Source organism: Metopolophium dirhodum, chromosome 7, assembly GCF_019925205.1.
Source record: "Metopolophium dirhodum isolate CAU chromosome 7, ASM1992520v1, whole genome shotgun sequence".
Classification (NCBI taxonomy): domain Eukaryota; kingdom Metazoa; phylum Arthropoda; class Insecta; order Hemiptera; family Aphididae; genus Metopolophium; species Metopolophium dirhodum.
This window is the reverse complement of record NC_083566.1, coordinates 18654147-18798325: the sequence shown is the minus strand read 5'-3', so window position 1 is coordinate 18798325 and position 144179 is coordinate 18654147. Positions and strand designations below refer to the sequence as shown.

The following is a 144179-nucleotide window of genomic DNA, read 5'->3' as shown; positions in this document are numbered from 1 at the left end:
TCTAGTTGAATATTTTGTATTGACTTGAAAATTGATAACTTGGTGCCCTATGAATAATCATTCTTTAATGAACTAAATGTTTAGAATAGTTTTTTCTGTTTAAGATTCTGGGCATTTTAGTTTGTACTTTGTAATGTGTATTCCTCCAGTTAAAAATATTCAACATTTTTTTTTGTTTTAAAATGAATTTGCCCGCGGGCGCCAACACCCTCCTTCAATTTTTTTTTTTAGTATTGTACTCTAGTTGAATATTTTGTATTGACTTGAAAGTTGATAACTTGGTGCCCTATGAATAATCATTCTTTAATGAACTAAATGTTTAGAATAGTTTTTTCTGTTTAAGACTCTGGGCATTTTAGTTTGAACTTTGAAATGTATTTTTCTTCTGTATAATTTTTTCAAAAAAATTTTTGGTTTCCTAAAAGGCAGTTGCCTGCGGGCGCCAACACCCTCCTTTAATTTTTTTTTTAGGATTTAACCTCTAGCCAAATATTTTAAACATTGACAATCGGGAACCCTTGATTAATCCTTATCTTTAATGAACTAAATGTTTAGAATAGTTTTTTCTGTTTAAGATTCTGGGCATTTTAGTTTGTACTTTGTAATGTGTAATCATACAGTTAAATTTATTCAAAATTTTTTTATTGTTTTCTAAAATGCATTTGCCTGCGGGCGCCAACACCCCCCTTCAAATTTTTTTTTTTAGTACTGTAACTCTAGTTGAATATTTAGTATTGACTTGAAAATTGATAACTTGGAGCCTCTTTAACCTCTTGAAGAATCCTTGTTTAATGAAATAAATATTTTAAATAGTGTTCTCTGTTTAATATTCTAGGCATTTAAGTTTGAACTTTGAAATGTATTTTTCTTCTGTAAAATTTTTTTGGTTTCCTAAAAGGCAGTTGCCTGCGGGCGCCAACACCCTCCTTCAATTTTTTTTTTATGATTTAACCTCTAGCTAAGTTTTTAAACATTGACAATCGGGAACCCTTGAATAATCCTTATCTTTAATAAACTAAATATTTTAAATAGTTTTTTTTGTTTAAGAATCTGGGCATTTTAGTTTGTACTTTGTAATGTGTATTCCTACAGTTATATTTATTCAAATTTTTTTTTTGGTTTTCTAAAATGCATTTGCCTGCGGGCGCCAACACCCTCCTTCAATTTTTTTTTTTTAGTATTGTACTCTAGTTGAATATTTTGTATTGACTTGAAAATTGATAACTTGGTGCCCTATGAATAATCATTCTTTAATGTACTAAATGTTTAGAATAGTATTTTCTGTTTAAGATTCTGGGCATTTTAGTTTGTACTTTGTAATGTGTATTCCTACAGTTAAATTTATTAAAATTTTTTTTTTGGTTTTCTAAAATGCATTTGCCTGCGGGCGCCAACACCTCCCTTCAATTTTTTTTTTTTAGTACTGTAACTCTAGTTGAATATTTTGTATTGACTTGAAAATTGATAACTTGGTGCCCCATGAATAATCATTCTTTAATGAACTAAATATTTTGAATAGTTTTTCTGTTTAAGATTCTGGGCATTTTGTTTGTACTTTGTAATGTGTATTCCTACAGTTAAATTTATTCAAATTTTTTTTTTGGTTTCCTAATATGCATTTTGGCGCCAACACCCTCCTTTAATTTTTTTTTTAGGATTTAACCTTTAGCCAAATTTTTTAAACATTGACAATCTGGTACCTCTTGAATAATCCTTGTTTAATGAAATAAATATTTTAAATAGTGTTTTCTGTTTAATATTCTAGGCATTTAAGTTTGAACTTTGAAATGTGTATTCCTCCAGTTAAATTTAATTAACATTTTTTTTTTTGTTTTCTAAAATGCATTTGCCTGCGGGTGCCAACACCCTCCTTCAATTTTTTTTTTTTAGTATTGTACTCTAGTTGAATATTTTGTATTGACTTGAAAATTGATAACTTGGTGCCCTATGAATAATCATTCTTTAATGAACTAAATGTTTAGAATAGTTTTTTCTGTTTAAGATTCTGGGCATTTTAGTTTGTACTTTGTAATGTGTATTCCTCCAGTTAAAAATATTCAACATTTTTTTTTGTTTTAAAATGAATTTGCCCGCGGGCGCCAACACCCTCCTTCAATTTTTTTTTTTAGTATTGTACTCTAGTTGAATATTTTGTATTGACTTGAAAGTTGATAACTTGGTGCCCTATGAATAATCATTCTTTAATGAACTAAATGTTTAGAATAGTTTTTTCTGTTTAAGACTCTGGGCATTTTAGTTTGAACTTTGAAATGTATTTTTCTTCTGTATAATTTTTTCAAAAAAATTTTTGGTTTCCTAAAAGGCAGTTGCCTGCGGGCGCCAACACCCTCCTTTAATTTTTTTTTTAGGATTTAACCTCTAGCCAAATATTTTAAACATTGACAATCGGGAACCCTTGATTAATCCTTATCTTTAATGAACTAAATGTTTAGAATAGTTTTTTCTGTTTAAGATTCTGGGCATTTTAGTTTGTACTTTGTAATGTGTAATCATACAGTTAAATTTATTCAAAATTTTTTTATTGTTTTCTAAAATGCATTTGCCCGCGGGCGCCAACACCCCCCTTCAAATTTTTTTTTTAGTACTGTAACTCTAGTTGAATATTTAGTATTGACTTGAAAATTGATAACTTAGTGCCCTATGAATAATCATTCTTTAATGAACTAAATGTTTAGAATAGTTTTTTCTGTTTAAGATTCTGGGCATTTTAGTTTGAACTTTGTAATGTGTATTCCTACAGTTAAATTTATTCAAATTTTTTTTTTGGTTTCCTAAAATGCATTTGCCTGCGGGCGCCAACACCCTCCTTTAATTTTTTTTTTAGGATTAAAGCTCTAGCCAAATTTTTTAAACATTGACAATCGAGTACCCTTGAATAATCTTAATCTTTAATGAACTAAATATTTTAAATAGTATTTTCTGTTTAAGATTCTGGGCATTTTAGTTTGTAATTTGTAATGTGTATTCCTACAGTTAAATTTATTCAAATTTTTTTTTTGGTTTCCTAATATGCTTTTTGGTGCCAACACCCTCCTTTAATTTTTTTTTTAGGATTTAACCTCTAGCCAAATATTTTAAACATTGACAATCGGGAACCCTTGATTAATCCTTATCTTTAATGAACTAAATGTTTAGAATAGTTTTTTCTGTTTAAGATTCTGGGCATTTTAGTTTGTACTTTGTAATGTGTAATCATACAGTTAAATTTATTCAAAATTTTTTTATTGTTTTCTAAAATGCATTTGCCTGCGGGCGCCAACACCCCCCTTCAATTTTTTTTTTTAGTACTGTAACTCTAGTTGAATATTTTGTATTGACTTGAAAGTTGATAACTTAGTGCCCTATGAATAATCATTCTTTAATGAACTAAATGTTTAGAATAGTTTTTTCTGTTTAAGACTCTGGGCATTTTAGTTTGAACTTTGAAATGTATTTTTCTTCTGTAAAATTTTTTCAAAAAATTTTTTCGGTTTCCTAAAAGGCAGTTGCCTGCGGGCGCCAACACCCTCCTTCAATTTTTTTTTTATGATTTAACCTCTAGCTAAATTTTTAAACATTTACAATCGGGAACCCTTGAATAATCCTTATCTTTAATGAACTAAATATTTTGAATAGTTTTTTCTAAATTTTTTTTTTGTTTTTTAAAATCTATTTGCCTGCGGGCGCCAACACTTCCCTTCAATTTTTTTTTTTTAGTACTGTAACTCTAGTTGAATATTTAGTATTGACTTGAAAATTGATAACTTGGAGCCTCTTTAACCTCTTGAATAATCCTTGTTTAATGAAATAAATATTTTAAATAGTGTTCTCTGTTTAATATTCTAGGCATTTAAGTTTGAACTTTGAAATGTATTTTTCTTCTGTAAAATTTTTTTGGTTTCCTAAAAGGCAGTTGCCTGCGGGCGCCAACACCCTCCTTCAATTTTTTTTTTATGATTTAACCTCTAGCTAAGTTTTTAAACATTGACAATCGGGAACCCTTGAATAATCCTTATCTTTAATAAACTAAATATTTTAAATAGTTTTTTTTTGTTTAAGAATCTGGGCATTTTAGTTTGTACTTTGTAATGTGTATTCCTACAGTTATATTTATTCAAATTTTTTTTTTGGTTTTCTAAAATGCATTTGCCTGCGGGCGCCAACACCCTCCTTCAATTTTTTTTTTTTAGTATTGTACTCTAGTTGAATATTTTGTATTGACTTGAAAATTGATAACTTGGTGCCCTATGAATAATCATTCTTTAATGTACTAAATGTTTAGAATAGTATTTTCTGTTTAAGATTCTGGGCATTTTAGTTTGTACTTTGTAATGTGTATTCATACAGTTAAATTTATTAAAATTTTTTTTTTAGTTTTCTAAAATGCATTTGCCTGCGGACGCCAACACCTCCCTTCAATTTTTTTTTTTTAGTACTGTAACTCTAGTTGAATATTTTGTATTGACTTGAAAATTGATAACTTGGTGCCCCATGAATAATCATTCTTTAATGAACTAAATATTTTGAATAGTTTTTCTGTTTAAGATTCTGGGCATTTTGTTTGTACTTTGTAATGTGTATTCCTACAGTTAAATTTATTCAAATTTTTTTTTTGGTTTCCTAATATGCATTTTGGCGCCAACACCCTCCTTTAATTTTTTTTTTAGGATTTAACCTTTAGCCAAATTTTTTAAACATTGACAATCTGGTACCTCTTGAATAATCCTTGTTTAATGAAATAAATATTTTAAATAGTGTTTTCTGTTTAATATTCTAGGCATTTAAGTTTGAACTTTGAAATGTGTATTCCTCCAGTTAAATTTATTCAACATTTTTTTTTTTGTTTTCTAAAATGCATTTGCCTGCGGGTGCCAACACCCTCCTTCAATTTTTTTTTTTTTAGTATTGTACTCTAGTTGAATATTTTGTATTGACTTGAAAATTGATAACTTGGTGCCCTATGAATAATCATTCTTTAATGAACTAAATGTTTAGAATAGTTTTTTCTGTTTAAGATTCTGGGCATTTTAGTTTGTACTTTGTAATGTGTATTCCTCCAGTTAAAAATATTCAACATTTTTTTTTGTTTTAAAATGAATTTGCCCGCGGGCGCCAACACCCTCCTTCAATTTTTTTTTTTAGTATTGTACTCTAGTTGAATATTTTGTATTGACTTGAAAGTTGATAACTTGGTGCCCTATGAATAATCATTCTTTAATGAACTAAATGTTTAGAATAGTTTTTTCTGTTTAAGACTCTGGGCATTTTAGTTTGAACTTTGAAATGTATTTTTCTTCTGTATAATTTTTTCAAAAAAATTTTTGGTTTCCTAAAAGGCAGTTGCCTGCGGGCGCCAACACCCTCCTTTAATTTTTTTTTTAGGATTTAACCTCTAGCCAAATATTTTAAACATTGACAATCGGGAACCCTTGATTAATCCTTATCTTTAATGAACTAAATGTTTAGAATAGTTTTTTCTGTTTAAGATTCTGGGCATTTTAGTTTGTACTTTGTAATGTGTAATCATACAGTTAAATTTATTCAAAATTTTTTTATTGTTTTCTAAAATGCATTTGCCTGCGGGCGCCAACACCCCCCTTCAAATTTTTTTTTTAGTACTGTAACTCTAGTTGAATATTTAGTATTGACTTGAAAATTGATAACTTGGAGCCTCTTTAACCTCTTGAAGAATCCTTGTTTAATGAAATAAATATTTTAAATAGTGTTCTCTGTTTAATATTCTAGGCATTTAAGTTTGAACTTTGAAATGTATTTTTCTTCTGTAAAATTTTTTTGGTTTCCTAAAAGGCAGTTGCCTGCGGGCGCCAACACCCTCCTTCAATTTTTTTTTTATGATTTAACCTCTAGCTAAGTTTTTAAACATTGACAATCGGGAACCCTTGAATAATCCTTATCTTTAATAAACTAAATATTTTAAATAGTTTTTTTTGTTTAAGAATCTGGGCATTTTAGTTTGTACTTTGTAATGTGTATTCCTACAGTTAAATTTATTCAAATTTTTTTTGGTTGCCCCACGAGTGTGTCGCGGTCGGCTGCTCGTACAACCGTGATTCGTACGCATGTAATATTGTAATACGCATGCAACCGTCGTCAGTCCGACTTTTCGCCGCACGACTGAAATTCGCTCGGTTTATGCATTATCGCCCGTCCCTCGTCGCAGTGCGAATGCATTACCTAAGCGTTTTTTACGGCTCATCATTGTCGCTCGTCCGCGAAAGCGCAGCGCGAGCCAGCCGTTCAAGTATTATATAATATTATCATTGGCACACACGCACATACACGTGATATCACACCGTCGTCATAAACCAGCTGTTCCGCCGCGGTGCCATATCACCAGCGTCAGGTCGTACCGTGATAGTATCGTTATTATTGTTTACCTTATTATTATACATATTATTGAATTGTCTATATTTTATATGTGCTGTAATTATTACGGTGGATCGTCTGTGAACGCCTGAGTTAAGGGTACTAACATAGGTTAAAGCGTCATTTGTATTATTATAATTATTATCGAATATTATTTACATATTATTATATATTTTATATCTTCATTCCTTTTTTTTTTAATTATCTCATTGATATTCCTATAGTGTTGGTAACCTCCTGAGCAATAATAATTTGTCAGGCGTCGCAACAGCCCCCCCCCCCCCCATTTTGTTTTAGAGATAGAGCTTTCAGTTTTTGTGCACAAACGATTGGACTTGGTGCACATTTCTGCACAAACGATGCACAAACGTTTGGCGTGGTCAGAAGTTCAAATTTTGAAAGTGGGGGGCCATTGAAATGGACCTTAGATCCAGCCCTGACTAGCAGTTACAAAATATGACACAATAGAATTAATACTTAATAGTTACATTTTTTAAGCTACAGACAGGCGTATTCGAAAAATATTTAATTATTAATTAAAAACCGTGAAAGTTGACGAAAGTGATTTTAGATTCTGAGCGGAGCGATGGATGTATTGATTTTACAGTAATGTGTGTTTTTTAAAATTTTTTTTTAAATCGTTGTGTCTGTAACCACCATTTGGGGCAATAAAACGGCTTCGATTTTCTTCAACAATATCTTGTTCGATGGGAAAGTGAATCTAGTTGGTGCATTCGGGAGGTCAAAATAGAATTATATTCACAATGGCCAATAGTTTTCAATAGCGCTGGGAAAAACAACATAAAAATTAAAGACAAACGAGAAATTTTACGCTAAATTGTTTTTTGACAAAATAAATTTTGGTTTTTGGTATAACTCTAAAACAAATTAACGTATATTCATGAAATTTTTACTGGTTATTTATATTCGCATTTTCTATATACAATAAAATTTAACATTTTAACTACAAAATAATTGTCTAAGTTTGTTATTTTGACAGATATTTTAAAATCTTAATAAAATAGGTAGAAAAATTGTTAGATTCTAAATTATATAAATCACGATTCTGTTTAGAACTTAACACTCCCAACACAAGCTGGGATTTTTGTACCCAACTATTACAATATTATATCTATAATACATTTATAAGTATATATTTGTATGGTACAAATAAAGTGTTAATATTATAAATAATAATAATTATTGTCAGTCAAATAGACAATTTACTCATGTCGTGTGGGAGGCTTCAAAAGAGTCTGTTTAATCTGCCTTTTTATTTTAATTTTTATTTTAACCTATATTTACCATCAATTGTTCTCATTATTCTCTTTTTTGTAACAGATTGAATAAGAACTTATGGACGTATAAATTACAAACATACAGGGAAAAATAATAACGCTCTAACGATAAACGCGACGATTACCGCGTATGTCATTGCAGGTGCATCTAAATTGCATATCTAACACGCCTTACTGTATGACAATATTTATACTAAAAAAATGTTTGGGCAATTTATCATTTGTGGCCCGCCAAAAATCACAGCAGACGATTTATATACACAGGATGTTGCACAAACGTAACACAATACGTAGCTCATTTTTTATCTATTTATATTTTAGAAAACAGAACATAATTGCGCACAACAAATATTTTATATTATTGGTTTTAAAGAAGTCCACAATATTGTCCTATAATGTCTGTAACAACTTACTTACAGTATTATAATACCTGACATATAATAAATACACATCGATATAAATATTTATTATGTTTATCATTGTTATTTCATTATTTAAGTCCTCAAATATTTGGATGAAAATTATTTCTTGTGATAAGAAACAAATTATGGTGATGTGCAATAAAGGTGCTTTTAAGTATTTCACTTACATTACCTGTACAATAAAAGTATTCATGTTAACATGAATAATGTTGAAATGCACATAATATGTAATGTCTGGAAATAAATTGGCCGTATATTATATTTTCAATTTTGAACAATATTATATTATTTTGTTGTCTTGGAGATATTTGTTTGGATGTTTATTCATACATCCAATTACACATTATGAATCAGTTTATATTTCGTGACGAGCCATTTCTCGAATTATAGTATTTTTCTTTAACATAAAGATATATTATAATAATCGATTTCAGAATTTATTACTTTTAGGTATCTATTATAGTTTAATAATTGTTCTAACCTTGCGTAAGGTATAAAAACGTTGAGGAAGTCAACCTCATAAAAAATCAATAAAATAATCAATTCTGCAATTGAGATATCGACACTAAAAGTCGAAAGTGCGGTGACTGAACAACTTAACGTTCACGTGACACCGGTTCAAATCCAGTTGTTCGTTGCACTGGCCGATGATAACGAATTGGTTCCGGACGAGGCTGCCGAAAGCACGACTATAGTATCTATAGCCGAAGCCAAAAGTGATTGCGACGGGCTGGAGCCAACGGCGACTACGATCCAAGCAAAGTCAGCAGCAGCAGAAAAACCCCGGCATTGTCGTCGTAGATCGTTCTTATCAGCAGTGGGGAGGCGACTCCTCAAGTTCGGAAGGACGTTATGCTGTTGCAAATAAATAGGGTAGTAGGTACACTGATACCGACATGTGGTATGACAATACGAGTTGAAAAGAGGAGAGGGATGCAAAAAGAGATGCTGACTGGTGGCATCGATCTAAAACTAAAGTTTATAATTTATCAAAATTAATTTTTGTTGTAAAACTTTAATCTTATAAGTTATAATGATTGTTAATTTTCTCATATTATTAAATAAAGCATAAAATATTTAAATATTATTCATACTTTTAAATTTTTACTTCCATACCGTCATCTTTTTTTCTGATTGTTATAAAAAATAAAAAGCAGATAAGTGAATGTTGCTCTGCTGTACAGTAGGTTAAGAGTGGGTCAATGTATAATGGATTGTATTAAACTTGAATTCAATGATATAGTATCATATTGTATAAGAAAAACTATTCTGATCGGAGACGGTGGGTCAGACTGGATTTTTTATATTGTTATTATTAATTATTATAGCCTGTTACTTACCCTCGACACTTTACTGAATTTAACAATGGTCTCAATCGCAACATTAGTATCGCTATTAGACCAGTAACCAATGTAGAGATTATATAATATTAAAAATATTGTGTTCCGAAACTATCGAAAAAATACATAAATCGTGCTATTTACACGGGTGTGATATGACTTATGTGTAGATTTTCAAGGTTAACGATAAAAATAGAACATGATGATTGAGCTAATAAATGAAAATATATAATCAAATATCACGAACTATAAAAAAAATTTAAATATCTTACTTTGTGGTAAATACCTACTGTTGCTTTCGTTGTTTTCCTTCGTTTGATTTGATAACAGTCAACTAATGATAAAATATGCACTAGCAGCGGGGCCGGAGCTAGGGGGGGGGGGGGGGGGGTGAGGGGGAAGTAAGGGATTTATCGCAGGGCGTATTTTTAAGGTTTTAAATTTTAAAATTGAAAATGGACTTTAAAACAAAAATCAAAACTACAAAATAATATTTTACAGGAAATGTGTAATATTGGGTATGCGAATAAAATAAAATAATTTTATTTTTAATCGAGATAAGTAGTAACTAATAAATAATAACGTTGAATTACAAATTAAAAAGGACAAAATATGAAATAAGTACGCTGTGCCGTGAAAATACCCGTCCACAACTGTCAACTGTACACGCCTATAGTCTATCATAGATTAATGTAGGTACTCTCCGATTAATGATATAATAAAGTATGGTAAATTACATCGTTTTCTTGCATATAATATAATATATTATATTAATATATTTTATAATTTTTTTCTATATATTAAGTAGATAGTTATTTAAAACTTAATCAAAAAAATGGTACTATTAATAATTGTAATTTATTGTTATGTAATTTAAAATTAACAATTGTATATTTTTTCAAATAGGTACCTACTGGCTACTACATAAAATGTTACTACTGATTTAATTGTGTTCACTTTTCAGATTATTTATTAAATTACATAATTTTCGTAGCTTTTTAAATACAAGTATACAAATATTAATTTTCTTGATAAACTTGATAGTACAAAAGTACAACATAATCAAATAATTAAAACAAAATTACTATCCTATTGATATATAGCCCAAGTCAGATTGAATATCATGTTTTACATATTAAATTAAAATAATTTAAAAGGAAATTTATATTCTATTTGTTTAATTTTTTTATTATAAACTTTTTTTCATCTAATTTGTTTATATAGTTAAAATCGTTAAAGATGTCAAATAAACCGGGTTCTTATTATTTTGGAAATTTATAAAATGTAGATTGTAGAATGTAGGTGTTTTAGTATATACATTTAATCCATGATAAAGTAAATTTCTTTATCATGTTATAATCATTATATTACAATTTTCAGTACATAATTACATTTTTGTTTCATTGTATTTTTTCAGCACCTAGGTACATATTAAGTTTTGATTGTAGCAAATATTAAAAATGTATAATATTATTATGTTGTAAATTAATATTGTTCTTTTACATAATGCTTTTTATATTAAAAGTAAGCAATGGATACCTAATTTAGATTTGTTAATAATTAATAACTCATACATGTTATTATTATCAATATTATTTATTCTTAACCTGGAACTTAGAAATATTGACCACAGATTTTAGTTTTAAATAACCCATTAAGAAGTGCTTCTAAAACTATTACTTGATTAGTTTAAAATTGAAAATGTTTCATTTTTAAGTTTTCAAATCGTTTAAATTATTTGTGGTAAATAATTTATTAGTCAAGTATATTGCGAAAAGTTTTGTTAATGGTTGATTCTTACGATACTGTGTGAGTGTGCTTGATTGTTCGTATTAAAAATACTAATTTTGGTCATCTCCCTGAAATGGGCGTATTATTTTCATTTTACCCGTGTGTTAAAAAGCTTAGATCCGGAGGTCCATTTCAATGGCCCCCCCCCCCACTTTCGAAATTTGAACTTCTGACCACGCCAAACGTTTGTGCATCGTTTGTGCAGAAATGTGCACCAGGTCCCGACGTTTGTCCACAAAAACTCCCAGCGCTATCCAAAAAACAAAGTATTTTTAATTTATCAAGAAAGCATTATCTTGTTCTAATGTTTTTGATTTCACAATTGTATGAATAAATACAGTTTTTTCTTTATGCATTTCTTTACTTTATATTTTATATTATATTTTGCTGATGAAAATGTGTTTATGGACAGGTACCTCAACTCGACGTTGCTGTATGTCCGGTCCAATAATGTAAGTTATAAGTCATTGTGTATATTTTAATACAATAAAAGCATAGTAAAAAAATAATTAATAGACTATATTAATGTAGTACCTACTTAATTAATTTAATATACCTAACCGTACCTATATACATATAAAAATATTATAATAATATATTATTTATGTTTGAATTCATTAGAACAATGGCGTATCAGACGTCGCTCCCAAACCGGTCGACATCCATCTGCATAACTGTGAGTTGAAAACGTCTATATTTAAAAATTGTTATAGTATAATATTTATCTAATAAATTAATTTTCTTTAGCATTCCGCAAGAATGAGTGGTATAGTTTGAAAACTTACCAAAGTTATCTGGTGGATGTCGATACGTTGGTGAGCAGCCGTCGCACATAGGTCTGATGTACCTATGGAAAGTTATTATTGGATCGGTCATAATATTACGTTGAGAAGTTATCTGTCCATAAACTTATTTTCAGATTTGTAGGCCAATTCCGTTGCCATTTTTTAATCATTCTTTGTTTTTATTAAGGTTGAGGTGTAACAGCATTTTAGGGGCTATTGTAATTCCCACTTCCAGGACTTTATCATACATACAGCCGACAGCACGATGACCTACATTTTTGTGTATTATGGTCTACACTATGATGGCAGCGAAGTAACGATCACGTCACCGTTTATCAGATTGCCCAGTTTGAAAGAGTCTCCAACAATTTCATCGGATAGGTACGCCATAAACAGTGGCATAGCGCTGGGCCAGCATCATTTTGTCCGGATCAATATCTAAAAAAATGACGTCCCAATTATTAGAAGCTAATAATATAGGTACTTAATATTTATTGTAATATAATATAATATTAAACTCATTATACCCAGTTATTACGATTAAGTAGAAATAATATTTTTCAAATAATATTACAGTGTCTTGTCGAACAGTCAGCTGTACGAAGTTTCCGCTGTGCCACAAAACGGGTCGACGCCGGTCGCTGAACATGGGAAGTCCTCAAGTCCACCCAGCATCGTATTGATGAATCAACAATACATCTTACATCTTACATCTATCATTGCAATTTTATAATTATTCACCTGAATGCATGTAATCCTGAATGTACAGTTAATTTATTACTACCCATCTACAAAGTCAACACTGTATTAATAAAAGTATTTATTGTTAAAATAAAATTGAGTTCTATATTATTTGTAGGTATTTAAAAATTATTTGGGTATAAAGGAAACATATTTTAATCATACAAAATTAGATAAACTAAAAGACAAAAATAATAAATAAATACGTCGTGTTAAAAATAGTTTTTAATTAATATAGGTAGGACAGGTACCTATTATGTAGGTAGGTACTTATCCAAAACTCGTTTATCAGGAATTAAATAAAAAGGGAGGTCAATAAAAAAAAGGTGGGTAAGTGGATGTCGCTCTGCTGTACAGTAGGTTACAAGTGGGTCACTGTAATGGATGGTGTTAAATTTGAATTCAATGATATAATATCATTGTATAAGAAAAACGATTCTGAGCGAAAACGGTCCGTCAGCCTATGATATTACCAAGTATATTTGATGATATTATAGTGAATAAGGTAATTTATATATAACCTATTTACGTGGAACCTTGTTTTAAATTTTTAATCCTTAGCTACAAAAGTTGAACATTTTATAAATTTTTAACTACAAAATAATTATTAAATTATAAATTTGATAAATGTTGTCAAAATTTGATCTTTAAATGCTTATAAATAAAAATTGAGCCTATGTATTTTTAATATTTTTTAACTGCTATTAGAACGATATATCAGCAGCCTTATATTAAATTTTCACGCTTTTTTACCCAACAAATAAAATTTTATTGATATCTATAGAAAAAAAAACTAAAATAATTGAAAACTGACTATGTCCGTAAACAGCTCAAAAAGAGTCAAAATATTTTCAAAATTGTATGGTGTATAGAAAATGCTAATATAAATATTCAGTGGAATTTTCAAGTATCTACAGTCATCCGTTTTATAATTACAACAAAATAAGAAAACCGTTACATGAGAAATCGAGTGAATATCAAATGTTGTAAAAATATGAATTTCAAACGTTCATAAAAATTTAATTTGACTTTCTTGTAGACATTTTTTTTTTTTATAAAGGTAGACAAACTTATGAGTAATCTTATATTACATTTTCAAATCTTAGATTTAAAAAGAAAAATTTTTATGAATTCTCAACTCAAAATAATTTGCTAATTTTCGTGATTTTTCAGTATTTTGTCAAAATTTGAACTTAAAATGCTTATAAATAAAAACTGTGACTAAGGATTTTTAATTTTTTTCATCTGCCTTTGAAACAATAACTTAGGAGCCTTCTATTAAATTTTCAAGCTTTTTTACTCAACAGATAAAATAGTATTGATATTTATAGAAAAAAAAACTAAAAAAATTGAAAACAAAAATGTCCGTAAACAGCTCAAAATAAGTCAAAATATTTGGAAAATGTTTTGGTGTATAGAAAATGCTAATATAAGCATTCAGTCAAAATTTAATGTACCTACGGTCATTTGTTTTAGAGTTGCACCAAAAACCAAAATCGATTTTCTCGAAAACGGACTTTGAGTAAAAAATTCCCGTTTTTCCTTTGTTTTTCACTTCGCTTTTGAAAACTACTGGGAAAATTTTACTTTTGACCCGTAGTACCAACTAGATTCACATTCCTATCAGAAAAGTTACTGTTAAAGAAAATTCAAGCACTTTTACTGTCCTAAAAGGTGATGACAGACACAAAAAAAAAAACAAAAAAAAACACACATTATTGTAAAATCAATACATTCATCGCTTCCCTCAGAATCTAAAAAAAAAAATTGGAAGTGACTCTGCTGAACAGTAGGTTACAAGTGGGTGACTGTTATGGATAGTGTTAAATTTGAATTCAATGATATAATATCATAGTATACGAAAAACGTTTTTAAGTGGAGACGATTTGTCAGCCTAGGATATTGTATAGTATATTTATATTGATATTATTAAATATTATTAGTACCGTAGCCGGTTAAGTTGAATTATTATTATTTGTTTATTATCGTATTTGTATATGATAATATATTTTAGACGTTTCAATTACCCACGAATAATATTTTTAAAATAGGCATATGTATATATTACAAGTAACAACGAATTAAGAACGATATTGCAAAAAATAATTGCCGGAAATCATTATTTTTTAACTGAAAACGACAGGGAAGTCTGAACTTGGCGGTCAGTCTTATTTTTAAGTTATATGTATTATAACTAATTGAAATTTTTGGTATTTTCATATGTACCCGGTATATACCACACTGCGCTTGCTCGAACAATTAAAATCAAAAACATCCCTCGACTTGTTATGTAAAACCACCATGGGTGGGTGTCAGAATTATTTTTACATCATCAATTTTAAAACGTTGATTTACCTAGATTAAAAAAAAAATTAATTTGTAATACTTAAGCTCGGTAAACTTTAAGCGTTGTACGGGTGCGTAAAACACCGAAAATCGTGAACTTCGTAGTCTATACCATAAAAACCAATGATTTGCAGGTAGTCGAGTTTTGGACAAGTACCTACATAGGTAACTTATAATAATTCATATTGTAAATTAATTAGGTACCAAAAAAATATAACTTCTCAAACACTTTGTCTATTGGCACTGGCGGGAGAATGTATTAGAATGTCTATAAACTTGCGGACCAGTTTGTATAGTTAAATTTGGCATGCGAACTATAATTGAAATAGAAAACCAGAATAGGTGCATTGTAGATCACAAAGATTTCTGTAAAAGAACATAGGTACGATTTATAAATATACCGTATAGGTATACTGAGTACTTATATAATAATATATAAGTTCTTTGGATTTATCATAGTAAATAATATATTTTATGATATCTATGGCAGTATGGCAATCGTCAATTGTCGAAATTCGTCGGCGACGGTTAACAATTCTCATAATTTCAGCAATACTATTGTACTATAAATATAATATATTGTATATTTTGATTTCAGTGAACAAAAAAATAATAAGCCACAATTAATATAAACGGACAGTTCGTTAAACCGGATAAGTTGTAACACAAACTCGCAAATTTCGTTTGATCAGGTTATTTTCATAAAATATTTCGATACTTTCAAGTTTCAGCTCATCGGAGTGAGATGATTAGATAAAGATGGATGAAGATAGCAGTTTCTTCGGCGATGGCTTCACTCTAGCTACGTTTCACCGGAAGAGTAGATGTTTACGAGTAAGTTTGTTTTTATATTATTACCTACTATTTTACATTTACTTTTTAGACTTAAATTAAATATTTATTGCCACGGACAATCTGTTAACTACGTGACGTAGAAGCATTTATAAGTTTAATCCCAATAGCGCAATGTATAAAATACGCGAGACCGTCTTCGTTTCACCACGCCAAGTTTAATACGCACCTTTTTGCATGTTATACAATACGCCGGGTATCACCTTAGGTTTGCACCTCATATATTTTATTAGCATACTTACACCTTTTTTAGTGTAGTTTATGGATGGCTATAGATATAGGTATTAAATGTCTTGCAATTATATATTTTACTATAATTATTAATTTCGTTATAATATAATATAACAATATACTCTAAATTAAATTAGTTGTTATCAAGACAGACAGTATTAAAACAAACTCTTTTCTGGACGTTATCAAAACGTATTATGCTTAAAAAAAATTGCACAGTTGCCGTAGCAGCCAGTTGCTAGATCAACCCGTGTGACATCAAATAGGAATTATTCTTGTTTTTTTAAATAGTTTTTTCGAAAAATATATGAACATGTATAGCTCATACAATTATGAATTTATAGTTAATGGAAATGCGGATGTTTATACTTCATAGATATTTTTTTAGTTAATAATCGTGTAAATAATTTGATTAAACAATAAGGTACTTACCTAGTCATCACTAGTATCAATTTTATTATATTACGTGTAAAATCACCAACACAAGGTGCAGACTGCGTTTAAAAAATTAAAAACATAAAATAAAATATAAAATAATGTTGTAGTAGAAGCTGGAAACTGTAGTTTATTTTAATTTATAATCCAATTAATGTAACCGAGTATGTAACTATTAAATTCATCATTGAATGATTATTCAGAGATCACTTTGGGATAAATGTAAATTAAATTAAAAATAATTAAAAAACATTTTGTGAAAGGAACAAGATTACTGCTAATATTTAAGTCTTAATTATTATTAACAAATAAATACAAATAATAGATTTTTTAATAGCTTTTTACTATCAGTGTAAATATAGTTTCTGATCGACTTACCAATATGTTATAAACCTATATGTAATAAAATAATTATTCATATCAAATAATCCTCACAATTTAATGCAAGGATTCTCATAAATTGATCTTACAGCAGCTTTAAAACACCAAAAATACATTTGTACATAATTTACAAAATTTTAGTTCCCTATTATAGTGTAGGTATTAATACAAACAATAAATTGCTATTCGAAAACACAATTTCGTATACCTATTATTATTTACTAAATACCTACAATTAAATTAAACTAAAAATAAACATATGATTACATACTGAGTGCCTATAATATAATATTATATATGAAAATTGAATCTTTATTACGAATACTTATCGTTTACACAGACCACAAGAAAAAATAATTAAAAATATTAAAAAAAAAAAACACACATCATTGTAAAAATATAGTTGGTATTATAGTACTTGATGAATTTACTGTATACGTTTATGGCTTTATGATAACTCTAAAATCCAGTAATCACATTTTTATTTAATAATTCATAAAATACAATATGCTCTTATAAACATTTTCTTGTGCTTCTGATATCTATTCACCACCTTAATCAATAATTAAATTGATAAACTAAAATAATAATTTAAATAATACCTATATCATATTATTATAATTCAAATTCAAAATTATAAACTATTTTGGTTTATTGTCATATCAAATTTCAATGAACAAATTGGTCCTTAACACAGAACTCTTTGATATAAAAAGTTGCATCCGTGGATTCATCATATTGACGCACCTAGTATAATATCTATCATTTATTTATTTAATCTATGGCAAATCTCAAAGTCGTTGCAGAAGACACAGTCGATTAAAAATTCTAAATTTTCAATAAACAAAAAAGATATGAGCAAAAAACTTACGGCGTTTCGTATAATTTTATTTTTCATAAATCACAATATTCTAAGTTCTGGCTGTATTCTGGAGAGTTTCCTCATGGGCGTCGCAGTTCACACACGTCACGGATTCCGCCGAAGGAGTCGATAATTAAAGTAAGTTTGTTTTTATATTCTTTTGGGGCTAAATTTACTTTTAAGTCTTAAAACAAATATTAAATGTCACGAAAAATGTGCTATCCAAGTGTTGTAGGCGCATATTTTAGTTCCGGACTAGAAATGTATAAAATACGCGAGATATAAACGCCGTCGTCGTTTTTCCAGTCGCTGTTTGTAGAATAATTATAATTAATAGGTGCATACCTATACAGGGTACTTAATATAAATATATAAATATTTTGGTTTAATTTATAGAAATATATGTTATGACTTATAACTGATAATAGTCATAAGATACAATTTTAATTAATAACTGGTAATTTTTTTTCCAAATACAACGTTATAACTTTATAAGTTATAGGTAACTATTAATTTAGTGTCACATACTTAACTTCTATTGTTCACCTAATATCTATATTCTATATCATAGGGATTAGGGATGTATAACCATGTACACATAAAAGTATATTCACGGAATGGTCAACTGCCTATCCTGACGTGTGCGCACTTATGAATAATATACCTACTCATATACTCGTATAAGTATATAAATTAAATATACCTATATAAATAGTGTAATACTACATACACGAATGTGTTACCTATTATGTCCCTAAAAGTTCAACATTTATTATTATATTTATTTATTTTTTAAATATAGGTAGGTACATTACAAGACTCTAATTAAAATTTTTTTTTTATTTTTTTGAACACAATGTTTTAAAAATTATTAATTTATATATAATTTATTGGTATAGTACTAAATAAATTAATGAAATAAAACAAACACAACTACTATAATTATTAGTAATAATAATATACCCACGTATAAATTATTAAAATACAAAACGAACAAACGAAAAACGATTCTGAGCAAAGATATCGTTAACTAATAAATAATATTGAGATTAAAGTAATTTATTTTTTCGGTAGAAAATCGTTATAAATATGAATTATAAATATTTTTTTATTTTCATACCATGACGCGTGTGTGAAAAATTGTTTATATTAAGTGTTTAAAATGTTAGATTCGGTTCGGCAGATTGTCCATCCCCTCACTCTTCCGCATCAATGCATCAGAAATTATTATTTATAATATTTAAATATAAACTGCATTTTCTGAATTTTCTAAAACAAAGAATTCGTTTCATATATTATCAACGAATTGAAAAATGAAATTGGAACATTTATATGGGATAAAGTCAATTTTATAAAAACTTATTAGAAAAAAATTAAATACAATTAAATAAAGGTAATTTTTTTTCTTATATTTCTATTTTTTTACGTACCCATTATGTTCGATACTATAACTTCAGTCTTCAGTTATAGAAAACAACACTTGCCAATATGGAATTACTGTCGAATTTTTTTATTTTAAAATATTAAATAGCATCTGATCGACTGATGTGCTATAATGAAACTCAAAATATAACGAATACACTACCTATACACTTATCTAAATTCTATTTTATATTCGTTTAAATTGGACTTTTAATTTTTCTGGCCATTTTATTAAGCTTTGTAATATAAGTGCATTAAATCGTATTTTTAAGGCATTTTTCTTATTTTTAATGCATTTAAATCCACGTCCTATTTATAACTTAACGTTATTTTGTATATACCAATCGATTAGTGTACACAATAAAAAATATAATATTATTGATGGGTTAAATAGATAGTCATTTATAGTAGGTAATAAATTCACGTTTACCCCTCATTATTATTAAAAATAAATCTTGATGCTAGAAGTAAATGGTAGGTAGGTAAAAGTTATAAAAAAGTCATAATTTATTTAAAAGAAGATAATTAATATTATATATAAATAAATATTAAATTACATAATCTAATATTTTTATAATATAATCACATGTTTATTCTATAAATTGAAAAAAATATTATTGACAATACCGTGAACCGTCGTCGTCGTCCGTCGCAGACCGCAGTCGTCTCGTGAATCGTTATTGGTGGCTATTTTTACACATTTTGGAATTTTACGCTTATAGTTATAAATATTATTATAATTTATTTTATTATATTTTACAATAATAAATGAATTTTGTATTTAATATCGATAATATTATGACCATTGTTATATGTACCTACCTTACCCACAAACTGTATTGTTATCATTAAGTATTAACTAATTATTTTTTTTTTACATAGAATAAAAATTCTTCTTTAATAAATTGTGTGTCGCCCAGTCTTTAAAAATACAGTCAACTAGGCGACAAAATATCTTCACTGGGCAACATATGTGTCGCCCAGTTTACTAGCTTAAAAAATGCACTGGTAGGTAGGTACAGTTTTGTAAGTTCAATGTATCGTTCTTAATTCATAAAGTAGCTAAATGAGTCAAATGATTTTGTCAAGGGGTGGGGGGGAGGATATGGCTGATTTTTTAACATGCACTATTTCAAGGGCTCTTAACCTATGGGGCGCACCACTCTAAGGAGGAGTGACACAATTTCGTAAGGGGGGGGACGTGAAAATGTTTAAAAAAAAACACGAATTTATTTAGTCATTTTGTTATTTAGGTAATACATATTAATTAATAGGTATTTCTTAATTTTTTTTTATTATTTTAGTTGAAACAATATTTTTAAATATTGGGATCAATAAAACTATTTTTATATAATTACTATTTTATATCAATTAGAATTTGTTTATAAACCAAGTAATAAATAAATGGTTACCAAGTAAAAAAACCGTTATCTATATTATAAATTTGAATTCAATTTACCGCATTTGCGTCTAGTAGAAACAAATAAATGTTTTTTTGAAGATAATGTAAAAATATCCATCATCCATCGGTTAGGACCATATATATATTTTCTATGATTGGGACGGTTAGGTTATAATTATAAATAATCTATGGCAAATGACAATCGTTTGAGACGAACAGCGATTCCAATACGTACTCACATATTTCGTTCCATTCTGGTTATTAAGCTAGGTGCCTATTTTTATAAATGTCATTAATCTCAATACTTCCAGACTGAACTTTTGGATCGGAGATATGAAGACGCGCGCTGCATTTTGCTTGGCGGAGACGCACAGCTCTGACACTAGACAATATTATACACTCAAAGGGACCGCGTTTCGCCGGAAGAATAAATAATAACGTAAGTTTTGTCCTACTACTCTGTTGACGCGGTAGACCTAATGTAAATATTTATTGTCAGACAAACTTATATACCCACTAGACGTAGAGTAGTTTTTAAAATCCAGTTGATATAGGTGTACAAAAATTAGTATATTACGAAAAAAACCTTTAATTATAATACTTTGCCTACAACTGTTAATTTATTGTTATAGTAGAATAATTTTTAAAATTTGAAATCAATGATTAGGTAATGCTTTTATAAGTAGGAAGGTAGGTTTTTATACCTACCTAACAAAATAAGAAAATACATAATGATTAATGTTATTTACTATGATTTGTAAGTACATAGCAGATTATACCTATTACTTGGTGACGATTATTTTTGTTTTATACGTTCTTCGTAATTCAGTTCCGTCACGATAGTTTTAGTTTTCGTTAAATGTGAAACATACATTTTCTATGCATACGGGCATTAAATATTTGGGTTTTAAGAGAACACCTCAAACGTACGTTTTATTTTGGGGGTTTTACGGGATATACCTATAGGAAATTTTCTTCAAATTTTCACATTTCACTATTTGATATTGTGATATTATTTGTACCTAGGTTAAGTTTCTGTTTTAGAATCGATCGATATGTTACCTAGGTATATCACATTCTTTAATTTAAATTCTGGTAGTCGAGTATTGGACAAGTACCTACGTAACTTATAATTCATATCGTAATTTAATTACTAAAGAAATATAATTTCCCCAACAGTGTCTAGGGCCACCGGCAGCAGAATGCATTATAGAATGTCTATAAACTTGTGGTCTAGTATATGGTTAAAATTGGCATGCGACCAACAACTGGGGGCTTGTTCTGGAAAATTTAAATGATCTAATAAGGTTCATCTCATTATTTGAATTAAATTAATTTTTAAGCAATTGTTGTGTTAATCAATTTTTTAATTTATTTCATTCAACACACTCGTCTCAGTTTTCTAGTACCTCTGGATTTCTAGATTCCGTCACGGGGTATGTGTTTTCTTATTTCTCAGTAGGTTTTTTTTTTATTATTGTTAATTGATCAAAGGTTGTATTGCCCGACGTTTTTCAATATTTGTATTGTAATTATATTGGTATAACACTATTCCGGCTATCAATAAAGTCGTGTTAAAAATTAGAAAATTGGGAGGTATGATATTTTTTTAAGTAATTCTTTCGAGTAGGGAATTCGCTCAATGATATTTAAATATTTTCACCGATAATCAAGTACGATGACTTGTAGGTAACTAGAGACTGGGTGAATAGGAATTAGGTAGTGTGTAATATGGCGAAGATAAGGAAATGGGTCAACAGGATTTCAGAATGTTTGGTGTATGAAAGGGAAAGATGAAAAAGAAATGTAAGGTTAGGGTAGGTAAGTGGAGTGAGGGTAGCAGATATGAGAATAATAAGTTAGGTGTTAAGGTACAAAAGAGGATAGAATAAGAAATTAATTAATTAAGGGTAGTGTAGGTTAGTGTACATATTGTAGTGAAAACAAGAGAGAATAGGTTTAGGTGGTTCGGTCACTGTATGATAAGAGATAGTGAGAGTGGCTATAGAAGTTAGTTAATTTAGGTGGGAAATGAGGAGTGAGAAGACTGAAGAAGAGATGGATAGACAGAATACCGATCATATGGAGGTGTGGAATGAGAGTGGCTGAACCTGTATATAGCTGTGAGAGACGGGGTAAGAAAAAGTGTAAAGGTAGAATAGTTATGTTAACAATGCTGAATACATAGGAAAAGATCTTGAATTGCAAAGGCCACTAGCTTCAACTAACCATAGGTTTACCTAACTAACCTTCTTATGACTCATTAGGACACTTTGAATAAAAGATCCTGAGTTAAAGGTGCCGAACTTAAGTGTTTGATTATCAAGTCGATCCTCTGATTGTTGACACCATGGATAGTCCACGCCTATGTTAAATACATTTGAGGCCGCGTTCCCGGAGGGGAAGGCAATTGAGGCTCCTTTATATTGATAGTCGATACTCGATATGAGTATACTTTATTTGGCATCAATTGTTCCCCTCGAAGGACGAAGACCGCTGATAAGACCATTATGTCCTATCCATATCTTTATTATCTATGATGGAGCCATACAAAGCTCACTCGTGTAAACTTGTTGCTGGTTGGGATGTCAGCGCACTATTTGTTTTCCATCTTTGACCCACGCGTAGCATACCAAATGTACGATTAAGAAAACACTAAAATGATTGTGCGTGGGTCGGAGAGAGAAATAAATGGTGCGCTAAAAATCTGACATCCTCTTAAGTGTTAAATATTTGCCTGCATGTATGCACTAAAAGCAGGCAAATATATGCACTGAAATATTCAAAAATATTAAAAATAATAAAATATTCAAAAAAATACTGAATGAAAACGTTTTTATTAAAATTTTTTTAAATTAATAAATAATAATTCAAATTGGTTTACAAAAAAAATTCTTTATTTACACACTTGGTAGGTAGGTAACGGATGAACCGAAAATATAAAAACATTTTAAGAAAATAAGCATAAATACGAAGAAATCATGATAACATGCAATTATATTAACTAACCAGAAAAAAAACGCATATTGGTAACGGTGTTGTAATAATAGGGATCTCCCCAAAAAAATACGTACTAATAGTTCAAACAAATCATAAAAGCCAACCTTAATAAATATTAATTTATGAAAAAGTATATTAAAAAGCATTATTATTATAAATGAAATAAAACTATCAACAATGGACCGTGACATAATATAGGTATTTCTATATTTTTAGCTCCATAATTTCTGTTAAAATATTAGGAAAATGTATTAAGTACCGTAAAAGTGCTAAATTTGAGTTATTACTTAAAATATTATATTCATAACAAATTATAATAGAAGGTTAGGTACTGTTATTCCACAAAAAACTAAAAAAAATCATACTTGAAATCTATGTATAATATACGTATATTGTAATAAACGATCAAATGTTTACTATAGTACATTATAAAAAATTAACTTAAGTTCAATATAATACATTATAACAGGTGTTCAAATAAACATTTCATACCACAAATTTTGTTAATTCACACAGTCTCTCTTCAATTTTAAATTTTTCTTCAAATTATCTACAAAACATAAATGTTTAGTAAATTGGAAGACTTGATTAAGTATTTAATCATTTATCTAAAAGAGATGTGCCAGGTCGCCACATTACTATATCGAGGGACCATGGTGCAAGTGTCGTCCATAAATATCATAACATATACTATATTAGAGATAGAAACTTAATATTTCACTAACAGTAAATATTATAAAAAAATATTACGAAATGTACTATACTCATATTATATTATGATTGTATTAGTTACAAACTCTTGAATTAAGAGTTATGTTTGAAGATTTAATTAATTTCCTAAAAGGAAATGCCTCAAGGTTGCCTCAGTAGGTTAGGTTTACTAATTATTACTAATTATACAAAATACTGAAAATTAATGAAATCACAAATATTAGTACAATAGAGAGACTGTGCATTGATTTACAAATTTGTCTTAAATTTACTTTTTGCATAGAGAATATGAAGGTGGGCTGGGCTCTTAATATCAGAGTATGGGGGACAGGTCTGGGATTTCATATTATCATTAATAGAGACTAGTTAATCGCTTTTATGTGCTTCAAATTGTTTACACGAGTGAGCTGGGTATGGCTCCATCATAGATAATATAGATATAACATAATGGATAGGACATAATAGTATATGGTAATAGTCTTACCAGCGGTCTTCGAGGGGAACTAAGGTGTCAACAATCTAAGGATCAACTTGATAATCAATCACTTATCAGTTCGGCAACCTGCAACTCAGGAACTTTTTATTCAAAGTGTCCTAATGTAATTAGTCATAAGAAGGCAAGTTTGGTAAACCTAATGTTAGTTGAAGCTATGGTAATGATAGACGACTACAATCACTGGTCGTGAGCTTTGCGATGATCTTTTCCTACTAACTATAAAGGTATTCGATATTGTAAATATAACAATGAAAGAAAATATTTAAATATTATTAATTTGGTTATGTTAGGTTAGGTAAGGATAGGACAGTAAATTAGACGTTAACTAATTATTATAGTTTTTAACACGGTCTTAAAGACTGTCAACTAGAGTTGTACCAGTATAGTTATTAAAAACTTAAATACAGCCAATATTAAATAATGATTTTTTTAACACAACAAATTATAAAATGTATTTTAAAATATAACAAAATAAAATTTTTTTAGGATTTTATAAAGTTTTCAATACTTATGAGCTTTTGTAAATAGAAAATGTATAAAATCAATAGTTTTAATTTAATATATAGTATTGTGTTTTATTATCCTACTGTCTAAGAATTCTCAGGGTTTTCTTGCCACATTTTTTTACATTGTACTAAATCTAATTTTTTTCCTCACATATTTACAAAGACTAAAACAGATATCTGACTATGTTTTTATTTGAACTTAGACTTTATAGTTTGTTATTTAATATTGACTGTAGACCCAGCCAAACACAATATTATTTTAAATTAAACATTATTTTATGTCCTTCATAAATTACAATCACATAATAGAGTCCGTGCAGGACCTTTTTCTGATTTAATTTTTTTGCATCCTTGGTGGTGCCCCATGAATAATCATTCTTTAATGAACTAAATATTTTGAATAGTTTTTTCTAAATTTTTTTTTTGGTTTCCTAAAATGCATTTGCCTGCGGGCGCCAACACTTCCCTTCAATTTTTTTTTTTTAGTACTGTAACTCTAGTTGAATATTTAGTATTGACTTGAAAATTGATAACTTGGAGCCCCATGAATAATCATTCTTTAATGAACTAAATATTTTGAATAGTTTTTCTGTTTAAGATTCTGGGCATTTTGTTTGTACTTTGTAATGTGTATTCCTACAGTTAAATTTATTCAAATTTTTTTTTGGTTTCCTAAAATGCATTTTGGCGCCAACACCCTCCTTTAATTTTTTTTTTAGGATTTAACCTTTAGCCAAATTTTTTAAACATTGACAATCGAGTACCCTTGAATAATCCTTATCTTTAATGAACTAAATATTTTAAATAGTTTTTTCTGTTTAATATTCTGGGCATTTTCGTTTGAACTTTGAAATGTATTTTTCTTCTGTAAAATGTATTCAAAATTTTTTTTTGTTTTCTAAAATGCATTTGCCTGCGGGCGCCAACACCCTCCTTCAATTTTTTTTTTTTAGTATTGTACTCTAGTTGAATATTTTGTATTGACTTGAAAATTGATAACTTGGTGCCCTATGAATAATCATTCTTTAATGAACCAAATGTTTAGAATAGTTTTTTCTGTTTAAGATTCTGGGCATTTTAGTTTGTACTTTGTAATGTGTATTCCTACAGTTAACTTTATTCAAATTTTTTTTTTTGGTTTCCTAAAATGCATTTGCCTGCGGGTGCCAACACCTCCCTTCAATTTTTTTTTTTTAGTACTGTAACTCTAGTTGAATATTTTGTATTGACTTGAAAATTGATAACTTGGTGCCCCATGAATAATCATTCTTTAATGAACTAAATATTTTGAATAGTTTTTTCTAAATTTTTTTCCAAATTTTTTTTTTGTTTTTTAAAAAAATATTTGCCTGCGGGCGCCAACTCCTCCCTTCAATTTTTTTTTTTTAGTACTGTAACTCTAGTTGAATATTTTGTATTGACTTGAAAATTGATAACTTGTGCCATATGAATAATCATTCTTAAATGAACTAAATGTTTAGAATAGTTTTTTCTGTTTACGATTTTGGGCATTTTAGTTTGAACTTTGTAATTTGTAATCATACAGTTAAATTTATTCAAAATTTTTTTATTGTTTTCTAAAATGCATTTGCCTGCGGGCGCCAACACCCTCTTTCATTTTTTTTTTAGGATTTAACATCTAGCCAAATATTTTAAACATTGACAATCGGGAACCCTTGATTAATCCTTATCTTTAATGAACTAAATGTTTAGAATAGTATTTTCTGTTTAAGATTCTGGGCATTTTAGTTTGTAATTTGTGATTTGTAATCATACAGTTAAATTTATTCAAAATTTTTTTATTGTTTTCTAAAATGCATTTGCCTGCGGGCGCCAACACCCCCCTTCAATTTTTTTTTTTAGTACTGTAACTCTAGTTGAATATTTTGTATTGACTTGAAAATTGATAACTTGGAGCCCCATGAATTAATCATTCTTTAATGAACTAAATGTTTAGAATAGATTTTTCTGTTTAAGATTCTGGGCATTTTAGTTTGTACTTTGTAATGTGTATTCCTCCAGTTAACTTTATTCAAATTTTTTTTTTTGGTTTCCTAAAATGCATTTGCCTGCGGGTGCCAACACCTCCCTTCAATTTTTTTTTTTTAGTACTGTAACTCTAGTTGAATATTTTGTATTGACTTGAAAATTGATAACTTGGTGCCCCATGAATAATCATTCTTTAATGAACTAAATATTTTGAATAGTTTTTTCTAAATTTTTTTCCAAATTTTTTTTTTGTTTTTTAAAAAAATATTTGCCTGCGGGCGCCAACTCCTCCCTTCAATTTTTTTTTTTTAGTACTGTAACTCTAGTTGAATATTTTGTATTGACTTGAAAATTGATAACTTGTGCCATATGAATAATCATTCTTAAATGAACTAAATGTTTAGAATAGTTTTTTCTGTTTACGATTTTGGGCATTTTAGTTTGAACTTTGTAATTTGTAATCATACAGTTAAATTTATTCAAAATTTTTTTATTGTTTTCTAAAATGCATTTGCCTGCGGGCGCCAACACCCTCTTTCATTTTTTTTTTAGGATTTAACATCTAGCCAAATATTTTAAACATTGACAATCGGGAACCCTTGATTAATCCTTATCTTTAATGAACTAAATGTTTAGAATAGTATTTTCTGTTTAAGATTCTGGGCATTTTAGTTTGTAATTTGTGATTTGTAATCATACAGTTAAATTTATTCAAAATTTTTTTATTGTTTTCTAAAATGCATTTGCCTGCGGGCGCCAACACCCCCCTTCAATTTTTTTTTTTAGTACTGTAACTCTAGTTGAATATTTTGTATTGACTTGAAAATTGATAACTTGGAGCCCCATGAATTAATCATTCTTTAATGAACTAAATGTTTAGAATAGATTTTTCTGTTTAAGATTCTGGGCATTTTAGTTTGTACTTTGTAATGTGTATTCCTCCAGTTAAATTTATTCAACATTTTTTTTTTGTTTTAAAATGCATTTGCCTGCGGGCGCCAACACCCTCCTTCAATTTTTTTTTTAGGATTTAACATCTAGCCAAATATTTTAAACATTGACAATCTGGTACCTCTTGAATAATCCTTGTTTAATGAACTAAATGTTTAGAATAGTCTTTTCTGTTTAAGATGCTGGGCATTTTAGTTTGTACTTTGTAATGTGTATTCCTACAGTTAAATTTATTCAAATTTTTTTTTTGGTTTCCTAAAATGCAATTGCCTGCGGGCGCCAACACCCTTAATTATTTTTTTTTTTTAGGATTTAACCTCTAACCAAATTTTTTAAACATTGACAATCGAGTACCCTTGAATAATCCTTATCTTTAATGAACTAAATATTTTAAATAGTTTTTTCTGTTTAATAATCTGGGCATTTTAGTTTAAACTTTGAAATGTATTTTTCTTCTGTAAAATGTATTCAAAATTTTTTTTTGTTTTCCTAAAATGCATTTGCCTGCGGGCGCCAACACCCTTCTTCAATTTTTTTTTTTAGGATTTAACCTCTAGCCAAATATTTTAAATATTGACAATCTGGTACCTCTTGAATAATCCTTGTTTAATGAAATAAATATTTTAAATAGTGTTTTCTGTTTAATATTCCGGGCATTTTAGTTTAACTTTGAAATGTATTTTTCTTCTGTAAAATTTTTTTGGTTTCCTAAAAGGCAGTTGCCTGCGGGCGCCAACACCCTCCTTCAATTTTTTTTTTAGGATTTAACATCTAGCCAAATTTTTTAAATATTGACAATCGATTACCCTTGAATAATCCTTATCTTTAATGAACTAAATATTTTAAATAGTTTTTTCTGTTTAATAATCTGGGCATTTTAGTTTAAACTTTGAAATGTATTTTTCTTCTGTAAAATGTATTCAAAATTTTTTTTTGTTTTCCTAAAATGCATTTGCCTGCGGGCGCCAACACCCTTCTTCAATTTTTTTTTAGGATTTAACCTCTAGCCAAATATTTTAAATATTGACAATCTGGTACCTCTTGAATAATCCTTGTTTAATGAAATAAATATTTTAAATAGTGTTTTCTGTTTAAGTTTCGGGACATTTTAGTTTGAACTTTGTAATGTGTATTCATACAGTCAAATTTTTTCCAAATTTTTTTTTTGTTTTCTAAAACCTATTTGCCTGCGGGCGCCAACACCTCCCTTCAATTTTTTTTTTTTAGTACTGTAACTCTAGTTGAATATTTTGTATTGACTTGAAAATTGATAACTTGAAGCCCCATGAATAATCATTCTTTAATGAACTAAATATTTTGAATAGTTTTTTCCAAATTTTTTTTTTGTTTTTTAAAATCTATTTGCCTACGGGCGCCAACACCTCCATTCAATTTTTTTTTTTTAGTACTGTAACTCTAGTTGAATATTTTGTATTGACTTGAAAATTGATAACTTGGTGCCCCATGAATAATCATTCTTTAATGAACTAAATATTTTGAATAGTTTTTCTGTTTTAGATTCTGGGCATTTTGTTTGTACTTTGTAATGTGTATTCCTACAGTTAAATTTATTCAAATTTTTTTTTTGGTTTCCTAAAATGCATTTTGGCGCCAACACCCTCCTTTAATTTTTTTTTTTAGGATTTAACCTCTAGCCAAATTTTTTAAACATTGACAATCGAGTACCCTTGAATAATTCTTATCTTTAATGAACTAAATATTTTAAATAGTTTTTTCTGTTTAATAATCTGGGCATTTTAGTTTAAACTTTGAAATGTATTTTTCTTCTGTAAAATGTATTCAAAATTTTTTTTTGTTTTCCTAAAATGCATTTGCCTGCGGGCGCCAACACCCTTCTTCAATTTTTTTTTTTAGGATTTAACCTCTAGCCAAATATTTTAAATATTGACAATCTGGTACCTCTTGAATAATCCTTGTTTAATGAAATAAATATTTTAAATAGTGTTTTCTGTTTAATATTCCGGGCATTTTAGTTTAACTTTGAAATGTATTTTTCTTCTGTAAAATTTTTTTGGTTTCCTAAAAGGCAGTTGCCTGCGGGCGCCAACACCCTCCTTCAATTTTTTTTTTAGGATTTAACATCTAGCCAAATTTTTTAAATATTGACAATCGATTACCCTTGAATAATCCTTATCTTTAATGAACTAAATATTTTAAATAGTTTTTTCTGTTTAATATTCTGGGCATTTTAGTTTGAACTTTAAAATGTATTTTTCTTCTGTAAGAAAAATCATTATTTAATGAACTAAATATTTTGAATAGTTTTTCTGTTTAAGATTCTGGGCATTTTAGTTTGTACTTTGTAATTTGTAATCATACAGTTAAATTTTTTCAAAATTTTTTTTGGTTTCCTAAAAGGCAGTTGCCTTTATAAATATTGAATATTAAATATTGATTTTTAAGTTTTTTTGAATTATTCAATAATATTTGAATATGGAAATAGATATTTTTCATAGAATACCTACATAAATTAATTTTTATATTGGTATCGCCATTCGTATAATTAGTAGGAAATTTTGGTATAGTTGATTGGGTTTTTTAGTTTTTTAATACATGATAAATTCAAAAATGTGTTCATTATTTAAATTATTCAAAAATTAATTTGGCGGGAAATTTTCTTTTGTCAATCTTAATGTCGATACTTTTTTGAGAATGTAAATTTGATTTCAAGGCTTGGCTGCGTTGAATCTTGAAGATTTTATGTCGATACGACTGAAATATTGAATGATTTACGTTTTCGATATAATACGAATTTGGAAAACATAACAAACAATTTAAAAGGCTGGACTGCGTTGTATCTTAAAGACTTCAAGTCGATAAGACTAATATTGATGAAGTTAGGATTTCAAGTATTTTTAAAAAAACTATAAATCTAAAGTTCAATTTTTGGAACTCAGATCAGCTATGATAAATTCTCATTAAGTACCTACCTGAGCAAAAGTATTCAAATACTTTTTAATCACTTGAATACGCGTATTTTACATACTTTTCAAAACAGGTATCTGTATTTGAATACTCTTAAAAAGTATTTTTCCTAGTAAATATTATATTAATATTGTTAAACAAACATTCTAATAGATTATAGATTTAAATAATAATTTAACAACTGTGTTCCAGAAAACAGAATATAATATATAGTGTATTATATATGGATACATTTACGACTTATGTTACACTTATAAGTTATAATATATTTACAAGACTTATATTTATTTATTTGATTTTTTGTTTATTATTGTCAACAAATAATACCTTTTGGATAAATTAGGTATTCACAGAGTTAATTTGAAATTATGTTAATAAATTGTTATTACTTATTTGTTAACTGTTTTCATCATTTACATTAACAGTAGTAATATTTAAAATAAAATTGTCAAAATTGTACTTCATTGTTAATGTAGTCGTTAAACGTCTGTTTTAAAATATTTCCTTATTTATATGAAAAAAACATTATATAGCCATATAGGTAGTATTATTTAAACATTGTTAATTAATCAAAAGTTCATATTATATAATATCCATTTATAACTTAGAATATAAATTTAAAACCATAGTACGTGCAGTGCTACTCTACCTATGTTGTGTTAAAATAAATTTAATTATTTATCTAAGTAATCACTGTAGCTTATGAAAAAAACAGTCTGTTGTGGCATTGTTCATGTACAAAATGTATCTGAACCACTCAGAACGCCCTGAAAAAAAGTTCTAATGATGTGCCTGATAGTTATTAATATAGTATAGTGCAGTGGTCGGCAACCTTTTGAAGAAGGTAAAAAGAAAAAAATAACTGTTTAAAACTTTAAAATAATAGAGCATAAAAATTACAGTTTTTAATAATATAATAATTATAATATAAAAGTATGGAAATTACAACTGCTTTAGGCTTAATTTGATTTTTGTTGTTGGATATTGTTAATTATTTTTTAAATTTCCACATTAAAATTTCTTGTGCTGGCTCGAAGTACATGGTGGAGATGGTCATTAATTAAACGTGAACGGTATGGATTTTTAATTTTTTTCATATGAGAAAAGGCCTGTTCACACACGTAAGTGGATCCAAACATACTGAAGTATTTTGCAGCTATATTTTTAATTTTTGAAAATGATGCAGGAAGTTCAACGAAAAAAAGTAAAGCAGATGATTTGAATGAGTCTTTTAAGATATCTTGTGACTGCAAATCTATTATTTCCATTTGAAACTCAACATCAACATCTTCATAATCAATATTAAATGGATTGGCGAGTAGTTGAAAAACGCAACGTTTTACTTTACTGAACAGAATAGAAAATTAATATTATAATCCAAATACACTCGTCGTATCTACTCTAGGTATCTTATCGGTAACTGTCAAGGTATATCTACCATTATAAAATATGACTGATAGAAACGTTCAATTATATATTTTATACAATATGATTTTTAAGATATAATATTCGATTAAATGTCGTTGTCGTAGAATTTAAAGCGGGCCGCCGGTTGCCGACCACTGGTATAGTGTGTATTGAAAGAATTCAGATTTGTTTGTTTAATTAATATAGTATTAAAACAATTTTGTTAATTTAACCCAAGAAATCGATATTTTTAATATTTTTTAAAAAAATTAACTTAAATTATAAACTTGCTGTATATTTTATTATGATTGCTTCTAACAGTAATTCAAGAAAGATAATGTGTTTATTGGTGCAAATGTATGTTTTCTTGCCAATTATAAAAATATTGAGTGCTGAGTGGGTATAATATTACATATAAACAATAATGTTTATTTTAGTAACAGTAAAAAACTGTATGAGGGATACATTTTCAATTCCGAATTAAATTAAAAGTGTAAAATTAAATGCTATACCCAAAATACGTATTATAAGATATAACAACTAATAGTTATTAGGTTAAGTTACGTTCGGTTGTATACGACTTAAGCAATTATTATATTAATTTATAACTTTTATTTTTAAGTTAGTTTTGCTAACCTGTGGTTATAACAACATTTATTAATATGACAAATATTTAAAATTTCAAAAAAGGGGGACCCTCGTGTTAATACCCCTAATTTAGTTTTTTGAATAGCGCTGGGAGTTTTTGTGCACAAACGTCGGGACCTGGTGCACATTTCTGCACAAACGTTTGGCAACTTAAAAATTTCAATTTTCCAAAAAGAGGGTGTCTCGTTTCAATGGCCCCCCCCCACTTTATTTTTTGGATAGCGCTGGGAGTTTTTGTGCACAAACGTCGGGACCTGGTGCACATTTCTGCACAAACGTTTGGCACATTAAAAAATCCAAATATTCAATGTGGGGGGGCTACCGTTTCAATGCCCCCCCCCCCATTTTGTTTTAGGGATAGAGCTTTCAGTTTTTGTGCACAAACGATTGGACTTGGTGCACATTTCTGCACAAACGATGCACAAACGTTTGGCGTGGTCAGAAGTTCAAATTTCGAAAGTGGAGGGGCCATTGAAATGGACCTCTTTCACTTAATACAATAATAAAACAATTATACATTTATTTTTTAAACATTATTTTCTATTTATTGTTTTATGAGTACTAGTATAATGATAAAAATAATAACATTTTTAAGGACAAAACTGCTAAAGAAAAATCTGTTTTTACACAAATAAAAAGAAAAAAATTACATGAGTATAATAATTATAAAGCGTCAAATACTATAATATGTCAATAATGTAAAATGTGTTGCAATTATTTTAAAGCTATTGTATTGAATGTATGATCTGAAAGCAAAGCATAATTTAAAAAAATATAATAATTAAACTATTTATATGGGCAGTAATTATAGTATAGAAAATTGAGGTATAGTCTCTTAAAAAATTATATATATATATATAAAAAAAAAAATTATAATACACAAGTCTAGTTGGTTTGACTGAATACGAAAAGAAATCAAATAATGTTTAGCGAAAACTTGTATTTCAAATTTTTAGTCCCCCTAAACAATATAATATGCCTCCAGAAGTAGGGGGAGAAATTTTGGTAATGTTTTAAAAAATAAATTTTGTCAAATTAACAAGATAAAAAAATTAAGAAAAAATAACAAAAAATTTAAAGTTGATAGTTTTAAGCTTTTAACTAAAAAAAAAAAACAATTTATTAACACAGCTCTTATAGCTTTCTGATAAAGATATATGAATCGAAAGACAAGAAAGAAGTAATAATAATAAAAAAAAAAATATATCTAAATAACAATGAAATTAGGTAACATGAGCGAGAAATTGAGATACTAATGGCAAGTACTAAAATATTTTAGAACTACCATTTGCGATCAGTCACTGACATCAAGTGTACAGCGCTTTCGCTCTCGCCCCATCCAGTCGTTCGTGCCGACGCCCTTACGTCTGTAGCTGTGGCGGGTCCGATTGCGCTGACCCCCCTCTTTCTGGAGACTTTTATCAGACCTCTTTTCGCCTGAAAAAAAAACAATACATCTTTAATAAATGATTAAATGGGCTAACTGAGTGATTTCATAGTTGGAACTGAATAAGAATTAAATTATAAATAAATACAATGTAACATACATTTAATGTATCAATAATATAAAATTATTTGGAATACAAAGCTTTAAGTTATATAAGCTATCTAAATTAACCTAAATGGTGAACTCCTTTCTCATTTGTGAGAACTCCCCTAGCTGATAAAAATAACAATAATAAAATTTTGTTTTCTAAGACTTGCCTTGTTTATCTTGTAAACTTCCCATGGCTTGAAGCGCCGCCACTATTTCCAGCTGCGCCGATTCGGCCACCACTGCCATTTCCCCATGACCGATTGTTTGGTGCAACTCCGTGCCATTGTCTATTTCCAGTAGACGCTGTTCCCCAAGGGCCGGCAGCCCCAGCATCCCAGCGGCCTGCAGGCCACATCCACGAATTAAATCCCCATGGCCAATCTAAAAAAAAAACGAAGAATAACTAACTAAACATAAACATAACTAGATAATCCAAAATGTTAATATTTTTTTGTATATATTATATTAAAACTAGATCTGCAAGCGTAATTCTTAATATAACCGTTTTGTACATAAACAATAACATATTTAACTAAATATTTAGGGTTAAAATTAAACTTATACTTGAAATGCTACTTTAAATGCTAATTCATAAATTTAAAACAATAATATCTAGTTGAACAATATCATACAAAATGATTGTATCTACTAAACAATCACAAACTTAATAATTTTAAGAGGATGTTTAGTATTTTTTATGGTATTACACTTTCACTAAAATGTTACATTAACTATTTTTAGTTTCTTCTAATAAATAATATTGTACAAAAATATAAAAATATTATAATATATTATAATATTTTGTAAACACCCTCTTAAATACAATTTGTACAATACACGTGTTACATAAAATTACCATCATCCTTTCTGTTGAATTGATACATTTACTCACAAAACACATACTGTCAGGCATCATGGAAAACACTAACTTGTTGTTATTTGAGTAAACAAAGTCGGCATAATAGTAGTCGCTTAAAATAGTTGGAAGAAAAATAAATGCGGTTGGAATCATCGTGTACTCTGGATGCCATGGAATAAAAGTAACATGCAAAAGAAATGAATGGAGTGTAACACCAGGAAGTAGGATCACATTATGGGATGATTTATTTTTCATTTTCTGCTACTTTTTGGTTTTAAAATTTAAACCGTCAAATGATGCTTTATTTATTTTACAAAGCTGAAGATAAAAAATAGGGAGATGAAAAACAATATTTTTTGTTTTATTTTTTATTTAAATATTTTCGTTGTTTGTATATTTACATTCATTAAGTTCAATAAAATATAAAATACAACAGTATACTAAATAAAATAAGTATAACTGTATTATTATATCTTTGAATGACTAAAGAACTTATAATCAGTGATTAATTAAGTGATTTAAGTGACTAATTAATTTTGATACCGTCAATAAACGATGGTGGCGCTGCAGAAGCAATGCGAAAGCAGATCCCGCGGCGTCGTCGGTTAAAACAGGCAAAAGAAAAAAAAAAGTGACTAATTAATTAATGAAATCCTTTTTTTTTATATAAACAAGTATATATTAGGTATCAAAAATTACTGTATAATGTATACTAAACAAATACATCGAATTTGAATATTGAATTTTGTAATTAATTTCTCTAAGTGTTGTATTCTCACAAATTAGGCAATACACATTTTTTTAACATAAGGCATAACATTTTAGAAAAAAAACTTCTAGTCTTGTTACTATTATTTAACTATTTGGTTTAATTTATTTTAAGAGAAATAATTGTATGATAATGACAAAATACTAAATGGTAATTTTAATTTGCATAATTTATATTTAATTATTTAACAACTTCACAAAAAACTTATATGCGTTTGCCCATCATTAGTTATTTATATTTCTAAATGAAACTTATTAAAAGTGTAACTATAACGTGCAAACATTAATGTGCATGCATCATAATATTATGTTATTACCTCAGACTAATCCCAATACTGTTATCAATAAACAAATAAAATATTGAAAATGAAAATTATGTAGGGTTATAACTTTGTATTATAGATACTATAATATTAAAAAATACTTACCAAATTCACCTCGACCAGCCATACGTAAATTATTTGAAACGGTACGATAGCCTGGTCTTGGAGCCCCCATCAATGATAATGGTTGTGGCATCAACCTAAAATTAATGAGGAAATTAATAAATTTAATAAAAGAGTCTGCTGTTTATACTTAAATATCAATAAATATGAGTTTTTAGTTAGTTTGAAATAATATTAAATAAAAGAAAACTATCTGAAATTGACCAGTCTGAATGATAACAAATTTAATGTATTGTGTATTTCATATTTAATTGTATGTTATAAATTAGTAAATAAATAATGTAACTACCCAAAAGCACGGCCTTGCATATTGGTAAACATACGGCGTTCTCTAGCTCTTAAAATTTCTTCTTTTTTCTTTTTATCAGATGGAGGTTTGGCTAGCGATACTTCCAAAGTAGCTCCATCCAAATTGCTACCATTTAGCTCTTCCAAAGCCTACAAGACAAATTCCATAATTATGTTATGATAAAATAATAAGTCGATTTCAGATTATATACAATTAACTGAAATTGATCCTAGCCATTTTCTGTGTTCAAGACAATGTACTTAGTAAATTTACAAGGTTATAAATTATAAGAATACTTGATTTTAATATAATTAAAATAATCACTTATTACCAGTTTATATATAATGGTACCTTCCTAATTGAGTAAAAAACAGTATATTTTACATATTATTTAAATTGTTTAGTATAAGACATTAAATTAACTAAATGATATGGTAGCATTTTCAAATAAACATTTTTGGGATAAAATATCCTGTGTAATTTTATAATATTTACAGAATCTACAAATAGTGAATAAATAGATAAATGTGTGACTTAATGACCCCAAAAAGCATTTCCAATCACACTAACACAAATTATGGGAGTATTTAGAGTTTGTAGAAAAAACACAGTAAAAACTTTATAAATAAGTTATTTCATAAAAAAGAAATATAGCTCATAACTGTTTTAGTTGGGACCAGAAAAAAAGTAAATATTATCAACATAGGCCATAGCAGAAAGTTTTAATCCACTTTCGGACCAGGATACATTATTTGGAAATATGCGTTGCCAACGATGTCGCTAACATTTGATTATGTCTCCGCTTTGAGGGGAAATCCAAAACACTGTCAAAGACAATGTTGAAGAATTTTTAGATGTACGTACATTTGTTATTTTAACTTCCGCACTATAGCCGAAAAAATAAAAATTAAAAGGTTGTTGTTTGTATACAATCTCACAAAAATGTGGCCCCCCAGTAGTAACAAAAACCATAAGACGTACAATACTGAAAATTCCTGGCGCCAATAATATTTGGGCTCCATTCATTGGTCACTTTTGTGATTCCAAATATAACACTTATTTTAACCATATAATATGACATTCAATATTACCTTGAGAGCACAACCTCTATCATTAAAATGAATAAAAGCATAATCTTTAATTTTTTTCACTCTTTCTACTGAACCATGAACTTCAAAAGTTTCTTTTAGACGGTTTTCAGTTACTTCTTGAGTTAAATTCCTAACATACAACACTTTAACCTAAAACAATAATTTATATTTTAATATAACCATTTAAAATTATTAATGTTTGCTTGTTTTAATATTTACTTTCGACATAGTTTCATCATCAGGCTCTTCTTGAGGATCAGCCCAATCTACAATTATATCACAGCCCCATACTTTGTAGTTTGGAGCGCTTAAGCGTCTTTTTGCTACAGAAGCAGCTTTATGAGAATCATACTCTAAAAAGCAAAATCCTCGATTCTTTCGACGGTCATCAGGAGAACTATAGATTATGACTTCTGTGAGTCCACCTAAAAAACATGGTATTATATAGTATAACATATAAATTAAATGGTTTTTAGTGAATTACTTGTTATTTTGCCAAATTCTTCCATAATATCTTCTTTCCCTTTTGATTTAGGAATGTTCCCAATAAAAAGACGAAGATTGGGTACACTAATATTCACTTTGATATTTTTTCCAGGCTTTATTTCATAACCATCGAGCTGGAATCATAGGTTTTTTATTATGTAAGTTACATACGTGCAACAATATTTTCAGAAAAAATATATTTACTTCTACAGTAGCTCTTTCGGCCTCTTCCTTAGTAGTATAAGTAACAAAAGCATATCCACGGTTAGTACCAGACAATGGATCCATCATCAATCTCAAATCATAGATCTTACCACACTTTTCAAATAGTGGAATCAGTTCATCTTCAAACACAGTATTCGGCAATTTTCCACAAAACACCTATAATTTAAATTAATTTTAAAAATATGTTATACTATAATACCTTAAATATTAATTTACCTCACAACCAGCAGTTGGCTTAGGATCAGTCCAGTCAGGTGGTGGACCATACTTCCGTTGCCCAGTAGTCACATCAAATTTATAGTTAGTTCTAGCTAATATTTCCTAAGTATGAAAAAAGGGTTAAAAACACTTATTTAATTATTACAAATTTAATGAAAATATACCTTAACTTTATCAAATTCTGGCCCTTTGGGTGGTTGTACAAAAGGCTCTTGAGGGGTGATTCTTGTTTTTTGTCTATAAGTTTTCATTACTCCACATAAATATGCAGACTTATTGGATACATGTAATAAATTGCTATCAAGAAATTGAGAAAGAACTCCTAAAGCTGCGTCAACAGGAAATTCTTTTAATGCATCCAATGCTCTAGTATCCAAATCAGAATGTGCTAATTTACCTAATAAAACAATTTTAAATCATATACAAATTGATGACATTAAAAAAGAACTAATACTAATACTAAAATTATAAAAGGATTATACAGATTATAAAATGTAAATTACATTTTGAATATGCCCCAAAAATAAGGAATACTAGTATATAACTGCTGAATTTTCACCATAACATAATAAAAAATTAAATTTAAATGAAAACAAACTATAGGCACACAATTTAAAAAAATTATGATAATTATTATTCCCTAGAAATAGTGTACCTATTAATTTCAATCAATTATGACTTCTGGTCGATATTAATTATTCACAATATAGAATAAATTCTACCTATTTAGTACAATAGATAATAAAATGAACAAAAACATTTAAATAATTTACCTAAATGTTTAATAGAAGCTATTGTTACTGTTTTGTAACATAATATTTTTAATTTTGTTCACGGATACAAAACAGTACAATGATTATGGTAAGAAAAAAGATAAAATTATAGCCAACCACCTAATTTAAATTAGTTTTTAATGATTCTAAAATAATTTAATGAAAAATATAGGTAAGGTTAATTTTCTTAAGATATTATAAATATATTATAACTATCTATAAAACAGAATATATTATAATAAATCATATTTAAGTGCATAGGAATGTTACAAGATATTTAAAATTGATAGATATTATAATTTAACTAGATAACAAATATCCTAAACATGACTATGTTAAGATAATAACCTAAGAAAACAATGTTATATCAATTAGTTGGCAGAGTTAAAATATAATTAAGTATTGCCCCCTCTCAACAAAATACACTTATGACATATTTCACAAATGATAAATTGTACTTAAATTATTTAGGTAAACATTTTTTTTAAATTACAAAAACCTACATTATAAAACATTAAAAAAACAACTAGGTAGATCTGACTACCTGTAGACATATATTAGATGCTACCTAACTTTTATGTAATATGACAAATCTGTAGACTATTAGGTCCTATACAAGCAGACTAAATATTTTTCTCCAAGAAGGCTCCATCTAAAAAATGCACACAAGGTTTACAGATGAATGATCTAATGTATATATCATTGGATTCCTACTGTACGAGCAAAATTTTCCTGCGCATATGAATTGCTATATTATGTATCCAGATGAATTAGATACCTAGGTATAATTGAAAAGCGCAGTGGATAAAAATGTAATCTGAACACAGTCTTACCGCTTTTATAGATTTCATCTAGCCTGTCGGCGACCGACTCGTGTATTCCGTATTCAAGAAGCTTTTTGTGATCTTCAGACTTCTGAGCGTCAGCGGGCGATTCGTCCACGTTTTCGTCTAACCTGGCGTTGTTGACTTCCATACCGAACTGAAAAACGTCAAAAACACACACCTAACGTGAGACGTGCGAAAAGGTCAAACGGCCGACTGACAGGGCTGGGAAATCGGGGCGGTACAACCGTTTCGATCACCATATTGTGACCGGCAAGTGTATGGGCGGCCTGGCCTGGTCGGCGTGTGCGAGCTTACTCACTGAATAATATCGGCGTCTCCTGCGGAAGTAAAGCGGATCCCCGTCGTGGCAGTGGTCGTTGTGGCGGCGGCGGCTGTGGCTGCGGCGGCGGCGGTGTCTCGACTTTCAGCACGCGCCTCTCATCTGGCACACGCGAAGTTGGAGGAGATGTCTATTGTATATATTTTGCTGGTCGGCGGTGCAGCTTACTTTGCATAGCCGAAGAAGAAGGAGAAGAAGACTGAAGAAGACGAACAAGACGACGACGGATGCCGGTATGCGTGTGTTGGCGCGCACGGTCGCGTGCGTGTGCGTGCGTCCGTGTGAAGCCGGAGCGGTTACAAATTACAATAATATCGCGTCGTTGTTCGTCTGGCGGGCGCGCTCGGTCGATCTGTCGCTGGCGTAGTGACGTGTGGCAACCGGGTGCAGCCGGCGTCACCGCGGTGCAGAAAAATGTCGTTAAAACTGTGTCGCGTCGTGCGGACCGAGCGCGGATTTCGAGCGGCTGACGACAGACAGTGCGCTAGTACTCGGGGCGGCGGCGACGGCAGCGGAATCGCACCGATTACCGAACGGTAGAGGGTTAGGAATTGGTCGAATTCGGCAAAGTGACGCTGCCGCTGCGGGAGAACGGTGTACGCGGTATAATATCGTGGTATAATGTGGTATTGGTAGGTATATGCGTTGAAATGACGGGGACGAGAAATAAAAGTTGAAAAAAAAAAACAAACAAGTGGAATAAAAAAAATAGTTAAAAAACAACGACCCAGGAACCGTTTTTCGCAAATACGCGCGTCCCCATTGGTCGAACCGGGTGTAACGGCTCTTGCAAGCCGCACTGGTGCCAACCGAAACCGGTCGCGACCGCGCGCTTTTCTTACGTCCTCAGCTGCAGCACACATACATTACGTACGTTATAATATTGTGCATTCGTGTACACAATAATATTGTATTTTATCGTTTGACAAATAAAAATTCATTCACGATACACGGATACACTAATACACCGTCTCCTGCGACACTAACCCGTTCGCTCCCACACACACCGCCACCTCATTCTCTACTACGAAATTTTATTTTACTTCCCTCCCGCCAAACCCTCCTCGCCATACTAATACTACGTCACCCCTCGCAAATTTGAAACCGCGATTGTTGACCGCGGGAGCATTTTTTATTCTTACCCTCCTGTTGCACGCACACCTACCGACCGACGAAAAACATACAATATAATATTATATATATGACTTGGACTCTCGATTCTCATCGCTATTCGCTTTATCGGTCCATTTTTTTCTTTTCGCACACAATAGACCATATTCTTATATATTATAGGTATATATATAATATCATCTACAATATAATATGTATTTATATAATATACGGTTATATTATTATATTGTCCCCCACGCCGTTATTATTATTATTATTGCACTACGTCTTTATCTTCAAGTTTCAGCCGTTGTATAGACCGGATGCGAATTTCCCATGGACCTTTCTGCAATTATTGTCCGTACAGAGCTGCTGACATTTTATATAATAGCTAGTTTATTGTCTACCTTAAATACCTGCCCATATATACGTAATATATGTCTGAGTATAAAAGTAGGATGTACACCAGCAGCCTTCTATGTACCTATATAAATGTATATACAAATACATAAGCATGTAATATTTTATTATTATATACCCCATGGTCCATGAGGTACATATCTGATATTGCGGGAGGACCGAGCCGCGCGCGACCTTTGAATGTTAGTATTTTTAAGTACGTTCGTCGTAAAATCCTCTTCTATTATACGTTATACAATAACAAAGCACATACATTTTATCATCATTGTTATTTGTAATAATAGTATTTCACATTTCCAAACACTACTCGTCTAGTATATTATAGATAAATCTATAATAGAATACAAACGTAAATCGAGCCCCCCTCGCAACGGACACGATGTGAAATAATACGTCCGTACGTGTGAAACGGATTCCCCTAACCTGCCTAATCACAATGGGTCTAGCCATCAAGGAGACGTTATTACTAAGTGCCGAAATAGGTACCATACTACCGTATGATATCGGAAAATCGCAACGGTTTTTAAGTTTTTCTGAAGAATTGAAAACCTAAATAGGCACTCCAGAAATTTAACAAAATATGAAAAACCTCTTTTTTTTCAGATGTTGTCGTCTTGTCTAGACTGTCTGATATCATAAAGCGCGTCTCTTATATTATTATCATTGTTTAGAATTATCATGCCAATGCCATCAGCCATAACATAATGTTGATTTTAAAAAAACCGGAATTATGATTTCTGAATTCTAAGTCGAGATATTTTTTTTGTTAAACGTTAATTCATAATACAATATTATTCATACAAAATTTAAATAGTTTATTTCGGATAACAGTAAAATGTCTGACGTTATTCTAATAGAATCGGTAAGTTTCCCTTAACATTTTCATTAAATATTTAAAATGTTGATGTAAAATGTAAATACATAATGTTGTAGTTTTATTATTTCAAAATTACTTTTATACAAAAATAAATAAATTCATATTTTCTTTAGGATGATACATCAAGTATAGATAGTTCAAATACTGATCTCACAACACGAAGCCATGAACCTGCTAGACGTGGTCGTAAAACTAAATCCAAACCTTCCAATAATACCAAAAATGTTAAGCTTCAGTACAAATTTTCGTATGTATTAAACTCTTAATGATTCATATTATTTATAATAAAATATCTACACTATAGGTACTTAATTTTTATTTCAACATAAACATAATAAACTTGAACAAATAATTTATTTTTATAATGAATTTTTCTATCAAATCAATTTTTTTTTTTTTAAATAGAAAAAAATCTTGATTTTTATTAGGAAAATTGTGGTAGTATGTGTATAGTGACAATTACAATACTATTCTGTAAAATTGAATTATGAATTTATGATTAATCGAACCACACTTCCTTTTAATACAAATAGATTTTTAATAAGTGAGTTTGAATAAAATGTAAAGTTATTCAGAATATTTATTTACTTTTTTCTTCATAAATGTAATGAATTTAATTTATATTGACACAATTATTTTATTTATCTTTATAACATACTTTATTTGTTTCATATATGTTTATGATAGATGTGCATTAAGAGAAGACCATGGTCAATCACTATTTGGTGTTCAATTTAATCATTTATTAAATGAAGACCAACCATTAATATTTGCATCTGTTGGCAGTAATAGAGTTTCAGTTTACCAATGTTTAGATGATGGTACTATTAATTTACTGCAAAGTTATGCAGATCCAGATGTATCCTTTTAATAAATATTAAATAATAAATGTATATAATATATTATTTTATAAATATATATTTTATAAATTATTTTATTTACCATAACTGTATTAATGAAATTATATTTTTTGTCAGATATCCTTAACTATATAATATTATATATTTGTAGACAAATGAAACATTTTATACTTGCGCATGGTCTGTAGATGAAAACGGCAAGCCACTTTTAGCTATTGCTGGAAATCGAGGCATCATACGAATACTTAGTCCAGTCACTATGTCATCTATTAGACATTATATTGGTACGCATTGATAATTTACTAAAAAAAATTACTTATGTTAAATGTATAATCTTATAAAACCTAGGTCATGGACAAGCAATTAATGAGTTACAATTTCATCCAATTGATACAAATATGTTGCTGTCAGTATCTAAAGACCATACTTTACGTTTATGGAACATCAAAAGTGATGTGTGCATTGTTATATTTGGCGGTGCTGAAGGCCATCGAGATGAAGTTCTCTCGGCGGTAATTAAAATTATTTGTTATGTTATACTATATTTTTAAGTTGATTTCACACATTTTACCTGATTTATACCTTAGTATTATATTATATAATTAATAATATACTATATCTATTAGATCAGTGACTTAGGGTAGCACTATATGTTTTTGGTTAGGTTATAAAATAAAATAAAGTATATTATTTTTAATTTTAAACTTGCCCTTTAATAAACTATTTTAATTTTTAATGTAAAAAATTATTAGTCATGGAATGATATTTTGTAATGATAAAAAAAAGGCTATGCATAAAACTGGTCCCCTATTTTACAGTTTTTATTATTGAATCTATGTAGCTGAAGTTTATATTAAAATTAGTAGTATAGGAACATTAAAAATTTGAAAACAAACTTTATTTAGAAAGAATTATAATATATAACTATATTCTTAATGAAATTAAAAATACCAACTAAAGAAAAAATCAGATTTAAATTTATGAAATCTATATTACATTATTTAAAAAACAATTGTATTTTTAAGTAATTGAAAAAAAAATTATTATAATTTTATATAGGTATCTAGTTTTAAATTTTATATTTATTCAATCGTATCTGGCCAGGTGACACTACTCAGTGCTTTTCCATAAACACAACCTCCTGTCAATAAATATTTATCAAATTTACCAATTAATAATTATACTAATTGTATTGTATAGATTGTAAATATTTTTTTAATAAAATAAAAAGTTCAAAATTATATAGGTACTGCAAATAAATACTTGTGTATTTTTGTGTCATACATTTATAGCCCTATCTCCAAGTACCCTTTAAAAATATAAATTTAATTTGTGGCCATACCTGGGTAATAAAATGTAAACCAATATTCTATACGTAGCAGGTAGATAAAATGTAGCCTAATTCTTGAGATAGGTCTGTATAATAAAAAAAAGTTTAAGAATCGCTTTATTAGTTTATATTTATTTATTAAATATAATCATTTTGATTGCATTATTTTTTTATAAACATAGGATTTTAATATTGATGGTAATCGTATAATGTCCTGTGGAATGGATCATTCATTAAAGCTATGGAGTTTAGACAAAGACTATATCCAAGATGCTATTAAACAATCATATTCTTTCAATCCAAACAGATCTGCTCGACCTTTTGATACTATTAAGGAACATTTCCCTGTATTTTCAACACGTGACATACATAGGAATTATGTTGATTGTGTGAGATGGATTGGTGATTATGTTATTTCCAAGGTAATTATTGTATCATACATTTTTTAATAAAATGTATTTAATTACATATTATAATAAAACTGGATTTTAGTCATGTGAAAATTGCATGGTTTGTTGGAAACCTGGTCATCTAAAAGATACTGAACTCAAACCAAATGAAGCTGCCGTATCACAAATATGGTACTATGACTTTAAAGATTGTGATGTATGGTTCATTAGATTTTCTATGGATTTCTCCCAAAAAGTATTTACATAACAATAAAATATAAAATAATAATGTCAAAGAAATTAATAAGTAAAATTTTTTTTTCAATTTAGATATTAGCACTAGGCAATACCATTGGTAAAATATATGTTTGGGATTTAAATTCTAATGACCAAGCATCAATGCGTGTAACTACATTAGCTCATCCAAAATGTAATACAGTTATACGTCAAACTACATTTAGTCGTGATGGAAATATTTTGATTTGTGTGTGTGATGATGGTACTATCTGGCGTTGGGATCGATTACAAAGCGTTTGACAAAAAACAAAACTATTACTTTTATATCCCTTTTTATAGTATTGTATTTTATTTTTAGCTTAAATGTATTTGTTTATGACTATTATTTTGTTTATAATATTAAGTTCTCTAAACTCTTGGTTAAGTTAAGATGACTCCTTTCTACACTGAAACATTTATGTAAATAGTATTAAAAAACAAAATATTAATGTTATTTAAAATACTACAATAAATGTAATATTTGTATGTGTAATATTGTTTTTATTAAAATCATTTTTTATGATAAAAAAAACTGTAAAATAAGAAATACTAATCATGTGGCACACTCAAAGAATGTTTAAGTTAATTCAAATTATTATTATTTATAGGACAAAGTTATTATAGATGTATCATAATTTTTATTAAGCAGTTAGGTTATAATCATATATAGATATTAAGTGATAAAATTTCAGTTTTTACTATATTAGGACAGAATATCAGTCTCAATAATTATATGGTATATTTAGTCACACCAAGTTAGTAACTTCTCTCTGAAGTCATCTCTCAATATTTGATATTTGTATACTTATTGAAAGTTTTCGCACATTAGAGAATTAACAAATAGAGTATAAATTACTCTAAATTTAAAATGAAGGCATGATAAGCTTTTAATCAAATAATTTGTTTAAAATGTTTTCATTAAGTACAAATTGCCTATGTACATTTTTAATAGAATCAATAAGTTTAAAAAAATTAATTTTTATATTAAAAATATTATTATAATTAAATTCATTAAGATTACTTTAGGTTTCAGAAAAAAATTGTTACTCTATGTATTTCGTTTAAATATCTGAACAACTAAATATTTTTAATTTTTTACAAGAATCTTGTAACTAGATGAACATTTAATTTTAAATTTTAGCTTTGAATGCTGATAAAAAGAATGTTCCTAAATAATATTATTTAACAATATTAAACTACTAAAAAATTCTTAACTATAACTATAGTTAAAATTCACAAACTTAACCATGCCGTGCTTAATCCATTCAACTTTTAGATAGGTATTGGGCAGGACCAGACAAATAAAAAAAAAATGGATCTACCCGTACCAGGCTTACTTACGACAAAAACTATTCACGGGCCGGGCTTTCTAAAAATTTTACCGGGCCGGGCTTACTCGCCAAAAACTATTCTTGGGCCGGGTCAGGCTTTCTAAAAATTTTATCGAGCCGGGCTCACTTGTCTAAAACTATTTGCGGGCCGGGCTTTCTAAAAATTTTACCGGGCCGGGTCGGGTCGCGCTTACTCGCCTAAAACTATTCGCGGGCCGGGCCGGGCTGTAAAGTATCGGCCCGTGCAGACCTTTAGACTAATATCATAGGCTGGCTGACCGTTTTAGCTCAGAATCGTTTTTCTTATACAATGATATTATATCATTGAAATCAAATTACAAAAAACAGTTAACACCATCCATTACAGTGACCCACTTGTAACCTACTGCACAGCATAGTGACATCCACTTACCCACGTTTTTTTTAATTTTTTATTTTTGTGTCTGTCACCACCATTTGAAGCAGCAAAACTGCTTCGATTTTCTTCAATAGAATCTTGTTCGATGGGAAAGTGAATCTAATTGGTGCATTCGGGAGGTCAAAAGTAAATAACTCCCAAGTTTTCAAAAAAAAAGTTTACCGGAAAGTCAAATTAAATTTTTATGAGCGTTTGATATAACGCTAAAATTTAAACCTAAAAACTAAACCATAGATTAACGAATTATCATCTAACAAATTTCTTATTTTGTTGTAATTCAAATACAAATAACCGTAGTCTGTAGATACTTCAAATTTTCACCAAATCTTTTTTTTTATCATTTTCTATAAGGACATGATAAAATTGTCAATATATTATATTGAATCGTTTTAAGCTACCTAGATATTTATAGTCTATAGACAATTGAAATTGACATTCAAATTTTTATATCTAATATTTTATAATTTATTACAAGATTCCTTATATGTTGATATAATAAAAGCAGTTGACAAATATTAAAGTCACGTATGTTTGCACGATTTCTTTTATAAGCATTTATTATCAAAATCTTGAAAATGTGCAAATTATTTTTAGCTTAATATGTCTCAAATGTTAAATATGTATGGGTGAGAATCGAAAATTTAAAGCAAGGTTTCGCATTTAAGTAGTTCATAGTGTAACAAAAAAATATACAAACACAGTTATTTTTATTATATTTTAAGTTAAAATTTGGACAAAATTAGTTATTTTAACGAAGAATACCTAGTCATTTTTTTGTAATTTAAGGGGTTGGTATCAATAGTATGGAAAATTCTATGAAAATTAATTAATGTATTTCTAATAATATGGTTTATTGAACGATTTGAGAGTATAAGCACGCTTATTATCAATAAATTGTAGAAGTTAATCTGCACTCTACAGTGCCTGTATAAAAGTAAATTTTCAATATTTGAATTACTAAACTCAATTATTCAAATTCAAAAAGTAAAATATCACAAGTTTTAGAAGTAAATACTGGACATTGAAAATAAAATATCGAAGATATTCTTTTCAAGAATATTATTATATTTTATCAGGACCGGATTTGACAGAGGGTTTTAAGGGCATTTGTCCCGGTCAGCAGATGTTTGGAGGGGGGGGGGATGCTGGAATACTATAAAAAAAATGCAAAACTTTTTGACACTCGAAAATTTAGTTTAGGTATTATTTGGTTTAGGAAGACAAAATATCAACTTCAAAAAATAAGTATTGTTTTGTTTGTATAATATTGTATATCATTTGGGCTGCAAACATGCAGGATTGGATCCATCCAGCGAACACAAAATATTTTAGTATACATATAGTAGTGGCGGATTTAAAATTTTTTTGGGGGGCAGCCCATTGTCTTTTTCCAAGTGTTACGACACAAATATTTAAAAACCGCCCAATTTATTAACCTAGGTGCTAAAAAACCAATAGGGGGGGGGAGCGAACACTTTCGCCCCCCTTAAATCCACCACTAGTATACATATAGGTATAAACGTTCGAATATATATGATTTATTTTTAAAAAAAACATGACATGGACTTCTGCAGTTCTGCTTCTAAAGGCCACCACATTTTTTTGATATCATTTTGATTGTATTATTTACAGTATATTAAAATTTGAAAATAATTTATAATAAATTATTAATGAAACAGTGTGAACGTTTAATTTCAAAATGTTAGATAATAAATAAAATGTTATAAGATTATTACAATTCTTTTTACTTTTAAAATTATGAAAGTTTAATAAAAATTATTTCGATATTGCTATCTTTAAATTAATTTTGAAATTTCTGTACATGAACAGCAGTAGTTTGAACGTGAAATAATCACGTTTTAGGTACCTATAGATAGTTATAACGTGCACATTTTAGATTCTGAGCGAAGCAATGAATGTATTGATTTTATAATGATGTGTGTTTTTTTTAAATTTTTTTTAAATTTTTTATTTTTGTATCTTTTCTGATAGGAAAGTGAATCTAGTTGGTACTTTGGGGAGTCAAAAGTAAATATTTTCCAGTAGTTTTCAAAAGTGGCGTGAAAAACAAAAGAAAAATTAAGGAAAAACGGGAATTTTTATTCAAAATCTGTTTACGAGAAAATCGATTTTGGTTTTTGGTGCAACTCTAAAACAAATTACCGTAGGTACATGAAATTTTGACTGAATTAGCATTTTCTATACACCATAACATTTTCCAAATATTTTGACTTATTTTGAGCTGTTTACGAACATTTTCAGTTTTCATGTTTTTTAGTTATTTTTTTTTTTTTATAAATACCAATGTCCAATAAGATGTTATTTGTTGTTAAAAAAGCTTGAAAATTTAAGAGAAGGCTCCTAGGTAATTGTTTCAAAGGCAGATGAAAAAAATTAAAAATCCTTAGTCACAGTTTTTATTTATAAGCATTAAGCATTTAAAGTTGAAATCTTGACAAAATACGGAAAAATCACGAAAATTAGCAAATTATGTTGAGTTGACAATTCATAAAAATTTTTCTTTTTAAATCTAAGATTTGAAAATGTAATACAAGATTATCCATAAGTTTGTCTACCTTTATCAAAAAAAAAATGTCTACAAGAAAATCAAATAAAATTTTTATGAGCGTTTGAAATTTATATTTTTACAACATTTGATATTCACTCGATATCTCATGTAACGATTTTCTTATTTTGTAATTAAAAAACGTATGACTGTAGATACTTGAAAATTTCACTGAATGTTTGTATTAGCATTTTCTATACACCATAACATTTTCCAAATATTTTGACTTATTTTGAGCTGTTTACGAACATTTTCAGTTTTCATGTTTTTTAGTTTTTTTTTTTTTTATAAATATCAATAAGATGTTATTTGTTGGTTAAAAAAGCTTGAAAATTTAATAGAAGGCTCCTAGGTTATTGTTTCAAAGGCAGATGAAAAAAATTAAAAATCCTTAGTCGCAGTTTTTTTTATAACCATTTAAAGTTCAAATTTTGACAAAATTTATCAAATTTAAAGTTTAATAATTATTTTGTAGTTAAAAATTTATAAAATGTTCAACTTTTATAACTAAGGATGGAAAATTGAAAACAAGGCTCCACGTAAATAGGTTATATATAAATTACTTTATTCACTATAATAACATCAAATATACTTGGTAATATCATAGGGTGACTAACCGTTTTCGCTCAGAATCGTTTTTCTTTACAATGATATTATATCATTGAATTCAAATTTAACACCATCCATTACAGTGACCCACTTGTAACCTACTGTACAGCAGAGCAACATCCACTTACCCACCTTTTTAATTTTAAATTTTTTCCCTTAACTATATTATATGGGATATTGCGTGTTTTATTTTTTTTACTGCTAGGGGCCTCAAAAAAATATTGGCCCCAGACATCCGAATGTCTAATTCTGGCCTTGTATTTTATACTCATCATAATTACACAAATGTCAAATACACAATAACATTTTCAAAATGCAATTTTTTCGATAAAAAAAAATTTAAGCTATTGTTGTACAATAATAATGCTTGTAACCTAAAATAAACTACTTTAATCATAATAATATCATAAAATATAATTAGTAATATTATAGACTGACAGACCAGATCAGTCTTCGATCAGTATCGTTTTTCGTGTATACCCACACTGATTTTATAACATTGAATTCAAATTTAACCCATCCGTTACACAGTGACTCCTCTATATAGACAGTAGACACCTATAATATGTACAGCACTACAGCAGAGTGACTTCCTCAGTTTTTTTTAGCTGTACTTATTTTTATTTGCGCTCCAATTTTATTTGAAAGTTACTTTATGATTTTATATTTATTATTTAAAGTAGTGACGGCCGTGACCACTTAATAGTTAATATACTTGTGGAGGGGGACTAATTTCTCTGTTTATATGTTTTACAAGGCTACGCCCCTCAAGCACCCCCTCTCAACAATGTTCACCTTTGTACATGGCTATTTGTGAATCTCAATTTAAAAATCGGTAAACAAGGTATCGAAAAATATATTTTTTCCATTTAAAAAAAATTGGAAACTGAAAATGTCCGTAAACAGTTTAAAACATATCCAAATATAAATTATCACTTCTTTAAAAAAAATTGAAATGTACAACTTAATTTAACCTATCATTTTTTGTCAAATAATCATATTGTAAGCTAATAACCATGATGTTGATGCTGTAACAATAATAAAAAAAAAAAAAAATCCAAATATTTTGAACATTTTATCGTGTATAGAAAACCAACAACCAAAATCAATTTTGTCGAAAACCGATTTTTCGTTATTTTCTTTGTCTATGGTTTTTCTTAATTTTTTTTTTGTTTTTCTCAAATAATCCAGTCTTGTTAAGAATACTTTTCAAATGTATTCATAATACGTATTTAAATACTTGGTGTAATTTGTATTTAAAATACGTAGGTATTCAAATACTATCTTTTAAAAGTATTTAAATATAAATACAAATACCTTTTAAAAGTATTCAAAATACTTACACAATTACTTTTTTTAAGTTCAATAAATGAATAATTAATAATCAATAATTAAATAAATTCAATAACAAGCCGACTAACCAATACTAATCACGCCATGAAGTACTATTATTCAATAGTTTCTTTAATCAAGCCAACCAAACCCTCTTATGTATCCCTCCATCTATTGTGCTTATTGTAAAAATATTTTATACAGATTGTACAAATTAAAATAAATATGATAAAAAAAAGTTCAATAACATTAATACCAAAACTTGTATTTAAATTATAGATTACTACCACAGTACCTACCACCCATTAAATAAGAAAAAGATATTTAAAGGATCAAAATAAATGCCAATCTAACCAGTGGTGGTCAGGGTCTTCAGTCTTGTATAGGTACTCTTGTATGCCATGGTATAATATGGGAGTGAGGAGCTGACGGGGGTTTCAGTATTTAGTCATTCTGTTATCTGCTTGTATTTTGGCGAAACCTTATTTATAAATTATCAGAAGTTAGAAAAATTTTAAAATAATTAATATTGTAGAAACAAAATTGAAAATAGTACCTACATTCCAAAATATTATAGTAATTGGATTTTGAATTAGACCACGAGAATTAAAGAAAGTATTTAGTATTCTAGAATAAAAATACAAATAAAAAGTAATTGTTTAGTATTTAAAATACATTCGTCAAAAAGTATTTGAAAATTATTTGAAATACAAAAAAAGTATTTAAATACAAGTATTCAAATACTTAACAAGACTGTCAAATATTGATATGATAATTGATAAATGATAATAAATAACATTAATGATCTATCCGTTCTATATTATCTATGAAGTAGGTATATAATATATATAATGAGTCCATGACTAAATAAATAATACAATTATAAATAAATATTATTTATTAAGTCATATATTATTATATTATAATTTAATTATATTATTTGTCTAATAATAATTTAATAAAATGATAAGAGATAAGAGATAAAAAAACAACAAATGTTTGTTGATTATGATTTGTGCTTTTTAGGTACTAGGTAATAACAAAAGTTGCGTATGTAATAATTTTCATTGAGTTGCATCACAAACAATAGTTTATTAAATCCAGAACGTAATAGTGGTTATACATTTTACACCATTCACGATACAATGAGAAAAATGAGATGCCTATTGTTATAAAATATAAATAGTCATGATGACCGAATGTAAAGTCCCTGTATTTGTCAGTCCCCAATCGTTAACTTTTAGTTTGGAGGACAAGCAATCTCACAGGCAAATAATTACGCTATTTAATCCATACGACTTTCCAGTCAGATTCAAAGGTAAATTCAATGCTTTTTTTTTTTATTTCTGTAAGTGTTTTAATGATATAATTTGTTCATACCTAGTTTTTTGTACGTGCACAAAAAAATATACTGTAGTTGAACCAGAAGGTTCAATAAGTGCCAGTTCTCGAGTGGATATAGTTGTCAGGCACAATGCTCCTGCGCCAGCATTCTGCGACATCAGGGATAAATTCCGAATACAAATGCAATATTATACAACCAAAAAAGTCATTGGATACAAAGATGTTGAAACAATATTAGTAAGGTCTTCCGAAAATTTTGAGCCACCAGCTGAAAATTTTAAACAATTACTCAGAAGTGATATATCCGTTGATAACTATGATAATGAATCTGAAATAAGACAAAACTGTAATACAAGTGAGCTATTTTAAATTCAAATTGAAAATTGTAATGATCCCTTTTAGACTTTAGTTTTAATAAAATACTTTATATTTTATAATTCAGGCCTTAAATTTCATTTAAAAATAATTAAATTTTTTAACCTACATTATTTTCAACTTTATGTTTTATTATTATTTATTACATTCAAATTTAATAGCAGGACTAGGTAGAAACTTCTTAACTCCTGCTTCAGCATTTAATTGTTAAAATATAGCTTTTTAAAGCTTATTGAATTTTAATTTTTTTTATTTAAAAGTATTTCAACTTTAAAATTTAGTAGAAATCAATTATTTTTGGTAGGGTTGGAACGTATAAAACACTTATTATTCGTTTGAGTAAAACATATAAAATGTTCAGTATAAAACTACTTAGTTATACAGGGTGTAACAGATAGAACTGACTTTTGGCATAACTTTTGTTCTAATAAAAATTAAAAAAAATTTTTTATATATATAATTTATAGTAACACAAAAAATTATTTTTATTTTTTAACACTGAAAGTATAAAATTTAAAATTTGATTTAAATTTTTTTGGATATATTCAAAATAGCCAATTTGTGAGTCTGATTATAAGAACAATTTTGATAGTAAAAACATTTATCTAAGTCAAATAGTTTATTTTATAGAATTTTTTTAAATAATAATTTATTATTGATTGAATTAATTTGGAAAGTAATAACTTTTTCAAAATATTTTTCATGAGTATAATTCTTAAATTATTTACTAATCATATAATTTTAACAATTTTTGTCATACGTTCAAGTAGCATAATTTTTTTTTTTTTTTTCAAGTCTTTCTGTTAGACCTTTTATATTGCGTAAAAGATTTTTTTTATTGCTGCACTGAACTGCAATTATTGTATATAATTCACCAAGTTGATGTGAGTTGTTAATTTCTTATATTAATTACTGAGTTCATCTTTATTAATAACTACATTAATATTTATAATAACAAAAAAACAAATTTGTTTTGACTATATTCAAGAAAATTCACCTAGTAGATGTGAATTGTTAATTTGTTAATAATTTATAAGTTTATACTTGTTCAAATTTAAAATGTACAGTATTATCACTAATTAATAGTTATAAATCAAAGAAAAAAATGTATATCAATATTCTTTATGTCATAGTTGTTAAAAAGTGTTATGGGTTTTATTAATTTTATACGTGTGGTATTAATGTATTATACGCGTATTTTACTACCCAGGAATTTTGGTCTTGCCACCATATGCTATTATTATCCAGTTATTTTGGGGTTCAGTACATGCCCTCTATTTTTATTTGTAAATCCATGTAGGTATATTAGTTTTTTTAGTTTGTATGGTAAACATAGAATATCAATAATACCTTTGAGGCTTTGAATATTAAGAGAACGCTACGCCCGCACATGTGATGTCTTCGTATTACAAACGCTTTAAAAAGCAAATTATACTTTCTGAATAATCCATTTAACTTTGATATGTTTAATATTAGAGTGAACTGACCTATTAACAATTAAGAAAAATATTATCAAGTGAATCGCATAGATTTTATTTTTATATTTTAGTTTTAAAGCTAGTTATTAAATTGTAAGTAAATTTTAAAATTATCATAACTCGTTTTAAAATTAAAATATAAAATCTACGCGGTTCACTAGATAATATTCTTCTGAATTGTTAATAGGTCAATTCACTCTAATATTAAACGTTAAATTAGATTATTCAGAACATACAGTATGTGTTTTTGAGACTGAGACAATGCAAGTAGGTGTATTCTCCTCAGGGACGGACTGGCCTACTGTCTTGTAGGATAGTAGGCCCTTGTACTACGGGGGCACAGGGCCCTTCATTAATAAGCGCCAAGGGGCCATATTTAAGGGGTAGCACATCTTAAATCTTTATTATCTTCAACTGTAATTTCTAAATTGTATAATAATTTCTAATTTTATAAAATACTATAAATTGATACTCCTTGATTATATATTATTGGTGTAATTACAGATGAAATTATGTTATTTTTATAGTAAAATACCAATTTCTCCTCTGAATTTTTCTGAATATGGGGCCTACTATTATAGGAGGATAATAGGCTTTTACAGGCCCAGTCCGCCGCGGATCCTCCTCTTAAATTAAAATTCTTAACTTCACAGATCTAACTATACATTTTTAGGTACCCCTATTAAATATTCAACATAAATAATAAAAAGTATTTATCTTTTTAAAAATATTTTAGATACTCCAGGACCAAATTTCACAACTCTATTTATGGCTGGTATATGTATTTGCGGATTACTTTTACCATCATCTGAAGATTCAGACATTCTGAAATTTCGTATTTCTTTCAATTTAAAATTAGCATTAGCTTTTGTTTTGGGTAAGAATGTATTAGTGCATTAATGTAATCTTATATCTCATCTAATATTTATTATTTCAGGTATGACTACAATAACAATATTACAACATCAATAATGCACAGGGATATTTTTACATACAAATCTGCTTGTAAACAATAGTTTGAAACTGTTTTGTACTCAATGTCTCAATATGTTTGTTTTCATTATTAGTTATTAGATATTAATTTATTCTGAAAGCATTAATCTATTAAATAGATTATTATACTATGTTTTTACTATACATTTGAACGATTTGATATAATTTATTATTGATTATAGTTTTAAGATCTCTATGTTTCAAACATCATCAACCTTCAAGAATTTCAATGCCATACAATTTGCACTAATAGATAAATAAATGTAATGAGATTTTTAATACATTTTTTTTGTATACTCACTGCCATTATATTTTTTATGGATATTTTTAAATGTCTTATCCACCAATGGATAATTGGGTTGTAAAAAAAAAAAAAAATTGTAAATAATAAATTGTATTTTATTTTTTTTTTTTTTTAATTAATATTTAATTTTTCAATAAAGAATTTTTTATATTTAATTCATGTTGGTTGTAATCAGTATAATTTACATCTTATAAACACTTGATACCGATTTGATACTTTCATTATGTGTTTTATATTCTAGAATTGTATTTGGTGGCAAATTTAATACTCTGCGTAGGGTATCTCTTATTCTGTTAGTAGCCCCTTGGTCATATGAAGTCTTGTTCCATATTGATATTATATCTTCCTGAAATAAATACGTTTTATTATTAAACATACTAACAATATTAATATGAAAAATGTGTGTCAGCTTACTTGAAATCTCAAAGAAACAACAGCTCCGCATATCTCATCACCCACCATAAACTGTTCGCCTAACATTGCTAAAATAAGATTCTCCCAGCACCTGGATGCTAGGCCTTTACGTATCCGTAAAACCCATTTTCCTCCCCTGGCATTTGATTCGTCCTAAAAATATAAAATCAAGTAAAAAGTTGCTTAGTGTTTTACATTAGTTTGTTTGATACTTGAATATAACCAATAAATTTACCTCCCACATTGGTTTGATTCCGACTTTAAATAAATGGAATTCACTGTGTGATTGCAAGGCACACGGCCTTACCATATGGCTATAAATTGTCCAAAATTGTTCAACTGAACCAAACCTTGCTAGATATTTTAGATTTTGATCATAACTTGGGGTGTTTCCTGGTTTACCAGGAAATCTTCGACTAAACCAAAACCAATACTGATGTTGAAGTTTATGATCTCCAGAAGGTATTGACAGTGGTATCTAAATAGAATTTAAAAATATTAAAATAAGATTAATTTAAATTGTTATTGTTATATTTTTTTTATTATTTTTCACTTGCCATTGTAGTATTTTAAATTAAAGTAATAATATCATGTATTTTGAGTATCTTCGACAAAATAAGTTGAAATGATTTAAAAATATATATTTTAATTTTTTTCAACTGAACAAAAGCTGTGAACTCACTCTATTCTTGAGTTATACTTACTAGTGAAAATAATATTTTAGAGATTTTATTTGAATCACTGTATTCATAAGTTATAAAATACAAATAATATGAAGTGAATAATTTTTTTTTTTAAATAGTTTATAATTTATTAATTTATATCAGGGCATGCAAATGTTATAATAATGTTATGATTATAACGTTATATTTGACAAAAAAAACAATTGAAATTTGTAAACGTTATTATAACAGAAAGCGATAATCAAAAATAATTAAATACCACAAAACGTAATTTATAGAATATCATTGACCAAAAAATAACGCAAAACGAAATATTTTAAAATTTATTTATTTAAAAGGTCTATTGGTTTTGTAGAAAAATTCATTTCATGCAAAAACTCTAAGAATTGATTAAATTATATTCCGTATCTGGGCCATTACCTACCCGCATTAGTTATTTTTTATTTTAATTTAATAGGTATTAACATTATTTTAAATAGCGATTAATGCAAAAGTTGAAGTTAACGTTTTATTTATAAATAACGATAAACACAAACATTGTGTAACGTTTTAATTGTAAATAACAAAAAACAAAATTTTTTTTTCAAATGTAAGCCCTGATTTATATAGAAAAATGTGTGATATAGGTAAATAACCATACCAATAATTCTGTAAGGTTAAATTTATAATCACATTTATATTTGTTTCAATTTTAGTATCTGCAATTATATCAAATAACTGGAATACCTACTTGTTCAAATAAATTACCAAAATATAATTCAAAATGTTTACCTAATTATTAACTTTACTATTAATGAATTTTCTACATCAATGACTAAAAAAAAATTGAATTTAAATGTACAATAATTATGATAATGTATGGAATTAGAACAAATTACAAGTCTAGAATACAGGGATTAATTTTTATTAGACATTATATTTCAGTATCATAATCATCGAGTAAAATGTTTGGAAAATCAAGATAAAAATACTTTTATTTATAAATAATATTACCTATATTAAACTTAAATTAAAAAATAATTTATTGGTCGACCAATAATAATAAAGTGTATTTTTTAACCAAATTACCTTGTAGGTTTTAACTACATCTTCAATTATATCTTTATTGTTTGACACTATTTATAATATAAAGAATCTTGATATAAAATCCTTAAGCCGGATGAACACAGAATAAATTAATATTTAACTGTGAAACTTTTCATAATTTTTTTAATTTATTTTAATAATTCAATTAGTTGTTTGTGTTATTATCGTACGCTTAATATATTCAACTTTAACTTCAAGTGAAGAAAGTCAATATCATAAATAACTAGTGACCTATGTAAATATTGAAAATCTAGCTTTTTATTTTCTTTGATCGGTAAAGTTAATCACATACTTATGTTGAAAGAGAAATAACTTTTGTACAGACTACAGACTACAGACCTACATTATAGTACAAAAATAAATAAATACATTTATGTACATCAATAATTCACTAACTCAGCCATATTTATAATATTTTGACCATATCCAATACACATGTTTGGCACAATAATATGTATGTAAACGTGTATTGATATCATTTCACTTCAGTAATAATAATTGAAATTGTTTTAACATAATGTTTCACATAAATTACAAATCTACAATAAAATTATATAAACAATGTATACTGACATTAATTAATTTGTCGGCAAGCGTCATATCTTTGGATGTAGTGTTCTCGTCTTCACTCACAGTTTTCGATCTAAAATTAAATATATTAAATTTTCAATACCTAAAAACAATTATATTAACCATAATACTAACCCTTCAAATTTACTAGCCATAGTATTTTAATTAAATACAATAATAATAAGGTTTATTCAACTATTTCAAATATTTACAAAATATGGAACTCAAATATTCATAAAGTTCACAATGGTTTTGAACACGTTATCACGGGAAATGCTCGATTTTTAGTTTATCGTGTTGTGGCGATGTAAACAAAAAAAAAATAAATATCAGTGATAAGCAGTAACAGTAATCACAGAATAATTCTGTGCAGTAATTTTATGAGATTTGAGATTATATTATTATTATGTATGTAATGATTTCAAAAATGTTGTACTTTGTAAGTTCTATTTTTAAATAATTATGACAATAGACTTATCGCTACGAAATTATCAATTATGAGTGACTCCTGTAGTGAAAATACTGACTTCTTAGTGTCACTGCCGTCAGATTTCTTTCAAGTCCACACTTCAGATAGTGAAACGGTTGAAGACACGGTCACTGAAGAGTTGTCGATCAGCTCTAATAGTTTCAAAGGCGTAATTGACAATTTAGTGACAAATTTAGATACTTTATCAAATCAAATTAATGAAATTGAACAAATGGAAACTAGTTATATCAGCAATGGTCTGTCCAGTCCTCTTAGTGCTTCCTCACCTCTAAAACGAAATGCCGAAAGAAAAATAAACTATAGTTCCATTGATTCCCTGATGCATGAAATGGTGAATACTTACGAGTACAACGATAAGTTATTAAGAAATATAGATAATGGCAATGCTCAGCGTAATGTCAGTTTTCAAGAAAAAGATGTTAGATCTCCTGTTACAACCAAAAAAACTGTTAGTGGTGGATTGGAAGATAACAATTTAAAGAGGTAGGCACTTATATAATTTGTTATTTTTTTTATATTTGTGTAAGTAATATCACTAATATGTTTCTTTAAGTTTATGTGACGACTTGGAAAATGTAACCCCACGCGTAAATACAGCTTTAAATGATTACCAAAAATTGGACTCTGTTTCAAAAGAAAATTTGTGGTTGAAACTCGGAAAAGAAATTTATCGTAGACAAGTAAACATTTTTTGATACTCAACTTATTAATTTTAAAATACATAAAACTATGTAATAACATTTAAATAAATAATTTGTCAAATATATTTTTTTGATGTTTGTTGGATGTTATAGAATATAGAAAAAAAAGTTATAGATTTAGAAGAAAAGTTAACAAATTATGAAAAAAGAATGGTTGAATATAAAGAAGTAGATTGCCAAAAAAATAATCTTCTTGATGATCTTGCTGCACGGTCTGCTATGATTTTAAGTCAAGTAAGAGCATATAGTACAATCAATGAAAAAATCAACAGGGACTTACAATCTGAGCGCAAAAATAAAAAAGAAATTTTGGAAACAATGAAAGAAAAAATCGAGCATTATAAAAGTGATACAGCTAAAGCAATTTCTCGAAGTAATTCTTACAAGGCTCGAACTGAAAATGCTGAAAAAAAGTTAAATGAATTATTAATTAAATGCCAAAGAGTAGAAGAACAAACAAAACAATTACAATTAAGTTATGAAAAAAAAAATGAAGAAAATGAATTACTACAAAATGAATTGTTTAAATTACAAGAACAAAATATAAGCGTGAGTTTAAAAATACAGTAGAAATTTCTTAATGCGACTTCAAAGAGACCACATAGTTTGATCACACAAAATTTCAGCTAGGACATAAAATGTTGTGTGTATTAAGCAATATGGTGTATTAAATGACAATGTACTAAACGATCTGTACTGTAGTAATTTAAAAATAATGTTATCTTAAGTATAAGCTCAATATTATTATGTTTAATGTTTTAGATAGCCGAAAAATGCAACAGATCAATAAATAAGTGTAATGAGTTAGAGAAAGAAGTTATTGTATTAAATCAAGAAAAAAAAGTACTCTGTGAAAAAACATTAAAATATGATCAACTTTTAGATCAAAAGCGTAGAATTGAAGACATTGTAGATCAAATGAAAAATACTGAGGTATTTAGATTATATTAATAGCATTTAATGAACAATGTATTTAAATGTTTTATTATTACAATTATTATACCTAAATATTTTTATCAAGGCACAAACTGCAGAGGAACTTAATGCAGCAAAGGAAGAAATTAAAACTGTGAAAAATGATCTAAAAAGCTTTTATCAAAAACAGCTAGATGCTATGCTGGCTGAAAAAGTATCTGATTATCAGCGTAAATTAGATGGAATTGTACAAATTACAAATGAGGAAAATAAATTGATAAAACTCCAAATGAATAACCAAATAATTAATTTTAAAGAAAGGTTAAAAAAATTCTAAATTGGTTTTAAAAAAAAAAATTAATATAATTTTGTATTTAGGTATGAAAAAGAAAAAACACAACTTGATTTAAAACACAGAGGAGAGTTGGAACATTTTGAAATACTTATAAAAGATAAATTAGAATGTATTTCTGCATTAGAAAAACGTTTAGAAGCTGAAGTTCAAGAAAAGCGACAATTGGTTAAAAGTGTAATGGGAGTAGTAAAAAATGTGAACATTGATAGTCAATCAAATTCAGTAAGCAAATACCATGATTCAGTTATATAATGCTTTTCAAATTATTATAATACTAATGGACAATAAATAATTTTAATTCTTTTAAATTTTAGAAATTAAATAGTGATATTAAATACCAAAGAAAAAAATCTATTAACAACAGTAATTCATCTTCAAAATTAGAAGATGATTTTTCATTTTTTGAACAAGAACATTTATTGCACCAAGTAACTCCAACTGAATTAAGAAAGCATATTGAAATTGTAAGTGAAGTGTATAGTATTTATTATTCTATAAACACAAAGCTTATTTTAATTTTTTTTTTCAGCTTTTAAATAAATATCCTGGAAATCCTTTGGTACAAAAATGAAAATTTCATTGTATTATAACTATTGTTTATTTAAGTACTGCATTAAATAAAATTTCCAACTATATTTATATATATTTATTGTTCCTTCACAAATTAATTTATTTTAATTATATAATTTATATATACAATTGTAATAGCTTATAGATTTATATACCTTTATATAACTTTTTAAATTTTATAGTAAATGTTTTTTTTTTAAATTATTGTCAATCAAAATATTATTTATAAATACTAGTAAAAATAAGTTAAATTATATGTATAATTATATTTACTATATGTACTCCAAAAATAAAATTAAAATTATATTTTTACATATTATTTATATTATAAGAATATAAAATGTAATGTTTGTACATGCATTGTATTACTTAGAGACTTGGAGTATTCATTTCTTAAGACATGAAAGCATGTTAAATGTTTATGAATAATGAATGTCATCTATAATCTATATTATTTCAATTTAACTACTCTATTCCACAAGAAAATGGGTCGATTCTGAGCGTTACACCGCGTCACCCTGCTATTGAAACCAGTTCACCTATGGCAAGGTGTCTTGTGAGAATGAGCAGAAAAACCAATTTTCGCGGCCCGTTCTCTAGTGGAATTGAGTATATTATTATAGTTGTCGAATATATTCTGTTTGATATCAAACAGAAACAGTGAATTACAACTCACCATAATTTCAGTTGAACTATTCTTTCGAAATTGATTTTTATACATTTTATTTCCAATACCTATTATAAATCAAAGAGATTTTTTCAAACGAAATTACTAAGTTAACTTAAAAGTTAAAAGTAATAGATTATGATATTACGTGTACTCTTAAGAAACTGTAAGTCGCTCTGTTTCCGTATAGAAGGTGTCGAGTGTTCCTCAACAATCATCAGTCATTGTATTTATTATAACCTGGAACCTAGGTCCTAAATTATTGTTAACGTTGACAATTGATTCCGGGCAATCTGGTTTGCGCTCAGAATCATTTTTAAATAACAAACATAAACATATCAATTTTTTGAATTCAAAAATTATAATATTTTAGTCTTTAAATCTACAACAGAGGATTATTTTTGATGGTGGCAGGTGAGCCTTGTAGCTATTTTTCATGTCCCTTATTGGTAGAATCACAGGAATAAAAATACACAATTTAGTTTCCTACTGCATGCAGGCACGTGTTCCTTCCTATACATTTTCACTGTAATAGCGTGTATTAGTTAAATTTATGTTAAATTTGAATTAAACTATTTAAAACCATTGAACACAAAAAGCGTAGAAAGTCTATCAGACCAGTGTCAGACTATATTACCAAGACGTATAGTTTATTATAAAAAATGTTTGAACTTTGAAGCTATAATCATAAAAAAGATATCTTTAATATTATCTCTCCTTATATTTTCAACACGGCTTGAGACCATAGGCACAACTATTTTTAAGGGTGCACAAATTATAAAGATTTCCTGTATAATTGCCCCTTAAGCCTTAACACAGTATATCTATTAACAATAATTTCAAATGTATATTTATCTATGTAGGTATACTATATTTTGAAAATTGTATTTAATTTAATAATTATTTTTATTCAGTTATGTAGGTACTTTTAGACTAGGACTGATTTGAACTAGAATTAGAATAGGTTAGGTTGCTTATATATATAAGTTAAATGCTTATAAAAAAAAACTGTGACTAAGGATTTTTAATATTTTTCAAATGTCATTGTAACAATATAGCAGGAGCCTTGTATTAAAGTTTCAAACCCAAAAATTAAAGTTTTATTGACATTCAAAGAAAAAAAAGACTAATAAAATTGGAAACTGAAAATGTTCCTAAACAGTTAAAAACAAATCAAAATATTTTGAAAATTTTATCGTGTATAGAAAATGCAAATACGAACAGCAACCAGTGAAAATGTCATGTGTCTACGGTCATTTGTTATAAAGTTACACCAAAAACCAAAATTCCCGTTATTTCTTAATTTTTTACGGCGCTTTTGAAAATTACTGGAAACTTTAAATTTTGACCTCCTCAATGCACCAAAAAAAAAAAAAAAAAACCATATCATTGTTAAATCAAATATTATATTGTGTATAGTCGACCGGCGTTCGCGTGTTATCGCTGGCAATGTGGATTAGGCCTATAATAGGGGACACCAGAATAAAAAAACGAGCCACGTGTAATATACCTCATACTTTTAAACAACATGGACGATGTGATATAATGTCGTTTAACAAGCATAGGTGGTATGGAAACTTACGCGATGCTGCAGTAGTCGTTCTATACATCGAGTACATTGGAGTAATATATAATGGAAAAAGTCTTTCATTTTTTGTGGGTGCATATTTTAAACTGGGGGGTGCACAAGTCCCCTCAGCATATCCCTATAGTTGCGCCAAAGCTTTAGAACTAATATGTCAATTTCCACTAATTACTTACTTTATCAATCCAAAACTTTAATTTCCTTAAAGAATCATGTCCAAATTGATTCTATTTACACAGACTTTCAAAAAGCATTTGATTAAGTAAATCACAGATTACATCTCACGGAATTAATTACTTTTGGTTTCAGTGGACAGTTTTTAAATTGGATAGAATCATATCTTACTATTGTCGCACCCAAGCTGTAAAATGATCTCTTTTTATTTCCAATTGTTTTAATGTGTTAAGGTGTACCGCAATAGGTTCTCATTTAGGTCCTCTTTTGTTTATTAATGATTTAAAAACCGCTATTCTTGATTCTTCAGTAAGACAGTAAACTTGTTATTATTTGCCGATGAAGTAAAACATTTTCGCCAATAGAATCTCTCTCTAACGCAGTAAATTTATAATCTAATCTGGATTCTGTACAAGTTTGTAAGATGGAGTAAACAAAACTATTTACCATCAAACATCAATATTTATAAATGTAGTATCATTATAGCTTCACTCGCCTTTATAAAACTATTTTAATTGTTTAACTACTCAATCGACCATACATTGCTTACGATAGTCAATTATATCAGAGACTTAGGAATTTTACTTAATTGCAATACGCCTTTCTCCTCAGTCCTCACACATACATTTAATTACTAATAAAGCTTTCAAAATATTAGGTTTCATTTACAGAAATACAAGAAATTTCAAAAACATAAACTCTATACAATTATTATACTTTTCACTTGTTAGGTCTCAGTTAGTATTTGGCTCTATAGTTTGGTCTCCTAGTTATGCTCTCTATATTAATCAGGTAGAAAATGTACAGTATGAATTCCTAAAATTAATTTGCAGCAAATAAAATTTGGTTATTGACCGAGACTCATATCACCGCTGCAGCTAGTCTGCACATCTGGAAGTGTCTTTATGCGAATTAAGAAGAAAAGTTGCGGACTTGATGTCATTGTTCGATTTACTGAATGGTAACATAGATTTCTCCGAGCGACTTTCTGTGGTTGGATTTAACATTAGAATTTATGGTATGAGACAGCAACATTTGTTCGTTGTCCCATATATTATAACACTAAATAGTAACTATAGTTTCGCATCATTTTTTCCCAGGGTTCTTACTTTAGCTAACAGTATTTTTAATCAGATACCTAGATTTCATTTTTATGTCGCACCATGTTTTTAAACGCAATTTATGTAGCATCAACTTCTGCTGTTAACTATTTGTAATTGTATTATATTCTTACTTCTGAGTGTCATATCATTTACATGGTTCGTTATCCCGGTGCGGGATAATGTATTAATGTGGGATAATTTTAAACCGGTCTAGTCTAGCGAATTTCTATGTTCAAACTGGACTATACTAGAATAATAGATACAATAATAACGTCTTCAATATTGATAAATAATTACTACACACTAAATACATGTAGACATACTAGAAGAATTATAATAATTATATTATAATACATATTTAGTACGATAATATACCTATGTTTGAAAATTATTCAAATAATATTATGATCGCAAATTATTCGAATAATAATATTTTGACACTATTCAAATAAATTTTATATTCGAATAATTATAAAAAAAATATTTGAATAATTTTTTATTCGAATAATAATATGTTCAAATTCTAGATAAAATTTTGCCCATCTCTGTCCCCAATGCACCATTGCACCAACTAGATTCACTTTCCCATCGAACAAGATACTGAAGACTGAAGTTGAAAATCGAAACATTATTTCGACTACTTCTCGTGTAGACACAAATAAAAAAAAATAACAAAACAAAACACATCAACAACAACTCTGTTGATAAGAATTTTGTATTTTTTTTTTATTATTTTGTGAGTTTGTGACGTCATTTAACATGCGTATCATTGAGTAAAATTGTGTGACAATGAAACTATATTATGTTATCGTCAACCACCAAAGTAGCAAATCTTTTTTCACATGCCTTATCAGTCATCATTGTTTAACAGAAACAATTTGTTTTTGCTCTTTAGAGCTGCTCAGTTCTGAGACTAGACGTTGACCTCTAGAACTTCCAATATAATTTTTTTTTCAATTGAATAATATTAGTTTCACTAATCACTCATCAGTCTAACCTTCAAAATATTCAACTTTTTCAAGTCATTATACCTATACTTTATTTTTTTAAATTACAAAAAGTACAAAATAATATGGCTTCCATGGGTAAGAAATTGTTTGAACAACTCAAGAGTAAAGAATTCCGTACTTATTTGATGAGGTAAAAATTTATTAATTGTTTTTAATTTTGTTGTGAGCGCAATTGAAGTATGCATTTTTAAAAAATTATTTTAGTACTCATTTTTGGGGTCCAATAGCAAATTGGGGTATACCAATAGCAGCACTATCAGATGTTAGAAAAGATCCTGAACTAATAAGTGGTAAAATGACTGGAGGTAATACATTTATTCTTAATTCAATTTTGCATATAGTTATAATAATTTATGATGTTTTCTTCAGCATTATGCTTGTATTCAATTGCATTCATGAGATTCGCGTGGAAAGTCCAACCACGTAATATGCTTTTGTTTGCTTGTCATGCAACAAATGAAGTAGCTCAAGTGGTCCAACTTTCAAGATTCATTAATTATAATTATTTATCTAATAAAGAGGATAAAAAAAATGAAGTAGCTTAAATATTCCATTTTTTTTTCTTATTTTGGTATACGATACGACATACGTAATTTATTATTTAAATCAAAATTTTATTGTGATAGGCTTCTGTAACATGCATTTATAGAAATGCATATTAACTGTAACATAATGACATCCACTTGTTACTATTGTAAACAAATGTTGACAATATGATTTAGATAATGTATTTTATGTATTCATATTATTTGCTCATTTTGTATTTCATTACCATTGTAAGAAACTGAGATATACTTGGCTGTTTATAACGATTACAAATTGAACGTGTATACTTTACTTTTATTTGTTATAAGGTTTTTTCTTATGATACCGTTATTTATTTTTAATAAATTATAATTGTAGCCTTTAACTGCGTATCTATTTTTTAAATTGTTTATTTGCAACACCATCTATATTGTGTTTAAAGAATAATAGAATTTATTATTCTTTCACCTACATCTCAGAGGAAAATGTCAAAATGTAGGATATTATTTTAATAAAGCTTATATCTTGTGGATATTCCCATAAAGATTCTTCAGATTTTATGGTCAGTGACTAATGTGTGATGATTTATGATTATAAAAATAATTTACCATCAACATTTTAATAGGAGTAAAATACTTTAATGTTTGGTTAAAAAAAAAACAACAATAATATTAGTATTATTTATAATTTATAACCTTTTGATAGTTAATAAATAAGCAATTATTGTTCGCAAATTATATTTTTTATTAATTAATGATATAAACATCAGAGAATAATTATTAATACTAATAGAATAAATTATATTAATTTGAATGTTCTAACTAAATAATGTTATTTGAAATTTAAGTATGCTAATTAATATGTTTATAAACAAAATATAAATCATAAAAATCATAATTACAATACTGTCTCACATAAAATAAAAAAAACTGATGCGTTTCTAATGTTAGGAATTAGAATATATGAAAATTAAAAACTTAATTATTAACATTAACATCGTTACAATTACTATTTGATCACATTTAATGGACGGATTCAGTTTCAAATTAACACATATATGCACTGCATTTACCAGTTATAACATATAGTACATGATAAAAATAACTAAAAATAAAATAGAAAATACATTTAAAAGGAAGTACAATTAAAAATACATTTTATGCAATCCTCTAAAAACATTGGGTATGTATAAAAACTTAATTCTATTGAGAATATACATGTCAAATTAAATGATGAGTTTCAAAATAAAAGATTCAGTCAAAATTGATTGAAATTAAAAATAAAATTATATTTGAAAGGTTATTGATCTATAACTTTGGGTCATTTGCAAATATCAATTAAACTTATAATATAATTAAAAATACTTTTTTGATAGAACACATCAGTCTACTTTGAATACTAGCTATTAAGCCCACATTAATAAACTACACAAGACTAATACCATAACGTAAAAAACATTACTAAGAGGAAGTGCAGCTCCAGCTATACGACATTTGAAAGTATCATACCTATAAAAAGTCATAAAAAGTTAAGAATACTCTATAGTCTATTTTAATCTACTAATTAAGTAAATATAAATACCTTGTTTTATTGTTATGTAACATGTGCATAAATTCATCTTCCATCATTTGGCCATCAAAATAAGTGAAATCTTCTTCCTCAAATGGAAATTCATAACCTTGTATACATTCACATTTGTAACCACCGGTGTCGTAACCACGCCCTTGTATTGGTACACACTGAAACATGATTTTTGTAAGTTAAATAGTATAAAAATGAATATAAAATAGAATAATATGCAGAATAAAGTATTCATATTTAAAATGATAAGTATTTTCCTAGTATTTAGTTAAAAAAGGCAAATTGTGTATTATAAAAGCTTTAGAAACTTAAATTAATAAGTAATATTATCAGACATGTATTGCACTCTCCAATTTAAAGTTGAATATCAGTTACACACAGACAACATTCTGAATTAAAAGACTATTCAAAAAGTTAAAAATTGATTGATTTACGTGGTACAATTTCAATAATTTAAAAATATATTTTCAGAATCACGAGTAGGTATTTAAAATATGTGTAAACAACAATTTTGATATTCATATCTTCTCGTTATAAAATATGATAAACAGTGTTATAACTTAATAAAAATTGGTTGTAATTCATCACGTATAGAATTAAGTAATTGTTTGCAAGAAATTTAGACTTAAAACAAATAAACTGAAAAAACCCAATTTTATAAAATTTAATTTAGTAAGAATACTTTATTCTGCATTTGTTGGGCTATACATTTTAAATACAAATGAACATACATATGAACTACGTTGATCGCATTTGTGTGTTCCTTTAAAAGCATTGGGATCATAAAATTTGTGAGGACACTGATTTATGTCCAAATTCAAAAGTGGCATTGTAACTGTAATTGCTCCCCTGAAAATAAAATGTATATTATATTAGATGTGTTCTCAGCATTTTAAATTGTATTTAATAAAAAAATACTTTAAAATCTGTTAAACATAAACATTAAGTAACATCGGGAAAGATGTGGTAAAATAAACACATTACATGGGAAAAGGAGATTATTCATACATTCATACACTTAAAAATTAAGCAACTGGCATCAATTACTGGGAGGCACTTAAAGTGTTAATACTAAATTTAAATAGAACTTACTTAAATTCCAATTTAACCTTGAGACTATCCCAGCCAAAAAATGGAACGGCATAACGAATGAACCAATCTTTTGCAGGGCCATTACAATCATAATAAGGAGCTGACCAATAACCATGATCCAAATTTGCAGCTCTAAAATTTGATTTCAATTATATATTAACAGATTGGTATTTTTATTAGTTATAGTTTATTACCTGTAAAAGGTAGGATAATATTCAAATTTGTTCAAATGGCCTCCTTCTTCAGTATATCGTAATTTTAACTTAACATAAAACTTCTCTAAACTATCAAAATTAGTAGACCATCGTTGTTTTGTAAAAGTAAACCATTCTTTATTTGTATATACTTCATCTAAACATTTCAATAACTATTATACTGATATCAAGTAATTAAATCATGTGCGAAATAATAATATTAATTTACCAGACTTGTTTAATCTGGCTAAATCTTCAACAAAGACCTTACGACCATAATTCACCGTTTTATAAGCGTATGGAGCAAAAAGAGTACGATTAGGAAATTTATTTGTATCCCAGAAAATACCAGCTGACCATATTTTAAAATCGGCCATTACAATAGACAATGCTTCACCAATCATTTCATCTTCAGATAAATGCTTGTCAGCCACTCTTGTACCAGAATAAACCTCTTTTGGATCTGATATCTGAAAAAATATTTATTGTGTAATATAAAATTAATTTACACCAAAAATGTTTTATAAACACAAAAATAGTTACTTGTAAGAATGCACTAATAAAGTTAGCAAGTCGAACAGCCATTTTAGCTTCATTGGCAAATTGTTGATGCGCTCCAAATCCATAGTCACCTAAAAGTTGTAAGTCTTCCTTACGATAACTAAAAATTCAAACATTTAAATTTAATCTATTTCAATGTTGTATGAAGTATCTTACTCATTGCAATTATTTGGGTTTACTCCTCGTATGGAATTAATAACTTCATGGATATTGATATGAGAATCTTTTACAGATCCTAATCCTGGAGTAAAGTTTTTGTATTCAGAATTTTTTTCTAAATATTGCTCACGAAGATATGGATCCATTTGACTTGGGAAAACAATTTTACTTTGAAGCCCTTAAATAAAAAACAAATACATACATAAGCAAATGTGCTTTGTCATAGATAGACATTAAAATAACATACATCCAATACGTTTACAGTCAAATACTCCACTGTAATATTGTTCAAGTGTCGCCCGTTCTATAATTTCTCCAAGGAATGGACGACGAACTGTATTTCCTAATCGATAACCAGGTAAACATCGACATTGATAGCCACCTCGCCGAAAACCCCAACCATCCAATGGTTCACACTATAAATATATAGATGTTATTTAATTTAATTCTAAATTATATTTACAAAATACTTACTAATGTAGTTTCTTCTTTACATTTTGCCGTATCTGCAAAACGATTAGGACCAGAGTTTCCTGCACTTACAGGACATTGATTAATGTCTATCCGCTCAAAATCCATTTCTATCACTGATACAGCGGTATAACTAAATGATTAACATATTATTACATATTAATAAATTTATTTAGTTTCATTATAGTTTCAAAAGAGGGCATACGTAGGGTATTCAACATGTCGAAATCCAGTATGTCGAGGATATATGTCAGCGATTGGTACAACAGCCGCTACCAACCACTTGTTACTACGTCCACAATCAAAATATGGTCTTGTCCACTTAATTGGACCAGGAATGTCATCAGCCCCTAGCGAACAAAAGATGATTATATTCACATAGAAATATTACAACAATTTTTGAATAAAATTGTTATAAATATTGATGTTAAAAATAACAAAATTTACCTGGCGGACCATGGAATGTGTGTGTTTCATTTGTATTATTGGCATAACGAATTTCTACTTGGTAAGTAGTCTTGGTATCATGTCGTCCAACTACATTATCAGGAAGCCACTTTGAATACCTAAAATATTGTTTTTAAATTCAATATACAATCATTCAAAGATTATAACAAATAATTAATTACCATTCATTAGTTCCATAATGTTTTGATGTATAATCCTTTGTAAGACTTTCATTAGAAAATGCGCCCAAATCTCTGACAGTAAATGTATTTAAGGTTGACATTTTTTCCAAATGTATAGGATCATTGAAATCATCCGCTCTAATTATTAATAAATTCATTATATTTTAAACTACCTATATTTAACAATTATTTTATATTAATCTAGTATGGATGAATTAATTACCGAAATGTCCTGGGAGCAAAGTATGGAAATGTCTTATTGAAAAACCCTCTGTAGGATGGTGAATAAGACATATTTGGTGCAAAATATATAGCACTTGCATTAATGTGTGAATTAGCTGACACATCAGCAACTGTCGATAAGAAATAATACATCATACCTGGATCGTATGTATCATTAATTGCTGGACGTATAAATCTGGCTTGTGATATGTAACTAAAGAAAAATCCTCTATTTAATGCCATGTTGCTTAAATGCAGCAAAGCTGTACGATTGGGGAATACAGGATTGATCACGACATCTTTGATATCCGGTATATGTGACACAGTGTCTTCGGGCAAATATATCTCGCTCAACGGTTGAAAACCACAGTTATCAGAATTTATTTTGTCTAACTTAAGCCGGATTTCATCCACTGCATCTTTAGGTTGCCATTCGTACTGGGCGTTCGTCCAAGAGACGAACATAAACAATAAATACGTCAGATGAAACATTTTTTGTCAGATTTTTACACACATTTAAAAGAAAAAAACAATTATGTTTTACAGACAAATAAAATATAAAAAAAAGCAATAATTAAGATACTAGGCGATCAATTAAACATTAAACGCATAATGATCACAACTTTCGACGATGTCTTATGACTTTAAACTAATATTCTAATATATATTGTATTCGTTTTTTTACAGGTGTAGGAATTTTTAAATGTAACTGGGTGGAGTTGTTTTGTCTGAAATTGTTTTGTTTACATCTAACAACGAATAAAAAGTTATAGGTTATCAACAGTTGATGTAATCACTACCATCTACCACTTGTTGCTGACAGTGCAACCAATCCATAGAACAATAACCAAACGAAAACTATTTTTTTTTCTTATCTATGAAACGCCTATGAAACAGATTCATAATACCGTGGAAAATATTTAAAACAATTTATTATATAGGGAGGTATGAAAAAGAAAATAATATACTATATACTTTTATAACTTATACATATTATAGTTTAAAGATTCTTTAATAGTATAATCTATGATTATACATTTATACAGAAGAATAGATAAAATATATTTAAGATTAATTTATTCTGTGATTATATTATTATTTATTACAGTACCTAATAGTAGTAATAATGTATTACAGTATAGGTACAAGAGAAATATTATATTAAAATAATTATCTATAATACGTTGGATTGTTCGAAGGTCCATCGGAACCAGAAGTTATTTAATTGATAACTTACACTCGAGAAGTAAGATTGATGGCCACGATTAAAGATATTATATCCTTAATAGTTAATCGTGGTGGTGACTGGTGATTTCCGTCACGGTTGCTCCGAAGTTCGAAGTTTCCTGAGTAAACGTATATGCTATATGCCTATATCTCTACCACTTGCGTGTTTTCAGTTTCTCACGAACTTTTTCAAGTTTTAACACTTCCAAATTATTTTAGTGTTTAATAGGTGCGTATGCTTAATTAAGGACTATGTTTTCTCCTTCAAAATGTTTACTGATGGTGACAATAGTAAATCTAGCAGATTAAAGCTATTACCTATTCTGTACAACTCCATTTAACAACTAACAGTAACACCATGTTTTTTTTATGGACTAATAGTATACGAAAAGTGTGGACTTACTATATTCACACTTTAAAACTGTCTTTTGGGGTTCAGACGATTTAAAGTTCAACAACATTATTTTTCTAATTTAAAAATAGTACCTAGTTAGAACCACAAAAAAGATAAAAGTTTAATTTACTGTAATAATTAGATAATTGGATAGGTTATAGCCAGAGGTGTTCCCAATATTTTTTTTGAGAGTATACTAAGACTCTAGTCAAGGTGAAGATCCATGATTTAGTAATAAACATGAATATTTAATAATATACAAATATTTTTACTGTGGTCTATAATTATAAAGGATGTGTTAAAAATATGAAAAAAAAAATCAAACTTTTAAAAAAAGCTTGAAATTACCTTTATAAGTCAATAAAATATGAAAATATACAAATACTAAAAAAAATTAATTAAATAAATTGTTAAAAAATAATTTCTGCATCTTATTTTCGTCGTCTATTTCTTTTCTTTCTTTACCTCTAGGAGTGGAAACGGCAGAACGGTGATCTCTTAACCAAATTTTAATATAAGGTCTAGGATTAAAATCTGCAACTGAAGGGCCATTGATAGAGATGAACATCAAATCTGACACATTTTCAATGTTTAATCTAGTCCTTAAATCAGTTATTGTCAAATTCATATCGGAAAACCCTCGTTCACAATCAGCTGTTGAAGTTGGGAGTATATTTAATGCTTTCATGCAACTAGAAAAAACATTTCTTGAACGGAAGTCAACTACACTTTCAAATTCAGAAAAACCTAATGTCCGCCAAATTTTGGAAGTATCCCATACATCTTGTATTTGATTATCGATTTGACTATCACTAACAAAATTATCTTCATTGGGCATCACTAGCTCGTGTGAACTAGTAGCACAAATGGCAGTATTAGTCGCATTTTTAGGTTTTTTTTCTCGGGGCATAAAAAAACTATCAAGTGTTCCGCTTTCACGTTTAAAATTCGAACTCATATTTGATAAAAATTTAAATAACACTTTATACAGTAAAATAGATTAGGATAGTTAATTAAACTCAATTAAATAAATTAATAAAACTGCTCAAATAAAATGAATACGTTAGTAATTAATAATTAATAAAAGAATTAAGAACTTATTCACGGTAAACAGAGAACGGTAGATCACACAACGCACAATCGATTTATAAAAATAATAAAATGTTACAAGTCGGCGGTAACGGATGTACTGATTAAATTAATCGTGTTCAGAGTCAGACGCATTTCCATCATCTAATCTAATCTATCTAACGCGATAGTTCGTTTCTTGTTTTCTGAGAATCTAATAATAGTTGTAAGATATAAGTGTCATAATTCCGTTATCAGCGTCATAAATAATAATTAACTTTCGTAGCATTTTCTGAGTAACCAAAACCAGTTTTTTTTTTACTTTTGTATATAATTTGAGAGTATACGCAGTATACCCATAGTTCTGACAAAATATCTTGAGAGTATACGGCGTATATGTAGTATACCCTATGGGAACACCTCTGGTTATAGCACACTTTAAACTACTGACAAATGATAATACTTATATAGATACATAGTTATATACTAATATATAAACTCAATAATTTATAAATACATCGACCTGGGTTCTAAGGAGGCTAGATTGCTAGAAGAAATACATATTTCTGTAGATATTCTTAAATAATGGATGTAGGACATCGCTGATATAATATTTGTGTATCACAAAATGGAAAATAATGTGTGTATATAGGATTTAGGAACACTTAATAGTAATTTAATACAATACAATTTACAGGGGATTTTTTATTTTTACATTAATTAAAATATTACAATAACTCGATGAAAATCGATAAAAATAAAATTACTATAATCCTATAGTTAATTAATTGCGAACAATAGTAGTTTAAATAAGCAAAAATTGTTTATTATTCTTAATATACAAACTTAAACCAAAAACTTAACCAACGAACGTTTTAAATCAATGACGTAATCGTTTGAGATCCATTATGACCACTCGGAAGTTGCCACAACGAATTGAGCCCACAAATGATTATGCCACCAATAATGTTGGTTCTAAATAATTTTATTTTAATCAATTATTTAATAATAATAAAAAATAATAAATATTTTAAGCAACAATTAAAATTCTAAAAGAGCATTATTTGCTTTGTGCATATAATTAATTTTATTTCCTCAGATCTATGTAGTTATTAAATTAGGTATAGGTACTTCGATTTAAGTACAACGTCACTATTTTTGAAAGCATATGCATAACGTTTTTGTATACGAACGCCATTTAAATGTGTACAGGATTCGTATGTAAATCATTTTTATATACTTTCAAAAATAGCGTCTTGAGGGAGGTACAATTAATGTTTAATACTAAAATGACAGTCGGTAAGCAATATCCAGGAATCGTCTTAAAATAGAGCATCGGAGCTCCTATGCTATGTTTTGTTTTTTAATATTAGTTACCTATAAAAATGATCAAATGCATGAATAACACAGATATAATATTCGATAACCAGTTTGACAATTTGTATGCTGCCGAGGGATAGGTTATTGAAAGGAATTAAGAATTTTTAGATTCATTCGTTCTCACTGCCATTAACAGATGCAACTGCTTGTAGATTGGCCAAATACTTAACAGCTCGTGTCCGAGAGGTTTGCTTCCGTTCTGTACGTTTTACTTTCTTAAGCATGGTCGCCTAAAACAAATTGTTTTTATTACTCTTTGGTATATTCTATAAATTAGCAGTACAGTTTTTAACTTGTATTTCAGAATTAATTTTATTAAATGAAAAAAAAAACTTAAAAAAATTAAAACTAAACATACAATTTAAATGTGAGCCATTATAATAAAAAATAACGCTGAACAAAAAATAAAAATTGGCAAATGGCAATAGTTACATGAACATGAAGCATGAATATGAATAATGATAATTAACTTCATATTAAAACTTAGAGTTCAAACTTTAAATTAAATATTTATTATTTTATGTTAAACCAATTATACGACATACTTTTAAAGCAGATTTAAGAATTACTAATTCACCAGGTCCTTGGACCCAAGGTTCGCCATCAATTTGTACGGGAACTTCATTAGTTAAATGAATTTTAACGTGTCCACCCTGAAAAAAAAGTATTAGATTTTAGGTAAAACAAAATAAATAAATTATAAAATATACCTGAGAAATTCGTTTAGCGTATCTAAGCCCTGTTTGGATCTGTCCTAAATGAACTACTCCAGATACAGCCACAACCTCTAGCATACCATCCCAGTGATTTGGTGTAGAAAATTGTTCTTCATTGCAATTTCGTCCCCATGGTTTAGCTCCTGACCCCCAACTAAAAACAAATAACAAGTGTTATTAATTGTTTTAAGTAATATTACGAACTGAATACCTCAAAATATTTAAAATAATAAGTCCTTCGAGTTGAGGAAGTACTACTAATTTTCCATCCACTTCCAGACGAACTCCGTGTTGAAGATTTTTACAAGGTGGATGAATTATTTTCCGTAACCCAACGTTTAAGTATTCAATCTTGTTGCCGATTCTATAATAAATAGAATACAACTCTTAGACTTTGCATATTACGTAGTGATAAAAAATATTCTGCTTAATCGAAATAAATAAAATAATATAGTATTATAGACTATAGTGCATAGGTTAGGCGATGATTCCGTCACTAAAAAGCTAGTGACGCTGGACGATGCTTGACCGCAGCACAAATTAGTGACTGCGGCCAACCACCAAGCCACACAAGGCACTTATTTAAATTTTATTCGTGATGTATCATACGACTTAAATTGCTATGTATAGTATGCATTATACGCGTGCATTTATTTAAAGTCTCTTTTATCTTAAATTGTATTGTATTCATAGTTCATGGATTTTATATGTTAATTATTTATATGTCACTAGTAATTTTAGATACTGAGCGGATCGATAAATGTATTGATTTTACAATTATGAGTTTATTTTTTTTTTCTATTAAAAAAAAAATGTTTTGACTGTCAACTTTGAGGGAGGTTTCTGGTAGCGAATTGAATCTAGCTAGGGGTTGCCATATTTTATTTTACTGAACCCGGGACAAACATTTTTTGTATACTTTTTATAGGAAAAATCACACCACTCCTCCGCCTACCATCAGTTTCAATACATTATTTTTCTGTACTTAAAATACCACACACAATGTAGTCGGCACTCTACGACAATACGACATAGTGGACATGCGTTTGTAGAAGGCAATAATTAACTCAACGTTATAAATCGGAATGAGTAACCGATAAAATTATCGATAAGGAATAACAAAAATTGTCGTGGGGAACAGGAAAACGATGAATATATTCATCAATAACGAATTGTTTTCACCAAGCCAAGAAAATAATTTTAAAATAGATTTCGTCATTCAAATATTTAATCAAATAATTAACTTGATTATATTTTTATCATTTTACATTTATCAAAACAATATATTGTTTTTCTTCTAGAAATATTTAGTAAGAGATAGTATGAGAACATAAATTATTGAAGTTTGATTCCAGGACAATTGTCAATTGACTGACCTGAAATACTTTATCGGGACAACGGGACGTTATATTCAAAACCAGTACAGTCCCGGCCAAACCAAATCCTTAACCTAGCTTGTACCTAGCTTGATGCCTAATAATCGAATAGAGCTTATATCTTTTTTTTTAACGGGCTACTTTAGTAAACAATCTTCAAGGGGACCACTAAACATAAATATTGCCACTATTACTTATATTACATCAAATTTTTATTGGTTAGATATTAAAAATATTACACATTGGGGACTTAGGGATGATAGAAATATACAGTTATAGTAATATGTTATTAATTGGACCAGTATGCTCTTGAAGTCATGATAGTGCACTAATAGGTTGATATTAAATTGTAAAATTTTCATTGGAAATTGTCTGATAGAAAAATAAATATATTATATTTATTATTACTATTTAATTATTTAATATTTTTTGATTTAAAAAGTTGCATGCTACTAGATATTTTTCCTCTGCAAGAAAAATTGAGGAATCATATATATGTTTTTTTGGTATAGTGTAGAGGAGAAATACCTAGTAGCATGCTATTATATAGATTGATTTTTAGAATAATACCTAATTATTGATTTGCGTTTCTATGGAGATAAACAAAATAGGTTAGGCAAAAAAATATGTTAGAAAAAAAAAAGTTGTATCCACCCCAAAAAACGTAAATATAGCGAAGATAGTCGAATTTTTAATGAAACATGGTCAATAAACTACTTTTTTATTGAATACAATATTACAATGGGTAAATTTATTGTATTGTGTGTCACGAAATACACAAAATCAGTTCATATATCAAGATTAATGGATGAGTACCTTATTCAATTTTAAGAATTGAAACAACAAAAATCCAACCAGACTTTTCATTATTAGTTAACGAAATACTATGACAAATTTTACATTAACAGTAAATGTAAAACATCTTTACACATTTTTTAATATTATTATTATTGTATTTTTGGAATTTATACTTAAAATAGTTCACAAATTAATGAATAAATTGTATTTGAAATAATTACAATTTTTTTTTTGTAAGGGGCCATGTAGAATACTTTTGTGGACCGCGGGTTTGGCATCACTGGTCTATAATATTGTATATAATATAATATACCTAGTGTTTTAAAATTTTAGCGGAGCGAGGAATGTATTGGTATAATTGATCTTGCAGTAATGTGTGGAGTTTTTTTGCGTTCGTTTTGAAGCAGAATATTATTTTGCTATACTCTTCAATTTTAAGTATTGTACTTGGTAGCACATTCGATCTACTTAGAACTTTGGGAAATCAATACCTAGTAAAATATTTCCAGTATAGGTATTAATTATAATAATTATGAAAATTATTATTTATAAACTCGATTTTGTTTTGTTGTTGGAAATAATATAACTTAAATAAGTTTTTAACTATTTAATGTATGTAGTTGATCGTGTTGTAAAATGCTTACCGACTGTTAAATCTTTCTGGATTTTTTTCCCTTGCTTTATGAAATGCAAGGCATAAATCGGCATCAATACCGATGCCAAAATAATTGTTCATAACAAAAATCTGAGTATTGTCTTCACTCATTCCTTTAATAAAATGAATAGTAGATGGATAATAATTAATATGTATAAATACAATAATGAATACAGTGAAACCTTCATTTAAGGGACACCTCTCAATAACGGACGTTTTTTTGGGAACCAACTATAAATAGTGGACACCTCCGAATAGCAACCGAGAGTGTCTGGTATTTAGAGGTTTCACTGTATAAATATATCTAGATGTATATAATTGTCATATGTATTTATATATATAATATGCATTGAAAAAAAAGCTTACCAACTGAATTAGGCACATGAATTGGTCGACCATCCGCCCTATCTTCATGGTGAATAACCACTGTCCATCTATCTAATCTAATTTTTTCTGCTTCAATGACATCCTCTAATAATTGTATAGGTTCGTCCGAACCATTGTACCCGGCGCCCCATTTCAGTACACGAGCTAAATCATTACCAGTTCCTAATGGAACAATAGCACATGGTGGTGATGAACATTCACTGTCTTGGCCCACGTTATCCAAACACTGAAGCACCCAGCCAATCGTACCATCGCCACCACAAACTAAGATTTTGTAATCTCTAATATGTCTGAACACATACAACCTAAAAATGAAACAGCTATTTTTATAACTGTTTTGATAACTCAGATACAAAATAAATTATTTAACTAATTATTATTCAGTAAAATCCTAAGTTTTTGAATTTATTGGTCTTATACATTAATTAGGTACTTACACAGCTAAACATAATAAGATTAAATGTGCGTTATAGCTTTGTATGATAATAAAATAATTATGTTACATAGGTAATTAATAATACTGTGAATAATACATTATTGCTTATCGACACACTATTAGGCATCGCCGTTTTCGACCAAAAACGTATCCTTCCTTTTTCGATCTATTCCTTTTTGGCCAAAACAAAATATTCAATAATAATCAATATTACATAGTATATACTTTAGCACTTTATGTTATACTTATACCTAGAAAATTATTAAAATTATTAAAAACATATAAGTTGTATAAGTATAACATAAAGTCCTAAAGTATATAATATTAATTATTAATGAACTTTTTGTTTTTGCCTAAAAGTGAATCGGCCGAAAAGGGAAGGGTACGTTTTTGACTAAAAACGGTCTGGCCCTTTATATTTGGGTACTTATTTTATAATGATAAGTACAAACTACACGGGATTTCATTATGTATTATAAGTTATAACATATCACAATATTGAGTCATATAATAAATATTTAAAAATAAAGTACCTATGCAAATATTTTGAAAGATAATTATGAAAATATTTTGACCCAAAAAACCTAAAATAAAATATAGAATTCCAAAAAGTTTTTACTATGATTAAAATTACCTACACTTATTTTTTATTAAAAAATAAATATTTTTAATACCCAGGAAGTGGTCCTCCGTTTCCCAAATCAAAAACTTGATAAGGATTAAGCAGCTTTCGGAAACTAGATATCAAGCTCAAACCTTGGCAACCACCTGATTTGACATTTACAAATACTAATAATGGTTGTGTTTCGGCTGGTACCATTACTGGGTCAATGTTTGGTAATAACATAACTAACAGATGTTTGTGTTCATATTCAGCGCCTCTAAGAAGATACATTGCATTCACACCAATTTTAGTTTCATTGTACATAATTACCAACGAACCATACTCGTAATAAATTGGTCCAATAGTTATAAACCTACAATCTATAGAAAAACAAAACATAATTTAAAAATATATTCTTCATCCCATTTTATTAATTCATCAGAGTATACATTAATTACCTTCTCCTAAAAATGTCATTAATATATTTTCGTATGTTCGCTGAGATAAATTTTTCGGTAAATTTCCAATAAATAAAGCGATGTTAGGACCATGAGGATCCTGCTTAAGTTGCAAATAGAACCGCAATTAATTCCATTTGTCGGAGAGATTCTTGCCCAATATTTTTTATTATATCTAATGGTTTTTCATCGAAATCTAGTACTCGTTCCGTCACTTTAAAATAGTAAATAAATTAAAAATAATGAAATAACAATAATTATTGCATTTTGCTAAATCTTGAAAATTTACCTCCATGTTCCAACAAAAGCTGGCTGAGTCTATAGTCTGTTGAATTGTGTGAAGTAAAGCCGAACCGAGTCAAAGATTCAACGATCAGATCTTTGGCCGTAGTTTTTCGATCGACGGAAACTACGCAAAAAGGTATATCAGTCTGCAAGCGCCCAGGATAAACTCTAACCAAACCACCGTGACTGTCTTGTCTAAAATAATATTTTTAATAAATAGTAAATATATTATATTCTAGTGACTAGTATCAAGTTAACTAACTTTAGGCGTAGAAAAACGGCAGGTTTCTTGCCTCCTAATCTAGTAACGTTATTTATTGGATTAGGGTCCTCCAGTATTGGTTCGTTTAAACCATATGCGTCAGTCAAATAAAAGTTTTCTAAAATTATAAAATAAATAATTTATTAAAACAGCTCACACAAAAATTTACTTATATTTCAGTACTTGCTATAGGGTATATTTATATATATATAAATCGTATAGGTAGATATTACGTATGCATGTTCCAAAAGCGCAGCTATACGATCATAATATAATAAGGAGTTATATAAGGATCTCTTAAAGGAAAAAAGAATGCTAAACCCAATTAATAATGGTAAAAAGATCGAAAAAATATAATTCATGTATATAAATTATTTGTGTAAGTATATAAACTTATAGTAGGTAAAATTCATGAGGAGTATATAACTCTTGAGTGGCTTACGCCTGTTTGACAAACGGATGGAAGCGCATTGATAGCAATAATGACTGTAAATATATTATAGGTAGACGGGAAAAGACTAAGGGGGAGAACTAAGGGACTAGGGGAAGAACCCGGACGTAGCTGATGGCTATACACTATACAGTACAGGGGAAACGTATGGTAGGAAATATTCACGAGAGTACAAGACAAGTGATAAGGACTGAGATAGTAAAACACTAATTAATAGCAAAGATTTTTTGAAGCAAAAATGGAAACGGTACTAAACATATTTTCAAATAAGGTATCTATGAAAATTAAGAAATATTTATTAAAATATTTTTAATAATAATTTCTCGCAGGTATTACAAAAAAACATCATTTTGAATCAACTACTAGGTTATTTATTAAATTAGTTATTCATGCAAATGTGTAATTATCATACATTATTATCCTGCAGACTGAAGATTATTTAAAAAATAATAATATTTTACTCGTGTTCATAATAATTACCTGCAGATTGAGAGATATTTAATGATTGAAGTATTGTAGAAATGAGCGTCTCGGTTTTTACTGCTTTTGGAACTTTGACCGTGAAACTTGTATGTTTTAGGTATGATGCGTCGCCGTCATACACTTTAACTAGTTCTACATTAAAAATTGTATTTAAACATTAAATATACATAATAATATAATATACTACTTAGCAGTTGGCACAATTATTTTTTTATAAGCACCTTCATTTTTATCTTCTAATTTTTTTTCAACTTCATACATTTCTTCATCTTCAATGTCTTTAGTTTTACTTTCACCACTACTAAATTCAATTGAAATACTTCGAGCTAATAAACATAATAACGATCAGTTAATTTATTATTATTATTTTCGAGTCCATCTTACGCGTAGCTTTTTCTTTTCTGCGCACTTGTACACCAATAATTGACTCCATTGGCACCTCAGTACGTGGAATGCTAACTGCGTGTGGTGGTAAATATATTGGACCAAGTATACCAAAATCACATTCGTAAGATATTTGACTTCGGCATGTTGCATGAGCCTGTAAAAATGTATATTTTTGAAAAAAAAAATTTAAAAAATTTAAAAAAAAAACGCATGGCATATTAACGATTTAAGTTATGTCATAACTTAAGTAGTCTAGCAGTGTCTAAGTATATATACTATAGGTACTTAATATAGTGAGTAGTATTTATTAAATTAATAAAATAGTTTTATTTTTGAACATGTAGCTATATACAATTTAACCTCACCTATAGTTATAAAGTAAATGTTGATCTAGAATATTATCAGATATATTTATTAATTACACTGAAAACCGAAAGAAATATAAAGAAGACTGTATGTTTTAAAATTTAAAGTTAATTTTTTCGTTATTTTAAAACAACAATATAGACATGTTTGAAGTTAGTAATTATAATTTCCATTCGATGATCTCTGAATTCAAACCAACGGAATGCCTAAATAGATACTAATATTATGAAATAAATTAAGTAATATCATTAAGATCGGATTTAAATGGAAATATTAACATATTATATAATTAATAACAAATATGCATGTATATTGTATAATATTATATAATATTTAAATTGAGAAAACGATTTAAAATGTATAAAATAAAGAAGAAAGACCTAAATTTAGGTAAAATAATATATTTTTATATTTAACGTTTTACTAAATTATAATTAAGGAAAAAAATTGTCAAATTAAAAACTTGAAAACCTTATTTTGTAAGTTTCGATCTATAATAAAAATCTTTAAAATGTAGCATGCTACTCTATATTTTTCTCTGCAAGGACAATTAAGGAATCATCATAGATATGTTTTTGGGTATTGTTATAATTGAAAACAATTTTTCTTTCAGAGAAAAAGTATGAAATAGAATGTTACAAATTTTCTATTGCGAAATAGTATGACAGATGACAATGATAAAACATAATTGGTTACGCAAAATCAATCAGAAAAAAAGTTGTATCCAGCTCAAAAACATACCAATGTTAAAAAATGTATATTCTTGTCAATAGAATAATTTGTATGAATTGATGATAATACAATCATACAATTGTATAGAAAATACAAAAATATAAGCTAATCTTTAAAATCATTGAAAATTTCTGTATAGACTAGATCAGCGGTTCCCAACCCATGGGCCGAGGCTGGACGCTGGTCGAGAATCTAAGCCAAGGGCCAGCAGATTTTAATTGGCATCAACATCGAGATTCTTATATGATTTAATACACGTCTATATAGTTCGTTTATCATCTTTTTTGTGTGTGTTTACATTTTATATTTTTATACCTGTATATTAGGTCAGTGGGCCTCAAAGTTTTTTTTACATAATTGGTGGTCCGCATAACTAAAAAGTTGGGAACCGCTGAACTAGATAATTTTAATTTTGTTCGGAATAGTTGAATTTAATATAAATTTATTCTCACGGAACATAATAATTGTACAATGAATATATTATGGCTATACTGGTTTAATGTATTTAAGTTGTAAGATTAGTTACAACCTGGGTAGATGATTGATAATCATTTCATTTGGTGTATAAGTAGGTATTAGTAATACATAATTTAAAAATGTTCACAACAATTCAACAAATTATATAAGATGATAATATTTAAGTAATAATTCAAACTTGAGATGAAAAACATATGTATTTACTATTTATCGTACTTCAGTGTTGACATCATGTATTCCATTTTAGCATCAATTGTGTATTATTGTTAAATCGTTTGTAATTTATAGTTTAAAAAAATTCTGGAATAATTTATAATATATTATTAAATATTATACCATGTATCCACAAAAACAGCTTACACTCTATAAGCCAGTTACAGGCGCGTATCCAGAATTTTATTTCGGGAGGGGCTGAACAAAATGTATAAACATAGACATACACTCATACAGTAAAACATAAAAATTATATTTGATGATTTAAATCACAATGTATACAATGTACGTATTAAATAATAAGTTTTAAACGTCTGGCTCGTCCACTATTGGCAAACTTGTCTAAAACCATATCATCAGATTTTTTTTTCTTTATTAATAGTACACAGAATCTGTACACGCGGCACAATAAGAGTATGAGCTAATGGACAGGAAAAAATGGAAATTTTGATTGAAGAAGCCACCCATTAATGACACCTTCGTAATATCATCAGATATAAAAATATTTCTATGAATATTTAATAATGCTAAACCTACGGCCTACGCGAGATGATTTTCTGAAATTGAGTTTCTCAAATATGTTTTAACTTTCGCAGTGTTGAAAAAGGTTACCAGTTTACTAATTAGAAATTTAAAAGTGTCCATATCACACAGATATATAGATAATAAACAGATTATTATCTATATCTGACATCTGTGCCATATTGTGCATAATATATTCTTTACTCAGGTAACGACAGGTTTATAATTATTAGTATCTACTTTCTATGATTCCCAGTATTATCTCCCGTGGTAAAGTTTTTTCCATGAGCGAACAATTAGCTAATAAATAAAATACTAATATAATAATAATTATGATTTAACTCTCGTATTTTGCGCAGGCGTAACAACTTCACTTTTTCCGTGTACCCTATTTTTTTCGTGGTCACACAATATACCTACTATATTTTTTGGGTTTTTAAAATTTACTTGTATAAAAATATCAATTAAAATATTCTAATATAAGTAATATATTATATACCATATAGAATATAGAATAGGTATATAGAATAGGTATAGGTAGCTAATTGGTTTCACTATAACTGATTTCAAATAATCATCATAGTCGTTTCTTGTAAAGGTTATAATGCTTGTTAATATACTTAATATACATATATATATTATGTACCCTAGCTGTATTATCGTATTATTAAAATTTTAAATCATATTTTATGTAAAATACCTACCTTGCATCTTGGAACAATCATATTTGGGATTTAATTTACTATTACGCTATGCAAATATATTAATAAACGCATTTTCATCTAAGATTCACTTACTGTTATACCACACCATTCACATCGAAATCCTGCCAGACAATCGGTGGTCCAGCATGGTTTGACACAAGCGTAGCACACTGCACCAGGTCTAAGATTTCCTTCTCTCCAATGATGTTCATGATGCACGGAATCCAACAACTTTCCGGGGTGATAGGTAGCTGTTTCTTTACAATCCGCCACTGCCGATGATATACAATCGACATGGGTATAGTAATGACAAACTGTAACAGTTTTACATATATTTTTAAACTTTTTAATAATATATATTGGAGGGAAATCTTGATCTCAGGGGCTCATTGACAATTTGGTTAAAAAACAAATTATTTAAGAGAATTTTTTAGTTTTTTTATTTGCCACACATTTTTACATACAATTTTATTTATTCTATGTTAAATTTTTTATGTTTTTCCATTCGGTATTAAATATTATATTACAAGATAGTATTGTGCTCTACAGCTCCATTTCTTCGTTAATTATAATTTGAGTTCAAATTTTTATATCTGCAGAACTATGTTATATGTACTTTTTTTAGAAATCAGTTGAGATTTAAATTATTTTTAAATTATCCTCAACATTCAACAATATTATAGGTACCACTTTACTATAAATAATAAATTATCTGTATAGCTTTCAATTCTTCAAAATATTTATCTACTTTTCCCATTATCCAGAAATTCTATCGACTTTGAAATAAATTAATAACATAAGATAACCGTATAAAAAAACTTAGTAATTATAATGTTCAATATTTTCTTAGGATTTATTCTCGGCTTATAAGCATAGATTTAAAAATTATGAATGTTATATATTCTGATGAGTTATAAAGGGAAAATAAAATATTAAAACCGTTATGTTTTTCAGTCCATAAAAGTGTATACAATAATATATAGTTTTGAATTAAAAAATTGAAGTCATTAAATTAGTAAACTTTTAAGGTAGGTACAAAAAATTTTTTTTTTATGTTTTAATTGTTTAAATGTTATAATGTTCTCTTTTAAACAATATATAGTATGAACTAGGTTATTATCCAAGAAACTTTGATTATAGTAGGTACCTATAAGTGATGCTCGAAATTAAAATAATTCATTTTTATATAAATTATCAAGTTTTTTATTAGGATATAATATACAATAGGTAATATGGGGGGGGGGGGGGCACAAGTATACAGGACTGGACGGCGTGATAGAAGGGGGGTCCAATACCCTATTTCATAATTATAAGCGTTTTTTTTTATTAATATTAAGGAGATCCCTGGGCCAATTCCGTTTAAGACGGCGGGGTGTAAGGTGACAGGAAGAGTAAGAGAGGAGAGGTTTGAGATTAGAGGATTTGAATGGTTGAAAGTGTTTTTATGAAATGATTTATAATAGTGTGCGGCTAGTGTATGAGATTAGTTGGGATTTTGAGGTCAGAGTAGAGAGAGAGATTACTGACGTACCAGGGGGCTAATTATATTATAGATTTATTTCCTATACCTAATGGAAATCTCAAAGTGTGAACAAATATAAATAATATGTACTATGTAAGATTTGTACATACTATTTCAAACAAACTATAAAAAAGCAAAATAAATAATTAAAAACAAACGTTTCTTCAAAAACAAATAATAGGACAATTTATGATTTTTTGCAAATTAAAACTTAGATTATAACTAAAAATAAAATATTTATTCTAAACTATTATTTATTTACCCGTAAAAATTAATTGACTAACTTATAAACAATTCTTTTCAGTGGGGTATTTTATCATTTTGAAAGGGGTAAAATTGAAACTTTTATACGCAAATATATATTTGAGTGAAATTTGGTTTAATTTCAATTTTACAACACTGTTTAAGGATAATAGATGTATACTTACTTTCACATGTAACGCTGAATGTTCGACCATCAATTCTTTTCCGACAAACGTTACAACATCTTTGGTTTCTAATTCTTACTGGTTCGGACCAACAATGTGATACTGGATTCTAATGATAAAATGAAAAATGTAGATACTAAACTAAAAGTTTACTATTTTATGTGGTATATATAGTGTTACCTACCTTAATTAAACTAGCTGCTAGACTATGGCAAGGTGATATGCCGGGTTTTTTTAGGCAACTTTCGTGAGCTATATAATTACATACTGAAACATTAAAAAGCAAAAAAATCAAAGGCTGTAAGCGATCTACAGTTTACACAATAATATAAACAGGACCAAAACCAACACGTTTGTAGGTTTTAATATCTACATTTATAATAAATTAAATTATGATTTGTACATAAATTTGACACATATTTCCGTACGATATTCTCAATATTCTCATAGTTGCAAACAGAAGAATGTAAGTTAACCAACACTTAAAAATCATTATGTTTCAAACAAAAAATCAAATAAATTCCATTTTTTTTTAAATATTCACTCAATTCTTTTGAGAATTTTATTTATTATTTGTTAATAATAAATATAAAAATAATAATTACGTCAAATAGTACGTTAAAAGTATAAATTATGTATGTATAGTCATTAATCTCCTTAAAAATTGTAGATAAAATAATTTGACTCATAAAATGTGTTTAATTTATATAAATGTTTTAAGTATTTAATAACTGAAAAATTACTTTTCATCGATACATTTTTTTTTTTAGGATAACTGATATTATTGCCATTTAATGTAGGTACACTTCACTAGCTGTTTATTCGTATACAGTTGTATAAAACTTATCAAATAACATACTATATTTTTAGTCTATTAAATTCCCATTTTTTTAAAAATAAGTACTTTATTAGTTTTTAGTACATATCACTAGTATAAATTTAAAACCCTTCATTATAGTTTATATTAAATTATATAACGTAGGCAGACTTTAACTGAACTGACTTGTGTTGGTTTTCTTTTTTATTCTTTTATAGGGTTTTTTATACATTTTGGTCAATATATAATGCATTTGTAACTGCCAATATATTTTAAATTATCTATCAATGTATTTGAATCTAATATTTCTCTTAAAGCATAGCTGTATTTCCAGACATATTTAAAAGAAAATATTGTCACGAAAATTGTAATCCTAATCATAATAATATGAAAAAGTACTATGGAATTCGTAAAGAAAGTTCAACCTATCTAGTCGTATAATATGTTAAATATTTTCATTATGGGGACAAGTATTGTTTATTAAAAATATTCACGTGTATTACGTTGCAGCAGTATCAAAATCCATTTCATTATTTCACTAAGGTATCTAACGCATTTACACATATTATTTCATATGCCTAAAAGTCACTTTTTTATCGACTGGAGCCCCCTAAACCTAGTCAGTAGTTATAATAATACCACGGAAATTTAAATACTTTCTATTGCACATAACAGATTTTATTCTTTGTTATAATAAATTTGAAATGATATAGGTATGGAAAAGGTATTTCTAAAAATTATTTTAAAATATATAAAGTAATAAAATAATTACAGTTGGATATTACATTATAAAATGTATAATATTTTAAACTTGTAATCGTTAATATTATTAATGTTTCAATTCACTTGGGATAGTACTAGGTATATTAAAAATATATATCTAGAAGTAACTTCTAACAACACTAGATTCCATGATTTTATATTAGATTTCAATTACTTTCGGAAGTTCGTGTCCTGTCATGTACAGGTTGTCTGTACTCTTGGGTAAAATTATTTTTTTAACTGCAATTTATTAAACACATGTATCCATTGTTATAGTATTATATGTACGTTTTTATAGTAGGGGAAGTATAATAATAGTTATGGGCGTTTTGTAAGAGAGTAAAATTGTTCGGGGGCAAGTCCCATAGGGATTATAGTGCGCCGGGAATACGGGTCGAGCAAGTTTTTGCCTTTGACGTCACGAAGATATTTGCTAACAGTGTTGGAAACACAACACGTTTACGGTGAAAACATTTATTTAAGTACAAAAAAATTAATTTCACAAACATATTTAACAATGAGGATTTTGAAACGAAAGACCATCGAACACCGGTGACCGTTTCTACGAGAACAAGACGTATACTACAATTAATATGTACTTTTATTGCATACACAGAACGCCGTTTAATAATAATTCCTTTTATGTGGGAAATTATATTTGGTTAGATTATATTAATTTGGAGTAAATTGTTTCGAGTTGGGATTATGCTGTTTGCTGTGACGTATTATAATCCTTATAAATAATACGTATGGGTTAATGATTTTTATTAAATCAAATACGTTAGGCATCATTTATTTATGTATTTTATAAAATCTGTTCATATTTTCAATATATTGTATACAATATCTCAATCCCATAAAATATTTAAAACATATTTTTCAACTCGTTTAAAATTACTGTATAACTATAGTATATATTTAACTGGATATTAGTATGCTCAAGTCACTTTATCATTTTTCCATCGATAAAACATGAAAACTCTTAGAAATAATTTTTACCCTTAAGCAGAATACTTAAAAAAAATATTTCTATAAGATATTTTTGATCATAGTGACGAAATGGCATTTATTCTATGATATGTTCGATTTATTTAGCATAATTTAGTATTTTTTTTTTTAAATTCTAGTTTAATATAAATTAATTAATTTTAGATTCTAAGTGGAACGATGAATGTATTGATTTTACAATGATGTGTGTTTTGTCAGTTTAATCTAAATATTTTTATTCATTAAACACTGCCAGTAAACATCGGTAAACAATTTATTTTTCAAATAAAGCGTGTTGAGCATATTATACCATTATGTTTTGTTTGTCTTTCTCTCATCGTTCTATCGGCCACTTCACCGCAGATCAATGTTAAAACTTTTCAGTGACGTCGACAAGACCAAATAGGTCATAGCTACTACAATAATTACCGTGCATTAAACAACATTTTATGTAGGTATGATGTACCTATACATGTGTATTTATGTGGTTAATAACAAAATATACTATAAAAAAACAAAAAAAAAGGTTGGCTGTGTTTGTCTTTTACAATCTATATTACATTGCATTTAATTTAATGTATGATTTTTAATATACCATTTAATGGGTATGATTAACTTATTAAAATTTTAATTCGACAATAATTCTAAATATTTTGGAAGTATAAAGTTATTACACTCGCGTATCTTTGATTACAATGGAACCAAGACAGTATTTGAAACAATAAACTAAAATAAATATACTTAGACGTAGAAGTATCAAATTTTATTATATCGAAAGAGTTTTGGCTGAAATATATTGAATATTACTATAGAACTCGATAAGTGAAAAACCTCATTGAATAAATAATGACGAGTATAACATTTTGGTCGATGTCAATTTATAATTTACTGAACACGATGCTATTCATTCAAGGCCAAAAACCGTTTCTAACAAATAATTCTTCTGCAACCTGAGGAATACACAATTACAACCAAACAGTTTATTATATCATTCTGAATTATATGAGTACCAGTTGATATGGGGGTCAACGCAATCGTTAAAACAATCGACAAAGTACACCTGTGGTATAATCGGATTATGCGCTCTGTATATACTATATAGAAAACAAATAATATGTAATACTATAATGTATAGTAAATAGATACACATAAACATATTTTATAAAAATGTAGGTACTATTAAATTTCAGAGAAATGGCCATAAGGTCCTTTAAAGGCCCACAAACGTGTTAATTGTACTCTCAACTCTCCCGTTAAAATGGAACAAAAAAATCTCATCGCCGATGTAGAAATACGCGACACCACCACCACCACCACCACTAAACCACCACCACCATCACCACCAGCACGTCACCACCGACACTCTCGTCATACTCGTAAGTTGTAATAATAATAAATGTGATAATATATATATATAATATATACATATATATATATATAAAGAGAGAGATACTTGCCGCAAAGTGGATGATGTCAAGGAAATTTGTATCAGGAGGGGAAGTCAGAGGGGGTAGTTTCGCACACGCGTGGGAGAGAGAGAGAAAGAGAGAGTGAGAGCGAGTGAGTGGGCGAGAGAACGACAAACACGGGGGGACAAACCTGTGCAGAAATTGCCCTGCGTCACGACGCCCCACAATAAATTGGTGCAATTGTGACAGTAGGCCGGTAGGTGGAAGGTTTTCTTGGTGAATACGTGCCCTCGGCAATCCGCCATTGCGCGAACAGCACTGCCGCCGCCGCCGCCTTCCCCACCGCCACCCGCACCGGCACCCGGCCGCTTCCGTCCCAGCCAGATTTCCTATATGTGCCGAAACCCGGTCGGCAAACACGTCACTACGATCGCACCACGCACGCACACACACGCACACGTCCCGACACACGGGACGACGAAGACGAAGACGACGACGACGATACCGTAATCAAACGGCACCGGTGTCCGGAGGTTCGCGTGTTCGAAGTGATTGATGCGTTACTACATTGTTCGGCGGCACGGTATGTACGACGAGCGAGCAGACGAGGCGCGAAAAAAAATGTCACCGCCGCCACCACCACCACGGCCACCTGCACTGGGCGGCGCGGTGTATGCGATGCTGCGCGTTAAATTATTACGTAAATTATTATGCCGTGTGATGATATTATTATGACAGTATAATAATAATATTACAATCAGCTGCGAGCGAGATACAACGCCACGACCACCGCCGCCGCGTGCGATCGGCACCGCGGCCGACGCTCGTGCAGATATAACACTACGGCGACGCGTGTCGCGCGGTGCCGCTGCCGATGGTCTCTGGTGCGCGGCGGTGTAGCGATCCGCCGACGACAACGACGACGACGACGACGAGGAGGCCGCGGAAAATACGGCGCGCACACACGCGGGGGGCGCTATTGCAGTAGGGTGCCGGCAAACTTAGATTTAACAAACGAAAAAATACAGCGCGGAATATAATAAATGATAAATAATGTATAACGGTATAAAACGCGACTGCGATCGCCCACGGGGCCGCGCGGATAATCACGTTATTTCTGGCCCGTATTCCATCGTCGCGGCACGACTAACACAGGACGAGAGCACCGTCGTGGTCTCCGTCGTTGGATTATCGCGCGCGTCACACTCTCGCACACTCCCGCACGCGCTAGCGCAAGCACACGCACACGGGCACACAGGACCGCACGCCCGCACACGTAAAAGTATACACGCTCTGACACACACAAACACAAGCAGGCGCACGCTCACAAGCACACAAGCGCGGCGTACAAACTGTCTAGGGCGCGCGCGCGTGTGCTGCGGGCCGGCAGGCGGGCGGCGGCGTCGACTTCAGCGACTATATCGTCGACGGACGTCACGGGCTGTACGCGGGCGCCGCGCACACGCACAACTCACCGCCACGGCGTGTGCGTACATATGCATGTTTGCACGTATGCGGTGCTACGGTGGTGTTGGTGGTGCCGCTGGGCAGCCGACGACGATGACGCCCCCGCGCCAGTCGGCCAGGCCCTTCCGTCGACTCGTCGGCGTCGATAAAGTGTCACACGGGGGGCGCCATCTGACGACCAACGCCGAGTGTTCCGCCACCAGCTTTTACCGTGTGCGCAATGGCCGCGCGCCACTGTAATATAATTATAGCTGATGCCGGCCGTGGGACGGGTAGCGTACCAGCGCACCTACCTATAAAAATGTAATTGAGGGGAAAAAAAAATCAAAAATCGCTGTAATATCATATAATAATAAAATAATAATTTTTTATAGACCTATGCGGCTATACGTGACCTTGCGCATGTAAACTGAAAGTCTGGAAAATTCGTTGAAAAGTGTTTTAATGAGGCGGCGTGGTCCCGTGGTGGGAGGGTATATCAGCAGCAAGTTCGCCGGAGTATATAAAATGTGAATTTACAGACTGGTCTCATCGTGTTTATATAATATATTACTATATATTAGACTATATATGTATATGTATTATCTATGTGTAGACTTTTATGGGTAATTGGAGTGATTTTGAAAGCAGCGGGGTTGATCTGGGTCTTCCGTTGATTCTGTGTATTGTGTATATATATTATACTAGTTGATCCCGCGCACTTCGTTGCCCGTAAAAAATTACAACTCTTAAAAAAATTGTGATTGTTCAACTCCTTTTGAGTGCAACTTGCTGTAGCAGTAAGTGCAACTCGGCCACCCTGGTAGGTAATGTGTGAAAATTCGATCTGCCCGATTAACCAATGGAAACCAATAAAATAATAAATACTAATTTCTACAAATTATTTCTCGTATAACCACCATTAACCAATAGCAACCATTTATAAATAAAAATGTCCATCGTAAATCTCAAAATCCTTGTTTGAGCGCCTGTCCGGGTTGGACCTACCTGGTCCTGCAATTGTGAATCTAAATCATCCAGGGAACCACTCAAACACACACAAACAATTTCATCAAAATCGGTCCAGTCGTTAAGAAATGGATAAAGGACAGACAGACAAACATTAATTTATAAATATATATAGACACTGTAGATAGATTATAATACTAACAGTGAACAGTAAGCAATATATATATATAATTTATATATATATATATAATTATATATAGATAATAGTGATTTTTTAAGCATGCTCAAACCATTTTTATGTTAAAGTTATGCATAATATATTCAAATTTCAAATTCTGATTCTTGAAATTTTTAAATATAGGTTGGTAGTTAAATACGATATTTTTGAATACTTAGATTTTTCACAATATTCAAGGAGTATCCTGTGGTGATACCCTCATGACATCATTGGTTTTTAAATGAGGACCTACATGTTTTATTGCAAATTGTGAATCAGTTGATTTTTAGCGTATTGTAATTAAAATTTGAACGAAACGTTTTGAGTTATTCTACTCTAAATACTAAGGATAATAATATATTAAAAGAATATTATTTAGATACTATTATTTTGTAGATTATTGTGTGCAATGTTAAACAATAAGCATTTTGTAATATTAAAAAAATTGTCTTAAGATACTTGAATAAGTAGTAATTATTAACAAATATTACATGATAGGTAGGTAGGTATACTTAATTATAATTACCGAGCTCGTAAGCGTAACACGTCACAAAGTAGGTATTTGATAGAATATTATTAATGTATTAGAATTGTGACTTTAACAAAATCGACATTCGTTGGGTCTGTTGATATTTCAATTTTCAAGTGGTACAGAATTACCTAGGTACATATTATATTGTTTAATTGTATTTATTATAATCACTATTTAATAAACTAACTATTCACTATAAGTTATTGTGTCGAGGTGAATAATGAGCAAAGCAATACTTGTCTCAGTATTGTCTGACCTTAAGAAATTGTTTATTTTAAAATATTAAAACGTAAAATATAAATCAAATTAATATTTATGTAATTGCAAAATATAATTTTAATTATTGTCATCAAGCATTATTGTAGCAATATTATTTTAAAAATCATGTGTCTGTGCAAAAATGTATTTATTATTTAGTCATTCACATTTTACATTTCCACGAGGAGCCGAGGAGGAAAAGGAAACCGTTTACTTTGGCAGAAAATAGAACGTTTTGCTATCTCATTTATCGGAAAGGGTTCATTTTGAAAAGGAGGGCGCCTATACATCAAAACTCACGAATCATGATATACCATATTCAGAATCATTTCAGATATCATAAATGGTCATATAGGTACAAAATATAATATTTCATGACAACTAAAATATTTTAGAATAACATACTCAAAGTGTCCAACTTTTTTTTATTCCAGCTATTATAGCAATATAAATAAATGTGCGTAATTTATTTATGCACAAAAATATATATTCAGATTTTGACTTTTGTAAATTTCAATTATACCTACCTGATGGCTGACGGCTGTATAATACGGCTGTTGGGCTGTAAGTATAATAATACTCTTTACCACCACTAATTTTGTTAAAATATCATCTTTCAGAGTCCGTATTGTTGTCTGATCGACTCTGTCAGTACACAGGGTGGAAAAAAAGTATAGTCTCTCATATGATATTCGTATAAGTACTTAGTATAGGTACTTAGTTTAATTATTGTATTTTTTTTTATTAGAACAAACAAAAAAATATATATAATCTGTAATACAATTTAGACAATAATAGGTAATATGGGAGTTTTCAAGTTTTTTGGCCTACTAAAAGGTTCTCTAAGCTCCGGGTGCCAATGGGTCCATGCAAAACCTAAGACGGCCCTGGATGATAGGTATATGCAAGGCTGGGCAAGTTATTGATTTTTTTTTAACTCAGTTTAGTTAAGTTAATATGCATTAATAACAAAAAGTTAAAAGTTAAAAGTTAATTTAACTATAGGTTAACTCAGTTAAGTTAATAATACACACTTTTTGTTAACTTTTTATTAAGTTAAGAAAAAGTTAATTTGTTTATACAACGCTATAGCGTACTTAATTTTTTTCCAACACAAAACTAAATTGTAGGATATAGTGTTTATACTTCATACTGCAGTATTTCCATATAAGTTAGATTCGAATGATATACATTTTTAACTTCAAACAATTTACGATACATATTTTTTGACATGAAAACAAAATAGACTGAAATAGTGAAATATTATAAAATAAAAACAAAATAAATTAACTTAACTTACTTCTTAAAATGAAAAATTAACTCGTTAATTTCACGTTAATTAAGAAAGAAATTTATTAAGTTAACAGTTAAGTTAATGAAAAGCCAAAAGTAACTAGTTAAGTTAAAAAGTTAAAATTAAATTAACTTTTTAACTTAACTTTAACTTTCTAACTCGTTAATGCCCAGCCTTGGGTATATGCATGTTATAATAGAACGCAGATATGAGATGAGATACCATCCTTTTTTTCCACGCTATATAATATATATGCAAAAAATATTAGTTATAACTTATTAATAATAACTTATACACTAGTACTTACTAGGTAATAGGTATCAATCATAGTCTTATAAAATGAATGTATTTTGATTAATATTTTCCGTTCGTTAACACTATAGATAGTGTATTAATTAAGAATGAGATTTTTTTAAGTTTTTAAATATAGTATAACATATAATAAAATGTTTAAACATGTAGGTATATTATTAAAACCAAAAAGACTTACACCTTAGAGCCTTATACATTAATTGTATCATTACTCTTTTAGAATGCCTTAAATACATTTTACTATCTAATATAATTATTTATTTATTTATTTTATATATTTGTGAATGAGCTCCACAAACGATTAAATTACATAAACAGGTGAAAACTCACAACAGTACCTATAATTTTAATCTGTATTTATTCCTTCAAATTCTGACCCGAAAAGTGGAATGTCCCTATTTCAAATATTTTATTGAATCACTACAAATACTTTAAAATTATTTTTATATTCGTAGTCTGAATTGAAGGGCTCACTATAACAACCAGGCAAATCAACTTTTGACAATTCTTCAGGCATAGGCCGTAAATAGTGTTGATATTGATATTGAACCTATGATATTGATTAGTACACACATACTGTTGTTATATTATCATGTCTCAATATTATGGACTTGTCCCGGGTTTTGCTTATAAAATGTAAATGTATATTCAAGTATTTAATTATCATTAAGTAAATAAAAAAATAATGACTTAAAACTAGTAACCAGTATAAGTGATTGTCAACATGAATAATATTTAATTATTGATAAAGCTTTGAACTGATTTTAAAAACATGGGGTATATAACTGTTCGTGTTCATTATTTTGGTATGGACTTGCATGACTTTTTGATCATAAAATATAATATTTAATACTGTTATCAAGTAGAAAATATATAATAACAATATATTAGCTGCAAAAATCCATTTGCACGTTACCTCCGTAAACAACGATTTGACATACCTTGTTTTTGAACAGTATTAACCGTGATGATATGGCGCATTTGAAACAATTAAAAAATGGTTTTCGAGAAAAGTGGACTTGCATGGTTGTTGCAGTGAGTCCTTCAATTCCTAATCTCTGAAAACATACCTACATCCAAGAGGACGCTACACGGCCATTTGGCATTTGTTGTCTCCGTCTTACAAGTGCGTAACATAGCAAATTCACGATCAGCAGATTACGTTTAGCTCCATTTAGTTTAAGAGGACGCCTCACCCGCATCGTCACCGTTTCCGCACCCGCATCCGTCAAGTGCGTAAAGTGGTGGCGGTAGCGGTTACGGTAAAATGAGTCAAGACAAAAGAATTTTACCGCCACCGCTGCAGTGTGTGGCGTCTTTAACATAGCAAATTGTACGCTGAGCAAAACACGTGTAGCTCCGTTAGTTTAAAAATTAGAGTGAATTGACTTCTAATAAAATTTAAAGGGAAGATTATTATCTAGGTAATCTCATGGGATTTTTATTATATTTTAATTTTATAGCGAATTACGAGTATTTTAAAATTGTAAATTGTTTGTACATCTTTAAGACAACATATGCGGGTGCGGGGTGAGGAGTCCTCTTAAAAATGAGAGGGAATCGACCTATTATGAAACTTGATGGTAAGAATATTAACTGTGTTTGTATATGTAGGTTTATATGATAGTTCAATTTTTTAGCATGTTATACGTATATATATATATATATATTTTTTTTTAACTTTTATTTTATAAAACATACAATCTATAAATAAATTATATATATAACGTAAATTAAAAATGGTCATAACTCACTTAAAAACGGAATTATAGTAAAGAACCCTTCTACAAACACGTATAATGTTCTTATTATTAAGTTTCATAATAGGTCGAAATGACTCTAATTTTTAAACTGACAGAGTTAAACGTGATCGGCTGAGCATAAATTTGCTATATTACGCACTTGTACAAAGGAGATAAAAATATTTGTGAATTCCTTAAAATGAAACAATGGTCATATCTATTTTTTTAATATCAAAATATTTATTGAGAGTTCCGTTTCCATCATAGAGAACCTGAAAATATTTCAATTCTATGACAACCAGCTACCGGTATCAACTATCAACTACTAACTAGGTACTTCGAATAATAAAGCTCAATAAAACTATACTTCTAATAGTCTAATGAAAACTTTTTTATTTTCTAGAAAGAAAAAACTCACTTAAGACCGATGACTGGTCACTGGTGAGTTTTGAGTGATTTACTAGTGATTGCCGTCATGAAGTGACAAAACTGCAAAGTTTACCTACATAAACTTACTGATATATCTGTTGATATACAATCTTGTAGACATCCATACAATTTAAGAACTTAATTGCTTAGTAATACTCCTTTAATATAAATACTAACCTAACTAATTATAGTTAGGTATAACTATTTGAAGTTATGGGTCTAAGTTTATACTGTTCGTAATTTTTGTATTGTTACTACTTCAACCATCCTACTTTCAGGCTTAGCCACTTAGCTCTAGAATTTGGAGGGAGTAGAATATGGGAGTAAATTGCCCCCTGATTCGAGGGGATAAAACGATACTATTACCGCGTCAACACATACTGGCATATGACTATAGATGAGCGAAGTGAGATATTTTGCAATTTACTTATTAGGCACTCTGTCCAGAACACGCCATTGAGTGGCACACTAGACACCCTGACGTCGAGACCGGTTTTATTATGGCAGAGTGTCACGCATATGGATACGAAAAAGAAACGAATTTCGATGTGTTTTATTACTGAACAGAATATACCTATTATTTTAGCCAAATTAATATTGGTCCGATATTTAGTCCCATCCTAAGAAAATCTGAAAAGACATTCATATTAATTAACCATTGCAGTACATGAGTATTGGCGGAAATCAGGTGGGGGAGCTTGGCTCCTCAAAAGTTCGTCAAGCCCCTCCTTTTTTAGTTGCGTGGAAATGAAGCCTCTTCGCTCACATTGAAGTTAAAAATGTTAGCACCTCTGAAATTTTAATGGATTTCCTATGATGTACACGAGGCTATCCCGACAATTTAGCGAAAGAAAAAGAGCGAACGTAAATGAGTGAATGAAAAAGAGCGAAAAAAATATTATATTATAATATAATTAAAATAAATTATTTTCACATATTTATAAATATATAATTATATTATATATTATAGAATAAAAATAAATAATAAATACCAGTTAGACTTAGTAGACTCAGAAATAATACGTCCAACAAAGACCCTTTTTATTTATATAGGTTAATACCTATTATAATCAAATTTAAATGTATTCTCTGCATGAGGCCCGCAAATAATTTTCAAAAATAATATTTGACGCTTTCCAAAATCCTAGCGAGGACTGCTGAACTAGAGACTAAGAGTGTGTGGCAATAAGTGTCTCGTGTCTACAATCTGATTTTTTATTGTATATATACAAATATGATAATATAAGATTTTGAAACTTACAATGGCAAAACAAAAGTTATTTCTCTGGACTCTGGGAAACTTCTGGGAAGTGGGTAATCATTCGAGTAGAAGACCGTAGCCCATAGACGAGTTATACTCCGTGCACGTTACAGTTACGCACAGCAATGACTGCCGACGCCGTTAGTAAACATACGAGTACATGACACTCGAAATCATACGAACTATTCAGTGCCAAATCACTGAAAAGAACATAAAAATCACGAAACAGACCATAAAAATAAAATTTTTTTATATTTTGCTATTCTATCATCTTTTATTAGATATTAGTTCTAATTTTCTAATAATTACAAATTTAGATCAATAATCCTGACCTGCATGTAGCTCAGCAAGTATTCGTACTTATATTATGTAATCGGTAAATAAGTAGGTAGGTAAATAAATTAAATAAATTATAACATATAAATCAAAACAATTGTATAAAAGTATAAATGTATAGTTAAATATATTAATTACATTTTAGATTCTGAGAGAAGCGAAGAATATATTGATTTTAGTATATTCAATGATGGGTGCTTTTTTTTGTGTGTGTCTGTGTACAGGATAAATAGTCGTACTAAGGCTTCAATTTTCAACTTCAATATTTTTTCTTGTGGGAAAGTGAATGTGTTGGTGCATTTGGAAGGACAAATTTTCCAAAAGTTTTCAAAAGCGTCGGGAAAAACAAAAAAAAGTGAAAAAATAGTAATTTTTACGCAATACCAATTTTTTAAAAAATCAATTAAATTTTTTCGGTGTAATTTAAAACTAATAACCGTAGACACTTGAAATTTTAACTAAATATTTTAATAGCATTTTCCATAAATGGTAACATTTTTTAAATATTTTGATTCTTTTTGAGCTATTTATTGCCATGAGAAATTTTTTAAATTTTATCAATTATTTTTCAGTTAGAAATTTATAAAAGTTTTCCTTATCATAACTCATAGCTAACATAAGAAATTTTAATAAAAGATTCCCAACAAGTTTTTCTACCTCTATCAAAAATTAAAGTTCTTTTTTCGGTTTAAACCCTGCTATTTTTATAAGTTCCTGCGTTCGTCGTTGAGGAGGCGTTTCGCTTTAACATAGTACAGATCTATGACCTAGGTTAATAGAAATGTAGAACTTTGGAAGGTGCTGTTTTTATAACTAATTATGAAATACAAAATAATTGTCTAAGGTTTATATTAAATATGAGCAGGTGAGCTGATAATAACTAGTAAACTTATGCATCTCATTTTACACTTTGTGACAGAACAAATTAAAGGACTATTTTTAAAACTATAGAAACTAGTTTCAAACACAAAAAACAATATTTTGTTAATCGTGGAGTTTGTTTAGAAATAATGATTTTCATATAAGGTATGATTTTGCTTTAAGTGAAATATATTTGAATGTATTTGATAATATTAGTAGAAATTGTACTTACCAACATAAACAGTTAGCTATAAAAGCGTATAAAGTTTCGATACCAGAATTCATTTATTATAAAAAAGTAAAATAACTAATATAAAACTATATGTATATCTATACATCCCGAATTGGAAGGTACAAATTGTTTCCACCAGAGCGCGTTTTGTTAATCTGTTTCCCCAATAAATAATAGATTAATTTAACATAGGTTATACTTATCGTTGAAAATTATTGTTCGTCGTTAATCCACACCACGGACTAAGATATATTTTATCTTAGTCCGTGATCCACACTAGTTCCACGAAAACTGTTATATTTTATAACTTTGGTTTCAAATTTTAATATTGGTAAAACTGTTATAACTACCTAACATTGTTTTGTATTTGTTTCATAAGTATCGGGGATCTATAGAACTCGCTGGCAAAATTACTGGAAATAATATAATGATGTTTAGTCACACGTTATAACAGTATAACACTATAAGCACAGCATTCCCTAATCTAAAATACAAAAATAAATTCGACGAATAATAATTTCTACTATAAAAAAAAAATAGGTATGCAGTGCTGCCGTAATGCCATATTGATATTATAATAATATTGTGAATTTGTGCTTTGTGCAGTGTATAAATTATTTTCATAAAATGAAGTAAAATAAAAAGTCAAGTGATTTGATACATAAGTCCTAACTCCTAAGAAGTATTTATCTTTTATTCCTATTTAGTTATTTGAGATAAACGTATTTTCATCGATTTAACAGATTTTCTCATTACTGGCTTGTAGTCGTTACTTATTAGTTATTAGTAATGACTAATATTTAGTCAAGGTAGATTATGGTATTGTATACCCAATTTTAGTCAATAGTAATAAAAAGTTTGAAACCTATTTTGAATACCATAAGAAATCGAAATTAATATCAATAATTAAATAACTTTTTTCTTTTTTTTTATTGAAAAAAATTTATATTTACAATCTGTATTTACACGTTATACAATAAGTAAATTTGTTGTGGTTTGATTGACGGAAGGGAAAAGTAATCCAATGGCGACACCCCGTGGAAAAATGAATAAATTACAAATTTAAAACCAATATTCAAAATCAAAAACAAAAATCAGTTTTAAAAATTGAAATCCAAATCGGAAAAATTGAAAACCGTTAATTAATATCGAAATCAAAATCGAAAAAATAAAAAAACTGGTAACCAATATCGAAATCAAAATCGAAAAATTAAGAAACCGGTAACCAAAGTCAAAATTGAAATCGAAATTTATTTTTTCGGTTACAAGCCCTGACATATGCTATAATGACTAAACGTCTCTGCTCGCCAGGGGTGTATAGATAATATTTTTGTTACAGGGAAATATTTGAAGGGGCCCCCATACTGAAAAGAAAAAAAATTGGTCGCTTTACTAGTTCACTCGCATTAGATATTCAATCTAACACCTTTACCTATAAATAAAATGTTTCGTGCGAAAACGTATTTTTAGTTTGGTGGTGGCTGGGTAAATGGCATATGAGGAAAATGCTTTTTTCGGTTGTAAGGGATTTTTGAAAAATTTCACGTAAGATCGTACAAATTCCGTACTAAATATCGACCAAAAAAAATTACGAAACACAATATGGGGGGGGGGGGGAGAGAGGTTAGGAAAACATACAAGGATATGTCGGTCTTCGATAAACAATAAAAATTTAAAATACTATGATAAAGATCCGTAGGTAAGCAAATTCTTGACTTGTTGTGGTATTATTATATTGTAAAAATAACAGTAAGTAATAATAATTTATAAGAAAAAATGAATAGATTTAAATTTAGCTATTTGGTAAATATTTTATTCTGCAAAACAACAATGTGTAGACCCAAGTGGGCCCCCGACATAAACATACACCGGGGGCCCACAGGGAAAATCCCTTTTTCCCTATGGGCCTATCCACCCTTGCTGCTCACAATCGTTATTACTATACAATGATTCATCATTGAATTCAAATATATCATATCCATTACAATTACATGCTCGAAAACTACTGTACACCAGTACACCTGTACAACAGAGACTCAGAGCAGTACCCACTTGTCCACCTTTTTTTTGTGGCCATGTGCACGATAGTATATGGCAAGTGGTTGAGATCATGCTTCGATTTTCAAATTCAACATCTTTTCTGGAGAGAAAGTGAATCTAGTCAGTGAATTCAATACTTCAAGAGGTGAAAATAAAAATTCCAATAGAGTTTTTGACAAATTTGATCTTGTTTTTTCACTTTTTTTGTGGTGTAACTAAAATAAAAATCTGTGAATACATGATATTTTCACCAAATGTTTATATTAGAATTTTTTATACATCATACAATATTCAAAATATTTTGACTCTTTATGATAATTATGAGAAATTTGTAGGCATAAGAAATTTTATATTTTTTAGTTTTTTTTTAAATTATTGCCGATAAAAAATGTTCTCAAGGTCAAAATCTTGAAATTTGTATAAAAGGTTTCTCATAAGTTGTTATTAGTGTAATAGGCGTAACGATCGATACCTATTATATATATTATTTAAAGGAGCGGCGATTTTTTTATCTAAAGTTCTACTGATTTTTTAAATTTTTCGAAAAACAGGATGGAAATAGATAGAAAATTTAAATCAAGGCTCCACGTAAATAGATTATCTATAAATTACTTTATTCACAATAATATCATCAAATATACTTGGTATATTTGATGATATTATTGTGAATAAAGTAATTGATGGACTGACCGTTTTCGCTCAGAATCGTTTTTCTTATACAATGATATTATATCATTGAATTCAAATTTAACACTTTCCATGACAGTGACCCACTTGTAATCTACTGTACAACAGAGCGAAATCCACTTTCCCACTTTTTTTATATGCATTTAAAGTTTGATTTTTGACAACATTTATCAAATTTATAAAATGTTCAACTTTTATAGCTAACAGCTAAGGATTGAAAACTTACAGCAAGGTTCCACGTAGACGTATAAGTAGGTTATTCTATAACCAAAAAACTAAAAAATATAAAAGCACAATTTTTTATTTTTTAGTTCTTTTATGTTCAAATTTGGAGGAAATTACATATTAATAACCAAGAATAACGATTTTAGTTATTTTGTTGTAATTTATAATATTAATTCAACTATTATACCGGCTACCGTATTAATAATAAGTAATAACCACATCAATATAATATAAAATATACACACTGACAAACCGTCACCGCTCAGAATCGTTTTTCGTATTCAATGATATTATATCTATTATAATATCATTGAATTCAAATTTAATATCATCTATTATACAGTGACCCACTTGAAACCTACTGTACAGCAGAGGACATCCACTTACCCACCTTTTTATTTATAAATATCTAAAGATTGAAAATTAAAAAAAAAAAAAGGTTTCTCATGAGAAAAATATAAGTATTGTATACTGTAACCAAAAAGTTTAAAAATGTTATAAGCTAAGTTTTTTTTATAGGCATTTTAAGTTCAAATTTGGACGAAATTATCTAGTTTTGAATACTAATTAGATACCTACCTAGAACAAAAGTTATTGTCATGTCATTCTGTTACACACTTACGCCTTAAATATTAATAAATAATATTCTATTATTTATTTATTAAATATAGATATGAAGTATAGATTATGGCAAAAATATTAAACTATAGAATAATAGGGCGGAAAATAGAGCAGGGGTGAAATTATTTCCCGAGGCGCAAAATGTCTTAATCCGGTCTGTAAGATCATTATAGATTTTGTATAGGTGTAATATTGGCACATGACAATATTTATTTTTTTTTGTTTATTTGTTTCATGCTTTCTTCAGGCATTTACCCAATAAGATCTAATAGTTATTACTTATTACTGAGTGAACTTATTACTATTAGGTTTATCGTCTATTCATAGGCCCAAATTCTGGGGTTTTAGATGCTACCCTTCCCCCCCCCCCAAAAAAAAAAAAACATTTCTTAAATATTTTCATTAATATTATAGCCCTTTTAAATTTCAAACGCTATTTATTTTGGGCCGTACATGGATAAATTTGAGCCTGCTGTAGCTGCCGCTGCCGAATGATTCCCATTTACCATTGCCAAATTACGGACCATGAAACAGCTTTCGGATATGGAACGGAACTTAACTTTTACATTATTTGGCTACACTGATTTTTTATCATGCTATTTTTCAAATTAAAATTTGATGTTGTTCATATTTCATAATTCATAATATTATAATCATATTGTAGTACGCTATTTTATAGTAGAAACCTATTGGCTAAATTGCCTATTTCAATATTACTTACCACAATTTTTTAATTTTACTACTTTAATACATTTGCTATAAAATTGTTGATTGACATAGACAACAATATTATTAATATTTCGTGTTGCAAATTACTTTAAATTCATATTAATGTACTAATTTAATACCTATAATATTTTGCATCAAACCTTATTTTGAAATTCTAAACTTTTATTTATTTTGTTTAATTCACAACATAATTTGATGGACGTTAATTAATATTTTGAATTTATAATTCGTAGAAAAACACTTATTCATTTATTTTTTAACATAACATTTTCATTAAGGAACTAATAATGTCTCTAGAAACTGTTGAACATGCTTTAGCTGAATTCTACTGCAATCAAAATGTTGAAGTTCATAAAATTTTGTTAGATTTTCAAAACTCTGTAGATGCTTGGAACCTTGTGTGGAATATGCTAGATACATCTAAAGTAAGTAGTATCAGTGACTACCTGAGGCCAGTGACTGGTCATGGTGAAAATTGCCTGAGCCATTCCTGGCAAATTCCTGGCTAATATTAGCTCTTTTGTATTTAATCAATCTTTGTTTTATATAATAACTATTAAATTGTAAGAAATTATTTTAATATCTGATTTTAGCCTCATGAGATACAATTTTTTGGTGCTACTACACTTCATATTAAAATTACCAAACAATGGTTGCAATTAAAACGAACAGATTATATGCTTCTTAGAGATAAAATATTGGACACCTTAATCAAATACTATAATTCAAGTGGACCGGCGAATGTAATAAATAAGTTATGTTACTGTGTAAGTAAATATTATTATTACTAAATAGTACATTTATATTTATTGTAATACATTACAGTTTGTCACCAATAAGCTTAGTTATTGATTTATAAAAAATGTTTTTAGAATTTAGTAATATTCTCTTTATATAATTACAAATTAGTGTAATTAAATATTGTTTTTTTTTTTAGCTTTGTGCATATGTAGTTCGTACAGTACCAAATCATTGGCCAGATGCAATTCCACAACTGATGGAAACATTTAGAAATTCTCTATCTCAATCATCAATAAATGTCAGCGTTATGATTTTAGAAATATTAATGGCTTTGCCAGACGAGGTAAGATTTTTATTAATTTCATCAAATTAGGAAGTTATGTTTAAAAATATTAATTTTTACTTTTTAGTTTGGTGCAACAACATTAATTCAAACACGGCGAAATGAAGTAAGGAGAGAACTTCAACAATCTTCTTTACAAGGTAAATAATTGTAAATTTTTATTTTTAAATTACCTATATTATATATTGGTATTTAAATATGAATATACAGGGTGTATAGGTTAAGCGTAAAACGACCATTATCTCAAAAAGTATTAATGTTTTTGAAAATATTTTTTTACATAGTTTCAAGTTGTTACAAAAACAACGAGTTATAAGTATTTAAAGTTTAGACAAGCGGTGTAGTGGACAAACATTCTGTGGGGCAACCCCATACCACTCCACTCTGCCCATCTAAACTTTAAATACTTATAACTCATAAACTACTTGCCCTAAATTTGATTTTTATGAATCAAAATACTTAGAAAAATATTCTGCTTTGGAATATGAAATTAAAACTCTATGCTGTCGTCCAAAAAAGTTAAAAACTTAAAAAATTATAAGGATAAAAATTTTTTAAATATTATTTTTTAATAAAAACGTTTTTTTAACAACTTAAAACTATGCAAAAAAATATTTTCAAAAACATTATTACTTTTTGAGATAATGAGTGTTTTGCGCTTAATGAATCACTTTGTATATATTATAAATATTTTTTTATATATTTCTACATTTTATTTCTAATTGTTTACAAATATTTATTTAGTTTTATCTATTGTGGATAGTATTCTTCAGAGTGACAGTTTGGACCCAATTGTAGTACATGCACTAAAATGTGCTGCATCTTGGTTAGATATAGGTTTTGATCTTATCAAATGTCATCAACTCACGGATACATTTATATCTGTAATTTTGAACCCTGAAAGAAGTCAAGTGTAAGATTTTTAATATTTCAAATAATATAATAATTTAATTTAATTAATTAATTTTAGATGTGTTATATTGGCTATTGATGCTTTAAAATCATTATGTACACACCCTCGTACATCTGTATGTGAGGCAACTGTGTTTGAAGTTTTGAGTAAAGTGATAATATTATCTGATAAACTATTTAATTTAGAAATTACAGAAGAGCCAGTAAGTAAATCAATTAATATTTTTAAATTAATCAATGAAAAATATTAATAATTCTTTGTTTATAGAATGTTGTAGTAGATAAACTTTTTGATCTATTTTTGGGTATTGGTGATCAACATTTTCGTCCAATAGTCCAAGGCCTTCTAAACAATAATACCAGAGAACTATGTACAAAATATTTTAATTTATATTTAACTTGTACAAATGCACCTGGCTATTATCCTGTAAATGAAAATTATAGTGAGAAAACATTTACATTTTGGTTTTTATTACAAGTAAGTATTACTTTTGCAATAAGAATAGGTAATATTTACTTTTAATTATATAATTTTATTTTAGGATGATTTATTATCGAATGATGCTGGTCCAGATAATTCGTTACTAACTATTGTTAAGCCATTATATGTATCTTTAACTCAAGTCCTGTTAAAAAAAGTTGCTTATCCCAAAAATTTAGAATCGTGGACTCCAGATGAAAGAGAATTATTTCGATGTTATAGACAAGACATATCTGATACCTTTGTATGCATTTTTATTATACTTATTACTTATTAGTTTTTTTAAATTATGTATTAATCAATAGTACATTTTGAGTACATGTATATTATTAATAAGATTAGTGTAACAGTTATATTCTATTTTATGCTTTAAAAAAATACTCATCTTCTACCTAACATTATTTTTTATTTCATGTACTTTATGGTAATATTATTCATTATATTTACCAGTCTCGCATCACCATTTTTTAAAAAAAATATAATAAACTAAAAAATTAAATAAACTTCAAATATTGTTTCAGACTTATTGTTACTTCATCTTACAGTCTGAGATGTTAGATGTATTGTTAACAATCTACAAACAAGTAACATGTGACCGTGAAACTGCAATTGCGCAATGGCAAACAGTTGAGGCATGTTTATATGCTTTCACTGCAATTGCTGAACCTCTTCAAAACCATGACTCTCATCCTCATATAAAACAATTAATGTCGTCTCTAGGTTCATTACCGTATGAACAAATAGATCAAAAAGCTGCCGTAGCTGCAATGGATACTATTGGTATACAAAATATTAAAATTATTATAATATTATTGCATATAGGTGTACATATTAAATATATTATTTTTAGGAGCATATTATTATTGGATGGAAACAAATCCGTCCTATTTAGATTTAATTGTACCTCTACTAATGATGGGTCTTCATAATAGTAATATGTTTTCCTCGGCCTCTATTGCTCTTCGAGATATAGCTAAAGAATGTAGACAATCCATAGCTCCTTACAACGATGTTATATTAAATACGTCAATGGTAAGAATTTTATTGTAAGCCTTATGTTAATCTATAATAATTTTGAATTGTAAAACATTATAGATTGCATTAAAACAAGTAAAGAAACTAAAAGAAGAACTACGTTTAATGTACACTATTGGAGTTATTTTGTCAGCTATGCCATTTCCAAAATGTAAACCATCTTTGGATATGTTCATTAACCCTAGTTTGGAAGTTATAACGAGTATATTGGCTATTGAGGTTAATTTATATTTTGTTTTTCAGTATTCCAGTATTTCAATAATTTATTTAAATATATTTAATTTATATAGGAAAACAGTGAATTTATTAAAAATAGATCACTGCTTCAAAATAGAATCAGAGTTCTTAGTTCATTAGTATCAGCAATTGATCAGAAACATACAGTCTACCATATAATAGAAACAACTACTCCTCTACTTCATATGACAGCAATGAAGTATTTCATTTCTTCTCCTGAAGATATATTATATGCTGTAAGTTTATTAATTTTTTTAGTAAGATTTTTTGGTTGATGTTTTTACATATCAAATTTCTTACTTTTTATTACATGCTTCTATTTTCTGTAAAATATATTTTCAATAAGCAAGGTTATAAATATGTAATTGTGTATATTAACACACTTAAAATATTATTTTTTGTTATTTTGAAAATTTAAAACCATCTTATCTCTATTTTAAATCTGTGCTATCGTCACAATAACAATCTATGTCTATCAAGATTCACTAACATACTATTTAGTTTCAAATGTTTCAAATGTTTCCACACAATTCACAAGTATAATATGGACAATATGGTTTTTATATCATTAACAATGAAAATGTTGATAATAGATGTTTCATGTCATCTGGTATAAACAATTTTGTCGCTTTCCATTACCTCACACAAAAATAGTATAATACTGCATGGATTTATGAAAATATATAGCCGAATTCCGCACATAAAAATAGTAAAATACCGCACAAATTTATTTAAACCAATAGAAATTGAAAAATAATAATAATTTATAGAATTTAATTAGAATTTCATAAAATCAATATACACAAATTAAAAGATCAAAAATGTGTTTGTTACATCAAAATAATTAATAATAGCATCTTTAAAGTAGATATATACATTTTAAGCTTATTCAATATTATTTAAGTAGGGCTTTAGCCCTCACAAATTTAAAACGCTATTTGTGCCTATGTGCATATAATAGAGTGACCATACATCTCGTTTTTGTACCTGTATCCTGTGGAATCTTTGGGACACCAAAATGTCCCATTTTCAGAAAGTAGACCAAAAATTAACGAAAATAAAAAATAAAATTTGTGAGAAGGCTGGAATTGAGTACCAGAAATTACTGAATTACTGTAAAACCAGATTGCTCGCACTAATGCCAACCATCGAAAGAGTTTTGCAGTTATATACTTATATGTACCACTGAAAGATTATTTCTTAAGCACAAAAAAGTGTCCAATATTTTCAAAGAATTTCTGGGTCCAAATCCTGAGCGATGGAATTTTTTGACATGTGAAAAATATACGATTAAATTTGTGTGCGGTTCTGTACCCTATGGCCTATACGTATTTTGCACATTAGTGCGTAGTGGACAATGCCCAAATATCCATTTGTACTACGAAATTGTTTTCAGGTTGTTTGTGAATTCTTAAAAACAATTGTTTCCAAACTACAAGAAGACGGTTCATTGGCTTTAAATGTGATTATTGAAATTCTTATGATTGGATTTAGAAAATCCCCACAACCTGCTGGCATGATACTTTTCAAAGAAGTAATATATAGCTATTAAATAAACCTTAACTGGATTATAATTGTATTCACTTATGATATCTATATAATATTTTATTTTAGATAGTAATAATGTTTGGGCGACAAAATGTATATATTCCAATTATTAAATCTACATATGAAGAAATTTGTATGAGAGTAAAATGTATGTTTGAACAAGTATCTCCTGCTGATCAATTTAGTCTTGGTGATGTAATGGAGTCTTATTTATCTCTTCAAGGACATATATTCAGGAAATGGCCATTTATTGCTGTGGATAATCCGAATGTAGATTTTACATTTGTTTTTAAACTAGGTATTAATTTAATAATCAAGATTTAAATTTATTGTGTCAAAATATATTTTAATTTTTAGCATCTGAAGCATTATGTGCAAACGAGATATTTCTGGCAAAAACAGCAACATTCTTTTTGACTGCGTTTATAAGTACAAGCAGGGAAAAAAGATCCTTATTTAAAGTTATAGAAGATAATGGTCAATTCCTTGTTTTGAAAATAATATGTATTATCAGTAAGTTGTTACAGTTAAATATGTAAATTTAATACTAATTAAAATTTTTGATTTATGTATAGAGGGTGACGTAGTAAAAACAAATTTGGATATTATGTGTGAAGTTTTGTTAATGTTAAATAAAAAATATAGTGATAATTTAAGAAGATGGTTTCACGATATAGTAACAGTGCAAAATATTGTACTACCAAATGTAACAGAAGATATGAAATCTAAATTTTTCAAACGTGTACTTAAGTTAGTGCAATGATTATTATATTTTTAATATTAATAAGACAATTAACAGTTACTGTAATGTTATTCATTATTTTGTTTTTCAGAGAAAAAAGTAACAAAAAAGCTTTACAAGGAGCAGTCAGAGAATTTTCATTTATATGTCGAGGTTTAATTCAAATAGATCCTGAAACAGAATCATGAATAAATATACTCAATTTATTAAATGGTAATTTTATTGTTATAAATACAGCACAAACTACACAACATTTATTTAGCGTAGGTTTCATCGTCTGATGATGATAAATTGGCTAGGTCTTCTATTTCTTCATGTTCCTTGCCACTTTCTATGCCAGCAAAGTTTTCAAGTAATTCTCGTTTTTTATAATCGAGTATTAGTTTTTGAATATCTTGATCACTTGGAACAGGTGGTGGATGTATATAACGTGAACTACTAAACATAGTTGAAATATCTTCATCATCACTGTCAACTTCTTCAAAAGCCTAGAGTAGAATAATTGAAACAAAATATCAAACTATGCTCAAATACCGAAATAAATATATTTTTTCTTACCAACTCCATCTCATCACGAATTGTTGCCTTTTGACCCAAAGCTTCTAACACTAACAAATTATAAAAAAATAAATAATGTTTAATCAATTAATGTTTAAACTAATCGTTATAAACATACTCATTTTTTCTTTCTTTGTTTCCATGGCCAATAGAAGACCATCTTCCTCGTCCATATATCCATAATAATCAGCATCTATATTTTTCATAAGTTCTGCTCTAGTACGACGTGGAGGTGGAGGAGGTTCATGCTCAAACAGTTCTCGAACACCTGGTAAATCCTTAGCAGCTCCAAAATATTTATAACCCCTGTTTCCAGGTACTTCTCTACCTTCATGATCGAGCATTCGTGGTCCCATTCGTAAGAAGTCTGGACCACCAAGTTCACGAATTTGATATTCCCAATGTTTTTTTTCGCGCAGTAACTTGTTGATTTCGTCATTAAGATCACGTAATCTAAACTCTCCCAATCCAGCTAAAATAAAATAAATTGTTAATAGTTATATGAATTATGAATGATAAAAACATGTACCGTTTTGTATTTGTGCAACTTTTTTTGATATTTCTCTTATTATTTGAACTCTCCATTTTTCAGCTGCCTTCAAGTCTGTACATTCAGTAGCCAAGTATGGCCGTCGTTCTTCCTTGCCACCATGTTCCTTCACCTGAGCTGCTCTCCAACGAGCCAATGTAGTCCTATGTATGACATTAATACAAAAATTAAGGGTGTGTTATGTAAATATTTAACTTTTTAAGCTACCTATTCTCTTAATTAAATATAAAATAGAATTGATGTTTTCTGTGATCCATTTTTTTCAATATCTAACTGTTTAGCAACAGTTTTTTACAATTGTATGCGTGTTTTAATATTGTTTATACATTTTAATTAAATAATATACCATTGATAACCTTATGATATGTTTTATTTCAAAAAAAGAAATATCTTTTCATGAATTCAAATTGTAAAAAAACTCACATCGCTTTTTCCGCGTTCCTGGCCATGGTTGGTGTTCGGCTTTGTGGCGTTTAATAACAAAAATACGTAAAACGCCAATCACCGAGTCAACGGCATGACAAAGTATTTTAAATTTTTCATGATATGACACATTTCTACACGGTATGATAGCAACGAACTGAATACCGTCCACACTCTACCATCGGTGTCTGGGTGGTTGTATCCAGTATTTCAGTTCGCCTCATAATGCACTACGTATATATATTAAACATGACAACCAATGAAAAGCGGCGAACTGGAGTAAGAAGAATGCGTATCATCATTGTTCTACGGTATCATGAAGTTGGTATCATACCATGTTTTTTATCATGGTATTTTTGGCAATATTAACGCATCACTACGTTATTACACGTCAGTTTGTCACTTACATACTATTAATCATTAATATGATTGACTCAATACCCAAATATACGGTATTATAACTTAAAAGATATCTTCTATTCTTCTTTAAAACAATATTATATTTTATCAGGACTCACGTTCGGTTCACCGATGACGTTGGCAACGCTGAGTGGATAAAATTCTAAGGGAACCACGATGTAGATAAATTTTTATCGTGTATGGAACGGTTTACGATATAAGCATTAAGCAGTGTCACCACACACAACATTCGCGGCAAAATTGAACCTTAAAGAAGAAAGGACATCTGCTTGTTTGTGAATTGTGCATATCATTATTTATATTGTGCAGCTGCAGCCGGGCGCCGGCTCGCCGCCTGCGCTCTACCAAGTGTAATCGAAAATCGAGTGGATGTAAATTGTAAATTGTAGACTGTATGCTGACTATGCTGTACTACTGTTGTACATACATCGTACATTCGTACCACAGCTGCAGCTGACGGCTAAAATAAATATTAAATACTGAATTGAATAGAAATTATTGTTCCTACAGAAATATTGAGTAAAATTTAATGACTATTATATATTTTATACATTCAGTTCGTTTGACTTATGTTCGGAATTGCACACGTGCCCCGAATATAAAACGTTAACTAAATATTATTTTAATATATTCAGTGACAGTATTCACGTAGCCCATCTATGTAAATAATATATTATAAAATATGTTTTGCTTATAAAATAATGTACGATAGCAAAACGAAATCCGAGAAATCGTCTTTGGAGCGACGAGGTCTAATTTCGAGTAATTTGACAGTGATGTTCAATAAATTGTTTTACGACGAACCACGTCCGAGGGCGTAAAAAAAAAGTTCTTAATCGCCGAATCGACAACAGCGTAATCAAATACCCCTAGATTGGAATCGGCAATTACCGTCCCCCCACGGCCAACGGTAATGGCGGTAACAACTAACAATTGAACAATCTAACGCGACGTGGAAATGTACATTGTTCGAGCAGCGGGTTCAGCCGGCAGCCGCGCGCGACGATTATCGACTTTTATTTGCCGGGCTATGTGGTAACTCGGCGGAAGAGTCGAAGGTGTTGCCAACCCAACGATTCGCCGGCGCGCGATGAATGGGTCCTTTGGGTGGGAAGCGCGGCGGTCGCGGGAACCGCTACCATTGGTCCGCTGAGGCCGGGTACGGAAAACGCGTTCTTTGTCCGGCACTTCGGTCGTATAACGTATTTACGCGCAGCGCTCTCGCCTCCGTCGCCCTCCGCTCCCCCGCGCCGCCCACAGCAGTGTACGCGCACACACGAATGATCGTCGTTCCCGGTCGTTCCACACCTAGCGCGCCAATTTCTCGTCGTGTTTATATTGTTTTTGGTTTTTTTTTTTCTTTCTTTTTTGCGATTTCACGTATCACTCGCGCCAGTCGCCACGATCGCTGATAATTGCTCGCCAGGCGTTTTGTACTCGTTTCGACGTAAATAAATACTGTGGAAGTTCTTCAGTCGATCCAGTGACGGACCGTATACCGCGTAAAATATCGTCTTCGGCCGCTATCTCTTCATTTTGTTTCATTATAATATTATTGTTATTGTAATATTACCGGCGTACTACCCCGTAACCATTAACCCCCACACCACCGCTAACACTGGACATTACCACGACGGCAGAGGGAACTGATAGAGAACATCACGGCGGCCGAGATAGCGTACCGGTTCACTACGGACGGACACGTTTACGACGCACAGGTGAGCAAATTTTTGGCGGCAACGTATACGTCCCTATCCTACGTAACAAACGCGTATATTGCGTCGACCGGCCGTCGTCGTTTTCGAAAACCGCACTTGCGCGGCCCTGTCAAAAATGAACGTTCGACGCCGGTTGCCGGGTCCCGCCGGTAGATAAAAATTTTACAAGGTCAAGCCCGGGGTCCCGCCATAATGGATCGCGTAAGCCGATGGTGGTTGCCATGGCGACGGTAGTGACGAGCAGTTCCATGTATAATTATTATTATTATTATTATTGTTGTTGTTGTATTATTATAAATTATTATTCCAATACGAAAATTAATAATAATTGTAATAGGGCGAGCTTTGAGCCTTTTTGAATGCTGTCACCGTATCACTGACATATATTATCGTGTACGTCTCGTCTTCGTTTCGCGCGCGCGGCGTATGTCGTGGGTCGTGACGACCGCGACTGCGGTCCCGGCCGACTAACTCCGTCCTTTGTTATTGTTGTTATTATTGTTGTTGTTGCTGTGGTGGTGGTTTTTTCGGTCTGAAAACAAAAAAAAACTTGCTACACGTGCTCTTTCTCTCTCTGGTGCAGTGGTTGTTTTCAATAATTATTTATGTTTTGTGAAATGGTATGATCTGGGTAAATCGTTCTCGCGTGTGTGCACTGTGTGGCATTTATTATTTACCGGTCGAAGGTTATGGCGTATACCGGCGACTGTGTTAATATTCACCGACGACGCGAGGGCGCTTCTTCTTTGTTATAGAAAGTCCACCCGACTACCTGTAGTCTGAACGAAATAGCTAGATGGTAGTAGTATGCTTCTAGAACGTACGTGTTCAAGCCTCAAGGTTCTACCTCACCCCCCTCTCGCTTCGTCTCTACCGTGGTTCCGCCGTCTGCGCGCGGGAATGTTTTCCCTCCAAACGGTCCACAAACCCGAGCCGTCTACGAAATGTGTGTTTTGTTATGATTATTTTTCACCCAAGGTTACCCAATGTTACTTGTTGTTGTTTTGGTGGGCAGCGTCGTTATCCCCTTCGCTACTCGATACTTATAGTTTATACTCATGTAGTCATATCCCGCGTGTCCAATGCACTCCATTAGTACAATATGGTTTAGGTATTTCGATTTTCGGTGTTTTTCGTCATACTGTTCAGAAACGTTCTTATTATTTCGACGTTATCGCGGTACTCGTCGGACACTACATGCCAACTACAATACATAGTACACTGTACTGCTGTACACATAATTGTTGTTATTAATATTATAATGTATTACTGCCGCTGTTTCTCTGGTGTGTATTATACAACGACCAACGCTGCGCCGCCCGTTCGCGTTATACCATTGTACGTTTACGTTTTTTTTATAGTATAAGGCGTCTTACACGCGTTTATCGGGGTTTTTTTTCATTGCCAATTGAACTCTACGTTACTGGGTTATGTTTGTTTTGTTCGTTACGAGGACGGTTTTGTAGTAGACCCGTTAGTTGTAATATGAAATAATTATTACATCGGTCGATCGTGTTTATAATTTTATATTATTATGATGACGGAGACGATTACATAGGTACATTTTATACAACTGGCACGCTTTTTGAGAGTACCTAATATTAATATAATAAAAAGTAGTAATAATATTAATATATTTTATAATACCGATTCCGTTCGTTTTGTCAAAAATTTGTAATAATCATTGAATATGCTATAGTGTCTCGTGAATGGTTTTTGATCAATGAATGAACACCACCAGGTTTATCCGGTCGTTTTATCATTAAATTAAAACATTCCGTGATTATAACGGCGATAAGATGCTTTAATTGCACAAATATTAGTCACAACAAAGTACGTGTGTACTTGCACGTTCGATATGTGCTATGTTAAGGAAATAACTCAATTATTAGGTGTTTGATAACTTTCCGATCTATAGGTTATATTTTATTGATAGACATCTGAACAGATATATTATTATTTATTATACACAATATAGCTCGGTATAATAGTCGTAGAATTTAATTTTAGGATTTTGGACGACTTTGCTTTGGATAATATTTTAATTATACCTAATATTTTTTCTATACCTATATCTTTACTAAATATTAGGTACTTCCCATTTAATATTGACAGTTACTTGTAAAAAAGTAATAGTAGATGACCATGCCGTGCCAGCGTACGAAAAGTACATAAATTATATCGGAAGATGTTTATTCCGTTATGGCGTTATTGCTTTTATTTAAGGCGGAATAGTATATATATATAGCAATATGTTTTGGTTTGGTCTTCGGAAGTTCGAAATTTATTTTATTATTTTATAAAATCTAATAGTAGGTAGTTAATGTAGGTATAAAACTTAATTTAAAAATAATAATCTTAGTTCTTGATTATATTCATCATCTATGTATACCTAAAATTATTTATGGCAGAAATCATAATTTCAAATACGATTTTAGAACAAACATAATATGTTGTATTTTAGCAAGGGCTTATCGTCCCCCTTTTTCAGTACCGAGTATATTATTGATTTTTAGTATTAACATGTGGCGCCATCTTTTGGCTTTAAATACGTCTACATAAAAATAACTGTCAAATGATTTGAATGAATTTTTTTATGGTTTTTTTGTTTGAATTTTACAGCCTGAATCTAAAGTATACTTAAAAATCTGAGTATTAATCTTCCTTTGTTAATTCAATATTAACTTAACAATATTTTATTTAGTATCTTCTGTTTTTAAAATGTTCTAATTTTCATTTTGTTTACAGATACCTCAATTAAACAAACATCATGGATCTTGGAACATTAGATAGTCTTACTTTCTATCAAGACTGTATAGACTTTGACATGAAAAAGTGATTATGACCGTGTGTTATCAAATAGTAGTTTCAACTATGATGATTCCTTGTCATTGAATGATGACAACATGATGTCCATGATGGATCCGCTCAATTCTGGATTATGGCTCAATACTAATTCAGATTATCACGATTTAGCCTTCATGGAAGGGGATTTAGAATCGGCTATTATGGTTAATCCTAATTCTGTAATACCATCATCTGAACCAGCTGCAGAAATTAAAATTAAGGAAGAACCAGTTGCACCAATTTTACCAAATACATACCTGCCTTTTTCAAATTAAAAAGAGAAACTTGAACCAGTGGGACCTGAAGAAGTTATGATTAAGTTTCCTGAAATTATTCCAGAATGTACAAATATAAAATCTGAGACATCACCATTTGAAACAACCAAAGTGGAAGAACTCAGACCTATACCAAAAGCTATTAGGTTATCTGATTTATTGAGTCAAACATCGAGTACTGGACAACACCAGAAGACTGAATTAATGACTGTACGTGTAACAATGCCATCAGCCTTGCCCACACTAAAGACAACTGTAACTACTAGGACAGTTCCTATTTCTTTTGTTAATAATACCATTTCCGGGCATTACAAAATTGTTAGGCCTAAGCAACAAATAAAACCGATTCAATCAAGAATCAATGGCAACAAAATTAATGAAAGCATGGGCCTTTATCCAAGACCTACTTATTCCTACTCATGCTTAATTGCTATGGCATTAAAAAACTCGAGTTCTGGATCTTTACCTGTTTCAGAAATTTACAATTTTATGTGGTAAGAAGTTGAACATATAAATTTAAACAACTAATGATTTGTTAATTTTAGCAATTAATCAATTAATAATATTGTATGTTATTTTTTCAGCAAACATTTTCCGTATTTTAAAACTGCCAGTAGTGGATGGAAAAACTCTGTTCGTCACAACCTTAGTTTAAATAAGTGTTTTGAAAAGATTGAAAAACCAATTGGTAGTACAGGTGCACCAAGGAAAGGATGTTTGTGGACGATGAATCCAAGCAAAATATCAAAAATGGACGATGAGATGCAAAAATGGTCGCGTAAAGATCCTAATGCAATTAGACGAGCAATGCTCAATCCTGGTAAGTTATAGACAATATAAATAACTTAATTAAACTATATTATCATAATAATTATGAATGGTTATTTAGAACATTTGGATTTACTTGAACGTGGTGAGATGAATGAATGTTATGATCGGCGTGACAGTTATTACTTTGATGATGAAGAAGAAGAGGAAGAAGAAATAATCAGTCAAGAAATGACATCAGAAGACGACAGAATCAGTGATGTTGAAGAAGAATCTGATACTGAGTCAAGAATTGATAAGGATGATTCGCCGTATCAGCTAATAACATTTGGCCTAGATGATTTAGCTAACCTCAATGACCTCGGAAATGATGTAAGTTGCTTAGTTATTTTACAAATTTCAATTCTAATAAAAAAAATTAAATATTTGATAATTTCAGGTTGATGATGATGATGAAATTGAAGATAGTTCAAATGATGGCAGTTTCGGCATTGAAGCTTCAGAGTACAAAACAAACTTTGACGATTTGATATCTGTTCAAGATATACCTATGACATATGTAGTCCAGCCTCAAAATAAGACTGTAATCAACAATAAACGGCCGTATCAACAACCTTTATATAAGGGTAGTTATGTGTTGACTAAAAATGTTACATCAAGTGTACCAAGTCCAAAGCGAAAATTCATCAGTAGGCCTGTATCAATATTAAGGAATATTTAATATAAATGTTGGATGTAATACAAGAATAACATGCAGGCTTTGATTAATTGCAATATTGGTAAAACGCATAATTTAGCTGTTACCACCAATTTTAATATTTTACTCCTGTTAATATAATTTTGATAAATTGAGTCTGAATAGTCAAATTATAATGAATTACATATCAAACGTGTTATGTAATATAAATTTATACCATTTTATTTTATGAGGATTTTTGTGATTATTGCAAACAATAAAAACCATGTATATACTTTTTATTTGTACATCTACTATAGATGGAATTTTAGACTGCTAAATTTAGTTCACAATAGTCAATTACTAGTTATTACATCTTTATTTTATTTCATAATATAAGTATAAATTAATAGTTTAATTTAACTACTGACATTTTTTCAAGGAAGTATAAAAACCATATTCAATTAATGTATATAATAATGAGTATAAGTTAAACTTATTTCTTCATAAAAAAATAATAATTATGATTTCTATTTTGTTCTATTTTATCAATTTGTTTCCTTTTTAATTGCTGTTACTCAATATTATTTAAATAAGTATATATATATTTTTGTATAATTTATGTTTGAATTTGATGGTATTTTTATAGTTTAAATAAATTGTTAAAAAATAACTTAATTGAAATCTTATATTATTAGTTGCAACAATTAATAAGATGATAATAAAACCATTTATGTCATAACAAATTATTATATTAATTGTCAATCTATCAACTATTTGATTTTGATACTTCCTTTTAATAAATATATATAATATATATATTTTTTTTTATATAATTCAGTTTCAATGTAATAATTTTGTGATTAGTATTTTAACTTTGAAATAAAATACCAGTCAATAAAATTTTATTTCAATTGTCTACTATATGTAACTGTTATTAATTTAATAAATCAGGACAAGTGAAAATACTAATTACATTATTATTATCAGAAAATAATTAACAATTTATTCAGATTGGCTCTTCAGACTCATAATTTGTTTTTTTTTATATATCATTTCGGTGAATTATTTTACCATTAAATGCATTTACCAAATCTAAAAATGAAGATTGGGGTTAACAGCTCAGTAATGTGTAGAATTAATCTACATTAATAAATATTAAATATTTTGACTCCATCCCAATCGGGAAAATTATATTTATTTACGGTGGGATTAAATTTACCAATACTTGGTATGAGTTAGTTAAAAGATGTTTGTTATTTTAATTACATTTTGTATAATATGGGTTTAATGTTTTTCGTTGTATACCTTCAGTTCACTATTTATAATAATACAGATGTGGAATTACATTGTAATTCTTTTTATATAAAAGATTTTGTCTAAAATATTCAACTGTATTGCGTCCTGTTTTAGTAAGAAGAACGTGCCTATTTTGACTACCAATACATATATTATGTGTTTTTCTATCAATATATAATTTTTTATATCTTTTTTTTTTTTACATCTAAAATGTACTGTAATATTTGGTAAGCTAACTAAGGATTAAGTTAACCATAGAAGACATTTGATTTTAAATAAGAAATAATTAAGTTATAAGATACAAAATGTCAATAAATTAAGCAGTATAGTTGATTGAAACATATTTTTAAGTAATTAGGTATAATGAAGTAGATTTTTGAGTGTCAGAATTATTGTAGTATTGTACATAAATATGAAAAGTCTGCAGCCATCGGCCAGGTGTGTACCAGAGTTCAAATTGCATTTATATTGTTTAATTTATTTATGAATATATATTTATATATTATATATTTGTACTTTTTCCTGCTTAATATTTCATCTGTCCGATGTGTCAATTCTATTAAAAATAAATGTCATACATTTTAAATGGTATTTTATTTCATTTTTCATATTATATAACAATTTATAAACATCCTAAATCTAATTATCATTAATTCATTGTATAAATTTTATACTTTGCATATTACGATATAATCAATGTCACTTTTTAAAATACTTAAGATACTTAGTCCTGTCAAACGAATCATCCAGTTCCTCTACTATTTTGACCTTTTGTTTTGGCCTTCTTGCTTCAATTCTGCGTTTGCGCTCTTCTTCAGTAATTAAGTTCATATCTAGAGGTAACTAAAATCAAAAAATATTAGTGATAAATGAATATATTTTTAAATAATAACTAAAATATTCACTTTAATAATCATTCGAGGATCGTTGAATCTAATGGTAAAACTTGAACCATCTGGTTGAATTATTTTAGTAAGGTAATGTTGTGGATAAATGTTTCGATGAATTTTTGTAATAGCAGCTGATTTACTACTAAAAAAGCGACCAGATCTAAACAAATAAATCAGAATTATATTGAATAAAATAAATGAAAAATGTGTAAAATTATTATAGACCTAGTATTTGGTTTTAATACTTATAAGATATATTTGAACAAAATATACACATGACTACATGAGTGATGGATGGCTTTCAAATAGAAAAATATAAATACCACAACTGTGTTAAATATTATTTTTAAACCATCTGAAAATCTGCTGACAACTTCTAACTCACAGAAGTTGGGAAAATACAACTGGTTCTGATCAGTTATTATACCTTTCAAAGTTCTAATATATTATATTACATAGTAGTAGAGAAGCAGCACAGAAAAATAATTTTCAAATTTACCCACATAGAATACGGTAAAATAATTTGGCTTTACTATGTGTAAATAAAAAGGTTTTTTTTTACAAATTTGAAAGTAATAAATATGTATACCCAGTGGCGTGACGAAGGACTTTATCTGAGGCACCTGCCTCAGCTTAAAGGGTGATGGGTGTCCTGGAGACTAGGGGCATTTTACATATAGTAAATAATTTATTAAGTACACACTAAGACTAAGCCAATCATTCTCAGTTACCATTTAAGTAAATATGTAATTATTTATAATAACTAATATAAATTATTGTGCCTCATAAGTTAATGAAGTTCGCCACGCCACTGTGTATACTCAAAACTCATAAATTTGTCAAAATCTTTATTTTTGCTATAGTATTCTTAGAATAAATTAGTTGCGAGATGTATGCCCAAGGGTAGCTGGTCAATCTTGTAAACATCCAAATAAAGTATAAATTTGTCTCTCAATCTGCCAGACGCATTCTGCAACGGGAATTTAATGAAAAACAGAAGAGAATCCCCGTGAAAAATAAAAAAGGTTTTTGTGGTATCTATTGAATGAAATGTGATATTATATAATAATGCCTCAAGATTTTGGTTTGCACACAGGCCTAAATATAAGTAAATGTGTATCAATAATATCGTCATTCTCATTATGCCTGATTTCTTTTTATCCGGTGTCTACTCAACCTACAGACTCGCACCTACATATTGGAAATTTATTTTATAAATTAAACATCAGAACATTTAAACTAGAAATCTGCAGTTTTAAAACTGTGATTAGGTGTCAATCATATTGTAAATGTAATACAAACGCCATAATTGTATATAATAGTCAATAGGATAAGATAAGATATAATATATTATATACATTGTACTTAAGCACCTCATTATAAATGCTTAACATAGTATTTTTGAACACTATATATATTATACTTGAATAGTTGAATATACAATACTTGTGTGCATGATTGTTAAGTATTTAGGGTAAAAAAAAAAAATTGTACCTATAACTTATAAGTATTTAAAAAACACTATGTAAACTTTTATTTATTATAGGTAGTATGACATTTTGATTCATACTTTTACTAGTTCAATTATAAAATATTTGTTCTTGCTCTAGGCAGATATCATAATATATTACAATTTATAATATTATATTATACCTATTGGAATAATTTTTTATATACTAATTCTAGTACATAATATACAATATCAATAACTACTGGTTAAATATTAATTACCTGGCGATGTTGAGCATAATTTTTAAATTTGTTGCGCTCGTAACAAAGAATATTCAAGTATAAAAGTTTGTTATGAAGTATGAACTAAAGTAACAAGTACCTTTAGGTAAACCGTAAAGGTGTAAACATCTGACATGAAATTCGCACAGTCGCACTCGCACAGGCCACAAATTTCACGTTTAGCACGTTCTAGTCAGAAAGCCAGTGATAACTACTGATAAGCACTTGTCCAAAAAATGATAATGGCCCGATATCAAAAAATATACCTTAGGTATATTATCTTAAACCGTGCAAAAAAGTACTACTATCAAGGTCCACTGTGCATTCAAGATTTCATCAATCAATGGCATTTATTAAGAGTGAAAATAGTGGTGTAGACAGGATTTTTTTCTGGTGGATAATGTGTTAACACAGAGTTGGTTCAACTTGGTCCTCCATGGCCCCATAACTCATAAGCTTAGGCTAGTTTAGCATACCTACTGATGTCGATGTTTTATTGTAGGTTTCGGATCCTGTACGGCTATACAAATTTGTATTTTCAGCAACTATCATGGGCGCAAATCCATTAAAATTTCTGGGGGGCTAGCATTTTTAACATCAATTTGAGTGGGGGGGGGGGGGGCTTCGATCGCACACAACTAAAAAAACTGTATATTTTGGGAAGCTAAGCCCCCTTAGCCACCCTGCAATTTGCTCCTATGGCTACTTACTAACATAGACCATAAAATAGTTTTATAATGTATTCATTTTATTAAGCTTCCAGTCAAGTGTCACTAATGGGTACCTAACTTCTTAATCAAATTTGCAATACATTTTTGTTCTATCATCATATACACTTAAAAATATAACCATTAACTTTAAGTTAAAAGCTAATTCCTGGTCGTGATTTTATACGTTTATTGTTTATTTCACTAACTCCGAGTTACCGGGTACTCGCACTTTAACTCTAGAATTCTAGATGGACTTAACCAGCCCTTATTAGTTATTGTGCTAAATAGTACAGAATACAGATTAAGCATAATAGGTATATTAACAAAAATTAATTTTCTTAAAATTTCTGTGGGAGGGGGGGGACTATCCAGTAGTCAAACTTCAATTCTATTAATAAATAAATCTTCACATCTTGTAAAAATCACTGGAATTCAATACCTGTAAAATCATCTAACAAACACAAAAATATTTTTAAAAAACTTGCACACTCCTACCAATTTAAACCGACGACAAGACATCGCAATCACTCGCACCAGAATGTTAGAATCAGACACTCTTTGATCCTTCTTCCCACGACCCACGTCCCACACTCATATAATTTAATTAGTAAGGATCTTCAACCAATATATGCTACACGTGCCACAACTCACAAGTCATTAACCATCAAAGTATCAAACACATAATACCATAGTGCATAGGCCGCACATTCAGTATTAAACTTAGGAGTGCTAAAATATTTTACTTTAAAGTGAAGTAAGTATGTGATGTAGCTCTAAACAAGCGGAAAAACGCTAACCTTAATTAGAATTATTATTATTAGCAATACTAGCTGAGTAGCGTGTACTGTGTTCTGTCTGATATACTTTTATTCGTGTAATAAATTATAACTTATAATAAATTTGTTTTAAATTATTCATCTATAATTTATCAAAAGTGGGATCAGAAGTCAGTTTTGAACGTCTCAAGTTATATGATTTTATCCATTTCGATCGACTGTACGGATACGTGTATTGTCGTATTGATCTAATACTGTTTATTGCAAGTTTCAATACACGTGTTTAGTCAATTTAGTCAATTTAAGTAAAATGGATGGTCAGAAAGGCGAATCGAGTTTACAAGGCGAAATTGAAACAATTTATGTTGGACTTAACGATGTTTCTACAGCCGATGATGATAATCGTGATGCTGGCGGTAGTAGTGACATTACACTAGAAGCTAAGGTCAGTACTGACTATGTTTTGAAACAATAAATGAAACAGAACGAAATGCTGATGAACTTAATTTCATTACAAGCAAATAATTAAAATAACGAATCTAAAGTTATACCAGTTTTACCAGATTTAAATAAATCATTACCTAGATTTACAAGGAAAAGTAATAACAACGATGCTTTAGATTGGTTATATACTGTGAATAATATAGTAAATCTCCATAAATGGTCTGATAATCTTAAGATTGAAACTGCCTTGAAGGTCCAGCTAAACAATGGTTCATTGGTCGAGTTTTCAATTCTTGGAGTGACTTTGAATCTCAGTTTAGGTGAACGTTTGATATACAATCAAATATCGGTAGTCGATGGAAAACTTTAGTTGCACGTATACAAAATAAAAATGAAGACGTATTAGACTATTACCGTAAAAAAGTCCGTCTTTGTCGAAATCTTAATCTCGGTATGGAAGATATTAAGAAACAAATAATAATAGGCGTAAGTTCCAAAGAATTATGTCAATATTTATTGAGTTGTGATCATTCCAATGAAGACAGTTTATTAAGTGATGTTATAAACTTTGAACGTATGAACGAATATTGTTTACAACAAAATCATTTAACAAAGCAAATTCGGATAAGGAAGTATATGATCCTAGTGAATATAACAAGTCTAAAGTAGCAAAGAAGTGTATTAACTGTGGAGGAAGATATCATGTTGCCGAAAAATGTCGTAAACCAAATCGAGAAGCTGGCTCTTGTTTTCTGTGTGGTGCTATGGATCATAAGAAACCAGATTGTCCAAAGCGTTTCACATCAACATGGAAGGAAAATAAAGCAAAATAAGTGGTTAAGTCAACTATGTTGGTTGAAAATGTTCCTGTGGCTGCTGCACAGAAGATGGTTGGCGTAATGTTCAGTGAAGATACAAAGGTAAAATTAAATGAAATTCTTGATACCGGAAATGGTATTTCCTTAATAAAAGAAAATATTGTACCTTTAGGCGTTAATTATAATTCTCAGTTTGTTAATAACTTTGTTGGTATTAATAATGTTAAATTAGATATTTTGGGTATAATCAAAGCTAGTCTTATAATAGGGGAGACTAATTTAACGTTAGACTTTCATATTGTCTCTAACGGTACTATGGTAAATGAATGTTTACTGGGAAGGAACTTTTTATTAAACCAAAGTAAAACTTTATTTTTTGATAACGGTGAAGTAGTGATAAAACAAAAAGAGTTGTGTTCAGAAAATCAATATATTGCGGACGAGATTAATATGTTAATTGGTGAAAATGGGTTGAATGATGAAACTGATACAAGAAATGAATTAAAAATAGAGTAGGAAGTTGACGACGAGGTAAAAACAAAATTGTATGACCTATTCGTGGAATGTTACGTTAAACCTTTAAGGCCTAGTAAACCCAAAGTTGACTTTGAAATGACTATAAATATAAAACCTAATAATGAACCATTTTATTTTAGACCTAGAAAGTTTTCATATTATGAATAACAACAATTAGAAATAATAATCAACGAATTACTAAAAAATAAAATTATTCAAACGAGTTATTCTCCATATAATTCTCCCATTGTATTAGTTAAGAAAAAAACAGGTGATTTGCGTTTGTGTGTAGATTACAGGGAATTAAATAAGATAACATTAAAAGATAACTTCCCATTACCAAGTATAGAAGATCAAATAAATATGTTAAAGGATAAATATCACTTCACTAAACTTGACTTTAAAAATGCATTCCACCATGTTCGACTTCAAAGAGAATCAATTAAGTTGACTTCATCTGTCACTCACTCTGGACAGTATGAGTATTTAAGGATGTCATTTGGTCTTAAAAATAGTCAACCGGTTTTTCAATGAAATTATAACTTATAATAAAGTTGTTTTAGATTATTCATCTATAGAAGATTCAAGGAATGTAAAAATGAAGCAAACAAGATATTTATAGGAATGAAAAACATGGATATACACAAGATATATTAAGAAAAACGAGTCAGCGCCATAGAGGTAACAGAACGAGACAAGTATATCAAAATATCAGCAAGATCAGTGGAGGTTTCAAGAAATGAAATTCTTAGCTGGAGAGGATGGAACTCTAATAACTCCACAACAGGATATAGAAAAATATGAATGGAATACTTTTTAAATATACTGTGAGGAACCAGCAAAGACGTTTATATGGCCACGGATGAGGTACAATGAAGATGCCTGCCCTCCACCAATGCTACAAGAAGTCGAACGGCAGATTAAAAGACTGAAGAACAATAAATCGTCTGAATTAGATGGGATCAAAAGCAGTGTTTGGAAGGAACGGATTCCTGGAACGAATTCCTTTTTATAAAAAAAGAACGAGGAAATGAACTAGTTCTTTTTTTCAAGGAAAAATAACAAAATTGTTCGTTCCTTTCTAGTTCCAATAATTTACACAGATAATTATGTAAATAATTGAACTTTAGATTTTTTTCAATGTGTATAATGTATATTGCTAATTAGTAATCGTTATCGAGTATTGACGTTAAGACAATCGACATACGTTGGCCAACAATTTAATTTTGAAGAAAATCTCAAAATAAAAATTATAAAATATGTACCTATACTTGTAGTTATATATTATAATTAAAAATTAAAGAAGTATGCATATGAAAAAAAAAAACATAAGTGATTAAATAAGAATTTTTATTTTATTTGGAACTAAAAAAGGAACTCGTTCATTTTCCAAAGGATAGACAAAAGAACGAATTCTTTTTTTTTGAAGGAACAAAGAACGGAAAAAATTCCTTTTTATAAGGAACTTGCCAAACACTGATTAAAAATGAGATTTTGATAGCACTAAATAGAGAAACTATTGCGAGTATACGTGGGAGGCCGTATTAATCCGGAAAATAAATGGGCGGAACGTATAAATTCCGGACCGTATAAATCCGGAACGTATATCGCCGGAATCCAAAAGTGAAAAACCGTATTTGGCCGGAACGTATACCTCCGGAATTAAAAAAAATACTAAACCGTATTTTCCCGGAACGTATTTATCCGGACTGTATAATTCCGGAACGTATATTGCCGGAATCCAAAAGTTAAAAACCGTATTTGGCCGGAACGTATACCTCCGGAATTAAAAAAATCTAATAAACCGTATTTAACCGGAACGTATTTATCCGGACCGTATATTTACGGAAAGTATTGTAAATTGCCTATTTGAAACCCCTGAAAAAGAAAGTTGAGAACTTTATTGCTAGATCTTTATTGCCAGTGTTCATTTTTATTTATTACAAAGATAATATGTGATCATAATTTGGTCATATTATATTATAATAAATTTTGTATAAATAAAAATAAATAATACCCATAATACAATATATTTTTTATTATTCTATTAGTGGTCAATGGAGCGATGAATATGAATTTACTTTACAAAAATGTCAGTTTTTTATTTAAATCTGTTTGTAATTAAAATTATTTCTCTGTAACTTAGGTTAGGTATCTACCAAAAAGTTAGACAGTCTTCACTCAGAACAATTTCTTGTCGTGTGCTTTAAATTTAACACATCCATTACAGTAAAGCTGTTAAATACTTGACGAATTTTTATAATCATTGGATATTTAAAAAAACAACTTTTTTTAAAACATTTAGTACCTTCACAGAGTTGAATTAAATAATAATTAAAACGTATGTCGTATGATCACTCCAGGATGAACGCGTAATTTGTTTTTAAGAAAGTAAACTTTCGAACATTGTGGACCATTCAGTACGCTTCAGAACTATATAATTTGGAGCTTAAAAATAAGATGCAGATACATTAACAAATTACCATATTACATACCATATTATGAGAGCTCGATGGATATTTTTTCAAATAGTTTAAACAGGCAATCTGTTTAATTCATTAATTTATGAAGTTCCTGTTTAATTGGCACATGCAGTTAATTTTTCCAACAATATATATTATTTATTTATTAAATCATCATAACCATTAACCATTACATTGATATAATATAATATATAATATATTATATGATGTTATAATAAAATAGGATGATGTAGTCAAAAAATGCATAGTATCATAAGTACCTACAACAATTGTATATTTATATTATTATTTATTAATAACCAAAAGGGTTTTATATTCATTTTAATTGTATCTTAAATAGGTATAAATAAATTCTTATTGATAGGTATTGCATTAAATAAAAACAATCCAGTTTAGTTATTTTGATGGTTCAAAAAATAGTAGAAAATTGTAATATATTTTAAAATATTAAACATGTATAATAGCTAACTATGTATTATTAGCTTGGGACTTTAAATTTTTAAAGCCTTAATGGCTAATACTTAGGTACATATTATTATTATTATAACGTCTTATCATGTTAATATTCGTATAATAACAATTAATACATTATATTTTAATTTTCCACTATTCCTAAATACCTAATTAACAGGACAACAACGCGCGTTTTTTAACGAAACGTATAGTTCCGGAAAGTATATGCCCGATAATAACTGATCGAAAATACTGATTGCAACACAGACATGTCATATTATTATTGTGTACTGCAACTTGAATAAAAATATGAAAAAAAATAATATTATAGGTGATAAACTATTCTTAATTGAAGGGGTCAATGGACAAAGGTGTTAACTAACATTTTTCCAAAAATGCATTTTATTGCACGAATAAAGGTGTTATAATGTTATAAACATTTTATAACAATTTGATAAGGTTTTATTTAGTGGTTACCATGACGAAATAATACTTCGTCATGGATGCTAGTGATAACTGAACAACGATCAAAAATTCAAAAATTCAAATCAACGACGAACTTTTTATATTCACTATTATTTCTAAATAAATGAATGCGTATTACTAGTTACTATGTTGCTATCAATTTTAAAAGTTTTTTTTTTTTGCGTGATTTCTAACTTTGCTTTTGATTAGATATACGTGAGTATTGTCTCATTCTCATGGTAATATAATAAGTAATTATAAATAAAAAAATGTCATTTTTGTGATCAGCACATGGAAATGCTAGAAGATGTTGGCTGTTTTCCAAGAAAAAATCAACAGTTTCTTGAAATACTTCATAGCTATCACAACATTTTTCAATTAATTTGTATGTCATATTGTGTAGTTTTGTTTGATGAACAATTAAATATTTTAAAACTAATAGAAAAGTTTAATTTAAGAAAATTCTTTGAAAAGTGACTTCTTCCATTCGACATAATGGGCATCTTGTTGGTGCTGGAAGGGATGTAATGCAATTGTTGCAAACCCATGCATGACCACAAGGAATAACAATATGCTGTTGAATATTTGCTGCTCTTGCATTCAAACATACTATGCACGTTGACACTTGTGGAGCTATTGGCAGTTGTGGTTCCTGAATTGGCTGTACAACAGCAGCAGCTTCCACTTCTGGCTCAGAATTTGGATCTACCTCATTGATCCAATTTATATGTCGAGATATATATCTTGATGTGGTATACGAAGTCAATTGCATGAACTGCCACATACTTATGATCCCAGCATCGTATTGGCTTGTGGCATTTTTAAGTCTTTTGGATTGTAATAAATATTTTGCCTTCAGACTCCTAGTAGGTTGAAGATTATTTTCAAGCTGCCTCATTATAACATGGTAATTATTAAATAAATTACTCAAATTACCTATAAGAAAAATGTTATAAGTAAATTTCAGAAACATAAATTATCAGAAGATGCATACTTATTTGTTTGGTAATACATTAGATAATATAAATTATATTATAAAATATTTATCACAATCCATACATATATATAATTAGTATTTTCAGTTTACAAACGTTAAAAATAACTTTTAAAACAAGTAGTATTTAATTAATCATATTGATTTGTTTACTTAAAAATATCCATAGATTGGGATGAGTCACTGAAAATTTTAATCTTAATTTATTGTGGAAACTTTCAATATTATTGTTTGTACGCCTAGGAAGTCCATGAACTGAAATTATCTGAGTTCCCACACGGCGCAACCAATACCTATAGTTAACACAGGTATAAATATATAATAAATAAGTATTATTTATGGTATTCAAATATTCAACTGTACAATACAAACATTACAAACCAAGTATTTACTTAATAAGCTACTATAAGTAATTAGGTTTAGGGTATAGTGTACAGATATTCACCTTTAAATGAATCTAAATATAAGTTATAAAAGTCACTGTGATAGTAAAATACAAAATATACATAACAGTTTCAAGTTACTACTAAAAATTTCTTTTGAATTATTAAAAAAAAAAAAAAAAATACAGTTGATATACTTTGTTTAAATATCGAATTTCGTTAAAATTTGAACTTCAAATGTGTATAAAAAAAATGTATTTTCCTATACATATTTATTAGATTTTTGAATTTCAATCAGAACTACTTATTACTGTACTTTTTAACCAAAAACTAAATTTATACTACCTAAACAAAAAAAAAAATGCTAATAAAAAAAAAATTTTAATATCTACAAATAGCAAAAAAAACCTTTTAAATATTTATAAAAAAATACTATGCATTTTTACTTTTAACGACCTAATTCCCAAAGTACCAATTAGATCCAATTTTCTTCTAGAAAACACCTTTAAATACTGAGTTAAAGTAGAACATCAAAATATTTTACTGCTCCAAAAAATTATGACAAAGAAAAAAAACATAAAACCATTGTACATTAATAGTTTTACAACAATCCAATATGTATTGATTTTTAAATATTAACAACTAATTACCTCTCATAATAGTCAAATAAATTATGCATCGCTACTCCATGGTTGATTGCATACATTTTAATTAATTGAAATGCTCTTTCTATATCCTGATATGGAAGCAGTGGAAGGCCAAATAAAAGGTTTAAGCTTTGCAGTGCAAATTGATTAGTATTTACAAGCCTATAGTATCCTTTACTTTTCATATTTTTAAAAACTGCCTAAAAAGATTTAAATATAAATAACTTAAGTATACTAATCATTAAGCAAAATTATAATAAAAATAAAAATTTGTATTTTTTAGGTAGGTACTTGATTATGGTGGAACCAACAACCAGATGTTCGAGCTTCAGGGAAATATGATTGTAGAACATCTCTAAGTGTAGATTCATAATCACTTATGATAATCCTTGGAGAAATGTTTGCTAAAAGATTATCTTTAACATATCGAAATACACTGTCATATGAATTCCTAGACTTTGATTCCATTAGTGCGAATATAATTGGTATTGACTATAGATAAATAAATAAATGAATGAACATCAATATAATAAAAACAATTGTAAGTTAAATTTTTGTTTTAGGTATAATATACTTACATAATTTTGTATCATAGCATGTACGCTCAATAATTGATAGCCCATGTTTACTGGAACCACTTTAAAAGTAGCGTCTACATGAAGCTCCTCAATTCCAGTACCACAAAAACTTTGTGACAAAACTGGACATGCAAATATCAGGCTAGTTTTACCATCAAGGTCACGAATACAGCTCCTAAATATCGTAATGTCACAACAATTGAATCTTTGAAGATGCCCATTATCAAATAAGGATGCTAGTTCCTGAAGGTTCCCAGGCAATCTAGGCATTACTGACCTACGGGCCAAACGCATTAAAGATTCAGCTGTAGGCTATGGATATAAGCTAGCTGCTATTGGATGCCTAAATCAATAAATAAGTATAAGCAATTATAATTAATTTTTCAATAATAAAACTTCTAAAATTTACCTTAAGCACTCTTCGTCGTAAATTTCTTTTAATAAAATATTTTCAGCAGCAGCTCTTCTTTTTAGTACTGCTTTTAAAGCATCTATTAACTGAGGGGTATCATCTTCACGCTCATGATTAGAGTGAGACCTCATCACTATAATTGTTCCGTCGGCCATCTTTTTCATGGTTCCAGGACTAAAGTGCATGGTACTTTTGCTACATTTGTAATAACTATTGAATAACAATATACAATATTTATGAACTACAAGAATTCATATAAGCTATATTTTCTAATAATTAAAAATTTAAAGCAAAAAAAAAATTTGTAAAATATAATATAGTATTAGGTACCTATTATGTATTTCAAAATAATAAAAAGGATCGAGAGTTAAAAAATAAAAGTATTAACAGTCAATCCACACACATTTAAGCACACCAAAGGATAATTTAATTTAAAATATCAATTTTATAATATCATATTATACACAATATATTTTGTTATATTTAAAATTATTTAATTATATAATAATTAGATTTTAGATTCTAAGCGGAACAATGAATGTATTGATTTTACAATGGAGTGATATTTATTTAATTTTTTTGTGTTTGTTTGGATAATCTGTAGTAGAAAAATAGATTCGATTAGGGGCGGCGCTTACGTTATTCATGAAAAAGTGCGGCATTTTTAAAGGAAATTTATATTAAATTCAGAATCACGCTAGCCGTCGTCGTCGCATCGGCCGGTTCCCCCACTCAATTTCGTGTATGCAGCTCGAGGCCTAGGTGGGAGCAAATGACGACGAGTGTCTGCGGTCGGCGGGTCATAACCATCTATATTGTATAAATCACAACAAAAACCCTTCGTAAACTTCGTGCAAAAATGACTAAGTAAAAAAAAAATATTAGATCATTAAGCACTATAAAGATGTGATATCAATTAATGCTAAGTATATTGAATTTAAGTAAACGTATTTTGTTTCAATAATTTATTTACTTGGCGAGGAATTATTTCTGAAAAAAAAATTTTGATTAATATAAATATTAATAATAATATTATTAAAATAATCATAAATATCTAACGCAGCAATGCTATTATAAGGTGATAAACTCTACAAATTTGAAATTAAAAATCACCTTACAATAAAAATTACCACAATCTCGTTGCTCTAAAAACATTTTATAATTAGTTGCATTGCTTTCAGTTCTAGTAACATATAATAATAAAAATGTAATATTAAAAATAATTTACCGCCCAAAGCACTAGCTTAAAGTGTTTACTGGGAAATACGGCACTGGCCATTTAATTATTTTGTTCATCACACTTTGTTAATTCCTCGCCAAGTAAATAAATTATTGAAACAAAATACGTTTACTTAAATTCAATATACTTAGCATTAATTCATTATATCACATCTTTATAGTGCACTGAACGAAAAAACTAGGTTAAATTAATAATTCTATGAGTTGAATTAATAATAAAATTATTAAAATACGGTCAATAAAGACAATTATTAATAATACAAATTTTATTTTATTAAACTCGCAGTCAATAAATAAAGTTATTGAATTAAAAAAGAAGTTATTAATTTAATAAATTTATTTTATATATTTGGGAAGGAATCTTATCAAAATAGTTTATTAAACTGATCATGTATTTATTCATTCTATTGTTAAAAACTATTAAATTAATCATACTTCTTTTTTAAAAATTTAAATATATTTATTGAATAAATAAATTGAATTTAATTGATTTATTAAAATAAAAATCCTATTTTATTTTAAATACCAATAATAATTTACTATTGGTTTTTAACCATTTTTTTAACCATTTATCAATATTTATCATTGAATTATAGTATGGAACATACTAGGAGTAAATAATATTAAAACCACATAAACGTAGTCAAATAACAGCTTAAGTATTTAAATAACAGTTTATACAACAAGTAGTTATTAAAACATTTTATTAACAGTAAAATAATATATTCATCCAACACATCAGTAAGATAAAATTTAAAAATGTATAAGTATTTTAACTTAATTTGTATAATTAATAATAATAAAAGATAATAATGATAACATTTGAGAACAAAAAAAAGTATAAAAATTACCCCAAATTGTTAACCAATAACCGGAAACTAATACATTTTATTAAGTATTGTTTTTTTTTTCGTAAGTTTTTAGTTGGGAAATTGTTTGGTTAACTTGTATACAAGGCTTATCATAAATAGTTTTAATCTTAAAATAGTATGTTTGAATAAATAACCAAAAGTTTGAAGATTCTAGCGGATATTCAATATTAAAAACATAGAAAATATTAAAGCATATTTCAATGGCTTTTACAATGGTATTTATAATATATTTAATGCCATCGAAGTACACCATTATTTGTTTAGGATCATTAATTTCACCAACTATCAACAAGCATGGTTGAATTTTTGTATTTTTTTTAGATAATAATTCCTCCAATTCTGCACTAGTTTTTCCTAATATGACAAAACTATTTTGAGAATCTCGAATTGAAAACTTCTTCAATGAAATTTTGCCATTTTCATCTCTTGTTGTCTTTTTAGATGTTGGAATAAACACCGAATGAAGAAGGAAGAATAGAACAGCATTTTTACAATCTAAAATCAAAAAAAATCTTTAATTATAATATAATATTCTTAAAAACAAACAATATATTGAATTATTTACTTTCAGTTAAGTGTGCAGTTTTTGACATTTCATCTAATTGTTTTTTTGAACTAGGGTCTTTTATTTTTTCTTTCAGTACAGTTAATACATTTGCCTGAGATTTTTCAAAGTTTTCAATAAAATTGCAGTTAGGATACATTTTTTTGAAATCAATATTAACCTAGAAAAATATATTTTAAGATACAAAATTAATGAAATACAAAAGTACAAGACAATGAAATTTGTTAATATAAATTTCTCACAAGTCTATATCCCATTGGTTCTTTAAAGTGCTTCCAATGAAGAAAAATATTTCCCTCCTCTTTAATATTTTTTAATCTATAATTAGTTGTTTTCAACCATATTGTTTCTATTTCAGGCCATGTAAGTACTTCATGATGCAATTGTGAAATATATATACTGACATCTTCAATTTCTGGAAATAATTAAGTTATAAACATGGAAAATGCATTTAAGACATATTTAAATTTGTTATATAAATACCTATCATTTTATCAAATGATGATGATGATCGGTTTGTAGGCAAATTTGTTTCTGTTGACTGATATATTTTCTTATCAACTAGACCATGGTTTTGTAGTTGTTTGATGGTATTGAAGTACTTAGAATAAATTTTCCCTTTAGGAGTTTTATTAATGGAATCTTTAATGAAGTATATGTCCTAAAATAAAATAAACTGTATAATATTGTTTCAAAGTTAGTCTTAGTTTATACTATTGAAAACTCTTACTTTTAATTCAGTGGGGAATTTAGCAACAATTGTGTCTCCTATAACATTTGCTAAAGTAATAGACATTGATATTTTTGCTTTTATAATATGATTTATGATAGCAGTTACAATTATTGATCTGCATGAATCATTTAAACAATTATGTTGATGGAAATAATCAATTACATAGGCACACTGATTATTTTCTTCAAATACAGTTTCAAGACAAAATGATGTTTTTGACTGAGGAATAGATAAAGGTAACGCTGACGTTATTGATGAATCAGATATATTGGTCAAAGTATTTATGTCCTTTTCCGAAAACGTATTTTGCCATAACTTAAGACTTTTTTCAAATTTAATTATTATGCCAAGTGGATAAAGCAATAAAAGTTTCTCTATATGATGTACTTGCATGTTCTTTAACGCTGCTATATCAATGTAATTATCTAAAAAAATTATTTAATAAAAGTTAAAATGCATTTAAAATGACTATATAACAGTTTACCTATGCAAGTTTGATGCAGAAACACTAGATCCCATGACTCTAAGATAACTTTAACTTCATTATTTTCTATTGTTGGAAATAACATATCCATCTGTTGTTTCTGATCCATACTGATATTAACAAATAGTGGTTTTTGCCATAACTTAAGACTTGTTTCAAATTTTATTATTATGCCAAGTGGATAAGACAATAAAAGTTTTTCTACATGATGTACTTGCATGTTTTTTAACGCTGCCATATCAATATAATGATCTAAACAAATTATTAAATTATAGTTAAAATACATTTTTAAACTAGTAGGTATATTAATAATTTACTTATGCAAGTTTGATACAGAAACACTAGATCCCATGACTCTAAGAGGACTTTAACTTCATTATTTTCCAATGTTGGAGATAACATATCCATCGGTTGATTCTCATCTACACTGATATTATCAAATACATTTGAACAGTTGTCTGGTAACTGATATGATTGGCTCATTGTGACTTTAATTTAAATAGTGTAAAATATAAGACTTAAGAATACATTAATAAGATAAAAAATCAAATATCAAGAAAGTAATTAATAGGTAATTAAATTTAAAAATAAATGTATCTATTTAAGATACATGCAGTTATATCTAACTAAATACATATAATATGCATTTACATTAGAAATATTCTTTTAATCGAATCATTAATGATCCATCCAAAACTGTATTAATGTTTATTGGTGGACCATTAAAATCCTCTATTGGCATAGCTGTAGTAAGAATTTCAGATTTATTTTTGTCGATCTTATATGATTTCAAATGTTCAACATAGCAATCAACTCTAATTTGTTTAAGAATTAATATGATTTCATTTGTTGTGTTTACTAGAATAATTTCTAAAATTTCATAAAAACTAAGTTCATATGTAAATTTTGTTACATAATATCCAATTCTATACACTGTACCTTTAAATTTCAATTGTGAGTAACAGTCATATATTTTAAATGTATCCCCTAATCTGCCAGCTAGTATCTCATGGTAACTACAGTCAATTTTATGTTTATTAGCTTTAATAACATCATCATCTTTTGTCCCGTTTAATAAAAAATCTGCAAATTTTAACTGGCATTTTTTTGCTAATGATAGGGTTATATTTTTTCTTGATGTTATAGCACGGGCATACATTTTAAGTTCTCTGTGTTTCGATTCATATTTGAAACACCAAAAATGCCTAGGTGGTCCAGATTTTTGAATTATTGAAGGATAATGAGTTAAGAAGTGGTGTTTAGGTTTTAATGTGTCTTTAAATAATGTAACATAATCTAAATTATGTTTTTTTATGAGTCGTTTAAGGCAAGCTATTAAATCTTGTGTCAGCTTATGTGACATTAATATGTCAATAATCTCCAGAAAGTTTAAAAAAAATAGCCAAGTATCATCGTTATTAGGTATTAAATCACCTATCATTAAGGGTAAAAAATGAATAAAACACATCATTTCTCTAGCCGACATTTTTAAATGAAAATTTAATAAATGGTGTTTTTCAATGGTATGAGAGTTATTACCTATTTCTATGGCACCATAATTAAAATATTGTTTCCTATTATTTAGTGTTTCCAAGGAAATGATTTTAACATCTGAAATGTAATATTTAAGTATGTGGCATACATTGTAGTGACAAACACCTTCAAAAAGATCATGCATAACATCAATATAGTAATTTGTTGTAACGTGGAAAGAATCAATTTGATTCAAAATACATTCTTTGTATATACCTGTTACCTTAAAGTCATTTATTTCAACATCTGTTTGATAATTATGAACATCTCTAAGCATTGATTCATCTTCTACAGCCAAATGTTTGGTCAATGATTTGTTTACTTTGCAAAATCGACAGTAAAAATTAGCAGAAAATGACTTACTAAAATCACATATACAATTTAGACCCAAGTTATCTCCAATAACTAATCCCAAAATAAAATGCACGTTTTTTTTACCAGACGATGTGTTTATAGAAATCCCATCTCTTTCTAAGCTATTCAATTCATCAACTAAATTCTTAAAACATAAATCATTTCCAAAATGTTTTAAATCTTTTGCTTTAATTAAAGCAGCTAAAAATATTTCTGAAATTTTTGAGTTGTTTTTACTCAGAGGAAAACTATAATATACAGCAGATATAGATTGAAAATTTGCATTTGAACCTAAGGGATTGTTGATTTCAAAGTCATCAATATATATGAAATAAGGAAGAACTATTTTATTTTGATATAATTTTACTTTATCTTTCCATAAAGACCCTTGAATGAAATTAGATAAAAAACTATCATCTGAGATATTTAAATTATCATATAATTGTAATGTTTGAATAAGTAAATCATTTTTTTCATAATATTTTTGAAACTGGAATTTTAATGGAAATAAAATTCCCTTTGTATTTATTTCATCATACTCATTTTCACCAGCATGAGACACAAAATTGATTTCATTATTTATTGTGAATTGCACAATATCTGCAGTTAATTCCTTGTTAGACAACCACTTGTTCAACTTATATTCACTACCACAATACTTAAAAAGTGAAGAAATTTCAGATATAATCATATTTGTGGTTGATATTAATAAAGGATCATTAATCTTATCTACTAAAGTACCTTTGAGCAATAATATAATTGAATTTAATATTTTATCAGAAATTTCACATTGAATATTTAAAATATCTTTTCTAGAAAAGTTATTATTATTATGTAATTGAAGACTAAATTTAACAGCTGACACATTTAGAAAATCTAAAGCTTCTTTTAAATTAAAATGATTAGTATTCAACAATGGTGAAGTGATACTACTATTATTTAACATATTCATATTTGTATCAATTAATGGTGCACAAGAAGTATTAATATGACTTGGGTTTATCATGGTATTTGTCGAGGTATTTGTATTAAAATCACTATTAACTTCAGTAAGTTTAGAACTATTATTGTGTATCCTAAGTATATGCCTTCTAAGACCATTCAAATTTTGAAATGTTTGAGAACAGTTGCTCTCAGAACACTCATATGAGCTTAAAGGATCAAGAAAATGCATAAATTTATAGTGAAAAGCCAATGCCGAAAATGTATCTACACTAATTTTACAAATAAAACAAATCATAATTCTAAGTCAAAAGTTATTACTTATTACCTTTATTATGGTTTTATCTATTTAAAGCTGTATTCAATTTACAATATTTTTAAAAGCACAATGCACCTGTAAAATGGTAAAATTACTTTAGTATATTAAATAAGTTATATTATAGCCTATAGGGCATGAAACTAGTTGCATTTCCATATTTTTTTTGTTTATTGGATTTGCTGTTATAGCGATTTAAATCCAGTCCATAACCTTATAATGTACACATTTTGTAACATTACATGCATAATTGCATGTTGGTATATATATTTACTAAATTTATAAAGCATTAAGTTCCAAGCCGTAGACTAAGGGCTGTATTCATAGTTGGAGAAATAGTATTGCTAAAGCTATATACTTATAACTAAAATGAGATTCATAAACGAGATTGAGGGTTTGGCTTAAGAAAGGAAAAAGTATAAGGTAGGTACTTAAATTAAGGTTAGTCGAGACCTACCTTAAGCATTGCTTAAGTTATCATCACAATTTTTTTATTTTTTAAATTAAGAAAACTAGCTTAAGCAATACTTATTTTTAAGCATCAAATATGAATACAGCTCTAACAATATTTAAAAAATCATTACTTACCACAACACGCCAGTCAACAGGACAGGACTAAGTAAGAACTAACTATACCTATAGTTAGTTCTGTAGTAGCTGACAGCTGTATAGTAACTATTAACTAATAACTGTAACTTGTAAATTGGAAACTGACAAACTGTATATAGGTAGTAACTGTAAGAAGACAACTCGTAAGTTGCAAACTGTATAAGTAGGTAGTACCTTACGAGTAACGGCCAACTGTAACTAAGATATTGTAACACCAACGACCGACTGCAGAAGACATCAAAACAATACAGTAATAAACGATAGTAGGTATGATAATATGACGATATTTGAATCAATAAATAATATTTATACATTTTACTATACTATTTATTATTTTACCTACTTACTAAGGAAAACCCAACGGGCAACGGGTATAAATAATAATAAAACTGGCATCATTGCCATAGGTTGGGTTTTTTTTCTAAAAATCTATTTTCATTATAAACTTATAGCTCGATAAAATTATTTTCTTGAATTTAAAATAAATATTATTAATTTTACAAACTCAAATTATTTAATTAAATACAATTTTACTTGAACTAATAAAAACAAAAATTATTTTATTATATTTATACAAATAAGTAACAGTATAGGTTTTATTGAATTAATTAATCATTGTTGATTTAATAAATTCAAAATACTTGATTCCATAAAATTTTAATTAATTTAATCAAAATATCATTGAATGAATAATAATTTGATTGAAATTATGAAAAATCATTGATTGATAATTAATAAAATATATTTGTTGATTTGTATAGTATTTTTTCGTTCAGTGTGCTTAATGATCTAATATTTTTTTTCTTAGCCATTTTTACAAGAAGTTTACGAAGGGTTTTTTTTTTGATTTATACAATATAGATTCACTCTAGTGTAAAACTTTCAAAGTTGGAAAACGAAGCATTATTTCAACTACCTACTTATCGTGTACACGGAAACAAATTTTATAAAAAAAAACACATCCGCTCAGAATCTAATATAAAATAATATATAATGTATACATAAAATTATTTATAAAAAAATGTAATAGTTATAATGTGTATTAGCTTAATGAACTATGGTTAAAAAAAAATCGGTATATATTATATATATAGTATATTTTTATTATAATATGATGTGTGATTAGGTACTTACGTGATTCCATTTTTTTTACCATTATTGTCATATCGGTATCCATCATGGTT

At 28.7% G+C, this 144179-nt stretch overlaps 16 protein-coding genes and 1 long non-coding RNA gene across 23 annotated transcripts; 7 read left to right on the top strand and 10 right to left on the bottom strand.

Moving 5' to 3' along the window:
* The first annotated feature begins 11466 nt into the window (after positions 1–11466).
* On the top strand, positions 11467–12818 carry LOC132949535 (uncharacterized). 2 transcript variants are annotated; one of them, XR_009665110.1, is made up of 4 exons: positions 11467–11690; positions 11860–11914; positions 11986–12503; positions 12600–12818. It is a non-coding gene; the product is annotated as an uncharacterized LOC132949535 (long non-coding RNA). The 2 variants fall into 2 exon arrangements; XR_009665109.1 differs by having other exon boundaries at positions 11467–11914.
* A 21088-nt stretch (positions 12819–33906) lies between these two features.
* Positions 33907–41910, bottom strand: LOC132948251 (heterogeneous nuclear ribonucleoprotein R). Of its 4 annotated transcripts, XR_009665014.1 has the most exons (13): positions 41189–41909; positions 40876–41023; positions 39434–39666; positions 39267–39371; positions 39030–39206; positions 38824–38959; positions 38559–38764; positions 38340–38489; positions 37249–37397; positions 36942–37036; positions 35054–35267; positions 34635–34786; positions 33907–34095 (listed from the first exon to the last, which is right to left on the bottom strand). XR_009665014.1 is itself a non-coding variant. In XM_061018654.1 (12 exons), the coding sequence occupies exons 2-11, from the start codon at positions 41015–41017 to the stop codon at positions 35059–35061; spliced, it is 1602 nt and encodes a 533-aa protein (XP_060874637.1). In that variant the 5' UTR covers positions 41018–41047; positions 41189–41910; the 3' UTR covers positions 34210–34786; positions 35054–35058. The 4 variants fall into 4 exon arrangements, 3 of the variants coding, with proteins under 3 accessions (XP_060874637.1, XP_060874636.1, XP_060874638.1); XM_061018654.1 differs by lacking the exon at positions 33907–34095 and having other exon boundaries at positions 34210–34786; positions 40876–41047; positions 41189–41910; XM_061018653.1 differs by lacking the exon at positions 33907–34095 and having other exon boundaries at positions 34210–34786.
* A 1336-nt stretch (positions 41911–43246) lies between these two features.
* Positions 43247–46964, top strand: LOC132948252 (polycomb protein EED). Its single transcript, XM_061018656.1, has 8 exons — positions 43247–43601; positions 43730–43863; positions 44304–44475; positions 44628–44760; positions 44825–44988; positions 45989–46228; positions 46299–46451; positions 46526–46964. Exons 1-8 carry the CDS (start codon positions 43575–43577, stop codon positions 46730–46732), a joined length of 1230 nt encoding a protein of 409 aa, XP_060874639.1. The 5' UTR covers positions 43247–43574; the 3' UTR covers positions 46733–46964.
* Positions 46965–53729: 6765 nt separating this feature from the next.
* Positions 53730–57376, top strand: LOC132948775 (motile sperm domain-containing protein 1-like). The gene is made up of 4 exons (XM_061019419.1): positions 53730–54045; positions 54112–54426; positions 56661–56801; positions 56862–57376. Exons 1-4 carry the CDS (start codon positions 53916–53918, stop codon positions 56894–56896), a joined length of 621 nt encoding a protein of 206 aa, XP_060875402.1. The 5' UTR covers positions 53730–53915; the 3' UTR covers positions 56897–57376.
* On the bottom strand, positions 57303–60268 carry LOC132948774 (eukaryotic translation initiation factor 4E type 2). Its single transcript, XM_061019418.1, has 5 exons — positions 60110–60268; positions 59978–60047; positions 57871–58113; positions 57636–57788; positions 57303–57567 (listed from the first exon to the last, which is right to left on the bottom strand). Exons 1-5 carry the CDS (start codon positions 60127–60129, stop codon positions 57403–57405), a joined length of 651 nt encoding a protein of 216 aa, XP_060875401.1. The 5' UTR covers positions 60130–60268; the 3' UTR covers positions 57303–57402.
* Positions 60269–60344: 76 nt separating this feature from the next.
* On the top strand, positions 60345–63288 carry LOC132948773 (microtubule-associated tumor suppressor 1 homolog). The gene is made up of 8 exons (XM_061019417.1): positions 60345–60947; positions 61018–61144; positions 61259–61714; positions 61928–62098; positions 62187–62401; positions 62459–62657; positions 62750–62899; positions 62965–63288. Exons 1-8 carry the CDS (start codon positions 60472–60474, stop codon positions 63004–63006), a joined length of 1836 nt encoding a protein of 611 aa, XP_060875400.1. The 5' UTR covers positions 60345–60471; the 3' UTR covers positions 63007–63288.
* Positions 63289–67384: 4096 nt separating this feature from the next.
* Positions 67385–68454, top strand: LOC132949734 (mitochondrial pyruvate carrier 1). The gene is made up of 3 exons (XM_061020767.1): positions 67385–67674; positions 67749–67849; positions 67914–68454. Exons 1-3 carry the CDS (start codon positions 67607–67609, stop codon positions 68087–68089), a joined length of 345 nt encoding a protein of 114 aa, XP_060876750.1. The 5' UTR covers positions 67385–67606; the 3' UTR covers positions 68090–68454.
* A 308-nt stretch (positions 68455–68762) lies between these two features.
* Positions 68763–73689, bottom strand: LOC132949731 (uncharacterized). The gene is made up of 14 exons (XM_061020765.1): positions 72980–73689; positions 72757–72894; positions 72575–72693; positions 72333–72477; positions 72131–72260; positions 71904–72072; positions 71654–71834; positions 71480–71597; positions 71166–71406; positions 70937–71093; positions 70743–70874; positions 70382–70499; positions 69651–69808; positions 68763–69577 (listed from the first exon to the last, which is right to left on the bottom strand). Exons 1-14 carry the CDS (start codon positions 73468–73470, stop codon positions 69475–69477), a joined length of 2400 nt encoding a protein of 799 aa, XP_060876748.1. The 5' UTR covers positions 73471–73689; the 3' UTR covers positions 68763–69474.
* Positions 73690–73874: 185 nt separating this feature from the next.
* Positions 73875–76204, bottom strand: LOC132949733 (uncharacterized). The gene has a single exon (XM_061020766.1). It carries the CDS (start codon positions 75555–75557, stop codon positions 74994–74996), a length of 564 nt encoding a protein of 187 aa, XP_060876749.1. The 5' UTR covers positions 75558–76204; the 3' UTR covers positions 73875–74993.
* A 153-nt stretch (positions 76205–76357) lies between these two features.
* Positions 76358–94698, bottom strand: LOC132949730 (diacylglycerol kinase theta-like). The gene is given in 18 exon segments (XM_061020764.1): positions 76358–77277; positions 77593–77700; positions 77758–77917; positions 77975–78127; positions 80582–80705; positions 80959–81284; positions 82090–82399; positions 82478–82604; positions 82606–82691; positions 82767–82957; positions 83025–83142; positions 83956–84090; positions 84180–84284; positions 84343–84499; positions 87453–87673; positions 89310–89418; positions 89494–89576; positions 93475–94698. Coding segments are annotated over 18 exon segments (2748 nt in total). The 5' UTR covers positions 93590–94698; the 3' UTR covers positions 76358–77157.
* A 12712-nt stretch (positions 94699–107410) lies between these two features.
* Positions 107411–114982, top strand: LOC132948048 (importin-13). Its single transcript, XM_061018314.1, has 18 exons — positions 107411–107900; positions 108069–108242; positions 108413–108559; positions 108627–108699; positions 109304–109472; positions 109530–109674; positions 109740–109949; positions 110014–110196; positions 110474–110732; positions 110803–110984; positions 111048–111206; positions 111278–111460; positions 112621–112758; positions 112839–113070; positions 113130–113285; positions 113348–113522; positions 113606–113727; positions 114665–114982. Exons 1-17 carry the CDS (start codon positions 107763–107765, stop codon positions 113700–113702), a joined length of 2820 nt encoding a protein of 939 aa, XP_060874297.1. The 5' UTR covers positions 107411–107762; the 3' UTR covers positions 113703–113727; positions 114665–114982.
* LOC132948050 (pre-mRNA-splicing factor ISY1 homolog) lies at positions 113717–115317 on the bottom strand. Its single transcript, XM_061018316.1, has 5 exons — positions 115046–115317; positions 114602–114765; positions 114191–114544; positions 114073–114122; positions 113717–114002 (listed from the first exon to the last, which is right to left on the bottom strand). The coding sequence occupies exons 1-5, from the start codon at positions 115069–115071 to the stop codon at positions 113769–113771; spliced, it is 828 nt and encodes a 275-aa protein (XP_060874299.1). The 5' UTR covers positions 115072–115317; the 3' UTR covers positions 113717–113768.
* Positions 115318–119953: 4636 nt separating this feature from the next.
* On the top strand, positions 119954–123634 carry LOC132948049 (uncharacterized). Its single transcript, XM_061018315.1, is given in 5 exon segments — positions 119954–120013; positions 120015–120799; positions 120890–121125; positions 121195–121445; positions 121513–123634. Coding segments are annotated over 5 exon segments (1614 nt in total). The 3' UTR covers positions 121795–123634.
* On the bottom strand, positions 123624–125878 carry LOC132948052 (large ribosomal subunit protein mL55). Its single transcript, XM_061018317.1, has 3 exons — positions 125670–125878; positions 123954–124098; positions 123624–123891 (listed from the first exon to the last, which is right to left on the bottom strand). Exons 1-3 carry the CDS (start codon positions 125684–125686, stop codon positions 123748–123750), a joined length of 306 nt encoding a protein of 101 aa, XP_060874300.1. The 5' UTR covers positions 125687–125878; the 3' UTR covers positions 123624–123747.
* A 5868-nt stretch (positions 125879–131746) lies between these two features.
* On the bottom strand, positions 131747–136166 carry LOC132948964 (uncharacterized). Of its 2 annotated transcripts, none has more exons than XM_061019683.1 (7): positions 135679–136166; positions 135346–135558; positions 134937–135279; positions 134650–134850; positions 134362–134558; positions 133482–133621; positions 131747–133270 (listed from the first exon to the last, which is right to left on the bottom strand). In XM_061019683.1, exons 3-7 carry the CDS (start codon positions 135228–135230, stop codon positions 132783–132785), a joined length of 1320 nt encoding a protein of 439 aa, XP_060875666.1. In that variant the 5' UTR covers positions 135231–135279; positions 135346–135558; positions 135679–136166; the 3' UTR covers positions 131747–132782. The 2 variants fall into 2 exon arrangements, with proteins under 2 accessions (XP_060875666.1, XP_060875667.1); XM_061019684.1 differs by having other exon boundaries at positions 135987–136166.
* Positions 136167–137450: 1284 nt separating this feature from the next.
* Positions 137451–143286, bottom strand: LOC132948940 (uncharacterized). 2 transcript variants are annotated; one of them, XM_061019641.1, is made up of 9 exons: positions 142975–143286; positions 142399–142464; positions 139559–139729; positions 139242–139493; positions 138755–139182; positions 138508–138685; positions 138267–138439; positions 138025–138184; positions 137451–137954 (listed from the first exon to the last, which is right to left on the bottom strand). In XM_061019641.1, the coding sequence occupies exons 3-9, from the start codon at positions 139722–139724 to the stop codon at positions 137479–137481; spliced, it is 1833 nt and encodes a 610-aa protein (XP_060875624.1). In that variant the 5' UTR covers positions 139725–139729; positions 142399–142464; positions 142975–143286; the 3' UTR covers positions 137451–137478. The 2 variants fall into 2 exon arrangements, with proteins under 2 accessions (XP_060875624.1, XP_060875623.1); XM_061019640.1 differs by having other exon boundaries at positions 142399–143286.
* On the bottom strand, positions 139894–141819 carry LOC132949103 (uncharacterized). The gene is made up of 2 exons (XM_061019887.1): positions 141668–141819; positions 139894–141376 (listed from the first exon to the last, which is right to left on the bottom strand). Exons 1-2 carry the CDS (start codon positions 141817–141819, stop codon positions 139894–139896), a joined length of 1635 nt encoding a protein of 544 aa, XP_060875870.1.
* Positions 143287–144179: the final 893 nt, after the last annotated feature.

What these genes read in the sequence shown, in the direction of transcription:
- LOC132948251 (XM_061018654.1), bottom strand. Translation starts at nt 41,017, where the DNA reads ATGGAAGTCAACAACGCCAGGTTAGACGAAAACGTGGACGAATCGCCC. An exon ending in CAGAATTTGATAAAGTTAAG is followed by an intron (nt 39,372 to 39,433) that starts GTATATTTTCAT and finishes TTTCATACTTAG; the next exon opens with GAAATATTAGCTAGAACTAA. An exon ending in AGCCAACTGCTGGTTGTGAG is followed by an intron (nt 39,207 to 39,266) that starts GTAAATTAATAT and finishes TTTAAATTATAG; the next exon opens with GTGTTTTGTGGAAAATTGCC.
- LOC132948252 (XM_061018656.1), top strand. Translation starts at nt 43,575, where the DNA reads ATGTCTGACGTTATTCTAATAGAATCG. An exon ending in ACGTTATTCTAATAGAATCG is followed by an intron (nt 43,602 to 43,729) that starts GTAAGTTTCCCT and finishes TATTTTCTTTAG; the next exon opens with GATGATACATCAAGTATAGA. An exon ending in ATCTATTAGACATTATATTG is followed by an intron (nt 44,761 to 44,824) that starts GTACGCATTGAT and finishes TATAAAACCTAG; the next exon opens with GTCATGGACAAGCAATTAAT.
- LOC132948775 (XM_061019419.1), top strand. Translation starts at nt 53,916, where the DNA reads ATGATGACCGAATGTAAAGTCCCTGTATTTGTCAGTCCCCAATCGTTA. An exon ending in AAGACAAAACTGTAATACAA is followed by an intron (nt 54,427 to 56,660) that starts GTGAGCTATTTT and finishes AAAATATTTTAG; the next exon opens with ATACTCCAGGACCAAATTTC. An exon ending in AGCATTAGCTTTTGTTTTGG is followed by an intron (nt 56,802 to 56,861) that starts GTAAGAATGTAT and finishes TTATTATTTCAG; the next exon opens with GTATGACTACAATAACAATA.
- LOC132948774 (XM_061019418.1), bottom strand. Translation starts at nt 60,129, where the DNA reads ATGGCTAGTAAATTTGAAGG. An exon ending in ATGGCTAGTAAATTTGAAGG is followed by an intron (nt 60,048 to 60,109) that starts GTTAGTATTATG and finishes ATTTAATTTTAG; the next exon opens with ATCGAAAACTGTGAGTGAAG. An exon ending in GAATCAAACCAATGTGGGAG is followed by an intron (nt 57,789 to 57,870) that starts GTAAATTTATTG and finishes TTATATTTTTAG; the next exon opens with GACGAATCAAATGCCAGGGG.
- LOC132948773 (XM_061019417.1), top strand. Translation starts at nt 60,472, where the DNA reads ATGAGTGACTCCTGTAGTGAAAATACTGACTTCTTAGTGTCACTGCCG. An exon ending in GAAGATAACAATTTAAAGAG is followed by an intron (nt 60,948 to 61,017) that starts GTAGGCACTTAT and finishes TGTTTCTTTAAG; the next exon opens with TTTATGTGACGACTTGGAAA. An exon ending in TACAAGAACAAAATATAAGC is followed by an intron (nt 61,715 to 61,927) that starts GTGAGTTTAAAA and finishes TTAATGTTTTAG; the next exon opens with ATAGCCGAAAAATGCAACAG.
- LOC132949734 (XM_061020767.1), top strand. Translation starts at nt 67,607, where the DNA reads ATGGCTTCCATGGGTAAGAAATTGTTTGAACAACTCAAGAGTAAAGAA. An exon ending in TTCCGTACTTATTTGATGAG is followed by an intron (nt 67,675 to 67,748) that starts GTAAAAATTTAT and finishes AAATTATTTTAG; the next exon opens with TACTCATTTTTGGGGTCCAA. An exon ending in AAGTGGTAAAATGACTGGAG is followed by an intron (nt 67,850 to 67,913) that starts GTAATACATTTA and finishes TGTTTTCTTCAG; the next exon opens with CATTATGCTTGTATTCAATT.
- LOC132949731 (XM_061020765.1), bottom strand. Translation starts at nt 73,470, where the DNA reads ATGTTTCATCTGACGTATTTATTGTTTATGTTCGTCTCTTGGACGAAC. An exon ending in GTAAAGAAGAAACTACATTA is followed by an intron (nt 72,073 to 72,130) that starts GTAAGTATTTTG and finishes ATATATTTATAG; the next exon opens with TGTGAACCATTGGATGGTTG. An exon ending in GCGATCAACGTAGTTCATAT is followed by an intron (nt 69,809 to 70,381) that starts GTATGTTCATTT and finishes ATCATGTTTCAG; the next exon opens with TGTGTACCAATACAAGGGCG.
- LOC132949733 (XM_061020766.1), bottom strand. Translation starts at nt 75,557, where the DNA reads ATGAGTTCGAATTTTAAACGTGAAAGCGGAACACTTGATAGTTTTTTT.
- LOC132948048 (XM_061018314.1), top strand. Translation starts at nt 107,763, where the DNA reads ATGTCTCTAGAAACTGTTGAACATGCTTTAGCTGAATTCTACTGCAAT. An exon ending in TAGAAATTACAGAAGAGCCA is followed by an intron (nt 109,675 to 109,739) that starts GTAAGTAAATCA and finishes CTTTGTTTATAG; the next exon opens with AATGTTGTAGTAGATAAACT. An exon ending in GAAAATAATATGTATTATCA is followed by an intron (nt 113,286 to 113,347) that starts GTAAGTTGTTAC and finishes ATTTATGTATAG; the next exon opens with AGGGTGACGTAGTAAAAACA.
- LOC132948050 (XM_061018316.1), bottom strand. Translation starts at nt 115,071, where the DNA reads ATGGCCAGGAACGCGGAAAAAGCGAT. An exon ending in AACAAAGAAAGAAAAAATGA is followed by an intron (nt 114,123 to 114,190) that starts GTATGTTTATAA and finishes ATAATTTGTTAG; the next exon opens with TGTTAGAAGCTTTGGGTCAA. An exon ending in TTCGTGATGAGATGGAGTTG is followed by an intron (nt 114,003 to 114,072) that starts GTAAGAAAAAAT and finishes ATTCTACTCTAG; the next exon opens with GCTTTTGAAGAAGTTGACAG.
- LOC132948052 (XM_061018317.1), bottom strand. An exon ending in ATCCTCGAATGATTATTAAA is followed by an intron (nt 123,892 to 123,953) that starts GTGAATATTTTA and finishes TTTTGATTTTAG; the next exon opens with TTACCTCTAGATATGAACTT.
- LOC132948964 (XM_061019683.1), bottom strand. Translation starts at nt 135,230, where the DNA reads ATGCGTTTGGCCCGTAGGTCAGTAATGCCTAGATTGCCTGGGAACCTT. An exon ending in GTTGGTTCCACCATAATCAA is followed by an intron (nt 134,559 to 134,649) that starts GTACCTACCTAA and finishes AAATCTTTTTAG; the next exon opens with GCAGTTTTTAAAAATATGAA. An exon ending in CAATCTATGGATATTTTTAA is followed by an intron (nt 133,271 to 133,481) that starts GTAAACAAATCA and finishes TTTTTCTTATAG; the next exon opens with GTAATTTGAGTAATTTATTT.
- LOC132948940 (XM_061019640.1), bottom strand. Translation starts at nt 139,724, where the DNA reads ATGAGCCAATCATATCAGTTACCAGACAACTGTTCAAATGTATTTGAT. An exon ending in TCTGCATCAAACTTGCATAG is followed by an intron (nt 139,183 to 139,241) that starts GTAAACTGTTAT and finishes TAATTTTTTTAG; the next exon opens with ATAATTACATTGATATAGCA. An exon ending in AACTGCACACTTAACTGAAA is followed by an intron (nt 137,955 to 138,024) that starts GTAAATAATTCA and finishes TTTTGATTTTAG; the next exon opens with ATTGTAAAAATGCTGTTCTA.
- LOC132949103 (XM_061019887.1), bottom strand. Translation starts at nt 141,819, where the DNA reads ATGATTATATCTGAAATTTCTTCACTTTTTAAGTATTGTGGTAGTGAA. An exon ending in TCTCATGCTGGTGAAAATGA is followed by an intron (nt 141,377 to 141,667) that starts GTATGATGAAAT and finishes TGTATATTATAG; the next exon opens with TTTTCCTCTGAGTAAAAACA.